The sequence below is a fragment of the Gigantopelta aegis genome, chromosome 9 (genome assembly GCF_016097555.1).
Source record: "Gigantopelta aegis isolate Gae_Host chromosome 9, Gae_host_genome, whole genome shotgun sequence".
In the NCBI taxonomy this organism is placed as follows: Eukaryota; Metazoa; Mollusca; class Gastropoda; order Neomphalida; family Peltospiridae; genus Gigantopelta; species Gigantopelta aegis.
Genome location: NC_054707.1, coordinates 1078984 through 1198429, shown reverse-complemented (window position 1 = coordinate 1198429; position 119446 = coordinate 1078984). Strand labels below are relative to the sequence as shown.

General features: G+C 38.4%; 1 protein-coding gene across 1 annotated transcript; it reads left to right on the top strand.

Annotated features, from left to right (window-relative positions):
• The first annotated feature begins 14260 nt into the window (after positions 1 to 14260).
• Positions 14261 to 109920, top strand: LOC121381939. Its single transcript, XM_041511362.1, has 52 exons — positions 14261 to 14655; positions 20032 to 20409; positions 21743 to 21982; positions 24064 to 24214; positions 24415 to 24848; positions 27040 to 27181; positions 27977 to 28479; positions 29910 to 30051; positions 31550 to 32088; positions 32591 to 32732; positions 34727 to 35103; positions 36001 to 36142; positions 37587 to 38164; positions 38646 to 38784; positions 40838 to 41328; positions 43144 to 43285; positions 44382 to 44959; positions 46427 to 46574; positions 47817 to 48274; positions 49566 to 49713; positions 51467 to 52038; positions 55748 to 55898; positions 56541 to 57607; positions 59077 to 62940; positions 64127 to 64474; positions 65722 to 65886; positions 68324 to 68559; positions 69376 to 69781; positions 71244 to 73580; positions 78193 to 78300; positions 79605 to 79804; positions 81017 to 81142; positions 82488 to 82623; positions 84308 to 84655; positions 85335 to 85682; positions 88601 to 88747; positions 89673 to 89980; positions 90591 to 90741; positions 91608 to 92015; positions 93588 to 93784; positions 94462 to 94557; positions 95359 to 95509; positions 95913 to 96011; positions 97029 to 97082; positions 97909 to 98118; positions 101140 to 101241; positions 104014 to 104111; positions 104756 to 104863; positions 105380 to 105463; positions 106533 to 106667; positions 107289 to 107340; positions 108159 to 109920. Exons 1-52 carry the CDS (start codon positions 14541 to 14543, stop codon positions 108503 to 108505), a joined length of 19146 nt encoding a protein of 6381 aa, XP_041367296.1. The 5' UTR covers positions 14261 to 14540; the 3' UTR covers positions 108506 to 109920.
• The last annotated feature ends 9526 nt before the right edge of the window (positions 109921 to 119446 follow it).

Below are 119446 nucleotides of genomic sequence, written 5' to 3'. Positions count from 1 at the left end.
GATGCTATATTTAGAACGGGATAACGTTATCCGCATGTACGTAGTTTAAAGGGGCCATATCTTGAATATTATGATGTTTTGGTACTGCAAAAACATATTACAAAGTAAATAAAAATTAAAGCCGAATTAAAAAAGCATGCTTATTTCAATTGACGTTTGTCATACCGTGTACAGCAGTACCAAGATGTCTATAGTATTTGAGGTCTTTATTCAGTGATGTGAAACCTAAGTTAATACACAAAATGGAGTATAATGTAATGTTAATTGTTAGTTGTGTGTCAAATATTTAAATATTGAATATTAAGTTAACCCGTGCCTACATTATGTAATGTGTCCCAAAAAACATTTCTGAAAAATTAATATTATACGTAAAATTAACATTTAAAGACATTTGAATATATTAAAGAAAATATTAATAACACAGATATATTTTTGATTAAAATAATTCCAAAAACACTTTAAAAAAATGCTTTTTATATTATTAAAAAAAAGAAAAGAATTGTGTTTAACAATGGTGTCATTTTTGTTTAGGTGGCCGCAGTCTGACAAAGGTACCGACACCAGGCCCAAGTGGAATCCCCACACCTTCTCCTTCCCCTGGCGGAACAAAGCAGCCAACCGCGTCACCCTCTTCAGGATCAGGTGAGTCCGAACCTTCCGTGTTCATTTATTGTCATACTTGTTTCATTTTAACAGAAACAAGCATCAGATGGAACTGAAATAGTAACTGAATATATATAACAGTGGCGTAGGAAGGGGGCACACTTTTATATTTACACACTTTTACACTATTATTAAGCAAATATAAAGCAAAATATCTGAAAAGTGGGGGGCACATGCCCCCCCCCCCCCCACACTTCCTATACCAGTATATAATTACTCTATTGTGGTAATAGGGCTGGGATGTAGCCTAGTGGTAAAGCTCTCGCTTGATGTGTGGGCGGTTTGGGATCGATCTCTGTCGGTGGGCCCATTGGGTTATTTCTCGTTCCTGCCAGTGCACCACGACTGGTATATAAAAGGCTGTGGTATGTGTTATCTTGTCTGTAGGATGGTGCATATAAAAGATCTGTTGCTACTAATGGATTAACTTAGCGGGTTTTTCTCTCTCAGACTATAATATGTAAGAATTACCAAATGTTTAACATCCAATAGCCGATGATTAATAAATCAATGTGGTCTAGTGGTGTCGTTAAACAAAACAAACTTTAATTATTGTGGTAATCGTAAGAGTGATGATTGTTTTGCCAATCAATGCGGTCTAGTGGTGTCATTAAACAAAACAAACTTTAATTATTGTGGTAATCGTAAGAGTGATGATTGTTTTGCCAATCAATGTGGTCTAGTGGTGTCATTAAACAAAACAAACTTTAATTATTGTGGTAATCGTAAGAGTGATGATTGTTTTGCGTAAACTGAAGCATACAGTTATATTGCTCGTGTGGACACATCTACCGGTATGTACTTGTCTGCTCTGAAGCCACACTTTGTTTATTTCTGATGTTAAAACAATATTTATATTATATTTATGTTAGGCTTTGATTGACAGTGGAGAGTGATTTCACACATTTTACTAGTCCCCTACTGGTTCATCCAGAGAGAACCATAGGTTTTGTATGTCTCTGTCTGTCTGTCTGTCTGTCCGTCTGTCTGTCTCCGTTTGTCTCTCTCTCTGTCAGTCTCTCTGTGTCTGTCTTTCCATCTGTCCAATATACAGTTTTCTAGACCTTTTTATTTTGCAATGCCTCAAGATATTTAGCAGAAATTTTAAGTTTAGCTTTATTATGCAGAGATATAAAGATTAAGTTCCACTTTCAAGGGGAATTGCCCATTTTTGACAGGTATGACCAGATAAGTTGACTTTCATGTTAATATATTTAAGGGCCATAACTCTGTCAAAAACTTAGGAGATATAAAATTTTGGGGAATTTAACAGTACTCTCAGAATGCTTGACTTGTTTTTTTCAGTTGTCAGCATTAAAATTCTGACTTGGGTTCTGATAGAGTTGTAACTGACCCAAGTCGGTGTAACTGACCCAAGTGGGTGTACGTGGGTGTAACTGACCCAAGTGGGTGTACGTGGGTATAACTGACCCCTCTTTGGTTCCCTTACCTTCATGAAACCTGTGCATACAACATTCCTTTCTATTATTCCACTGTCAAACCGACGCTTTCTCCACCCATAAGTTCATGAGGGAATCCTTCAATTAGTCTGACAGGTGGCCCAAAGGCTATGCCCACACCGCACCCACCGACCGGTTTGAAAGTGGGTGTAACTAACCCCTCTATACTTCCCTTACCTTCTTCAAGACCATGCATACAATCTTAATCTCTATTATTCCACAGTGAAACCAACATTTTCTCCACCCATAAGTCCAGGTGGGACGCCTTCAATTGGTCCGACAGGTGGTCCGAAGGCTACGCCCACACCGCACCCACCGACCGACCACCAGGTCTTACCGCAGGAGAAGTGCACGAGGAGCGGTTGGACAGGCTGGATGGGTGTCGACACGCCTGATGGGGAAGGGGACATCGAGTCCATGCAGGCTTTAAGAAAGTCGCTCCTGTTCTGTGACGAGCAGGACATCACCTACATCCAGTGCCGACAGGTGGGCTCGGGTCTCAGCTACGACCAGACGGGCGACGTGAACACCGTGTGCTCAACGAAGGCCGGCTTCCTCTGCTACAGCAAGAACCAGCTGGACGGCCAGTGTGAGGACTACGAAGTCAGGGTCTACTGTTCGTGCTCAGTGTTTCGTAAGTCTGTAAACTTTATGCTTTATTACTCATACAGGCGCAAAAATATGGAGTAATGTTTTTTTTTATAATTGCACAGTGAGCAAATCCGTTCTACAGCCACTGATTGGTTGGATTTAAAATTACGACATTTGGTGGCTTGCTTGCCATGGCCGGAACTTCACTTTCATTCATATACTGATGGAAAGAAATAAGGGAACACATCAATTTGTAGACCAAATTTAATTCACAACTAGCGTAGTAATGTCTTTATTTCATACCAAGTTGTAACTTGGGATTGAATATCTGTAGTGTTGAATGAGCTGCCTATATGTTCCCAGTCAACTTCGGACAATATGAATTGATTTTTGATGCAGTCATTATTTCTTGTTGCTATCTGTGTGATCCTTTATTTCAGTATATAATATTTCTATTCATGAGTTAGATTACACATAAGTTATGTGATCTACAAAGATTTGTTTCATAAACATTAATTGGTATATTTTGATAAGCAATGGCTTTAATAGCAAAGAAAACTAATTATGTTCTAATGCAACCACAGTCATATTATTTTATATTATAATTACTCATAGCTTGTTTGTTATTCTCTAAATATTGACACACCAAATTCGTTTTCCCTAATGCACATTAATGCATTTGAAATAGAAGTGGATTCCATGAGGTAACCGTTGACACAAGCCCACTTAAGAATTTTTGAATGCATCATTTGTGACACAACTGGGGCAGTCTCATTGCTTTCATAAGACTTCTGACCAGCCTTGGTGGCGTCGTGGCAGGCCATCGGTCTACAGGCTGGTAGGTACTGGGTTCGGATCCCAGTCGAGGCATGGGATTTTTAATCCAGATACCGACTCCAAACCCTGACTGAGTGCACCGCAAGGCTCAGTGGGTAGGTGTAATCCACTTGCACCGACCAGTGATCCATAACTGGTTCAACAAAGGCCAGGATTTGTGCTATCCTGCCTGTGGGAAGTGCAAATAAAAGATCCCTTGCTGCTAATCGGAAGAGTAGCCCATGTAGTGGCGACAGCGGGTTTCCTCTCAAAATCTGTGTGGTCCTTAACCATATGTCTGACGACATATAACCGTAAATAAAATGTGTTGAGTGCGTCGTTAAATAAAACATTTCTTTCTTTCTTTCATAAGACTTCTAATCATGTGACTCTCATAACTCCAAGAATGAAGCTGGACATTTTGATTTTTGTATAGATTATATCCTCAGTATTTTCCACCTTGATTTATAGCTTAGTAACTTGTTTAACATGTCCATATACCACTAGGGTTTCGAACATGCCTATCCCGAGTCCGGCCTCTGATAGAATCGGGGGTCTGACTCGGGACAGGGATATTGATTTATAAACTATAAAGTGACACTGGACCTGATTGTAGCTGTGTATCTTGTTGTAGAATGCCGAGACAAGCTGATGGAAGAACTGCAGTATGTTCCAGACACTCAGATCACCAGTTCTAGTGTCTTTGAAGGTCGGCCAGAGTTTGCTGCAGCCAAAGCACGAATGACGTCTAAAACAGCATGGAAACCAGGTACTCATAGCAATTGAAATGCAAGACCATTATAAAAAGAAAATTCTTAAAATTTCGTGTGCAATAATACACAGTGTGCAATATTACCCCTGTTATAAACTTGATAATAAACATGAGCTAATTTTTATGAAATGTTTGTTTGCAATCAAGTTGTCTGTGTTTGATATGATGGGTATGTCCGTTTTTGTTTGGTATTGCATGTTTAAATTTTAGTTACATAAAAATATTTTTATTTAAACTGTTCTTAAAAGGATTAAACAAACATATAGTTTTACTTGATCACAGAGTTTGATAAAACAGTTTTTGCCTGGCATCATGATTGAATAAATAAAACAGTAAAATCCCATAACTAATGGACAAGGTGTGAAATAATTTATCTTTATCATTTGTTAGGGCTCATGTGAGCCTTCTTGTCTCGTCTTTGTGAACTAAAAAGGTGAAATTTAGGTACCGTATTTTCCCGTGTATTATGCGCACTTTTTTTCCAGAAAATACAGGTTAAAAATGGGGGTGCACACTATACATAGCAATAGAAAAAATATCTTTTAAAAATGTCCAGCGATTACCCATGAAAAATCGCCGATCAGTAGTTTACGGTACTTTACAGGTTATTGACAGTGTTCATTACAACGAAACGCCAAAACCCTCTTAAAAATCGCTTTTCACTTGTGTTGGTTGTAATAAATGCAAAATAAATCTACAAAAGTATCCATACCTTGCCAAAAAGTACACAAAAATGACAAAACTGGACCGTAAATATTTTTAATTTCCACGAGATTTAATTCGGCCATTTCCGGCAAACCGGAAATATACCACACTATTATAAATTTAGAAATCTCGCGCATTCACGTTAGCCACGAGAACGAAATGTAATATGCTATATTTTTGTTTTCATATATTTATTAGTAATTTACAGTGTATGGGGTATATAACTGTTTTGATTTATGCACATGTGAGTCTGTGACATGTAAGTACGCAAGTACTAGCCTTTGTTTAATGTGACATGTAGGTCTATGTACTCAAATACCTAACTTCAGTTTTGTTTCTTGAATATACCGCTTCTTTCGCTTTTTGTTAATTTTGGTGACAGGGAAAACGGTACATCTTGCATTCACTGTCGATTTTGTGGTTTAAAAAAACGGTGCGCATTATATTGTGGTTTATGTTTTTTTTCTTGGAATAAACGTTCAAAGTGGGGGGTGCGCATTATACACCGGTGCGCATAATACATGGAAAAATACGGTATTACTTTTCTGATATAGCTTTGTGTTTTGATCAGTTTCTCACAAACTATAAATCCTAGGTCAATGAAACTTGGTTCGTAGTTCCGAGGTAGAAATGCTGCCATCCTGACCATGTTCGCCGGTGAACATCACCCATATCATGAAGATTGTTTTTACCTGTCGTCACGTCAGACCGGCAATTATTTTGCGTTTATATACACACATTAGTTTTGAGTCAGTTATGTTTGGTCTGACAGATTTTGATTTGGAACGGCAGAATTTGTAAGTTGTAGAACCGAATATCTGGCAGGAATGCCAGTGAATTTCGATCCCTGTTGTTGTACCTATGGATGTTCATCACAATATACGAAAAATGTTTATGGTAGGCGAGATATGTAATCCCAACGAATTCTTGTTTCACATGTTGCTTTCTGCATGCGTCAGTGATCAAATTTGATTAGTAAGGGTAAAATATTTGTTTATTAAACAGCCAAGACTGACACCAAGCCTTGGATCCAAGTGGACTTGGGAGAACCTGTTTCAGTTGTTGGGCTTGTCACCAAAGGCAGTGGAACGAATGCGGACTGGGTCACTGAATATCAGGTGGAATTCAGTGTTGTCACGTGTGATAAGTTCCAGTACGTGCAAGGTCCTGATGGGAAACCCGAGGTAAGCATGCTCTGTAAGGCAGATTAATAGTGTGATAAGTTCCAGTTCATGCAAGGTCCTGATGGGAAACCCGAGGTAAGCATGCTCTGTAAGGCAGATTAATAGTGTGATAAGTTCCAGTACGTGCAAGGTCCTGATGGGAAACCCGAGGTAAGCATGCTCTGTAAGGCAGATTAATAGTGTGATAAGTTCCAGTACGTGCAAGTGCTCTAAGGGATTAATAGGTGAAACCCGAGGTAAGCATGCTCTGTAAGGCAGATTAATAGGGTGATAAGTTCCAGTACGTGTATTAGTGTGATAAGTTCCAGTAATTGCTAGGTCCTGATGGGAAACCTGAGGTAAGCGTGCTCTGTAAGGCAGATTAATAGTGTGATAAGTTCCAGTAATTGCTAGGTCCTGATGGGAAACCCGAGGTAAGCATGCTCTGTAAGGCAGATTAATAGTGTGATAAGTTCCAGTAATTGCTAGGTCCTGATGGGAAACCTGAGGTAAGCATGCTCTGTAAGGCAGATTAATAGTGTGATAAGTTCCAGTAATTGCTAGGTCCTGATGGGGAAACCCGAGGTAAGCATGCTCTGTAAGGCAGATTAATAGTGTGATAAGTTCCAGTACGTGTATTAGTGTGATAAGTTCCAGTAATTGCTAGGTCCTGATGGGAAACCTGAGGTAAGAGTGCTCTATAAGGCAGATTAATAGTGTGATAAGTTCCAGTAATTGCTAGGTCCTGATGGGAAACCTGAGGTAAGAGTGCTCTATAAGGCAGATTAATAGTGTGATAAGTTCCAGTACATGCAAGGTCCTGATGGGAAACCCGAGGTAAGCGTGCTCTGTAAGGCAGATTAATAGTGTGATAAGTTCCAGTACATGCTAGGTCCTGATGGGAACCCGAGGTAAGCATGCTCTATAAGCCAGATTAATAAGTCTCCTATTCGTCCAATGGAGAGCACTATATTTAATTTTATTTCAACTTATTTTCATGCTTATATCCAATTAAGGTTCAAGCACACTGTCCTGGGCACACACCTCACCTATCTGGACTGTCTGTCCAGGACAGTGAGTTAGTTGTTAGTGGTTAGTGGTTACTGAGAGAAATGAAGGTGTAGTGGTCTTACACCTATCCATTGAGTTGTTAAAACTCGCTCTGGGTGGGCGCTGGTATTGGGCTGCGAACCTAGTACCTACCAGCCTTATATTCGATGGCTTAACCACAACACCACTGAGACCGGTGGTAACTATAGGTTTTGTCTCCATCTACCTGTCTGTCTGTCTGTTTGTCCATCCGACTGCCTGTCCACCCATCTATCTTTTAGGTTTATTGAGGTATGAAAAAAAAAAAAAGTATGGCAAACTTTTTTTATAAATGGATGTGCCAATTTACAGTTTATGTAGGCTTTGTTTTGTTTGTTAGTGTTATACATTAGGCTTCATTTAATGTGTATTTGATCTTTGACAATCTATGGAAAGTGTTTTCTAAACATGTCAGCTACAGTGAAACCTGTGTAAACCAGACCTTGAATAAACATTTCCTGGTTCCTAATGTTCTAATTCTAAAATGTGACCCTCTAACACTGAATCCTGTCTAAATCTGATAAATATTGGGTGCCCAGTATGAATCAGTTTAGACTGGTTTCACTGTATACTGACTGATGTGTCATTTATGTGTTTTTCAATGCAGACATTCAAGGGCAACACAGATTCCAAGACGAGCATCACCCACATGTTGACTAATAAGTACGAGGGCATTCGGTGTGTGAAGATTCACCCAGTCACCTTCAACAATGCACCAGCAATGAGACTGGAGATCATTGGATGCAGAAATTTTGGTATTTATTGTTTTAAAGGAACTGTCCAAAATTAGCTGCCATTGTAACATGCCATTTGACTAATGTACCCGGTAACATTTTTAACAAGTAAAGTAACTGTTGCATATTTTCTTCTTTAAAATGTCAGTATCTTAGATAAACAGAAACATATTGTATATATAGATACTATCTATATATACAAATATAGATACTATCTATATATACAAATATAGATACTATCTAGATATACAAATATAGATACTATCTATATATACAAATATAGATACTATCTATATATACAAATATAGATACTATCTATATATACAAATATAGATACTATCTATATATACAATATGTTTCTGTTTATCTTAATTTTTGTAGTAGCCAGGGCCATACCCTATGGGGGGGGCAGGGGGGCAATTTCCCCCCTGAGAATCTCACTTTTTTTCGTCTTTTTGTTTTACACCAGAAAATAGCATACACATCTCAGGGTTTAATTTGTATAGTGTTTTATTTGTTTATAAAAAGTTGTGCCCCCCCCCGAATTTTGATCAGAGTGCGGCCCTGGTAGCCCCAACCGTATTCTACTTACAAATAATTTCATACATTATAATAAGAAAATATGTAAATTATAATAAGAAATAAAATGAAATTTGATTTACTACAAGCATTAAGACGATTAAAACAATATTCGATATACAGAAACTGCTATTCTAAACAATAAACTGTTCAAGATGTCTCTATACTGTTAAAAAGGATTTATCATGCAACCACTATCTCTATTGGCCATATCATATGATGACTGATTAAATGTATACTAGCAGATTATCACTTTTGATGTCATGTCATGTTACATCACATGCAGGGAACATTTTGTTCAGGAAGGAAGGAAGGAAATGTTTTATTTAACGACACACTCAACACATTTTATTTATGGCATCAATCTGATGGTTAAGGATCACCCAGATATTGAGATAGGAAACCCGCTATCGCCACTTCATAGGCTTCTCTTTTTGATTAGCAGCAAGGGATCTTTTATATGCACCATCCCAAAGACAGGATAGTACATACCACAACCTTTGTTACACCAGTTGTGGAGCACTGGCTGGAATGAGATATAGCCCAATGGGTCCACCGATGGGGGTCGATCCTAGATCGACCGCACATCAATTTTGTTCAGCTACACTAGTTTCAGAGATCACTACACAATTAAAAAGAAAAATTAAAAAAACAATTAAAAAACAATAGTTGGTAATCAATTTTCAATTGTCTTGAAATGTTTCTAATCAAAATTTTGAAAATAAAACGTTCCGACATGCATAGATACATTACACATTTTTTCATTTTACCTAGGTCATCGTACAGTGTAGCTGAAATAAATATAATAATAGTTTTTCACCTGAATTTTTTATGGATTACTGGATAAAAATAATAACTAGTTTAGGATCCTGTAACTAATGTAGGATCTTGGCTTTATCCTGTTCAAGCAGAAGGGGAAATTCCGCTCGGTAAGGCTCCGTAATTTTTCTTCTTACCTTCACTGGATAAAGCCGATATCCTACAGCATTAGCTAGTTATTCTTTGTTTATTATTTGAAAATAGATTACAGTGGTTGAAAACTCACGATAGTCTCTTTAACGTTTGAACAGTGTTCAGTTATTTATTGTGTTCTCCATAATAAAATAATTAAATATCCATTAAATTCATTATAATTTAATGCCATTACATTGATCAAGCCATATAGCAATGTGAGATCGTTCATTTCTCAATGAATGTAAAAATAATGTTCTCAGGGTATGTTATATATGATGACATCACTGTATATTGGTACTTTCTCCTATTGAGCATGATTATTTAGAAGAAGAAAAATAAAAATAAAATATGAACTGTTAGTTTCATTATTAGTAAGTATGTTTCACATTTAATTATAACGATTTGACCTTTATTTCTTTTACATTCATCTGGGTATTCACACAATTAGAAATAACAAGTAATCCTTTTAAATTTTCATACACAGTTTCAACAATAAATGGCTCTTAATGTATCCCCTCCATTTTCTTTTTCACAAAAGTAAATAGTGTTGATTTAAATATTTACCAATTCACAGCTAACATGTAAAAATGTTAATCCGAGTCTTGTCTATAATAATTATTGTGTCTGCTTTTATTAAACCTTGTTATGTAACACTTTTGTTACTCCATGTAGCAAACACATGTTGATTCAGTCGTAAATATTTGTCATTTCTTTGACTAATAGTGTGAGGAACAGCATTGGTCATTGTCATGACTTTAAGTAGGTCAAGGTTCATTCAGTATTGGACATTGTTTGACCGAAAATAATTAACCATACAAACCTACTAAAGTCCGAACCAAATTGTTAACAACTACAATAAATTACTCTCCTACCTTTAATTACCGTTACATTTCCCCCAAATTTTGTCCAGACACAAGTTGCGAAAAACCCATTACAGTGACAAAGATTCCCCATATGAGACTGTAACGATGTTGCCAGTGTCGATTTCGTTGAGATAGCATAGGGCAAAATGCATGCAATTTTCAGCCGTCTGCCATTTAGTTTTTTTATGGAATACTCTTCAAGAGGGGTGAAAGCCTCCAAAATATGTGACACAATTAATATAAAATCAATGATCTCTAGTGGTATCATTAATTTTTTTTTAATAATAATAAAATTAATATGACGTCATCATGTTTGCTTTTATATCATAACATGTTATGACGTTGTTAGATTAAGTCATATCCTGTCACCCCTCTTAGAGAATATTCCATAAAAAGTCAAAATGGCAGCCGGCACAAAATTACATGCTTTTTGCCCTATGCGATCTCAGCGCGAAGTTGATATAGGTGACATGGTTATCATCTAGTATGTGGAATCTATGTCATTGTAATGGTTTTTTCAACATTTCTGTCTGGACAAAATGTGGGTAAAATCTAACGAAAAATAAAGGTAGGACAGCAATCTTTCATAGTTATTAACATTTTGGTTCAGACTTTAGTGTTATTATTTGTACTTACATAAATAACATTTATTGCAGTTCCATCAAATACTCAGACACCACCAACTGCTCACCCAACAGGATACACAGGAGGTTCACCAACTGTTCACCCAACAGGATACACAGGAGGTTCACCAACTGTTCACCAAACAGGATACACAGGAGGTTCACCAACTGTTCACCCACCAAGTTCCATAGGTACTGGTGTCCCTACTCCTAAGCCTACAGGTGACAGCAGTAACAAATGGCCTACCACGATGTCCAGTGTAAATCCAACTAAAGTGCCATATGTCTGCACTCCAGGCTGGTCATCATGGATGAATGTTGACAGCCCGCACATTTCCCGGGTTACTGAAGAGCAAGGAACGGGTGACTATGAAAGAATCGAGGACCTGCGCTACTATTATGGTTTCTGTGCACAGCCAACTAGTATCAAATGTCGAAGTGTTTCCTCACACGAGCCGTCTCATTTAGCAGGGGACAAGAGAACCATCTGCAACCTGCTTGTTGGCTTCATCTGCTACAACAACCTGCAGACAAGTGGCAAGTGCATGGATTACGAAGTCAGTGTCTCCTGTGATTGTGGAGGTATGTGATTTCATTTCAGTTTAATGTGAGTCTTCCACATTCCAATTAAGCTTCAAGCATGTAGTCCTTGGCACACTCCTAATAGTTAGTGAACCTCAGCTATTTGGTTTCTTCATCCACGGAGGTTACTGGTTAGTACTTGTAATAGTTAGTGAACCTCAGCTATTTGGTTTCTCCATCCACGAAGGTTACTGGTTAGTACTTGTAATAGTTAGTGAACCTCATGCAGCTATTTGAGATGTCCATCACCTTCCAAAACTCCCCAGAATGTCACAAATAATGTTTCCAGAGACACATTATCACATTTCCTATTTAGCTTGTGATTCTGTTCTATTTTAATTCCATAATGCCCTACAATACGTCTCAGAGGTCCAGATTATTCACATGCCATCCCAAAACCATATCTCGTCCCATGTAGTATTGTCTGATTTCCACAACAGGGGCCTAATTCACTAAACTCTTGCAACTTTGCAATCTCACAGTGCAGTGCTAAAAGACTTAAAAAGAGGAGCCTAAGAAACTTTTGTGAATAGGCCCCAGGTCATAATGTTTTCTTAACAGGACATATTTCTTGTGATCGGCTATTTAAAAAAAACAAACCCAAGAAGCCATATTTTACTTATATTTTAAGTCCGATGTTCTGTTGTTGACATGTTATTGATTTCAAAACCATTAAAGTCCTACAGAGGATGTTCCACATGGGGGTGGGTGACCAGGGGACCTGTTCCCCCTAAATATATCCCCTTTTTCCCCCTCATTTATTTATTTTTCCATTGCAGGGTTTTTGCCAGAGGGTAAAATGGGTATGGCGCCATTCCCAGATTACGTTGCAATTTTTTTGTTTAAAGTTAACCTTTTAACAAAATTAATTACTCGTGTCATTAATGTATGATTTTCTGAACCCTAACCCTAAACTTACCCATTTTCTATCTGGGGGAGGCTCCGCATACCCCCTGTTGACTGTGGTTGCATTCAATTCCATAACGCCATACCCTAAAATTTCTTTCTGGCAGAAACACTGCATTGAGATGTCCTTTTGACAAGTTAATCCATGTACCCTTTTCTTGTTAGTCCCCTCCATGCAAAATATTTCCTAGATCCATTGGTGACCTAAGTCACATACCATCTTCCTCACCGTGCATTAATATTGTCTTGTTTCTAATTAACACAGCTACACCAACTGCAGTTCCAACGCCAAGGGCAACCCCAGCACCTGTTACTCACGTTTCTGGGAAAACGGACATTGTGACAGTACCACCAGTAACCAAACCAGCACCTGGTCAGCCCTACAAGCCTGTTCCATCATGCATGTGGACTCAGTGGATGAATGCATCACCAAACAACCTTCACACTGATGGAGAATACGAGACCATTAGCGCGCTGCGATTAAGTTACGCATTCTGTGAACGTCCGGCAGATATTCAGTGTCGCGTGGCTCCTTCTGATCTGAGTGCAAATAGCATTTCCTTTGACAAATCAGGACAGAAAGGTGTTTCTTGTAACCTCAATCATGGACTTGTCTGTGTCGATTTTCTACAGGCACCAGGAGAGAAGTGTTATGATTATCAAGTGAGGCTGTACTGCACTGACGGATGTCCCATGTCTGCGTCGCCAACTAAGATTGGCGGCGGTACACCAACAGTGACACCTTCAGCTTCAGGTAGTGATAAACCAACACCCAAACCTACAGGTGTCACTGGAGGTTCACCAACACCCAAACCTACAGGTGTTACTGGAGGTTCACCAACACCCAAACCTACAGGTGTCACTGGAGGTTCACCAACACCTAAACCAACAGGAATATCAGGAGAGTCACCAACACCTAAACCTACAGGTGTCACTGGAGGTTCACCAACACCTAAACCTACAAGTGTCACTGGAGAGTCACCAACACCTAAACCTACAGGTGTCACTGTGTCACTGGAGGTTCACCAACACCTAAACCTACAGGAAGGTACCAACACCTATGGAATATCTGGAGAGTCACCAACACCTAAACCTACAGGTGTCACTGAAGATTCACCAACACCTAAACCTACAGGTGTCACTGGAGATTCACCAACACCTAAACCAACAGGAATATCTGGAGAGTCACCAACCCCTAAACCTACAGGAATATCTGGAGAGTCACCAACACCTAAACCTACAGGAATATCTGGAGAGTCACCAACACCTAAACCTACAGGTATCACAGGAGGTTCACCAACACCTAAACCTACAGGAATATCTGGAGAGTCACCAACACCTAAACCTACAGGTGTCACTGGAGATTCACCAACACCTAAACCAACAGGAATATCCGGAGAGTCACCAACCCCTAAACCTACAGGAATATCTGGAGAGTCACCAACACCTAAACCTACAGGTGTCACTGGAGATTCACCAACACCTAAACCAACAGGAATATCTGGAGAGTCACCAACCCCTAAACCTACAGGTATCACAGGAGGTTCACCAACCCCTAAGCCTACAGGAATATCTGGAGAGTCACCAACACCTAAACCTACAGGTGTCACTGGAGATTCACCAACACCTAAACCAACAGGAATATTTGGAGAGTCACCAACCCCTAAACCTACAGGAATATCTGGAGAGTCACCAACACCTAAACCCACAGGTGTCACTGGAGATTCACCAACACCTAAACCAACAGGAATATCTGGAGAGTCACCAACCCCTAAACCTACAGGAATATCTGGAGAGTCACCAACACCTAAACCTACAGGTGTCACTGGAGGTTCACCAACACCTAAACCTACAGGTGTTACTGGAGGATCACCAACGACCACAGCAGTGGATGAAACCTGCACCGAAGGTTGGACAAGATGGCTGAATGCTGACAAACCAGACACAGGAAATGGTGACATAGAAACTGTACACATTATACCAGGCTACCCCAAGACTTGTACAAAGCCCATTTCTGCAGATTGTCGTGTGGCAGGCAGTATGACTCACTGGAAGTCAACAGGACAGGATGCCACATGCAGCAAGGATGGATTTACCTGCTTGAACAGTGCAAATCAGAAATGTGTGGACTACGAAATCCGTTTCTATTGCTTGTGTAAGTATATAGTATGTGATGTAGCAGTCTTGTTGAGAATCTTTATATTGCTTGTGTAAGTATATAGTATGTGATGTAGCAGTCTTATTGAGAATCTTTCTTTTGTTTGTGTAAGTATATAGTATGTGATGTAGCAGTCTTATTGAGAATCTTTCTATTGTTTGTGTAAGTATATAGTATGTGATGTAGCAGTCTTATTGAGAATCTTTCTTTTTTTTGTGTAAGCATATAGTATGTGATGTAGCAGTCTTATTGAGAATCTTTCTTTTGTTTGTGTAAGCATAATATAATGTGCGATGTAGTAAGATATTTAAGAATAATTACTAATGTGATTTGTTGCAATTCCAGTAAGATAAACATCTCTTGAATTTAAAAAGCTAAAGTGTGTTTTATTTCACAACACCACTAGAGCACATTGATTTACTAATCTTCAGCTATTGGATGTTGAACTTCTGCTAATTTAGAAAGGAAACCCAACATATTTTTCCATTAGTAGCAGGGAATCTTTTATATGCATCATCACATAGACAGGATAGCACATACCATGGTCTATGGTATGCTAGTCATGGTACACTGGCTTGAACGAGAAATAGCCTAATTTGGCCTACAAACGGGAATCAATTCTAGACCCAAAGCGCATCAGGTGAGCGCTTTGCCACTGAGCTACATCTTGCCATGACCAGTCGGTGTTCTTAATTATCTAACGATTCAATAGGATGTATATTTTTTAAAGGTATGAAAAAACCTAGTATCATCAGAATTGAGTTTACATTGAGGCATTGTCTTAATCTTTTATAGAGATTAGGACAACCAAAAGTATGCTGAGTGAACAGGAAGGAATATATCTTTAGAAACAAGTTACTGTAGGTGTGAACCAGGAGTCCCATACAGTGTTGAAGGGGATAATGTATCTTTAGAAGCAAGTTGCTGTATGTGTGAACCAGGAGTCCCATACAGTGTTGTAAGGGGATAATGTATCTTTAGAAGCAAGTTGCTGTATGTGTGAACCAGGAGTCCCATACAGTGTTGAAGGGGATAATGTATCTTTAGAAGCAAGTTACTGTAGGTGTGAACCAGGAGTCCCATACAGTGTTGTAAGGGGATAATGTATCTTTAGAAGCAAGTTGCTGTATGTGTGAACCAGGAGTCCCATACAGTGTTGTAAGGGGATAATGTATCTTTAGAAGCAAGTTGCTGTATGTGAACCAGGAGTCCCATACAGTGTTGTAAGGGGATAATGTATCTTTAGAAGCAAGTTGCTGTATGTGTGAACCAGGAGTCCCATACAGTGTTGTAAGGGGATAATGTATCTTTAGAAGCAAGTTGCTGTATGTGTGAACCAGGAGTCCCATACAGTGTTGTAAGGGGATAATGTATCTTTAGAAGCAAGTTGCTGTATGTGTGAACCAGGAGTCCCATACAGTGTTGTAAGGGGATAATGTATCTTTAGAAGCAAGTTACTGTATGTGTGAACCAGGAGTCCCATACAGTGTTGAAGGGGATAATGTATCTTTAGAAGCAAGTTACTGTATGTGTGAACCAGGAGTCCCATACAGTGTTGTAAGGGGATAATGTATCTTTAGAAGCAAGTTGCTGTATGTGTGAACCAGGAGTCCCATACAGTGTTGAAGGGGATAATGTATCTTTAGAAGCAAGTTGCTGTATGTGTGAACCAGGAGTCCCATACAGTGTTGTAAGGGGATAATGTATCTTTAGAAACAAGTTACTGTAGGTGTGAACCAGGAGTCCCATACAGTGTTGTAAGGGGATAATGTATCTTTAGAAGCAAGTTGCTGTATGTGTGAACCAGGAGTCCCATACAGTGTTGTAAGGGGATAATGTATCTTTAGAAGCAAGTTGCTGTATGTGTGAACCAGGAGTCCCATACAGTGTTGTAAGGGGATAATGTATCTTTAGAAGCAAGTTGCTGTAGGTGTGAACCAGGAGTCCCATACAGTGTTGTAAGGGGATAATGTATCTTTAGAAGCAAGTTACTGTATGTGTGAACCAGGAGTCCCATACAGTGTTGTAAGGGGATAATGTATCTTTAGAAGCAAGTTACTGTATGTGTGAACCAGGAGTCCCATACAGTGTTGTAAGGGGATAATGTATCTTTAGAAACAAGTTGCTGTATGTGTGAACCAGGAGTCCCATACAGTGTTGTAAGGGGATAATGTATCTTTAGAAGCAAGTTGCTGTATGTGTGAACCAGGAGTCCCATACAGTGTTGTAAGGGGATAATGTATCTTTAGAAGCAAGTTGCTGTAGGTGTGAACCAGGAGTCCCATACAGTGTTGTAAGGGGATAATGTATCTTTAGAAGCAAGTTGCTGTATGTGTGAACCAGGAGTCCCATACAGTGTTGTAAGGGGATAATGTATCTTTAGAAGCAAGTTGCTGTAGGTGTGAACCAGGAGTCCCATACAGTGTTGAAGGGGATAATGTATCTTTAGAAGCAAGTTGCTGTAGGTGTGAACCAGGAGTCCCATACAGTGTTGTAAGGGGATAATGTATCTTTAGAAGCAAGTTGCTGTAGATGTGAACCAGGAGTCCCATACAGTGTTGTAAGGGGATAATGTATCTTTAGAAGCAAGTTGCTGTAGATGTGAACCAGGAGTCCCATACAGTGTTGTAAGGGGATAATGAATTTAGAAGCATCTTTAGAAGCAAGTTACTGTAGGTGTGAACCAGGAGTCCCATACAGTGTTGTAAGGGGATAATGTATCTTTAGAAGCAAGTTACTGTATGTGTGAACCAGGAGTCCCATACAGTGTTGTAAGGGGATAATGTATCTTTAGAAGCAAGTTACTGTATGTGTGAACCAGGAGTCCCATACAGTGTTGTAAGGGGATAATGTATCTTTAGAAGCAAGTTACTGTATGTGTGAACCAGGAGTCCCATACAGTGTTGTAAGGGGATAATGTATCTTTAGAAGCAAGTTGCTGTATGTGTGAACCAGGAGTCCCATACAGTGTTGAAGGGGATAATGTATCTTTAGAAGCAAGTTGCTGTAGGTGTGAACCAGCAAGTTGCTGTAGTCCCATACAGTGTTGTAAGGGGATAATGTATCTTTAGAAGCAAGTTGCTGTATGTGTGAACCAGGAGTCCCATACAGTGTTGTAAGGGGATAATGTATCTTTAGAAACAAGTTGCTGTATGTGTGAACCAGGAGTCCCATACAGTGTTGTAAGGGGATAATGTATCTTTAGAAGCAAGTTGCTGTATGTGTGAACCAGGAGTCCCATACAGTGTTGTAAGGGGATAATGTATCTTTAGAAGCAAGTTGCTGTATGTGTGAACCAGGAGTCCCATACAGTGTTGTAAGGGGATAATGTATCTTTAGAAGCAAGATGCTGTAGGTGTGAACCAGGAGTCCCATACAGTGTTGTAAGGGGATAATGTATCTTTAGAAACAAGTTGCTGTATGTGTGAACCAGGAGTCCCATACAGTGTTGTAAGGGGATAATGTATCTTTAGAAGCAAGTTGCTGTATGTGTGAACCAGGAGTCCCATACAGTGTTGTAAGGGGATAATGTATCTTTAGAAGCAAGTTACTGTATGTGTGAACCAGGAGTCCCATACAGTGTTGTAAGGGGATAATGTATCTTTAGAAGCAAGTTACTGTATGTGTGAACCAGGAGTCCCATACAGTGTTGTAAGGGGATAATGTATCTTTAGAAGCAAGTTACTGTATGTGTGAACCAGGAGTCCCATACAGTGTTGTAAGGGGATAATGTATCTTTAGAAACAAGTTGCTGTATGTGTGAACCAGGAGTCCCATACAGTGTTGTAAGGGGATAATGTATCTTTAGAAGCAAGTTACTGTAGGTGTGAACCAGGAGTCCCATACAGTGTTGTAAGGGGATAATGTATCTTTAGAAGCAAGTTGCTGTATGTGTGAACCAGGAGTCCCATACAGTGTTGTAAGGGGATAATGTATCTTTAGAAACAAGTTACTGTAGGTGTGAACCAGGAGTCCCATACAGTGTTGAAGGGGATAATGCATCTTTAGAAGCAAGTTACTGTAGGTGTGAACCAGGAGTCCCATACAGTGTTGTAAGGGGATAATGTATCTTTAGAAGCAAGTTACTGTATGTGTGAACCAGGAGTCCCATACAGTGTTGTAAGGGGATAATGTATCTTTAGAAGCAAGTTACTGTATGTGTGAACCAGGAGTCCCATACAGTGTTGTAAGGGGATAATGTATCTTTAGAAGCAAGTTACTGTATGTGTGAACCAGGAGTCCCATACAGTGTTGTAAGGGGATAATGTATCTTTAGAAGCAAGTTGCTGTATGTGTGAACCAGGAGTCCCATACAGTGTTGTAAGGGGATAATGTATCTTTAGAAGCAAGTTGCTGTATGTGTGAACCAGAAGTCCCATACAGTGTTGTAAGGGGATAATGTATCTTTAGAAACAAGTTGCTGTATGTGTGAACCAGGAGTCCCATACAGTGTTGAAGGGGATAATGTATCTTTAGAAACAAGTTGCTGTATGTGTGAACCAGGAGTCCCATACAGTGTTGTAAGGGGATAATGTATCTTTAGAAACAAGTTACTGTATGTGTGAACCAGGAGTCCCATACAGTGTTGTAAGGGGATAATGTATCTTTAGAAACAAGTTGCTGTATGTGTGAACCAGGAGTCCCATACAGTGTTGAAGGGGATAATGTATCTTTAGAAACAAGTTGCTGTATGTGTGAACCAGGAGTCCCATACAGTGTTGTAAGGGGATAATGTATCTTTAGAAACAAGTTGCTGTAGGTGTGAACCAGGAGTCCCATACAGTGTTGAAGGGGATAATGTATCTTTAGAAACAAGTTGCTGTATGTGTGAACCAGAAGTCCCATACAGTGTTGTAAGGGGATAATGAATCTCTAAGATCTTATTCCAGTTAGATTGATTCAACTAGGCCATATCCATAGTGTATTCAATGTTAGCAACAACATGCATTTATATATTTGCATTTGCAAAATGTAAATAACATAGTGCAATATTACAGAAGAGAGAGAGAGAGAGAGAGAGAGAGAGAGAGAGAGAGAGAGAGAGAGAGAGAGAGAGAGAGAGAGAGAGAGAGAGAGAGAGAGAGAGGGAGGCACAGAGAGAGAGGGAGGCACAGAGAGAGAGGGAGGCAGAGAGAGAGAGGAGAGGAGAGAGAGAGAGAGAGAGACAGACAGACAGACAGATGGACTGGGAGACAGAGCAAGAGAGAGACAGAGACTGGGAGACAGAGCAAGAGAGAGACAGAGACTGGGAGACAGAGCGAGAGAGAGAGAGACAGAGACTGGGAGACAGAGAGAGATAGACTGACTCTGACTGACTGAGACTGACTTTTAGCCTTATCTAAAACCACTACAGGTGTGTGATTTTCATTCCAGGTATAGAACCATCAGTTAACCCATCCGCTACACCAACAGCGAGACCAACAGCATCTCCCCCATATCCTGTGAGTGGACAAACGCCAGTCATGGAATGTAACCATGGGTGGACCCCGCTGATGAACATAGACTCTCCTGGCAACCAGAATGGTGGGGATTTTGAGACCATCACCAACTTGAGGACTGCGTACAAGTTTTGTCACAACAGCAACATTGTCGCCATCAGGTGCCTGGAATCACAAAGCAATAAGGCGTGGCATGTGGTTGGACAAAACGTCAGGTGCGAGAAATCTCTCGGTCTACAGTGCTTTGACAGGAACCAGATTGGTGGCACTTGCTTTGACTTTGCCGTCCAGTTCTATTGTGATTGCTTGCATAGTAAGTACTTATTTATTTATCTATTCATTACATTATGCAGTGGGTTCTTGTCTAAACTGGATACAAGGGAGTCTGAAAGAATGCATTGGTATATGCAGCAGAGTACTAGATTAGACATATTTCAGGCAAACTGTCATCCCTAATGTTTTCTTTGAAATTCAGATTACACAGATGCCAGTTTGTTGGAGCCTGTGCCTCGTGCCCCCCACCTCCCATTCAAGGATGAAAATGTATGTGGGTTTTTTTATCATACTCCACCCCCGACTAGATACTCTGGTTGTGTCCACTAGACGTTGTGTCCCCCTTTCCTCACTCCAGATATCATTCCTATGGGCCTGGTTTGGACTGTCTATGGTAATACAAATTTTTAAAATACAGTTTACAGCAATTTCATTGACAATTGAATGGTGCTTACTTCTTTGTGTTCATATGTTGATGAATTGGACAGAAAATTAGACTAACTTTATAATAAAGTAAAGTTCAAACCAGACCCAAAAAGTAAATATACTCAAAGGCAAAAGTTATTGTGACATGGATTGTTTGGAGTAATAAATTTGTGAATAGATTTATGGATGTAAACCAGAGAAAATGTGCATGAAACAGCTCAAAGAAATACAACCAAGCAGTTGTTGCAGTGATTGCATGCTTTGTGCAAGAAACATGGAATATTCGGGAGAAATCCTGTCCAGTGTTCTCCATAAAAGGCCAGACATTCAGTCGCAAATCATTGCCACTCTGTGCAGCCTTCAGAAGTCCAGAAGTCAGAAAAACACCATTAGTGAACTGTTTGATGCAATTTCGTCATGCCACGCCTCAGTGAAAATGACAGATGGCGAGTCATAGCGATGCTTGAATCTGGGACCTCGCAGCATGACATTGCACAGAAACACCATATGGCACTTATGGCAACGATGTCAACAAAACAACCAGGTCAGGGACCGTCCCCTTAGCGGCCAACCACCCGTGACAACCCCTCGCCAAGAACTCTGGCTGATCCTTCCTCAGATCTGGAATGGCATTCCCAGGAACTTTCTCCAGCATTTAGCGGCCTCAATGAGACGATGGTGCCAGGCCTGTATCAATGCTCAAGGTGGACACACTCGCTACTGACTGTGTGAACTTCGCTCTGGACCCCCACTAGCGATGTGGCTCATTTGCATATGGCAGGTATGCCCTTTTCATGGACCATAGCTCGTTTCCATACCTTTGGACTTTTCTCTTTTCATGTTATAATGTTTCATACACAGCAGTCAAAACTTATTATCAATTATCTTTGTCTTTTGTGTGTCACAATAACTTTTGCCTTTTAGTATATTATAAGTTTTCTTTGCAGCCACAGTGTCTCCTATGACAGCACTCACTGGAAGTCCAACTGCCCATCCAACAGGTGTAAGTGGTGCCAGCCCTACAGTATCACCCCCACCAGGCCACAATCCGTCATTTTCTCCACACACTGGAGCCAGTGGACAACCCACCATCACACCCCCATCAAGTGGAACTGGACAGCCGACTCCTGCACCAACAGTCTACAAGTGGACAACTGTACCAGGAACTGCCCATGTTACAAAAAAAGGTAAACATTGGATTACAGTGCTGGGCCCCATTCCATGACTTGATCTCGGTGCCAAGATCACTTTAAGAGCATAACTACCTTGTGCTCATAAGGTGATCTTAGTGCTAAAATCACTTCATAGAATGGGGCCCTGGAGTAGATACAGTGAGACCTGGATAATCCAGAGTCCAGAAGTCCGGAAACCCCACCTTACAGACTCCCGACATACAAAACAAACTCTCCACTAAATAAATGTGTTCGTTAATCTGACTCCACAAACCCCACCTTACAGTCTCCCGACATACAAAACAAACTCTCCACTAAATAAATGTGTTCGTTAATCTGACTCCACAAACCCCACCTTACAGTCTCCCGACATACAAAACAAACTCTCCACTAAATTAATGTGTTCATTAATCTGACTCCACAAACCCCACCTTACAGACTCCCGATATACAAAACAAACTCTCCACTAAATTAATGTGTTCGTTAATCTGACTCCACAAACCCCACCTTACAGACTCCCGACATACTTTCCACTAAATAAATGTGTTCATTTATCTGGATTTTCAGTTTCTGGAACTGGACAAATTTTATCCCAAACAATTTGTAAAAAATAAAGACAATTTGCTTCACTTGACCAAATGTAATTTCTTCCAACAGATCATTTAATTGCAAAACATTTTATAACTTGCTTCGAGTTTATTCAACCATGGCCAGTAAGCAGCAGTAGCAACAAGAGGGTTCATAGCAGGGGTGGGGAAAAATAAAATTGTCAATCGGTCCCACGTTGATGTCATCACTACCGGGGGGAGGGGGGTAGAGGGATAAGAAGAAAGGAATGCACATAAAAAATTTAAAATCATTTAAAAGGTGATATTTGCCAAATAGTGTTCTAAAAACAAAATCATAGTGGCATTTGTATATTTTTATTTTGAATCATGAATGCGAAAACGATAAACATCAAAACATGAAAGAAAAACTAAATGTTTGATCACATCTGACATCAGCGAAAAAAAAGTATTATATTTATTTTACATAATGGAATAAATAATATATAAAAAAGGAATAAAAGTTATGCATTTTAACTCCCATATATGTATAAAAAGTACCAGTATTCAGTAGTCCTGAAAATTAATAAACAATAACACCGTTGGAGCGTTTGACAACTTGAGCTGGCACACGTTTAGACAAAGCAATTAATAACGTTGTCGCCGATTGGATGACATTTGATCTCTCCTGGCTCTAAAGATAGCCGGTTTAGCTATTCCAGCTCACTCCCACTTTAAAAAAAAAACAGAGGTGTAAACCTTTTTTTAATTTTAAAGTCCTTTATAATTATTTGATACACTACATTGAACAGTCAACAAGAAACACATTTATAGATTATTTCAGTATATTTTATGCTATTTCAAGCAGTTTGTATTTCACAAAAGCCTCTTGCTTCGTCGGACTCTGACACTCGACCTGACAGAGCTCCGTACACAGGCGTTAACATGTGTTGATTGTGACCAGTTGCAAACTCTGGGTCCTTTGTTTTAATTGGAGTGTAATACCTTGGTAGCTTTCTCACCAAGAATGATGAACGTCTGTTTTATCCCGTGACCAGCACAGCGGCTTTGACAAATGTCTAGCCTAGTGGCAGTAGATTGATTGTAGGTTCGACTTATGGCAGACTTTAAAATCACAGACGTCAGAAACACCAGTCAGTTTGACCACTATTTATTTATTTGTTATTATTTTAAATCATGCACAAGATGCCAATGTCTGGGCAGGCCGATCCAATTGGCGGATAGGAATTTGTTCCTATAATAGAAACGGACAGGTGCTTCGGACCGACAAGAATGACAAAAGTGGGACCGGCAAACGCACGTTTTTGAAAAATAATTTCGGTCTCAGAGATCGAGAATCGGTCCCAGACCGGGAAAAAAGGGCTTTTCCGCACCCCTGGTTCATAGCGGTCTTTAAGTTCCTTGAATGTCCGTTAATTTGAAATTTTATTTTTTAGGCCTTTGAAAGTCTTTCATTTATTCATTTATTCATTCATTCATTTTTTGGTTGTTTAGTATATTATGATATTTTCTCCACTTGTCTGATTGTAGCCTGTGACACACCAATGGAACTGAACAACACACACCTGTTCGGGAAGGACCAGTTCCAGGCATCTACTTCACTTGACTACAGGTTTGAGCCATCTCAGGCTCGACTGTATTCGAAGCCAGCTAATGGATTGGGCGGTGCTTGGATGCCAAGGTTGGCAATGATGAGCATTTATTATTTTCTTAGAATCTTTTGAATTTATGCATAATAATTTAATTGTTTGTAGACAAAAGTTCATAATTGCAAAGATTGTTTTAGCAGCAAATAGTTTTAACGTAGTCATTTATATGAACCGAAGATCTGAATGTAATGTTTTGTGTGTGTTGTTATATTGAAAATGCCTGTTGTTTTAGAATGATGGACACAAATCAGTGGATTCAAGTGGACTTTAAGGTGTCCCAGCTAGTAGCTGGCATTGTGACCCAAGGCCGGCCAGATTCAGACCACTGGGTGACCTCATACAGAGTCTCCTACAGCTTGGACGGGTTGCACTTTGTGCCTTATATTGAGACTGGAAGTCTTTTCCCAAAGACCGTCACAGGAAACCACGACCGAGAAACACCACAGACGTCCATGTTCGACAGAGAAATCCGTGCTCGCTTTGTACGCATCCAGCCGTTAGAATGGAATGAAAAGATTGCAGTCCGATTTGAAATTCTTGCATGTTCTGGTACAACAACAGTGCAGCCATCAGTTGGACCTAGTGGAGAACCTACTGCAAGCCCTTCTGGGGGTGCCACGGACCAACCCACTGCAAAACTGTCGCCTGGAGTCACTCAATCACCAGGTATAAACACATTTAGCAATTTCAGTACCAAGCACCAGGTATAAACACATTTAGCAATTTCAGTACCTGGATTAGATGAAATTCTCTGATGAAGTCACTCAAGCACCAGGTATAAACACATTTAGCAATTTCAGTACCAAGTACCAGGTATAAGGACATTTAGCAATTTCAGTACCAAGCACCAGGTATAAACACATTTAGCAATTTCAGTACCAAGCACCAGGTATAAACACATTTAGCAATTTCAGTACCAAGCACCAGGTATAAACACATTTAGCAATTTCAATACCAGGATTTTTAGTACCAGAACCGTCCTTAGTGGTGTCATGGTTAAGCCATCAGACATAAGGCTGGTAGTTACAGAGTTCGCAGCTCAGTACTGGCTCCAATCCAGAGCGAGTTTTAATGAATCAATGGGTAGGTGTAAGACCACTACACCCTCTTCTCTCTCACTAAACACATATAGCAATTTCAGTACCAGAATTAGATCAAATTCTGTGAAGTCAGAGGTTGTGCTAATATTTAATGTTTAGAAAATTTGTATACCATAGTTATCTCTGAAACTTGCATAACAAATTGCAACGCGATACTGAGTCAAAATTTTCCCTGTATTTTGAACTCCATGGCCAGTTCTATGAATCATACCAAAGAATTCGTACTTGACTGAGGCATTTTAAATGAAGTTGTCACTACAGACAGTATGGATATGATTTCTGAACATCAGGTTACAAATTATGTAAGATATGGCATGTATTCGCCACCTGCTGTAAGGTATGGCATGTATTCGCCACATGCTAAAAATGCTCTTTGAGTTATCTGAGTGGACAATCACTTAAGATTGCTGGTGAAGATTTATCTGAAATAAGAACTATATATTCAGAAGTCTGGTTTTCACCAATGTATAAACTTGCTTAGTTAACTGTTGCAAAGAATAGATTTTACATGTAACAGGATCACCCTGTATAGTGCTTCTGCCAGAAAGACATGTTTGGGTATGGCGCTATGAAATCGAATGCAACCACAGTCATCTGGGGCTATGAAGGGCCTCCCCCAGAAAACAAATGGGTTAAGTTTAGGGTTAGGGTTAAGAAAATCATACAGTAATGATAAGAGTAATTAATTTTGTCAAAAGGTTAACTTAAAAAAAAAAATGTGCAAGAAATTTTGGGTATGGTGCCATACCCGTTTTACCCTCTGGCAGAAACCCTGCTGTATATTAGTGTACAAGAATGAATGGATGAATGAATGAATGTTTAACGACACCCCAGCACAAAAATACACATCGGCTATTGTTTTTCAAACAAAGGTAGGTACAGAAAATATGATTATTTTCATTAAAGGGACATTCCTGAGTTTGCTGCATTGTAGATAGATAGATAACTAGTTTAACGTGCCCATATACCACTAGGGTTTCGAACACGCCCATCCTGAGTCCAACCTTCGATAAGATCGGTGGCCTGACTTGGGATGGGGGGATGGGGGGAGGGGATAGAGTTGAAAATGGGCAGAATTTTGAAAATAGTAATTAGTAAAAATTGTAAGATGTTTCTGACTAATAAAATATTTCTACAATTAAACTTGCATATTAAATATATTTTCTTATTTAGAATATCAGTGTCTATATATTTAATGTGTTTCTGGTCATCTTAATATTTGTAAGAAGCCCAAACTGGATTTCGTCTTCAAATAATTTCGTACATACGAAAAAATATATTTTAAGAAATAAAACGAAATTTAACCCAGTACAAATATTAGAACGATCAGAAACACGTTTAATATACAGCCACTAATATTTTATGCAGAAAAATATATTTGATATGCAATTACAATCGTTAAAAAGTCTCTGGTAGTCGATAACAACTTAAACATTGCAGCAAACTCAGGAATGTTCCTTTAAAAAAAAAAAAAAGATAATGTTTGTCTGACAGTAATTGTGTGTTTCATTAATTTATAAACTTTTCTTACCAACTGTTGTTAACAACAGATTTTAAATGTAACTGGATCACCCCGTATAGTAGTGTACAAGAAAACGCAATAATGTGTACATTTGTCTTACAGTAATTGTGTTTTTCTTCCATTCATAAACTTGCACAGCTAACTTTTGTGAAAACTAGATTTTACCTATAACTGGATGATGCCGTATATTAGTGTACCAGAAAAACACAATGATGTGTACACGTTTGTCTTGCAGTGATTGTTTGTGGGCAGTCAATGGGAATTGGCAGTGAAATGCATACAAAACCAGAACAACTGACTTCCTCAGAAGCCATTAACTCTTTATCTGTGGCGTCAGTGGGAAAGCTGAACAATCCAGTAGGATCATGGGTACCAAAGTAAGTGTAAAATAAAAAAATGTAAAACATAAGGTAATTAACGATTCTTGGGTTTTAGCTTTCCAAAACCACCATTCATTTTCTTTTATAATATACTATGCTCGAAACCGTAGTGGTATAGGGGCATGTTAAAAAGGTACTCTCTCTTTATAATATACTGAGTTCCATTGAAAACACACCGGTCAGATTTGTACATAACTGTATGAGACGGGGGCAGGAGAATTGTACATAAGTGTATGAGACGGGGGCAGGAGAGGGGGGCAACTGTACATAAGCATATGAGATGGGGGCAGGAGGGGGGCAACTGTACATAACTGTATGAGACGGGGGAAGAAGGGGACAGCTGTACATAAGCGTACAAGACGGGGGCAGGAGGGGGGCAGATGCCCCTTTCAGGACTGGAGCAAATATTCAAATTCGGGCCTGGGCCCCCCCCCCCCCCCCCCCCCCCCCCCCCCCCCCCCCCCCCCCCCCCCCCCCCCCCCCCCCCCCCCCCAAAATGGAAGTCTGTATCAATCCCATTAGTTTTTGTCTATTAAAATGTTCAATGTCTTGTGAACATTTTAAAAGGATTGAAGGAAATGGTTTATTTAATGATGCTCTCTCAATGTGAACATTTTAGGCCTATTTACTGAGTTCATTGAAAAAAAAGAAGTAAATTAAGTATTTGAGTTTTTGTTGTTGTTCACTATATGTGTGGATATGTAAGTGATTATGCAGTAAAAATTATAATACATAAACTCCATGCTATGAATTATTATATACCGTAACCATGCATTTTTGTTCATGTTTCAGGGTTGTTGACACCAACCAGTGGATTATGGTAGACCTTTTGAAACCGTACGAAATTGATGGAATCATAACACAGGGGAGCCCACTCACTGACAAATGGGTCTCGAAGTTCATTGTTACCTACAGCGTAGATGGGGTCAACTTTGCACCCTACCACCAGTTTGGCGTCACAAAACTGTTTGTTGGCAACACGGACAGAAATGGCATTAAGCAGAACGCGTTCGACCATCCAGTGCCTGCTAGATACGTGAAGATTATTCCCATCGCATGGTCACCTTCTGGAATTGCGATGAGATTCGACATTCTGGGCTGTTATGGTGTGACGCCGACAGCTCATCCACCAAGTGCTGGACCAACGGCCAGTCCCTCTGTTCACACGGCAGGAGGCAGTGTTGTTAGCATGCAACCACCAGGGACCAACGGCAGTGTCCCGTCTGTACACCCATCAACTGGTGTTTTTGTCAGCCCTACAGTAACTCCATCAGCACAGCCTACCTTGGTTCCAGGTTAGCGCCACAAAGCTCCCTTTCTATCAGATTTAAAGGGACATACCCTAGTTTTTAAATACTCAGGCATATTTTTTACTATTAGAGCCATTTTTGATAACTGAAATCATACTTTACTTAGATTTTATTGTTTAGATTATCCATTTCCGTACATTCGAAGTGTTTTTGGTCATCCTGGTGTTTTTAATATCACAAAATGCATCTCTCATATTTTTAAAAAGGCAAGTGCGTCTGAAAAGTAACAGTTATGGAGTCGAGTTTTAGTCTATTTTTAGAGGGTATTCCACCCTTTCAAAGTCACAAACTCATGTTTCACGTAATCATAACTTTATCCAAACGTGTTACAGATTTATAGATTAACTAAACTTAGTGTTAATTTTCATGGGATGAAACTAGGGTCTGTCCCTTTAATGCCACAGGGCCTTGTAGCGATCTTTGTGGCAGTTCAGCAAGTCAATATATATGAATATAATATATAAAAAGAAAAGGTGTCAACCAGAATGACGCCTTACTGTCACTACAGATGAAAAATGGTTGTGAACAACTGGCCTCGGTGGTGTCGTGGTTAAGCCATCAGACATAAGGCTGGTAGGTACTGGGTTCACAGCCCGGTACCAGCCTCGGTGGTGTCGTGGTTAAGCCATCAGACATAAGGCTGGTATGTACAGGGTTCACAGCCCTGTACCGGCTGCCACCCAGGGTATGTTTTAACGACTTGATGGGTAGGTGTAAGACCACTACACCCTCTTTTTCTCTTACTAACCACTAACAACTAACCCACTGTCCATGACAGACAGCCCAGATAGCTGAGATGTGTGCCCAGGACAGCGTGCTTGAACTTTAATTGGATATAAGCATGAAAATAATGAACAATGATGTGAATTTTATTGAATTGTGTAAAATAGTAATTTTTCTTTGAAAAAAACCTTGCTGAGGATTATATGATGCTTTGGTGTTACACAATTAGCTCTGTCTACCATTTGTTAACACATCCAAATTGACTGTTAATAAAATTTAAAAAGCGGCAAATTGCATGATCGGATATAGTTTTTGATGCACAGCATTTGGAAGTTGGCATTAATACTGGAGATGAGCGTCTAAAACTGAGCTTGCAAGGTGGATGTATGATTGTGGTAGTTGAGGGATAAGTGAGTATCGAGGAGTTGTTACATGTAGTTTGCTATGTACCAGGTACTGAAATGTTTTGATAACAAAGGCTGTGGTATGTACTATCCTATCTGTGGGATGGTGCATATAAAAGATTCCTTGCTGCTAATCGAAAAGAGTAGGCTGTGAATTGGCGACAGCTCGTTTCCTCTCTATATATCTGTGTGATCCTTAACCATATGTCTGATGCCATATAACTGTAAATAAAAAATGTGTTGAGTGTGTCGTTAAATAAAACATGTCCTTCCTGTATCATGTTACAGTGATTGTGTGTGGACAGCCAATGGGAGTGCAGAATGCTCAGCTTGTGAAGCCAGGACAAATGACTTCATCAGGATATGACATCATCACATCATATGCACCAATGGGGCGTCTCAACAACCAGATTGGCGCTTGGTCTCCCAAGTATGTTTATATAATCACACCAAATAATTCAATCAGGGGTGGGAATTCTCCTCAGATCAGCTGTTTTCCTCCAAAATGTGTCAGATGGCACAGATTTTAACCTAGGATTTCAAGAATTTCCGGGATCCCTCTAGATTTCCTCTTTATTACAGTTCACCAATTGCCACCCCTGTTCAATAAATTCAATTATTTAATGTGAATACATCACTTGGGCAAACATACAATTGTAATTCAGATATATAATATCATCAAATTTACACTGAAGTCTCTTTTAAAAAAAAAAAATAAACGTAACTTAGGACACACCAATTTGCTCCCTTTTATTTTAAAGCTGTTATCTATACATTGTGAAATTGTTAGTCAGTGGAAAGAGGTTGGGATCAAAAGTTAATATTTTATGTAGTTTATAAAAGTTTTAAATGGCTACTGTACCAGTTATTGTGTTTGGTTTTCATCTCATGGGGATGTTGGTATTTTTCTGACAAAATAAAGAATCGTGTTTTTAATAAAGTGGGCTTCCCGTATTTTGTTTAGAAGTAATAACTGTACATCATCACAAAAAAAAGAAAGAATACAATTGATTTATAATATTTGAGCATGGAGAAATTGATCGTCGTATTGATTAATAGTCATCTGTACTGTTAATCAGATCTCTGTTGGTTAATAGTCATCTGTACTGTTAATCAGATCTCTGTTGGTTAATAGTCATCTGTACTGTTAATCAGATCTCTGTTGGTTAATAGTCATCTGTACTGTTAAACAGATCTCTGTTGGTTAATAGTCATCTGTAATGTTAAACAGATCTCTGTTGGTTAATAGTCATCTGTACTGTTAATCAGATCTCTGTTGGTTAATAGTCATCTGTACTGTTAATCAGATCTCTGTTGGTTAATAGTCATCTGTACTGTTAATCAGATCTCTGTTGGTTAATAGTCATCTGTACTGTTAATCAGATCTCTGTTGGTTAATAGTCATCTGTACTGTTAATCAGATCTCTGTTGGTTAATAGTCATCTGTAATGTTAATCAGATCTCTGTTGGTTAATAGTCATCTGTACTGTTAATCAGATCTCTGTTGGTTAATAGTCATCTGTACTGTTAATCAGATCTCTGTTGGTTAATAGTCATCTGTACTGTTAATCAGATCTCTGTTGGTTAAGTAAGGACCGAGATGTAGCCCAGTGGTATAGTGCTCGTCTGATTCGCAGTCTGTCTAGGATCGATCCCAGTCAGTGACCCCAGTGGACTATTTTTTGTTTCATCCAGTGCATCAAAACTGGTATATCAAAGCCCATGGTATGTCCTATCCTGTCTGGGGTATGGTGTATATAAAAAATACCTTGCTACTAATGGAAAAATGTAGCAGGTTTTCTCTCTAAGATAATATCAGAATTGCCAAATGTTTGACATCCAGTAGCTGATGATTAATAAATCAATGTGCTCTAATGGTGTCGTTAAACAAAACAAAACTGTAAACTGTTGTTCAATTAACCTTGTAGGCATGCTGACGGAAAACAGTGGATCCTGGTCAACTTCCTGACCCCACAGCTACTCGATGGAATCAACACTCAAGGACATCCGTTTGAAGATAAATGGGTTACAAAATTCAGCATCGAATACAGCATTGATGGCATTCAGTTCAAACCCTACCTTGAATCTGGAGTTAAGAAGCTTTTTGGTGGCAACTCTGACAAGAACAGCATTGTGAAGAATGTCTTCGGCCATCAGATTACAGCCAGATACATCAAGATTATTCCAGTGGAATGGGCGCCATCTGGCATTGCACTGAGGTTTGACATGCTTGGCTGTATAAGTGTAATCCCGACAGCCAAACCAAGTCCCCAGCCTACTGCTACCCCATCCATCCAGCCAACGAAAGACCACAGTGGCATTCCGTCTGTTAGCCCACCTATGGTTAGTCAAGGAGTTCCGTCTGTCCATCCGTCAATCCATACAGGTGTACCGTCCATTAAACCCACTGCAGGGACTGGAGTGTCAGCAACAGTTGGTCCAGCAAGTCAACCAACAGTGGTACCAGGTAGGATTATAAGAATCAGTCATGTATGCCTATCGTGTAGGGTGTACCTATGTTTAACACCCAGTAGCTGATATAAACTCTGCATGCTGCATTGTTGTTAAACATTTATTAATTTATTCAATCAGACATGTGGCAGCCCTCAAGACTTCAAATTTAAGTCAAACACATACTCCAGTATTCTGGTATTGAAAACATAATTATTAGCAGATTATTTTGCTTGAATATTCATATAAATATATATTTTTTCTAAATGATGTAGCAGAAGCTTACCAAGTTCCATGATTTAGCACACACGCTACTGGAAACAATCAAATTATGAACTATTTGACATCCAATAGACTATGATTAATGAATATAGTGACTAATGAATCGGTGTGCTCTAGTATAGTAGTGTTATTAAACAAAACAAACTGCAAATTTTAACAACTCTTTCACTTTTAATCACTATTTTACTTATGCCAGTGTTTGAATATCAATGCAGCTTTACTTTACATTGTTTCAGTGATTGTGTGTGGAAAACCCATGGGAATCGAGAGTTCCGTAACTGTTAAGCCTAATCAGCTGACATCATCTGGATATCAAGACGTATTAACAGCACCATCCTTAGCACGACTAAACAACCAGATTGGTGCCTGGTCGCCCAAGTAGGTCTTCACATAATATTAAGTCTTTAATTAAGTCTGAATTAAGTCTTTAATTAAGTCTGAATTAAGTCTTTAATTAAAGTAATAACAGGTTTTTGTGGGGGTTTTGGGTTGGTTTTTTTTTACTAAACAGGGCTTCTAGATTATGGTAGCTCCACTCCCATGGCTAGTGATATTCAATGTTGGGCTTGTAAATAACTACTATTGCCATGCCCGACGGCTAGTGAAGTTTTGTTGTCAAATGTTACAGTTAAGTATATTTTGTAAATATGAATAGCCTGCCCCCACCCCAACCCCCAATGTTAGTGTTTATCTCCCTTTTTAGGTCACATATCTGATTATTACTATTATTTAGTAAAATTGTATTAACTTAAAGTAGGGCTAGTAAATTTTGAAATAAATCACTGATCCCATGGCTAGTGGATTTTATATAAATTCTAGAAGCCCTGACTAAATGTTATTTTTGAAAAAGTAAAATTTTCATACTTCATAGAGACATCATTTAACTTGTTTCTGATTTTCACTTGTCATGCTATATCAGTCCTTAAAGATAACATCTTGTTACTTATGACAGTTTTGAAATGTGTTTCTCATAGGCAAAATGCTCACCCACAGCAATACTGAGCCTGGCTACGGCAGTTTGAAACCAGTAACTGTTGCATCAAATAAACACAATATTAAAAACCAAAAATGATCATAGCGTTAAATAGGGTGCAGTATTTCATATGAACCACCATTCATGTGGTTTATCGATTATGCAACTTTAAATTGATGCGAACTGCCAATCAATTACATAGTGAACCATTCTGTTCTAAAATAAAGAGTTATAAACTTCAGAATCTTTGGAACTTTATTCGGAATCACGTCAACCAAGTTCTGGTTGACTAAGATTTTGACATATTGTGCCCTGGTTAAATGAATATGATAGGATAGGATACGTTTGTGATGGGGTAAGATAGGATACGTGATGATGGGGTAGAATAGGATATGTTTGTGATGGGGTAGGATAGGATACATTTGATGGGGTAAGATAGGATACGTTTGTGATGGGGTAGGATAGGATACATTTGATGGGGTAAGATAGGATACGTTTGTGATGGGGTAGGATAGGATACATTTGTGATGGGGTAAGATAGGACACATTTGTTATGGGGTAGGATAGGATACATTTGTGATGGGGTAAGATAGGATGTGTTTGTGATGGGGTTGGATAGGATATGTTTGTGATGGGGTAGGATAGGATTCATTTGTGATGGGGTAAGATAGGATACATTTGTGATGCGGTAGTATAGGATATGTTTGTGATGGGGTAAGATAGGATATGTTTGTGATGGGGTAAGATAAAATACGTTTGTGATGGGGTAAGATAGGATACATTTGTGATGGTGTTAGAAAGAAAGAAAGAAATGTTTTATTTAACGACGCACTCAACACATTGTATTTACGGTTATATGGCGTCAGACATATGGTTAAGGACCACACAAATATTGAGATAGGAAACCCGCTGTTGCCACTTCATGGGCTACTCTTTTCGATTAGCAGCAAGGAATCTTTTATATGCATCATCCCATAGACAGGGTAGTACATACCACGACCTTTGATATACCAGTCTTGGTGCACTGGCTGAAACGAGAAATAGCCCAATGGGCCCACTGACGGGAATTGATCCCACACTGACCGTGCATCAAGCGAGCACTGTACCACTGGGCTGCGTCTCGCCCCTACATGATGTTAGAAGCCAGTGAAATGATCTGCTAGTGTTTGCTCTCCTCAACATGCCTCTGACTTATGGTACTTTACCCCTAGACCCACAGTAGAAGATTCCATGTGACCCGAACAGGATACCCACAGATGTTACCCATTAAAGTGTCTGTTGGGATGTTTCGACCAGAGCAAAGGGACTAGGGGGGAAATGCCATGACTCGGAGGTCAGGTTAAATATTCATAAAGAGATAATACGATCCAAATTTTCTTCACACTGTTTGTCATTGTAGGACTAACAATGCCGGACAGTGGATCATGGTTGACTTCCAGAAGCCGCAGCTAATCGACGGAATCCTCACTCAGGGCCACCCACTCAGTGACAAATGGGTGACGAAATTCAGCATCCAGTACAGCACAGATGGCGTCCACTTCGAACCATACCGTGAGGCTGGTCTTACAAAGGTGTTTGGTGGCAATACAGACAAGAACAGCATTGTGAAGAATGTCTTTAGCCATCAGGTTTCGGCCAGATACGTCAAGATCATCCCGGTGAAATGGGCGCCAGCGGGTGTTGCACTGAGGTTTGACATGCTTGGATGTGTCAGTGAAATTCCAACTGCCAAACCGACTCCTCAGCTGGCTGTTACCCCATCCATCCACCCACCAGGTATTGCTATTTCTCTTTACAGTTTTATTATGTATTCTGTCCATCCACCAGGTATATGTTAATTCTCTTTACAGTTTAATTACGGTATACATTATGTGCATCCACCAGGTATTGATAATACTCTTTACAGTTTTAATTATGCATTTTGTGCATCCACCAGGTATTGCTAATTCTCTTTGCAGTTTTAATTATGCTTTTTGTCCAATTGTCAGCTGTTGTTTATTCATTTCACATTTCAATTATTCTATCAATCGACCAGGTGTTGATAATTGTCTGTACTGTTTAATTATGCATTCTATCCAGTTGCCAGGTATAGTTAATTCATTTCACATTTTAACTATTCTGTCCATCTATCAGGTGTTGATAATTGTTTGTACTGTTTAATTATGCATTCTATCCAGTTGCCAGGTATAGTTAATTCATTTCACATTTTAACTATTCTGTCCATCTATCAGGTGTTGGTAATTGTTTGTACTGTTTAATTATGCATTAAATCTATCCAGTCACCAGGTATAGTTAATTCATTTCACATTTTAATTATTCTGTCCAAGTATTTATAATTCTCTTTGTGGTTTAAATACATGTCTTGCTTTAATATATGGTTGAGTACTCTTAATTCAAGTCTACATGTATAACTGTAAATTTAAGACTTTTTGTGATATTTGTAAGCGTCTGATTTTCTTATGTTACATGTTACACGCTACATGTTTTGTTTCCCCCAGAGTAGCAGTAGGATTCAATTAAATACATGTATTGCTTTAATATATGGTTGAGTACTATTAATTCAAGTCTAAATATTACAACTGTGAATTTGAGACTCAGCAATTTTTAGTGGTATTTGTAAGCATTCTGATGTTCTTATGTTACATGTTATGTTATGTGTTTTGTTTCCCTCAGAGAGAATATGTGGCGTGCCAATGGGACTTCAGAATCCATTACGTGTTACAAATGCCCAGATGACAGCTTCTGGGTCAGACAACAGCGCATCACAAGCATGGGCAGGGCGAATCTTCAACCAGGGGGGTGCATGGTCACCAAAGTAAGTCACTGTCATTTATACAAAGAACTGTCACAATGACAGAATGTTGAAGAATGTTTTTTGTTTTTGAATTGGTTTTGAAGGCATCTCTTAGTTGAGGATTTGTCTTTGAATCGGTTATCAGATATGAAGGTATCTCTTATTTGAGTATTTGTCTTTGAATTGGTTATCAGATATGAAGGTATCTCTTATTTGAGTATTTGTCTTTGAATCGGTTATCAGATATGAAGGTATCTCTTATTTGAGTATTTGTCTTTGAATCGGTTATCAGATATGAAGGCATCTCTTATTTGAGTATTTGTCTTTGAATCGGTTATCAGATATGAAGGCATATCTTATTTGAGTATTTGTCTTTGAATCGGTTATCACATATGAAGGCATCTCTTATTTGAGTATTTGTCTTTGAATCGGTTATCACATATGAAGGCATCTCTTTTGAGTATTTGTCATTGAATCGGTTATCAGATATGAAGGCATCTCTTATTTGAGTATTTGTCTTTGAATCGGTTATCAAATATGAAGGCATCTCTTATTTGAGTATTTGTCTTTGAATTGGTTATCAGATATGAAGGCATCTCTTATTTGAGGATTTGTTTTATTCCGATCTGTTTTTAATAAGTTGTATCAGAGCTCGAACTTAATGATGGCACTGACAGCAATTGCCATTGCTGAGATGTAAATTGCTGTAGGTCTGGGACATCACAGACGACACAAAAGTGCCATCCTCAATGTTGGCAAAATAACATTAATATATTTTAAATTGTCTACATACAGCAAAATAATCTTTCAGTCATCTGCTTCAAAAGTCTCTCTTTTTCAAAATTGCCATGGGCAGGCTTTAAATTGCCATCGGTGGGCCATTTCACCCACGACAATTTTGTTTTAAATAGCAGTGAGAGACACATTTTTATGTTCGAGCCCTGTGGTTTATTAAAAACTTTAATGCTGTGTATCCTCTTTGACCTATTGGAGACATCAATTGTAGTGGTAGTAATACAGGGGATATTGCTAGGAGATTCTCCAAATTGCAGAATTCTTGAAGTCTACAAACCCATATGACAGTCACTGGTTCAGGTGCTTGCCCAGAGTGCTGTTGTCACTGGGGTTTTTCCTGTCCCAAGTAGTGCCCCATGACAGGTATATCAAAGGTCATGGTATGTGCTGTCATGTCTGGGGGAAAGATCCCTTGCCACTAATAAAATGTTTTTGTGGGTTTCCTCTGAGTGAGTTGAAAATTATCCAATTATAAAAAATGGAATAGCTAATGATTAATAAATCAATGTGCTCTAGTGGTGTTGTTAAACAAAACAAACTAACTTTTATTTGCTTCAAGAGTCCTTTGATGAAGGACACTGACTAGAAGGTGAAGAGTACAAACCCATATGACAATGTTTGTTTTGGGTGGTATGTTATCTTTCATGAGTTGTCTTTATTTATGTTGAAGGATCACCGACGCCAGTCAGTGGATCATAGCCGACCTCACAAGACCACACCAAATGGATGGAATCTTGTCTCAAGGCCACCCACTTGTCGATAAATGGGTTACAAAATTCAGCATCGAATACAGCACGGATGGCATTCAATTCAAACCTTATGTTGAGTCTGGAGTTACAAAGGTGTTTGGTGGCAACTCTGACAAGAACAGTATTGTGAAGAATGTCTTCGGCCATCAGATTACAGCCAGATACGTGAAGATCATTCCAGTGGAATGGACGCCATCTGGCATTGCACTGAGGTTTGATATGCTTGGATGCTACAGTTCAACACCCACAGTTCAACCAAGTGTCCCTCCTACTGCAAAGCCCACCATGAAACCAACAGGAGCGGGTACTGGTGTTCCATCCATGAAACCAACAGGATCCGGTACAGGTGTTCCATCCGTGAAACCAACAGGAACCGGAACAGGTGTTCCATCCATGAAACCAACAGGAACCGGAACAGGTGTTCCATCCGCGAAACCAACAGGAGCTACAGGTGGTGTTCCATCATTAAAACCAACTGGTGGAGTTACTGAAAAACCAGGTCTATTTTCATCTCATTCTACCATACTTGTAATATATTTAAATAAATTGTCACTGTTCAGTCACTTGTGTTTCAAATACTCTGATTTATATTGAACGCTAGAAGCACACAGAAAATGGTTCTTTAGAATCTGATGTCATCACTGCAATATTCAAACTATATTCATGTTGTTCTTTGTGATCCTTGGATACTTAGGTAACAATTATTGTTGTTATCCATAAATGTTTTCTTTAAAATATATTCAAGGAATATAGCTCTCTATTTGTTTAGCATGAACTCAACACAAAATACATATTATATGTCCTAATAAAATTGGATGAATATGCATCTTTCACAAAAAGTTATATGCGAGGTATTAAATTTGTATTGTTAAAATAATTATAAAAATCTGTTTTATCTTTTTCATATCTTTACACTTTTTTCAATTTTTTTTATGTGTTGTTACAAAAATTTTAAAATCTGTTTTGTCTTTTTATTACAGTGATATGTGGAGTGCCAATGGGAGTTGAGAATTCACTGCTAGTAACTGATTCACAAATCACCGCATCTGGCTTCAGTGGTGCCGTTTATGCTCCATCAATGGGACGAATCTTCAACCACCTGGGCGCCTGGTCACCCAAGTAAGTCATACACACATATATAGAGAATAACTGGTTATTGTCTAACACTTTGGCTTTATCTTGCAGCGGTTAGAACGGCTAATACCATGAAGCTCTGTCTCGCAACATTCGCCATTCAACCTGAGCATCCTGCAATGCAACAGAATAGTTGGAAAATCATTACCGTATATTGCCGTGTATTAGCCGACTTTTGAAGTCTAGAAATACTTTCCAAAAGAAGAGAGTCGGCTTATACACGGAGGCAACAAATTGGTTCATAAAATTCCGATCGGAAACACTCACGACCACGACTTACAAATTTTGATCAGACCCTTACAGCCTTTCACAGCTTATGTAACAATAATTTATGCACAATATAAATAATACACCCCATCATGCAATATTATGTAGTTTTTTGTTCTTGAATGCATTAATAGTTTGATGAATAATAATAAAAATTACTTGTTTTATTGTCATTTTAATGGTAAAAACGTGTTCCGCCATCTTTGTTTGACACCTCTGTCTATATCATTTTGTAAGCTCTTATTTGATTGGATTACACAATTTTGTGTAAACAACAGCCATGGACCACAGAATCGTTTTTCTGTGTGCAGGGGAAAACAGGGATTAAACATGCCTTAATGAGTTTATTATTTGCTGTCCAGTGAATAATTTAATTACTTATGTGCAATGATATGTTGTTACAGCTTGAATTGTTTATTTTCCTGTTATGATTTATTGGTGCTAAATTATTTTTGCACGGCATGGAAGACGTTAACATTGCGATGACGATTACCGTGTGTGTTATAATTAAAGGTGAAAAAATATAATGAAAAAGAAAAGCACAAGTCTATTTGTTGACAGTATTATTGAAACCAATACAATGTACAACTGGACAAAAGATGACTTCGGCTTATACACGAGGCCGATGATTTTGTACTTGATATTTAGGGTCAAACCAAGAGGTCGGCTTATACAAGGAGTCGGCTAATACACGGCAATATACGGTATATATTTCCGGTTTTGCACGCATCGAACTCACAGTATGACATCACAGAGGCAGATCTAGAGTAGGGCCCCCTAAATTTTGCTACAGTTATAATTTTATTATATATTAATTTTCTTTCTTTTTTTACAATCCTTCTCCAAACCTCCCCCAAAGTTCCCTTGGCATTCTGCCTCATGTCATTGGTGCCCCCCACTTCCCCCCAAATGGATTTTCTGGATCCGCCACTGCATCATACAAGATCTATCGGGCCTTGACCTAAATGTTTTTCCGTGATAGCCCACCAGGTTGCCTGTTTATAAAATCTGATAGCCCTCCATAAAAATTGGTAGTCTCTTAATTTTAATAAATTAAAATAAAGAGAAAAAGCAAAAACATATATTTTATATTATTAACAGGTTGATTTAGGTGGGGTTTTTTTTTAGTTGTTTAAGCATTTTGTTGATTGCGGAGTAATTAGATGTGCAAAAAAACAATGAGTAGCCCAGCGAACTACCGGATTTAGACATCTGGTAGCCTGAGTGAGAAATCGGTAGCCAAAACACCCAGGGCTAACGCTAAGGTCGAGCCCTGTATATCTGATGTTACTCTTTGGAATACTCTAGCTACAGTCTGACACAGGGCTATTTTCTATGTATTAACAAATAATGACTTAAACATTCCTTGGTAAAAAATTTAAGAAATGTTCATTGGTAGTTACCATACACAGTTATAGTCAGTGTTTTGTGAAATAACTTTTAACAATTTATAAAATCAGCATTATGTTACCAATGCTAAATTTCTGTGTTCTCTATTTGTTTCATTAAAAATATTATTACTGTATTGTAAGGAAGTGATTCAGGGCTCCCCAAGCCTGACATTGTCCTTGATCTGGGGATAATAAAGTTTAAAAAAACAACCCCAAACCCCCCCAGAAAACACATAAAAGACCCCCAAAACACAACTGCAGCAGCATTATGTTAATAAACCACTAACAACTTCAAGAGAAACAATAAACATACTGGTAGATATGTAAGCTAATTTAGTAACTTAAAAAAAACTCCTACATGTTCTGGGTTTTTTTTTCAGAGTTATGGATGGAAACCAGTGGATCATGGTTGATTTTGTCACATCGAAGCTGTTCGATGGAATCCTTACACAGGGCAGTCCTCTTGAAGACAAATGGGTGACCAAATTTATGGTCAGCTACAGCACAGATGGAAAACACTTTACTACATATGAAGAAAACGGAAAGCCGAAAATGTTCGCTGGTAACTTGGACAGAAACGGAGGAAGGAAGAATGTCTTCGCCCATGAAATTACCGCACGGTACATCAGGATTGTACCCGTGGAATGGGCCACGGCTGGTATTGGTTTGAGGTTCAATATTCTCGGCTGCTACGGCTGGCAGCCCACGGCAAGACCGCCCACCAATCCGACCGTCAGTCCGTCAGTGTCTCCCGTCATCAGTGAAGGACCAACACTGGCACCACACACTGTCGGAAGTAAAACTCCATCTGTGATACCACCTACAGGACAGACAGCGTACCCTACTGCCTCGCCTCCTGCACAGACTCCAGGTACTGTATAGCAGTAAGATAAGAAACTAAGCTTGGCATTAACAGGAAGCAGGAAACAAATGTTGCTCAAGTGCACAATATGCTTCCTGATATAGTCTTGTTCAACCTACCTAGTACTAGCACAACAACAATGCTATACGACCTTGAGTCATAACCTACACTGCAGAATTATCTCCGAGAATATAGGGTCTGCCCATGTGCGGGTGTATGTCATACATCTGGTGAGGGGAGATAATTCTGCAATGTAGGTTATGATTCAGGGTCGTATAGCATTGTTGTGCTAGTACTAGGTAAGTATGAATAATAATGAAAATTAGAAATAAATTTTCTAAATTGGCTTCACAAGCAGCTTTTGTTTTCCATTTTATTAGGTTTCATCTCTGTCCTTCTGTCTGTCCACCCGTCTGTCCCAAATATAGTTTTCCAGATGTTTTTTCACAATGCCTTGAGATTTTAAAATTTTGTGTGTAGCTTTATTGTGTCCTGTTACAGATCAAGTTTGACTTTCATGGCGATTTACCTTTTTTGTTCACAGAGTTACAATGTATGGCTCTTGAACTAAATACTAAAATCTGTAGGGATCAGTGGAGGACATACATTGCTTTAGCAATACTCTCAAAATGCTTGTTTTCGACACGATTCCAAATCCATTCAGGATACCTCATTTTCAAGAGTGGTAACACACAGTCAGATCATGAGCTATTATCCATGTTTGTCTACTGATTTGTGGTTGAAAAAGGTTACATTATAAGTGAAATATGCAATGTGCTGAGTGCGTCATTAAATAAAACATTTCCTTCCTTCCTTATAAGTGAAATAATTAATTAATAACATTTGCTTCCTAATTAAAACTTTAAAAGCATAACATCACTGCACTAAGAAAAAATCATATTTGCATTTTAAAATTATTTCAGGAGACGAAAAAACTATTTTGTTACAAGCTGATTAAATGTAACAAATTGCTTGTAAGAACTTTAACTTTAACTTTTTTTCGTGTTCTGAATAACATAAACACTGTTTATTATCCACATAGTTCAAGATATTCAGGGAAATATAACCAGTATGACCCATGTGTGTCATAATGATTTCACATGCACAACGAATGAGGTAATTTTATGAAGCGATATCATAACTTACTGCAGCTTCCTCAGTGTAAACGCTTATGAAAATTATTTCGTTTCATCGTCTCTTTTTAGTTACATTTGAAATGTTTTGACACGATCCTAGCTTGTTATTTATGAAAATAATATTTTGGATAATGTGGAACATAAAGAAATTACTACAGTCGCGTGTAATACAATAATCCTGAGACTCGTTTCATAAAATCAGTACGACACACAAGCTTGTATAATAATCTGTATAGATACTAGGTTTTCTTAGTTCAGCGATGATAGATTGCTTCCCACTCTACCAAATAAACCAGCTCAGATAAACAAATTTATTTCTAAGAATCCAGCTGTCTTACAAATTCATTTTAATATTTGTCTAAAATGAAAACATTATTTTACTTTATTATGCACGTACTTTAAAATAGGCAGCTGCTGGTGATTTGTGTGTTAGGTTATCATTAAACAGTCATTTGTTTGTTTGACCATCCATCCATCCATCCATCCATCCATCCATCCATCCATCCATCCATCCATCTATCTATCCATCCAAATTCAAAATACCCACCAACCCACCCATTCACCCAATCATCCATCAAACCCATCCATCCATCCATCCATCCATCCATCCATCCAACCATCCAACCAAATAACCCACCCACCCATAACCCATCCAATCATTCATGTGATGATTTGTGTTTGGTTGTAGGCATTGTGTGTGGCAAGCCAATGGGAGTGGACAATGCTCTGGTGATAAAGGACAAACAGATTACAGCGTCAGGATACAGTAATTTTGCAACAGTTGCCTCGATGGGACGACTTTTCAATCAGTTCGGTGCCTGGTCCCCTCAGTAAGTTGTGGAAATAAACAATAAACAATATTAATGGTTCAACAGTTCAGTTGTTTACTCATTGCAAGTTGATTCTTAGTTGATTCCATTACTGGCATTGCAAAAGCTGTGGTATGCTTGAGCTGGGAAAATGCATATAAAAGATCCCTTGCAGCTAATAGACAAATGTAGCAGGTTTCCTCTGACTACATGTCACAAAGAACCAAATGTTTGACATCCACTAGCCAATTATTAACTTTCACTTGTGCAATTAAATGTTAAATCACTGACTGGATATTAGGCAGTATAAAATCTTTTATTCTGTTACATGTTGGGTTTTTAACTGTTAATTTAACCTATTTACAAGTTATTGCTTTAATTATCAATTTTGGCAAATTCAATGTCTTTTTGTTTGTGCTGGGATTTGTAGTAGTTTCAGATGCATTTTTAGTGGAACAGAAAGTGTATGTATCGATGGATCTAGGATCAGTGTGATTTTTAGTGGAACAGAAAGTGTATATATCGATGGATCTAGGATGAGTGTGATTTTTAGTGGAACAGAAAGTGTATGTATCGATGGATCTAGGATGAGTGTGATTTTTAGTGGAACAGAAAACGTATGTATCGCTGCATGGATCTAGGATCAGTGTGATTTTTAATACATGAGTACTGTGTACATCCATATTGTATGGGGGCGGGACATAGCCCAGTGGTAAAACGCTCTCTCGATGTACGGTCGGTTTGGAATCAATCCCTGTTAGTGCGCCCATTGGGCTATTTCTCGTTCCAGCCAGTGCACCACGACTGGCATATCAAAGGCCGTGGTATGTACAACCCTGTCTATGGGATGATGCATATAAAAGATCCTTTGCTGTTAATCGAAAAGAGTAGCTCATGAAGTGGTGACAGTGGGTTTCCTCTCTTAATATCGGTGTGGTCCTTAACCATATGTCTGACGCCATATAACCGTAAATATAATAAACCATTTCCTTCCTTCCATATTGTATAACCCATTACCACACTGATGATGTGTAAAGGTTATGTAACATTACAGCATAATGATGAATCTTGTCTTACTAGTTTTGCAAACCATTTACGATCATTCTTCTGGTTCCAGGCATATGGATGGCAATCAGTGGATCATGATAGATTTCCTGAAGCCTAGAGAAATTAATGGGATTTTGACGCAGGGAAGTCCGAATGTGGAACAGTGGGTCTCCAAGTTCAAGATATCCTACAGTACGGACGGATTCCACTTCACACCGTACCAGGAACACGGCCAGACAAAACTCTTCGACGGCAACTCTGACCGATGGAACGTCATGAAGAACCTGTTCAGCCATCCCGTCCATGCTCGCTACATCAAAATATTCCCTGTCCAGTGGGCTCCAACAGGAATCGCCATGCGCGTCAACATTCTTGGCTGCTATAGTGTATCTCCCACCGTCATACCATCCGCTCAACCCACAGCAAGTCCGACCGCTCATCCCACGGGTCGCACTGAACGCACTCCTTCTGAACAGCCGACTGGAGTCAGTGGAGCGACGCCTTCTGAACAGCCAACTGGAGTCAGTGGAGCGAATCCTTCTGTTCATCCACCAAGCCAGAGTGGGGCCGTTCCTTCAGTGACACCGTACGGCAGTCCGACCGGCCAACCGACTGCAGCACCATCAAGTGGACCAACGTTTGAACCAAGTGAGTGAATTTGCTAAGCTAAAAACACATATTTAAGATATATTTGAAGAAAATGATGTCATGGGACAATTCGCCGACCTTGAGATTTCCTGGGTTAATGTGATAACAGAGGTCTAGATAACAAAGTTTGACTGTATATATCTTTATTTGTAAGGTCCATATATTCTTTCCGACACAGATGACCCAGACACAGACTGTTGTCAACCAATCCAAAAGCTGTCGTTCTCTGTCGAGCAATAAAAACATTTACTTTATTTATTTCATATCAGGAATTTCTGGCTGGGAAAGCACTTATTTGGTGTTAAATATGTAACATGATCAGAACGGTCATTCTGTCTTTGTGCCCATCACTGTCGTCTCATATTTTGTCATCAGTTGTAAATTTAATTTGTTGTAACTGATTATTATTATTATTAACTGTCATATGTCGTATTTACTGTCAGTAATTCCTAATAAAACAAAACAAACTGTTTTATTTTGTTAAAGATATCATCGCTTATAAAAATAACAGACGTTGTAATGTTTAGTATTACAATTATCTATTTTGGATGCCAAATAATACTTTCACTGGCTTTATAAAAACAAAACTAATTTTACCAGCAGGCGATATCAAAGTGTTCGATTCATTTGAAAAAAAAGAAGAAATAAAAAGATGAGAAGAGTGTTTTTATCCCACATTAGGGGATCACATTAAACATTCTTTATTCAGATGTTTGAAATATCTTAAAATCTTTATTAAAATATAATATTAAAATAAAACTGATTGGTTCACCAAAATTAATGTCTGTGAATGTTTGCAAGACATTACCAATATTTTTTGTACCAGATACTGAGGGGCTAAATGAGAGGTAGGCTATCCATAGAGTCAACTAACACACAACGATATACCTAACCAAGCTTTCAAATGTTTGTGGTGGATTTCTTTTCTTTTCTCATTTACTTGGAAGGACAAGGGGGATGGCCCACCTTTAATTTTCACCAACAAGAACACTGCCTAATATTTTCATTTAAACATGGTACTAACAGAATGACGACATAAATGAATAAACATACAATAATAATTATAATAATAAAATAAACTAAAATATATATGTTAAATAACAATAGTTAAAGAAATATAAAATAAATCTTTTTTTTTCTTCTTTAAAAAAAAATAAAAACATGATTTGCTAGTTCAGAGGCAAACACTAGAATGTTTGCAAACCACTACCCAAACCCCACTTAGTTTGGCTTGATTTGTGTTAATTAAACTGATGCCGAAAATGTAAGCGCCTTAAGAAAAATCCTGGGGAAAGGCCTGATCTTGATTTACTTATTTTTCACAGAGTTATGGCCCTTGAACTACTCATTTTTCGTAGAGTTATGGCCCTTGAACTTAGGAGATGTGAAAATGTGTCGGGGCCAGTAGGGGACATGCATGCTTGTATTGCTTTAGCAGTCCTCTCAGAATGCTTCTTTTCTGTGCAGAATGTCTGAGTCCGATGGGGCTGGAGAACTACAGGATCGTTAAGGACAACCAGCTTACATCATCATCAAACCTGGACAAGGACCACGGACCAGAAAATGGACGACTGCTGCAGGGCTCACCTCTGTTCAGTGGAGCGTGGGTTCATTCGTAAGTACATTTGAATCCCGTTGGCTTGAACCTCGTTTGACCTAACCATTCGGTCAGTAACGTGTAAGTGTAACTCGGGACTTGGGATGTTTTTGGTTCGAGCGTTGCAGTGTATTCGACCCTTCCGAGTCCGACCCAACAAGATTCTACTGTACAGTGGAATTCCACTTAATTGCATACCGTTTGTAGAATAATTTGTTTATGTGCATATTTTATCCTGCAGCAGTACAAAATGTAATCGTTAAAACAATCTGTATACAGTGAAACCACTAAATGAGATATCGACGGGACCAAGTAAAAAGTCTGCTTTTAAGGGGTTAGAGAGGTTATCTTCTGTGCTTATATTTAAAAAGGGACAGTGAAACATTTTCATTTTTAAGGGAATTCCGGTTTACAGAGGGTCCATTTTTGAGGGGTTTTACTTTGAGGGGTTCTTTCATGGTTTAAAATAGTATTGCCAGATTTGTCTTTATTTTTGGCTATTCTATAATTGTAACTCACATGACAGTTACATCTTTTTAACACACTGTACATAAATGATGTTGTTAAAACTGAAGGAAATTGCAGTAAGTGATATTTTGAAGAGGAGATGATTCTCGTCACAAATTGTATTCTCAATCTCATATTGTAATTGGATTGAGCATTTACCATAAATGTTCCGACGCCATATAACCGTCAATAAAATGTGTAGAGTATGTCGTTAAATAAAACATTTCCTTCTTATCTTAAATGTACAACATGTTTTATTGTTGCAGGCCACCCAGTGCACCATGACTGGTATATCAAAGGGCGTGGTATGTGCTATCCTGTCTGTGGGATAGTGCATATAATGATCCCTTGCTACTATTGGAACAAATGTAGTGGGTTTCCTCTCTAAGACTATATGTTGAAATTACCAAATGTTTGACATCCAATAGCCGAGGAATAATAAATCAATGTGCTCTAGTGGTGTCGTTACACAAAACAAACTAACTCTGGTGGCCATTAATAAATCAATTTGCTCTAGTGGTGTCATTAAACAGAACAAACTTTAACTCTTTAATGCCCATTAATAAATCAGTGTGCTCTAGTGGTGTTGTTAAACAAAACAAACTAACTCTGGTGGCCATTAATAAATTAATGTGCTCTAGTGGTGCCGTTGAACAAAAAAAACTTTAACTCTTTGGTGGCCATTAATAAATCAATATACTCTAGTGGTGTCATTAAACAAAAAACTTTTAACTTTTTATTATATTATTGCAGCCCCAATGACACACAGCCATGGATAATGGTGAACTTCCTTGAACCTAAACGAATATCAGGTATTGTCACTCAAGGTGGTGGGTCGGAGAACACATGGATCACGCAGTACACAGTTTCCTACAGCACAGATGGCAGAAACTTTATACCGTACACCGACACACCTGGTGCTGGAAACGGCAAGATCTTCAACGGAAATACCGACTCTGTGACGGACGTAACGCGACTGTTCAACCGGAACGTGATAGCTCAGTACATTCGAGTGGTTCCGGTCAAGGCCCAGGGAGTTGGTGCTTTCAGGTTTAACGTTCTTGGCTGTAATCCGTCTCCCATTGATAAGAATATACCGGTGAAGTCCACCTTGTCACCGACATTAGCATCAGGCGCGACCCCCACGCTGTCGCCTCCGACTGGGACGCAGGCCACACCATCGGCCGCGCCAGTGTTTACGACACCTTCTGGTAAGTCTACACCTTTCAAAGCTGGTTGTGCTGTAAATTGTTGCAAAGCAGGAGTAATATACTGTGTATATATATATATATATATATATATATATATATTTATATATTTAGATTATGTACTCTATTCTGATTGGGGGGTGGGATTTAGCTCAGTCGTTTGAGTGCTTGCCTAAGATTTTTACGTTGCAGGATCGAACCACCTCAGTGGATCTGTACAACTGATTGGGGTTTTTCTTGTGGGAAAGTGCATATAAAAGATCCCTTTCTGCATTAGTAAAAATGTAGCGGGTTTCCTCTTTTGAGTACAAGTCAGAATTACCAAATGTTTCACATCCAACAGCCGATGATTAATTAATCAGTGTGCTCTAGTGGTGTTGTTAAACAAAACAATGTATTCTGATTGGATGATGTCACTTAAAAACTTAATGCCATCCTTCGATAAACCTCAGAACATGACGTCATAACGTCAAATGGGACATCATTATGTAAGGTTGTGGGAAGGACATTGGAAACCGATCTTTTATGTATCTTTAACTCAAGAAATGTTGTTTGTAATTATAAAAATTGTTTGCTATTTATGGTGAGTTTATTGATGTGTGACAGTCACAACTTTAGTATAAAATCGTGTAGGTATGTTACGCGATTTTATACAATTTGTGACTGTTATACTTTAATAAATTCACAAAAAACAACAAACAATTTTTATATAATATATATTACTTTTAAGTGTACTGGCCTACAGCTGGTTGTGCTATAATCAGGGAATAAATATAAATTATTACAAAGCGGGAGTAACATATGAAATTTATGGAACTAGTTTAGCAAGACTCACCCTGTGCATTGCCAAATGACCCAATTGCTAATTTTTTTACAAAGTGGCTAGAACATTTACTTTTTGGCTAATAAAATTCTCTTTAAATTAACCACATTTTAATAATTTTTAAGGAAACACTAAATATCTGAAAATTTGGTTAAAACAATTTTTTTTCCATTGTAAGCCCTGGTTTAGGAATTATTTTATTCCCCATGCGAGAGCAAATAAATAAAAGTGTGTTGAGTGTGTCATTAAATAAAATAGGGTTTTTTCCTTCATACAAGCCTGGAAGTTAATTTTCCACCAGTCATTAGCTTGAATGGACAGTGAACCACCACCACCCCCCTCCCAGCAATTGTACAGCTACAAAATATTAGAAACAATATGTATACCTTGAAGATTTTAGTTTTTCAGGTGTAATAATAATTGGATCAGTAAATATAGGTCAGTGTTAAGGCATTTTGTTTGTGTTTTCAGTTTGCCTGATTCCAATGGGTGTGGAGAACATGTATGTTGTACACAATTCACAGCTGACAGCCTCTTCATTTAAAGACGGAAACCCACCCTCACAAGGACGACTGTACAATACACCCACCAGTCAACTTGGTGGTGCATGGATTCCAAGGTACAGTCGAGACCGATCTAATGGCTAATTGTATACAAGAGCCCAGGGCACAATATTTCACGAGAACCGTTGTTCTGTTCAGATGTCGGTTATGCAACTTTAAAATCACGAGAACTGCCAATTGGTTATGTGGTGAACAATTACATTCTAACATTAAAAGTACCATATATCAGTAATGAAAGTGAAAATCTGTATTTTTTAAAATACATTTGAACCACCAATGTAGCACAGAACCACCAATGTAGCACAGAACCACCAATGTAGCACAGAACCACCAATGTAGCACAGAACCATAGTTCAAGTGTTTTAGGATTAGGTAGGCCTAACTCATCGGTTACAAGAACTATATTCATGTTACCTAAGTAAAACTCACGTGAACTGACTTCCGGTCACCTAAGAAATGTTGAAATATTGTCCCCTGAGAGCCAATTGTCCATAACAGCCCATGTAAAAACCTACCCATAGCATTTTCTTCATTATGCATTTCTTCTCAATGCAGATAGTAGCTACTATTTAATTTAATTTGTTTTTTAACCTGCTTTAATAGCCACAAGATACAGTGGCTCACATTAACTCACACTGACTCATAATACATTTTTTATTGCATTTGTATCATTCATTATTTCTGTTAATATTTTGCCTAAGGCGAATAAGAGAGAAATATTCAAATTGTTGTGAACATGCATGCATCAGTTTCTACCTTCCTTGCAATTAGTTGTTCGCTTACTTTTTGTGAAACACAATTGCAGTACATAAATCAGCTCTATATCTCTGTAAACCGAATACCCCTTAAAACCAGACATTTTGCTTGCTGATAATTGAATATTGGCATAACCCATTTATGGGTTACACAAAACAAATTCAGGAAACCCATTTCATATTTGTACAAGCCATAATTATGACTATGTAAATGATGTCCTAAATTCAATGCACAAATGAAAAATGGGTTATGCAAAACCTGACTTGTGCAAATGTTGTGCAGATGGAAAAAAAAAAATTCTTCACAATTTTCCAAGGCCTACCATGGGTGTCCAGTTTAAAGGGTTTTTACTGCACATGTATATTATTAATATACATGACCTAAAGCTGTGCTTGTCTCCTATAGAATATAGTTTGAAGGGGTTTTACTGGACATGTATATTATTAATATACATGACCTAAAGCTGTGCTTGTCTCCTATAGAATATAGTTTGAAGGGGTTTTACTGGACATGTATATTATTAATATACATGACCTAAAGCTGTACGTGTCTCCTATAGAATATAGTTTGAAGGGTTTTACTGGACATGTATATTATTAATATACATGACCTAAAGCTGTACATGTCTCCTATAGAATATAGTTTGAAGGGTTTTACTGGACATGTATATTATTAATATACATGACCTAAAGCTGTACGTGTCTCCTATAGAATATAGTTTGAAGGGTTTTACTGGACATGTATATTATTAATATACATGACCTAAAGCTGTACGTGTCTCCTATAGAATATAGTTTGAAGGGTTTTACTGGACATGTATATTATTAATATACATGACCTAAAGCTGTACGTGTCTCCTATAGAATATAGTTTGAAGGGTTTTACTAGACATGTATATTATTAATATACATGACCTAAAGCTGTACGTGTCTCCTATAGAATATAGTTTGAAGGGGTTTTACTGGACATGTATATTATTAATATACATGACCTAAAGCTGAACGTGTCTCCTATAGAGAATAGTTTGAAGGATATGTTCATGTTTCCTTCCAGCTCACTGAACAAGCAGTGGATACAGGTTGACCTGCTGAAACCCAAACTAATATCTGGTGTGATCACCCAGGGCAGTCCTGTTGGTCCCCGGTGGGTTACCCAGTACACAGTGTTCACCAGCCTTGACGGGAAGACCTTCACTCCCTACACAGGCCTGCCTGGCCAGACTCTTCCAAAGCAGTTTGTTGCCAACGCTGACCAGAACTCGCCACACAGAGAGTTGTTCAATCGGGAGATTGTAGCAAGATTTGTACGAATTCTCCCAGTTTCCTGGGCTCCTGCAGGAATAGCTCTGCGCTTTAATGTCCTTGGATGCCGCCCAGACAACCCTAAACCAATACCTCAACCAACAGCTGTGCCACCCTCTGGTCCTACTGGAACGCCAACAGCTGTGCCACCCTCTGGTCCTACTGGAAAGCCAACAGCTGTGCCACCCTCTGGTCCTACTGGAAAGCCAACAGCTGTGCCACCCTCTGGTCCTACTGGAAAACCAACAGCTGTGCCACCCTCTGGTCCTACTGGAAAACCAACAGCTGTGCCACCAATGCAAACAACGTATGGTGGATTCCAAGGTAACTAGACGGTTCCTATGCTTAATTCTAACAGTTGAGTTGTTTGTAGAAGCCATAGACACCATATGAATACCATTATAATGTTAGATCCTTAATATCCATATAGTCAAATTCTGTTTGTGTCAAACAGGAACTGATTAACTGACTTTTACAATTTTATACTAGGGCCATTCCATTGTAATGATTTATGCCAGTTTAGTTACACAATGCTAAAACTTAATATAAACATATATTATTAGTCTCCTACCGGTCCAACTAAAGGGTACTAGAGGTTTCATCTTCGTCTGTCTGTCTGAAATTTTGGGTATAGCTTTACCATGTGCCGTTACAGATCAGATTTGACTTTCATGGTGATTTACCCATTTTTGACAAGAGTTATGACCCTTGAACTACAAACTTATTTGGGCCCTGTTGGGGACACACGTTTCTTTAGTAGAACTCCTGGAATGCTTGTTAAGTATTAAACCCATACGAACTCTCATAAAAAAAATTAATAATATGTTTTTTATATTAGTTTTAGCATTGTTTAGTATTTGGTTACATGCCAATTCATCGGTTCCCTTTTGTTAAAACATATTTTTTGTAACAAATGTTATGAGAATTGATATGGGATTAAAACATAATAATTTATTTCTATATGGGTTTTAACAATGTTTAGAGTTTAGTAACATACCAATCTGTCAGTTCCCTTTTGCCACAGACTACAGTTTGAATTGCAATTGGGGTGTTGGTAAATGAACATTCCTTGACTCTGGACAAGGGTATTATGAGAATTTTGTTTTATGATATATCACAATATATAGAGGATAACAAACAAGGTACCAGTTATTATCAAATTTATGTCCCAAGTGAAATAATTTTCACAAACTTTAGCGTGTGACAAATGAAAATTATTTTATAAGAGACATAAATTTGATAATAACTGGTACCGAGTTGGTTATTTTATTTATTACCTCAGCTATTTTTCAATTTACAAACACGTACTTGTATATTGAAATGGCGTAAACCATTTTACACACTGTTTTGAGTATTGCTATAACTTAGTATTTTAATCGTGTTCATTGGTAATTTTTAAAAACCAAAGTTCTATATATTCTGCTAAAAATAAATCTATAATGAATTGCATTAAACTAAAATTTTATTACAAGTTTAATACTGAAAACAGAAAGCTGTAAACGCAAACTCTTTTAAACTACGTGACATCATTTTGTGTTTTTGCCATGACTATGTCATATTTAATACCGACACGGTCTGACTTGTAAGTGTCAAACCATCCAATAGTAGTGCATGTTACACCAATGCAGAATATTTTTCACAGAATGTTTTTTCCCTGTTATGAGTGACTGCTGAGCTAATTAATTGCAATATGTGTTTCCTGCATTACGATACATATGATAATATATTCTTTACAGCACCATCCACTGATTTTGAGGCAGGCATTTAGCAAAATACAGAAAATATATGTGGCCAATTAAAGTTTATTATTTGAAACATAAAATACATTAATCACCTTTGGTGTACCAAACGTTATTTAATAATGTGAGGCCCTTCCTCTTATCACATCTTTGAATACATCGAATCTATGAGATCAGTATTTTCAACTGAAATACAGAAACTACGGAGTATATTGATACTGGTAGGGTGTATTGTAATACGTATCATTTACCCTTTGAATCATACTATATTGGTATACGGGTAGGATGTATTGTAATACGTATCATTTACCCTTTGAATCATACTATATTGGTATACGGGTAGGGTGTAATCATACTATATTGGTATACGGGTAGGGTGTAATCATACTACATTGGTATACGGGTAGGGTGTAATCATACTACACTGGTATACGGGTAGGGTGTAATCATACTACACTGGTATACGGGTAGGGTGTAATCATGCTATACTGGTATACGGGTAGGGTGTAATCATGCTACACTGGTATACGGGTAGGGTGTAATCATGCTACACTGGTATACGGGTAGGGTGTAATCATGCTACACTGGTATACGGGTAGGGTGTAATCATGCTACACTGGTATACGGGTAGGGTGTAATCATGCTACACTGGTATACGGGTAGGGTGTAATCATGCTACACTGGTATACGGGTAGGGTGTAATCATGCTACACTGGTATACGGGTAGGGTGTAATCATGCTACATTGGTATACGGGTAGGGTGTAATCATGCTACACTGGTATACGGGTAGGGTGTAATCATGCTACACTGGTATACGGGTAGGGTGTAATCATGCTACATTGGTATACGGGTAGGGTGTAATCATGCTACATTGGTATACGGGTAGGGTGTAATCATGCTATACTGGTATACGGGTAGGGTGTAATCATACTATACTGGTATACGGGTAGGGTGTAATCATACTATACTGGTATACAGGTAGGGTGTAATCATACTATATTGGTATACGGGTAGGGTGTAATCATGCTACATTGGTATACGGGTAGGGTGTAATCATGCTACATTGGTATACAGGTAGGGTGTAATCATGCTACACTGGTAAAAGGGTAGGGTGTAATCATGCTACACTGGTATACGGGTAGGGTGTTATCATGCTACATTGGTATACGGGTAGGGTGTTATCATGCTACACTGGTATACGGGTAGGGTGTAATCATGCTACATTGGTATACGGGTAGGGTGTAATCATGCTACATTGGTATACGGGTAGGGTGTTATCATGCTACATTGGTATACGGGTAGGGTGTAATCATGCTACACTGGTATACGGGTAGGGTGTAATCATGCTACACTGGTATACGGGTAGGGTGTAATCATGCTACACTGGTATACGGGTAGGGTGTAATCATGCTACACTGGTATACGGGTAGGGTGTAATACTATACTGGTATACGAGTAGGGTGTAATCATACTATATTGGTATACGGGTAGGGTGTAATACTATATTGGTATACGGGTAGGGTGTAATCATACTATACTGGTATACGGGTAGGGTGTAATCATACTATACTGGTATACAGGTAGGGTGTAATCATACTATATTGGTATACGGGTAGGGTGTAATACTATATTGGTATACGGGTAGGGTGTAATACTATATTGGTATACGGGTAGGGTGTAATACTATATTGGTATATGGGTAGGGTGTAATCATACTATATTGGTATACGGGTAGGGTGTAATCATACTATATTGGTATACGGGTAGGGTGTAATACTATTCTGGTATACGGGTAGGGTGTAATACTATATTGGTATACGGGTAGGGTGTAATACTATATTGGTATACGGGTAGGGTGTAATACTATATTGGTATACGGGTAGGGTGTAATACTATATTGGTATATGGGTAGGGTGTAATACTATATTGATATACGGGTAATACTGTGCATCTGTATTTCTCTTGGGGTGGGACTTAGCCCAGTGGTAAACACTTGCTTGATGCGCGATTGGTCTGGGATCGATACCTGTCAGTTGGCCCATTAGGCTATTTCTCATTCCATGACTGGTATATCAAAGGTCGTGGTATGTGCAATCCTGTCTGTGGGATGGTGCATATAAAAGATCCCTTGCTGCTAATGGAAAAGTGTAGCGGGTTTCTTCTTTAAGATTATATGTAAAAAATTATTCAATGTTTGACATCCAATAGCCAATAATTAATAAAAACAATGTGCTATAGTGGTGTCGTTAAACAAAGCAGACTTTAACCTCTATTTGTCTTTTTCATTGAACAGGCTGCGACGTGTCAATGGGGGTGGAGAATCCGAGGATAGTTGGAGGACGTCAGCTGACAGCTTCATCGATGATGGACATATTCCACAGCGCTGAACGGGCTCGACTCTACACAAGTAAAGATGGCCATTATGCAGGAGCCTGGGTTCCACAGTGAGTAAATCAATGTTAATAAAGCATGAGGGGCATACACGTGATACCAAATGGCAGGAGGTTTAATATCACAGTTATTACCTATGTAAGAAATTATGTTGTAAACCAAAATAGCCCCATGCATGAACCAGTCCATTCTGATGATGCCAAGATAATTTTGTAACAGTAATAGGTGATAAAAACTCTTTTAACTAGTTGTTACCATTACATGTGAAATGCAGAACAAAGAAATGGATACATACATGGCTAATGAGGGCTGACTATCTGGCAGTCATATATGCAGTATATTGAAACTCCTTGATTTGGTTATCTGTATCCACTATATCACACACACACAATCCTAAAATTGGCAGCCAGTAAATGACTTCCAAGCTAGACTGAAAGATATTCATGAGAATTAATATAGTAGTAGGATAACTCTTAATATTGTTAATTGGAATCAACAGGTCTTAAAAATCTTTGGATTCTTGTTTTAAATATATAAATAAATTGCCTGTAAACAAAGATCCTTTCTTCATTTTTGTGTTTTTGACATTTTGTGAATTAACTGGTCTTTCGCCTCAGGTTTTGTGATGATTTAGCTATCTTCCTTTATGTCTTCTAAAATCACTACATGCTTTGTTTGCTTCATGCCAATTACAGATTTCCAAATAATCGACAGTGGATTCAGGTTGACTTTGGAGCACTGTATCCAGTTTCTGGCGTCATCACTCAGGGTCGATCTGACATCCCACAGTGGGTGATGAAGTTCGAGGTCTATTACAGCAATGATGGTCAGCACTTCAGACCCATATTGTCGGAAACATCGCAGCTGAAGGTATTCACTGGCAACGCTGACCAGAACACTCCCAAGACGAATATATTCCCTGCTGTGACAGCAAGATATATCCGAATCCGCCCTGTTGAATGGCACCAGGCCGTGGCCTTGAGATTTAACGTGCTTGGATGCATGATCCCATCACCCACGCCACAGCTGTCTGTTCCGTCTGCAATCCCAACTGGACTCCCAACTGCATCTCCTTCCCGAGCACCCTGCATGTACTGGACACCATGGGTCAGCAGTAACAGACCCACGGCCATGGGTGAATATGAATCACTGTCGAACATGGGTAGCTATGTGACGGTGTGCGACGCCAGGTTTGTGACCAGCATCGAGTGTCGAACGGTCGATACGAAGCTGAAACCGGAAAAGGATGGACAGATTGGCGTGGTGTGCAGTCTGGACAGGAAGGCTCTCATCTGTGATGGCTCAAAACAAGTCGGTGATCCGTGTCACAACTACGAAATCAGGGTCTTCTGTGATGAGTGTGAGAAGCCGACGGCGTCTCCATCGGCTGGGGCGGTCATCACACCATCGGTCACTCCGAAAGGAAACACGTTTGTGACGCCATCATTGACGCTACTGACGGGACAGACGCCCAGCGTGAAACCGCCCTCCTGTGTAGACCGGTGGAGTGGGTGGGTCAACAAAGACAGGCCTGATGGAAATGGAGATTTCGAGTATCTGACGGTACAGGAACTGGATCTGTTTTGTCCAGGTGGTGTGATATCCGAAGTAAAGTGCGCTAGTGCAACAACAGGGCAGCAGTATGACTTGACGGGAGATAATGTGTCCTGTAATGCTTCCTACGGTTTGAGGTGCAGCAATGGTGATAATGGACCGACCACCTGTCAAGACTACAAAGTCAACTACAGATGCCAATGCAAATGTAAGTTAATTCAAATATTAACTTCTTGGCTGCTGTTGTCGTATTGCACGGGTACAATACAGAAGGTAATAAATATACTCAACAACAAAAGAAATGCAAATGTTTGAATAAAGTTAAATTTGTTTGTTTAACGACACCACTAGAGCACATCGATTTATTAATCATTAGCTAATGGATGTCAAACATTTAATAATTGTGATATTTAGTCTTAGAGAGGTAACCTGCCACCTTTTTCCATTAGTAGCAAGGGATCTTTTACATGTACCATCCCACAGACAGAATAGCACATACCTCGATGGTCTTTGATATACCAGTCGTGGTGCACTGGCTGGAATGAGAAATAGATGTTTGAATATATTTCATTTCACGATACAGTTAATTTGGTAAATTATAGACTGTCAAAGTTGGCCTAAACTGTTCACAAGGCATTTATAATTTTAATAGACACAAAAATCTGATGGTATTCAAAGTGAATAATTTTAAATAAAGGAAACTAGATTAATATGTGTGCTGCTAGTGTTGTTCAGTACATGTGATATTATCGAGAATTTGTGATAAGTACATGTTGGAAATTAATACAAATGTTTGTAGGAAATGAATTTCAGATAAAACAAGGATTGGAACTTTGCTGTCTGACAGTCATGGATATCAAATTAACTGTCTTACCTACTCTAGTAGTGAAGTGATTATTTCCATCCCCGTCGGTGGGCCCATTGGGCTATTTCTCGTTCCAGCCAGTGCACCACGACTGGTATATCAAAGGCCGTGGTATGTGTTATCCTGTCTGTGGGATGGCGCATTTAAAAAATCCCTTCCTGCTAATCGAAAAGAGTAGCTCATGAAGTGGAGACAGCGGGTTTTCTATCTCAATCTTCTGTGTGATCCTTAGCCATATGTCTGACACCATATAACCGTAAAATAAAATGTGTTGAGTACGTCATTAAATAAAACATTTCCTTGATTATTTCCAATTAAATGGGGGTTTCTGTGTACAAATATGTTTTCAATCAAGGTATTATGATTATATCGATTGGAAAGGAAAGAACCAGTCAATCCACTGTTCTGATGGATCACTTTGAAGAAGGGATGGCAATCATCTTAAATCTTAAATTTATGTTGAGTAGTATCCCTTCTACACTAAGTATTGGGTGTTTATGTATAGTTACTTAGATAATACTAAGAGAATACCCCCAAAATATTATTATAATGTGATTTTAATTTTTTTTTTATCCAGATTATGAAATGTGACCCTTCTATATAATGCTATACTAACTAGAAATAACATTTAATGCTGGTATTTTGTAAAAGCTTCTTTCAGATATGCCATACATAATATGACAAATAATACAAATTTATGATCAATGAATTAAATATTAAGAATTGTTTTTAATTTAATGATGTATAACAGTAAACAAAAATTGTATAGAGTAGAATGTTAATATAATATCAAATACTTTTGTATTTTACAGCATTTACATCACCTCACATCAGCTCATCAGCATCTCCAAGTACAGGAACATATGTGTCACCAACTGCCTCACCCCAACCTCACTGTACAGTCAGTAAATGGTCCCAGTGGATAAACAGAGACAAGCCTGGTGTTGGAAGTGGTGACCATGAAGCTTACACACATGAAGAGTTGATCAAGTTCTGTCCTGGTGGAGAAATCACTGACATAGAATGCATGACAACAGATGGAATTTCTTCAAATAGTGCTGGAGAAGTCATGCAATGTAACAAAAATATTGGACTCAAGTGTGAAAACAGTGATAATGCTCCACTCCCATGCTCTGACTACAAGATCCGATACTTCTGTAAGTGTTCTCCTCTTGTAACACCTTCTGCTGTACCTACAACTACTCCAACTGCCTCACCACCAACAGGACAACACATCAGTCCTTCTGCATCTCCAAGTCCAGGAACAGATGTGTCACCAACTGCCTCACCACCAACAGGACAACACATCAGTCCTTCAGCATCTCCAAGTCCAGGAACAGATGTGTCACCAACAGCCTCACCCCAACCTCACTGTACAGTCAGTAAATGGTCCCAGTGGATAAACAGAGACAAGCCTGGTGTTGGAAGTGGTGACCATGAAGCTTACACACATGAAGAGTTGGTCAAGTTCTGCTCTGGTGGAGAAATCACTGAGATAGAATGCATGACAACAGATGGAATTTCTTCAAATAGTGCTGGAGAAGTCATGCAATGTAACAAAAATATTGGACTCAGGTGTGAAAACAGTGATAATTTTCCAATACAGTGCTCCGATTACAAGATTAGATACTTCTGCAAGTGTTCTATTGTAACACCATATTTAGGACCTTCAGCTACTCCAACTGCATCACCACCAACAGGACAACACTTCAGTCCTTCAGCATCTCCAAGTCCAGGAACAGATGTGTCACCAACTGCCTCACCACCAACAGGACAACACATCAGTCCTTCACCATCTCCAAGTCCAGGAACAGATGTGTCACCAACAGCCTCACCCCAACCTCACTGTACAGTCAGTAAATGGTCCCAGTGGATAAACAGAGACCAGCCTGGTGTTGGAAGTGGTGACCATGAAGCTTACACACATGAAGAGTTGATCAAGTTCTGTCCTGGTGGAGAAATCACTGACATAGAATGCATGACAACAGATGGAATTTCTTCAAATAGTGCTGGAGAAGTCATGCAATGTAGCAAAAATATTGGACTCAAGTGTGAAAACAGTGATAATGCTCCACTCCCATGCTCTGACTACAAGATCCGATACTTCTGTAAGTGTTCTCCTCTTGTAACACCTTCTGCTGTACCTACAGCTACTCCAACTGCCTCACCACCAACAGGACAACACATCAGTCCTTCTGCATCTCCAAGTCCAGGAACAGATGTATCACCAACTGCCTCACCACCAACAGGACAACACATCAGTCCTTCAGCATCTCCAAGTCCAGGAACAGATGTGTCACCAACTGCCTCACCCCAACCTCATTGTACAGTCAGTAAATGGTCCCAGTGGATAAACAGAGACAAGCCTGGTGATGGAAGTGGTGACCATGAAGCTTACACACATGAAGAGTTGATCAAGTTCTGTCCTGGTGGAGAAATCACTGAGATAGAATGCATGACAACAGATGGAATTTCTTCAAATAGTGCTGGAGAAGTCATGCAATGTAACAAAAATATTGGACTCAAGTGTGAAAACAGTGATAATGCTCCACTCCCATGCTCTGACTACAAGATCCGATACTTCTGTAAGTGTTCTCCTCTTGTAACACCTTCTGCTGTACCTACAGCTACTCCAACTGCCTCACCACCAACAGGACAACACATCAGTCCTTCTGCATCTCCAAGTCCAGGAACAGATGTATCACCAACTGCCTCACCACCAACAGGACAACACATCAGTCCTTCAGCATCTCCAAGTCCAGGAACAGATGTGTCACCAACTGCCTCACCCCAACCTCATTGTACAGTCAGTAAATGGTCCCAGTGGATAAACAGAGACAAGCCTGGTGATGGAAGTGGTGACCATGAAGCTTACACACATGAAGAGTTGATCAAGTTCTGTCCTGGTGGAGAAATCACTGAGATAGAATGCATGACAACAGATGGAATTTCTTCAAATAGTGCTGGAGAAGTCATGCAATGTAACAAAAATATTGGACTCAAGTGTGAAAACAGTGATAATGCTCCACTCCCATGCTCTGACTACAAGATCCGATACTTCTGTAAGTGTTCTCCTATTGTAACACCTTCTGCTGTACCTACAGCTACTCCAACTGCCTCACCACCAACAGGACAACACATCAGCCCTTCAGCATCTCCAAGTCTAGGAAGAGATGTGTCACCAACTGCCTCACCACCAACAGGACAACACATCAGTCCTTCAGCATCTCCAAGTCTAGGAACAGATGTGTCACCAACTGCCTCACCCCAACCTCATTGTACAGTCAGTAAATGGTCCCAGTGGATAAACAGAGACAAGCCTGGTGTTGGAAGTGGTGACCATGAAGCTTACACACATGAAGAGTTGATCAAGTTCTGTCCTGGTGGAGAAATCACTGACATAGAATGCATGACAACAGATGGAATTTCTTCAAATAGTGCTGGAGAAGTCATGCAATGTAACAAAAATATTGGACTCAAGTGTGAAAACAGTGATAATGCTCCACTCCCATGCTCTGACTACAAGATCCGATACTTCTGTAAGTGTTCGCCTCTTGTAACACCTTCTGCTGTACCTACAGCTACTCCAACTGCATCACCACCAACAGGACAACACATCAGCCCTTCAGCATCTCCAAGTCCAGGAACAGATGTGTCACTAACTGCCTCACCCCAACCTCACTGTACAGTCAGTAAATGGTCCCAGTGGATAAACAGAGACAAACCTGGTGTTGGAAGTGGTGATCATGAAGCTTACACACACGAAGAGTTGTCTAAATTTTGTCCTGGTGGAGCAATCACTGAGATAGAATGCATGACAACAGATGGAATTTCTTCAAATAGTGCTGGAGAAGTCATGCAATGTAACAAAAATATTGGACTAAAGTGTGAAAACAGTGATAATGCTCCACTCCCATGTTCTGACTACAAGATCCGATACTTCTGCAAGTGCTCTCCTCTTGTAACACCATATGTGGGACCTACTGGTTCTCCGACTGTGTCACCAATGTCTAATACAAACCTGATGCCTTCAGCATCTCCAGTGTGTAATGGAACTCAGTGGTCCCAATGGATAAACAGAGACAAACCAGATGTTGGAGGTGGTGATCATGAATCTTTTTCACCTCACGAATTCGGTTCGTTTTGTCCCGGAGGAGAAATATTAGATATCGAATGTCGGACTGTAAACGACATTTCCTCTCATAGTTCTGGAGAAGTTCTTTCCTGCCACAAAGATACTGGACTGAGATGTGAAAATAGTGACAATTATCCGTTGCCGTGTTCCGATTACAAAATCCGATACCTCTGCAAGTGTTCTCCACCAGGTGCCCAGCCTACAGGCAGTGTGACATGGATCATGCCTAGCTTTGACCCAAGTGGATCCCCGACACCCGTTCTCCAGACCTGCACACAGAGCTCGCTGTCTCCATGGGTGAACAAGGACACTCCAGACACTGGCGATGGTGACCACGAGTTCCTCACCAAGGAAGAGCTGGCCAGGTTCTGTGTCGGCGGCGTTGTCACCAAGATCGAGTGCTATGCCGGCGACATCCCACATGAGAGCACGGGAGAGGTTGCGACCTGTGACCTGCAGAACGGTTTGGTGTGCAACAACAAGGACAACTCTCCAGTTCCATGCAGCGACTACAAAGTGCGATACTTGTGTGAATGCACAGGTGAGTATTTTATTAAAGTTTGTGTCTTGCTTTAGGTCTTGACAATTATAAATATAGAGAGTGTACAGATGGGTTAGACAAAGGAATTTTAATTGTTACATTTGTTCTGTATTAGGAAGTGACAATTAACATGAATAATTAGTCAGGGGAGACAGGTTAGGCAAAGGTATTTTAATTGATAGATGGTGTTTTTTTCAGTATTGGGTCTTGACAATTAACATGAATAATTAGTCAGATTAGCAGGCCTTCGGATTTCACAGAAATGTTTTTCACCATGATTATTATTTAGAGTACGACTATTCAACGAAAAGAATATATATGTGATTATTTTTAAAAAGCAGTTTCCGATGGGTTCCCATGATACTATAAAGTTAAATACTAAGGGAAAAAAAGATGCTTTATCTATGACTCGATGGTTTTAATTAATAACACTATTTTTTTAAGAAAAAAATGTTTGTTTTGTTTAACAACACCACTAGAGCACATTGATTAATTAATCATCAGCTGTTGGATGTCAAAATTTTTGTAAATCTGACACATGGTCATCAAAGGAAACCCGCTACATTTTTCCTAATGCAGCAAGAGATCTTTTATATGCACTTTCCCACAGACAGGAAAGCACATACTACAGCCTTTGTCCAATTATGGTGCACTGGTTGGAACGAGAAAAAATCAAATCAGCTGAATGGATCCATCGAGGTGGCTCGATCTAAGATTAATGACTAACTGAACAAAATAATTTTATTTGGTGATTGGCATTATGATTTGCCACTGAGTTAGACAAACAAATTTTTATCTTTAGGATTATTTTTTAATATTAGATCTGACATGACTAATGATCCATGACATAATCCAATCATAATCGAGTAAAATGATAAAGTTCTGTGAAATGATAAATGGTCTATCAACCTGTAGCTTTCCTGAATCTCAATACGTGATAAATGGTCTATCAACCTGTAGCTTTCCTGAATCTCAATACGTGATAAATGGTCTATCAACCTGTAGCTTTCCTGAATCTCAGTACGTGATAAATGGTCTATCAACCTGTAGGTTTCCTGAATCTCAATACGTGATAAATGGTCTATCAACCTGTAGCTTTCCTGAAGCTCAATATGTGTTTATTCTTGTTAACTTCAATATGCTCTCAATGCAACAGCTTAATCATATGATGTTATTTTTTGAAAAGATAAACCGACAACAGCACTGCCAACAGTACGTGCTACCTCTGGTCCGAAGATCACAGTGCGGTGTGCCTGGTCACCTTGGCTCAATGCAGACCAACCAAACAAAGACTCCACGGATGTCGGAGACCTCGAGACCATCGATGTCCTGAAGACCAAGTTCGGTGTGTGCAGTCACATAGTGGACATCGAGTGTAGGGTTGCCGGGACAACCACGCTGTCCAGAGATGCTGGACAGAGTCATGTTTCGTGCGACATCAACAACGGTCTGCGTTGCTATAACGGTGAACAGTCGACATCTCAGTGCCATGATTATGAAGTGCGCGTTCTCTGCTGGAGCCCACAGTGTTCAGGTACTTTTAACACACTGTTTTGTTTAATTATTCTCTTTAGTTATTCCATTTTTAGGAAAATGAAGGAAAATGGTTTATTTAATGATGCACTCAACACATTTTATTTATATCAGAATACAGTAGTTCATATATAACAGCAGAAACTTTGTAGTTACTGTAGATCCTGAAATTAACCATCCAATTAACGAGTCACAGTGGGCAGACTAAAATGGGACATGAAATTAATGCAAATGACGGTGGGCAGACTAAAATGGGACATGAAATTAATGCAAGTGACGGTGGGCAGACTAAAATGGGACATGAAATTAATGCGAGTGATGGTGGGCAGACTAAAATGGGACATGAAATTAATGCGAGTGATGGTGGGCAGACTAAAATGCGACATGAAATTAATGCAAGTGATGGTGGGCAGACTAAAATGTAACATGGAATTAATGTGAGTAGCCTTCCTATGAAATATTACTTTTCTAATAACACATGTCTTGGTACTTTTCGGTTAAATCTGAATTACAGGTGTCTTCAATGAGATTGACTCACTAACATGTCAGTGTACACATCAATTAACCTGTTTAGTCCATAGCGTTTTTGGTGAGATCAACTCAAAGCATATTTTTGCAGCAATGATTTACTCAATGTGTGTAGTTACTTAAATCTGGCTAAACATTCGCATACATGTACCATTACAACTATATCTTCCTAAGATATGCCAACAAAGTTGCAATTGCAACAGTAAAAACAAAGAAATGGTCGTCCTCAGGATTAGCATGCTAAAACCCATTTACACACGATGAATCGAGTCGGTTTTTGCTGGACTATTAGACAATTAGTCTGTCTTGCCTCCTGCATGTTAAAGTTTGTTTAACGACACCACTAGAGCACATTGATTTATTAATTATCAGCTATTGGATGTCAAACATTTTTCCATTAGTAGCAAGGGTTCTTTTATATGCACCATCCCACAGACAGGATAGCACATACCACGGTCTTTTGATATACCAGTCGTGGTACACTGGCTAGAATGAGAAATAGCCCAACAGGCCCACTGATGGGGATCGATCCCAAACTGGGCTACGTCCTGCCCTCTTGCCGTGTATGTAGGCAGAAAATGGTTGCACCTTATCACGCTGCTGATTTGACAATTTGTTGCAAGTTGTCAAACAAACAAACAATCTTTTCTTTCTCTTTACTGTCTTTATGTTAGTTACACAATGCAAGATAACTCATTATGATTATGTTTAATTTTTTAGGGCCCAAGCCTACGTCAGGACCACTGGTCACTCCCGGTATTAACCCAAGTGTGACGCCCACCAAATCACCGCACGTCTCTCCATCAATGGAACCTGGCAAACTGACCAACGGGCCACACCTGACAACCACACCACCACGTCAAGGTTTCGAACGCACCACAACAGGTAATCATGTGTGTGGGATAATAATAATAATAGTAATAATAATAATAAAAAAGGGATCAGGGTGTGTTTTTTACGGTCGCCTGGTCGCCCTAGACGACTGAAAACAACATCAGGTAAGTGAAACCTTATCGTGAGTCACCCTCCTGGCGACCGAAAGTTTGCACATTAATTTCAGCAAATTATTTGAGAATGTTCTAAATGTAATGTTCTAGCTGTATTCTAATCTGCTAAACGTTTCAGCTACAGTTCTTGATGCTCATGCTGGAAACTTTGTTACATTTAGAGCTCATTTGAATGATAAAAATAGTAATAAAAAGCTAGCTATTTGCATGAATGAATGAATGAATGAATGAATGAATGAATGAATGAATGAGCATTTAACGACACCCCAGCACAAAAATACACATCAGCTATTTGATGTCACAAATGGTAAGTATACTCTTCAAAAAAAGTCGGGTAACTCTAATAAGAATTTACAGTTGCCAAAATTGTACGGTATATTAGCTGTGGGGAATGGTTATATGATAATAGTGAATTAATTGGGGAAACATTACAACCGGTAGTTCAGTATTACAGTAGGTTTTATGACCACCAATGATCTTGAAGGATGACTGAGGTCAGAAGTGAAATTTGAAAGTTGATGTTTTTTTATCAGTAAATCACAAATTCAAAAAATAAAAATGACTGAAAACAAAACAATAACAACTGTATGATCAACAGAATGAAAACGATTGACAGAAATAATGTTCCACAGTGATTAATCGACCTTCCTGAAAATTGTCAAAATCAAGAATGACACCCCACATAAGTGTATGGGGCAACTGTGTGATGCATGTGCAAACTATGGAATGTGTTTCGGTGTGTTGATAAACAGACCTGAACGTTCTAAACTAGGATGTCTGTGGTCAAAATGTATGTTTTAATATTTCAGGTTCCTCTACTTTTTTTTGAAGAGTATATATGAAAATATTATTTATATATAATTATGTAAATAGCTATTTGCATTACAACTACATTGATATACTTTAGAACCAAGTTGCATATATGCCCATTGAAACTGATCTTCTATGCCAAGTACATTACTTTAAAAAACAAATTGCACAGGCAAGTCAAAGTGCTGACATGACTTGCCCGAATGGCAAGTAAAAAAACCAACCCAAGTGCACAGCGTGGGAGATTAGCGTTTCAGTACATCTTTGGAACTGTTGTTTTGAGCAAGGCCGGCCCAGCCTCTAGCTGAGCGACTAGTTCCAGAGTAACATGGAGGAAGTTGTTTAATAAGGTTTAAGGTCAATAAAGAATTATTGCTATAATACTTTTATTGAGATTCAAGATGGAAAGGAAACTATTGCAACTGTCTGTGTGTGTGTGTGTGTGTGTGTGTGTGTGTGTGTGTTTGTGCATATGTCTGTCTGTGTGTGCATGCAAGTGCATGCATGTGTGTAACCTTGTAATGTACCCCTATGCTAAAAAGGGTCAGTTGTGTCTCCACTGGACTCATTTTCTGATGTCACAAGTGGCTGAGTCCAGGAGCGGTTATGTTGCTTTTAAAATTAATACTTTGACTTATCTTTAACATGGGAGATTTGACTCTTATAGTTTTAGTTGTTTGGGTTGGTGTTTGTTTTTATATGTACAAATAGTAGAAAAAAGATAATAAATAGCAAATTTGTAAGATCTATCCTGGTGAGCACAACAGATGTATGGCACTTATATTTCCAATCCTTCTCATGTTCATATAATTCTAACCAAAAGTAAAGTTTGTTTTATTTAACGACGCCACTAGAGCACATTGATTTTTAATGTTATCATCGGCTATTGGACGTCAAACATATGGTCATTCTGACACTGTTTTTAGAGGAAACCCGCTGTCGCCACATAGGCTACTCTTCTTTACGACAGGCAGCAAGGGATCTTTTATTTGCGCTTCCCACAGGCAGGATAGCACAAACCATGGCCTTTGTTGAACCAGTTATGGATCACTGGTCGGTGCAAGTGGTTTACACCTACCCATTGAGCCTTGCGGAGCACTCACTCAGGGTTTGGAGTCGGTATCTGGATTAAAAATCCCATGCCTCGACTGGGATCCGAACCCAGTACCTACCAGCCTGTAGACCGATGGCCTGCCACGACGCCACCGAGGCCGGTATAATTCTAACCAGTTGTGTAAATGAAAGTTGATGGGTTTGTGTTTATACCGGGTGACTGATGATAAATTCCACCAACTCCCAACACTACTATTAAATTAAAGACATTTCTAAACAGATGTTTTTCTCCATCTATTTCACAGCTGTACTCTAAAATCTACATTGCTAATATCGTGTTTAACTTTCTTTTTTCATTTCAAGGTAAATTTTCTTCCAAGTCATTTGTACTTTAATTCTTTTAGAGACATTTTCTAAATAGATTATTTTTGTTTTCTCCGTCCTTCACACAGCTGTATGTGCACCAGACAGCATCTGGGATGCGTGTGCGTTCACGTGTGAACAGATGTGCCACTCTGCCGCTGCCGACGTCTGTAACGGTCAGGCACCAACACAGTGTGTTCCTGGGTGTCTGCCGTCGACCCACTCATCCAAACAGTGCGGCATGGGAGAACGACTCAAGGGAAATCAACAGTGCGTCAAAATGGAGATGTGTACTTGTCGAAAACAAGACAACACCATAGCACTGGTATATATGCCAATGTAGTTCAGCATTTGGAGGGCTTATGAGCATAGCACTTAGTCTAGTAAATATTATGATAATAGTTCAGCATTTGGAGGGCTTATGAGCATACCACTTAGTCTAGTAAATATTATGATAATAGTTCAGCATTTGGAGGGCTTATGAGCATACCACTTAGTCTAGTAAATATTATGATAATAGTTCAGCATTTGAAGGGCTTATGAGCATAGCACTTAGTCTAGTAAATATTATGATAATAGTTCAGCATTTGGAGGGCTTATGAACATAGCACTTAGTCTTGTAAATATTATCAGATAATAGTTCAGCATTTGGAGGACTTATGAGCATAGCACTTAGTCTTGTAAATATTATGATAATAGTTCAGCATTTGAAGAAGCTTATGAACATAGCACTGGTAAATGTGATATAGTTTGGCATTTAGAGGGCATTCAAGCATAGCATTGATAAATATGCTAATAGTTCAGCATTTAGAGGGCATAAAACTTTAACGTTGTTAGAAGTGTACAAATATAGCATTCATAAATATTTATGATAATAGTTCAGTATTTGGATATTGATGATAACTGAAAGACAGGCTATTAGGTCCATTTTCTGCAAGACAATTTATACAGCTGAAATAAAATTAATTATCATTACAGGCTGCAAATGCAGCATGATTCCATGCTTCATAAAATCCATATTTTGGGTCAGTAGCATAAGATTATGATATGATATTCCAAACTGACTGTATTACATCATTTTATGATCCTTGCGGAATCCTTAAAAAAACATCCCGGATTCACTGATTAATTTTATATTTAGCCCATGGAATACTGGACGAACCCGACCGACTCCTGCTCCAAGTGTCACTGCTTCAACAACACTGTGCTGTGTACAACAAGCACCTGCAAGCCGACAGCGTCGCCAACCGTCGGCCCAACTGTACACCCGACCATCCAGCCACAGTGTCACTGGACGAACTGGATCAACGTGGACTCCCCGAACACTGGGGACGGAGACCACGAACTACTGGCCGACATCAGGAGGACCAACCAGCTGTGTAGTCTGCCAATACAGATCGAGTGTCGCGAGGTGACATCTCGCAAACCCGCCCATCAGTTCGGCGAGACCGTCACCTGCGATGTCACCAACGGACTGACGTGCAACACGTGGCAGAATGGAGGACACTGCAGCGATTACGAGGTCCGATTCTACTGTCCGTGTATCAGTAAGTCGTTACTTGTGTTGCCAGGATGTTTTTATTGACGGAGCGGCCAACTACATTTTCTGTAAGTCATGTTATGGGGCAATAGGAAAACATTTAATGTTGTGGGGGTAAAAAGATGTGTGATTTGGGAGGGGGTGGGGTGCGGATTGCCCCCCCCCCCCCCATGGCTTCCCTTGGGCTACACCAGTGTAAGTTGTTAAGCTAATTTTGCATTGACAGCTTTAAGATTTAAACCTCCATAATTTTCAACACTTTACAAATGGAAATATTGTTTAGTATAAAAAACCAAAACAGACTGAGTCACCATAAAGATCTGAATTAAGTGAATTACATGTACAGGTGTGTTAAAAATATCTCTATGGAGTTTATAGAACTTGGCCTGTTTCTATAAAAGAGACAGATCTCTTGAATACATTGGTCAATATTTAAGTGCTGATTAGAGCTTATTTTATTTTGTAACCATCAGGGTTTCTAGAATTTTTTTACAATCCGTTAGCCATGAGATCAGTGATTTAAAGAAGTTACTAGCCACGATTAAAAAATCACAAGCCCTACTTTACTTTAAGTTAGTACAATTCTGCTAAATAATAGTAATAATCAGATATGTCACCTAAAGAGGGAGATAGATTCTAAAAATACTAACATTGGGGGTTGGGGTGGGATCAGGATATTCATAATTACCAAATAGACTTAACTGCAACATTTGACCAAAACGATTTCACTAGACGTCGGGCATGACAATAGTAGTTATTTACTAGCCCAACATTGAATATCACTAGCCAAGGGAGTGGGGTCACCATAATCTAGAAGCCCTTAAGCATTAAATTATATGTTTAATGTTTTTTCAGCTTGACTTATTATGTCTGTTTTGCAATAGATTTGTCTGTTAAACATTTAAAGTTTAATACAGTTGTACACCAGTTGAACTAAACTTGCTTCAATTACATGACAGATATTTATGGTAGTTCAACTTTACAGTCTCATTTTAGCTCCATTTCTCACAAACTACAAGTCCTAGAACAGTGAAACTTGGTTTGTAGTTGCACCTATTGATGGTCATCACAATGCATGTGAAAAAAGTAAAAAAATATATTATATTAAAGTTTTAAAATTGAGCAAATGTTTTTAAATTTATTTTTTTAAATTTATTTTATTTTATTTATTTATTAATTTCTTATGGATGTAACTGTTAGTAACATTAAATACGTTTATGACAGGCTAGACATTTAAGTTTGAAGATATTCATCATAATGCATGTGAAAAAAGTAAAAATGTTTTAAATTATAATATAAGTATAATATAATTTAAACATGTTTAATTGCTTTCAACATTTTTAAAAATTATTATTATTGTTTTAAACATGCATTGAGGTGAACATCAATAACTGCAACTGTCAGCGACATGGAACATGTTTATGGTAGGCGAGACACATAACTCAGCGGAATTCTTATTTATTTTTCAGCACACGTATCACCAAGTGCTGGTCCCACTGCACAGCCTACAGCTTCTCCAGCTATCAGCGTCACTGCCCGGGCGACCACTTCTCCATTCTGCGGTTGGTCTCCATGGATGAACCACAACCACCCCGACAACATGACCCCTGGCAAGCCACACGAAGGAGATGTTGAATCGGTCGCCAAGTTGATATCAGACAAGACCGTCTGCGGATATGACATGATGACCCACATCCAGTGCAGGATTGTCGGAACCACCAGTCTGGCTCAGTCGTCAGGTCAGGTCGTCACGTGCGACTTGGTGCGGGGCCTGCGGTGCGACGACGCCAAGCAGATCAACGGCAACAAGTGTCGCGATTACGAGATACGCATCTTCTGCGACTGTTCCCGATACACGCCCACTCCTGCACCGACGCAGCGTCCAACTGGCAAGCCGACGGCCAGTCCAGCGAGATGTGGCTGGACACGGTGGATGAACGGTCACGCTCCAAACAGCATCGGTGAGCTGGAGATTCTGCCAGACTTGAGACAGGTGTACACATTCTGTGGGACCACCGATATCACGGCCGCCGAATGTCGAGACGTGAAGACACACGTCGCGTCGTCAGATGCCGGTCAGACTGATGTCCTTTGTGATCTCAAGTATAGTGGACTCGTGTGTAGGAATGACAAACAGACTTCTGGACACGGCTGTGCGGACTACGAAATTCGTTTCCTCTGCGAGCCGAAACACTTGGATTGCAGCAGCCCAACTCGGTCACCAACGTCGCCCACTGTCTCCTCACACTCACCTAATGTCGGACCGGTAGGACAGCCCACGGCACATCCTTCCAAGACTTGTTCCGGCATGTGGTCACAGTGGTTTAACAAGGACACTCCTAGTACTGGTGACGGTGACACAGAAATCATCTCCCCATTTGAACTGAACACCAAGTACAACTTCTGTGGCAATGGAAAGTTAACGAAAATTGAATGCTTTTCATCAGAGCTTAATGTTACGTATGAATCAACTGGAGACAATCTCGTCTGTAACCTTCAACAAGGACTAGTGTGTAAAAATGATGACAATTTTCCTATCCAGTGTCAGGACTATAAGATAAGGTATCACTGCGAGGAGTGCACCACCCCTACTCTTTCACCACACACCACGGGGAGTCCCACTGCCGTACCTCCATCCAAGACCGTGACACCCGTGCTGAACTACTCCCCCGGCCACCCAATCGCTCACCCACCAGCTGGTAACTGCACGGGCTCGTGGTCTGAGTGGTTCAACAGGGACAAGCCTAACAGCGGTGGCGGGGACCGGGAACACGTGTCAAATTCGGAGCTGAGGACCAAGTATCACTTCTGTGTGAACGGAAAGGTCACCAACATCGACTGCTACGGCCTCGACACCCAGTCAGTGGCCTCCTCCACCGGTGCTGTCCTCACATGTAACCTGCAGCAAGGTTTCATCTGCAACAATGTCGATAATTTCCCCATGGACTGTGAAGACTACAAGATACGCTACTACTGCGAGGAGTGTCCCAGTCCGACCCAGGCCCCCCACATTACACAGAAACCTACTGCTTCTCCGCCGGGTCATACGGACGTGTCTGAGACGCCATCGATTCACATGACAACTCTACATTCTCCCGGCAAATGCACAGGTTCCTGGTCGCACTGGATCAACACAGATAAACCCGACACAGGCGATGGTGATTTCGAGCACATCTCTGCCATCGATCTCAGAAACAAGCACAATTTCTGCAAGGGAGGAGGAAAAATCACCAAGATTGAATGCTACAGTGTCGACCTGCAGGCATATTCGTACTCAACAGGAGCAGTCGTGACATGCAACCTCGACAAAGGCCTGATCTGTAAGACGTCCGATAATTTCCCTGCACCATGCGACGACTACCAGATCCGTTACTACTGCGAGCAGTGTCCGTCCCCGCCCATTCCGGGGGTCAACAAGAACCCCACGAAGGCCCCGACGGCCACCCCAAGCATGGAACCGCCGACCGCCAGCACCCAGACTCCGCAGAAAATATCGACAAGAAGTCCGGCCATGATGACGACGTGTGCGGCGTACTGGTCTCCTTGGATCAACCAGGACAAGCCAGACACGGGAGGAGGTGACCTGGAACATGCCAGTGTCGACGAGCTACGGTCCACCTACCACTTCTGTCCTGGAGGAACACTGACACACATCGAGTGTGTGGGCGCCGATTCCGGGATCTCGTCACTCTCCACCGGGGAAATAGTCAAGTGCGACCTTCAGTCAGGTTTGGTTTGCAGGAACATTGACAACGACCCGATACCATGTAGTGACTACAAGATCCGGTATTACTGTGAGATGTGTAGTAAGTATGTTTATTGATATGATGCTATATAATACAGATACAGATCCAAGGTTTTACGAAAGGAGGGGTGTGTGTGTACCAGACATGGTAAAGGGTGTTTGAACAGGCTTTTTAAATTACTTTTATGTCGGCGAAAAAAAAGGGGGAGTGAATGCCCCTTGGTGCCCCCTCCTGGATCTGCATCTGTAATGCAAATTGAAATGGAAAATTAAATAATTGAATTAATACTAAGGTTAAATTAATAAAATTTATTATCTACCTGCAGTCACAGAGACTAATTGATAAATTGTGGTGGATGGTTATTATCTACCTGCAGTCACAGAGACTAATTGATCAATTGTGGTGGATGGTTATTATCTACCTGCAGTCACAGAGACTAATTGATAAATTGTGGTGGATGGTTTATCTACCTGCAGTCACAGAGACTAATTGATTATGGTTATTATCTACCTGCAGTCACAGAGACTAATTGATCAATTGTGGTGGATGGTTAATGATTATCTACCTGCAGTCACAGAGACTAATTGATAAATTGTGGTGGATGGTTATTATCTACCTGCAGTCACAGAGACTAATTGATAAATTGTGGTGGATGGTTATTATCTACCTGCAGTCACAGAGACTAATTGATAAATTGTGGTGGATGGTTATTATCTACCTGCAGTCACAGAGACTAATTGATAAATTGTGGTGGATGGTTATTATCTACCTGCAGTCACAGAGACTAATTGATAAATTGTGGTGGATGGTTAATATCTACCTGCAGTCACAGAGACTAATTGATAAATTGTGGTGGATGGTTATTATCTACCTGCAGTCACAGAGACTAATTGATAAATTGTGGTGGATGGTTATTATCTACCTGCAGTCACAGAGACTAATTGATAAATTGTGGTGGATGGTTAATATCTACCTGCAGTCACAGAGACTAATTGATAAATTGTGGTGGATGGTTAATGATTATCTACCTGCAGTCACAGAGACTAATTGATAAATTGTGGTGGATGGTTATTATCTATCTGCAGTCACAGAGACTAATTGATAAATTGTGGTGGATGGTTATTATCTACCTGCAGTCACAGAGACTAATTGATAAATTGTGGTGGATGGTTAATATCTACCTGCAGTCACAGAGACTAATTGATAAATTGTGGTGGATGGTTAATGATTATCTACCTGCAGTCACAGAGACTAATTGATAAATTGTGGTGGATGGTTATTATCTACCTGCAGTCACAGAGACTAATTGATAAATTGTGGTGGATGGTTAATATCTACCTGCAGTCACAGAGACTAATTGATAAATTGTGGTGGATGGTTAATATCTACCTGCAGTCACAGAGACTAATTGATAAATTGTGGTGGATGGTTATTATCTACCTGCAGTCACAGAGACTAATTGATAAATTGTGGTGGATGGTTATTATGCAGTCACAGAGACTAATTGATAAATTGTGGTGGATACCTGCAGTCACAGAGACTAATTGATAAATTGTGGTGGATGGTTAATATCTACCTGCAGTCACAGAGACTAATTGATAAATTGTGGTGGATGGTTAATTATCTACCTGCAGTCACAGAGACTAATTGATAAATTGTGGTGGATGGTTATTATCTACCTGCAGTCACAGAGACTAATTGATAAATTGTGGTGCATGGTTATTATCTACCTGCAGTCACAGAGACTAATTGATAAATTGTGGTGGATGGTTAATATCTACCTGCAGTCACAGAGACTAATTGATAAATTGTGGTGGATGGTTAATATCTACCTGCAGTCACAGAGACTAATTGATAAATTGTGGTGGATGGTTATTATCTACCTGCAGTCACAGAGACTAATTGATAAATTGTGGTGGATGGTTATTATCTACCTGCAGTCACAGAGACTAATTGATAAATTGTGGTGGATGGATGCTTAATATCTACCTGCAGTCACAGAGACTAATTGATAAATTGTGGTGGATGGTTATTATCTACCTGCAGTCACAGAGACTAATTGATAAATTGTGGTGGATGGTGCACAGAGACTACTTGATAAATTGTGGTGGATGATTAATGATTATCTACCTGCAGTCACAGAGACTAATTGATAAATTGTGGTGGATGGTTATTATCTACCTGCAGTCACAGAGACTAATTGATAAATTGTGGTGGATGGTTATTATCTACCTGCAGTCACAGAGACTAATTGATAAATTGTGGTGCATGGTTATTATCTACCTGCAGTCACAGAGACTAATTGATAAATTGTGGTGGATGGTTATTATCTACCTGAAGTCACAGAGACTAATTGATAAATTGTGGTGGATGGTTATTATCTACCTGCAGTCACAGAGACTAATTGATAAATTGTGGTGGATGGTTAATGATTATCTACCTGCAGTCACAGAGACTAATTGATAAATTGTGGTGGATGGTTATTATCTACCTGCAGTCACAGAGACTAATTGATAAATTGTGGTGCATGGTTATTATCTACCTGCAGTCACAGAGACTAATTGATAAATTGTGGTGGATGGTTATTATCTACCTGAAGTCACAGAGACTAATTGATAAATTGTGGTGGATGGTTATTATCTACCTGCAGTCACAGAGACTAATTGATAAATTGTGGTGGATGGTTAATATCTACCTGCAGTCACAGAGACTAATTGATAAATTGTGGTGGATGGTTAATATCTACCTGCAATCACAGAGACTAATTGATAAATTGTGGTGGATGGTTAATATCTACCTGCAGTCACAGAGACTAATTGATAAATTGTGGTGGATGGTTATTATCTACCTGCAGTCACAGAGACTAATTGATAAATTGTGGTGGATGGTTAATGATTATCTACCTGCAGTCACAGAGACTAATTGATAAATTGTGGTGGATGGTTATTATCTACCTGCAGTCACAGAGACTAATTGATAATTGTGGTGGATGGTTACTATCTACCTGCAGTCACAGAGACTAATAGATAAATTGTGGTGGATGGTTATTATCTACCTGCAGTCACAGAGACTAATTGATAATTGTGGTGGATGGTTAATATCTACCTGCAGTCACAGAGACTAATTGATAAATTGTGGTGGATGGTTATTATCTACCTGCAGTCACAGAGACTAATTGATAAATTGTGGTGGATGGTTATTATCTACCTGCAGTCACAGAGACTAATTGATAATTGTGGTGGATGGTTATTATCTACCTGCAGTCACAGAGACTAATTGATAAATTGTGGTGGATGGTTATTATCTACCTGCAGTCACAGAGACTAATTGATAAATTGTGGTGGATGGTTATTATCTACCTGCAGTCACAGAGACTAATTGATAAATTGTGGTGGATGGTTATTATCTACCTGCAGTCACAGAGACTAATTATTAAATTGTGGTGGATGGTTATTATCTACCTGCAGTCACAGAGACTAATTGATAATTGTGGTGGATGGTTATTATCTACCTGCAGTCACAGAGACTAATTGATAAATTGTGGTGGATGGTTATTATCTACCTGCAGTCACAGAGACTAATTATTAAATTGTGGTGGATGGTTATTATCTACCTGCAGTCACAGAGACTAATTGATACATTGTGGTGGATGGTTATTATCTACCTGCAGTCACAGAGACTAATTGATAAATTGTGGTGGATGGTTAATATCTACCTGCAGTCACAGAGACTAATTGATAAATTGTGGTGGATGGTTAATATCTACCTGCAGTCACAGAGACTAATTGATAAATTGTGGTGGATGGTTAATATCTACCTGCAGTCACAGAGACTAATTGATAATTGTGGTGGATGGTTATTATCTACCTGCAGTCACAGAGACTAATTGATAATTGTGGTGGATGGTTAATATCTACCTGCAGTCACAGAGACTAATTGATAATTGTGGTGGATGGTTAATATCTACCTGCAGTCACAGAGACTAATTGATAATTGTGGTGGATGGTTAATATCTACCTGCAGTCACAGAGACTAATTGATAATTGTGGTGGATGGTTAATATCTACCTGCAGTCACAGAGACTAATTGATAATTGTGGTGGATGGTTATTGATTATCTACCTGCAGTCACAGAGACTAATTGATAATTGTGGTGGATGGTTATTGATTATCTACCTGCAGTCACAGAGACTAATTGATAATTGTGGTGGATGGTTATTGATTATCTACCTGCAGTCACAGAGACTAATTGATAATTGTGGTGGATGGTTAATGCAGTAAGATAAGCGGAGGGATGTAGCCCAGTGGTAAAATGTTTGCTTGATGTGCAGTCGGTCTAGGATCAATCCCTGTCGGTGGCCCATTGGGCTATTTCTCGTTCCAGCCAGTGCACCACAACTGGTATATCAAAGGCCGTAGTATGTGCTATCCTGCCTGTGGGATGGTGCAAATAAAAGATCCCTTGCTACTCATGAAAGAATGTAGCGGCTTTCATTAACAAAATAAACTTTCTCTTTTTTTGCTATAAGATAAAAGGCTCATCTACAATTTCTGTTGATAAAATTGCCATTTTCCTGCTACAGTTAATTACGTAACTAAATATGGTGTTATTTGTAATTAAAAAAGGTTATAGCTGACATTGAAATTGTTTTAATGTTACATTTGTTTTGTAGGTCCAGTTGGACCACACAACATAGTGACTGATCATGTGAAGCTTACAACTCCAAGAAATCCAGTGATTTTCAAAACAACACCAACACTACTTCATCCACAGCACAAAGGTTAGCAATACCAGAGAAATAGAGAGGGGGAGGGGGAGGGGGAGAGAGAAAGAGAGAGAGAGAGAGAGAGAGAGAGAGAGAGAGAGAGACAGAGAGAGAGACAGAGAGAGACAGACAGACACACAGACAGACAGACACAGACAGATGGACAGGTGGTACAGACAGACAGATACAGACAGGAGGTACAGACAGAGAGAGAGAATAAAATACCATACAGCCTAAGTATTAAATTCATTTACTTGCTGTTAAAATCAGAAATAAAAAGATACCATCGACGTCCTATCTTCACCTAACGACAAAAACATGAATACAGCATTTACAGAAATATTATTCTACATTTTTCAGTTACTATACTTGAAACAAAATAGATTGCAATCAATTAATGTAAAAAATCAACAATGTGGATGTAAAACAAATCCATTCTAGTAAACAAAAGTGAAGCACAATCCAGTAAACAGGAAAGAGTGCAACGTTTCTAGCTGCGTTCAGGCACATGCGTTTGAAAAAAGTATCGCACCGCTCATGTGCGGTTCGTCATTTTCCATTTTTAAGGCCACCATATGAATAAAATATATGTTTCTGAAATATGTACAGTGGACGAAAACTTTGTTTCATATTTTTTTTAAAGGATAAATTCAGTTTGTCAAGTGATCTGGTCCGTTCCGCGTTTTACCAACACACATTGCTAAAAGTTGTTGTCAGTACATATAGGCATTACGTTCATACCAGTGAATAGATTGTAAAATATAACTTTTCAAATGAATTGATTCGTAATTAACAAAATTTATGCATATGACACGTACCAAATGTTAATTCATCTTCCTCCATTTCAACACAATTTCTACGAGTCAATTTAAGTGGACCCGATCTTGGTAATTTTAAGGAGTAAACAAAAATGACCTAGCAAACTTAATGCTTTTAAGGGTTTGTAAAGTTTTGTATTGAGATACTTACTTGTCTGAACTTTATTGTTAATGAAAATGTTCACGAACTGTGAAGAAACACCTCACAAATGTACGAAAAGCAGACAACAACAAATCGGATGTTGATTACGTGAACCATACACGAGAAAACAAACCGAACGGAGTTGGAAGCATAACGCAGTTAGGGATGTTGATGATATCCTTATCCTTCACACTAATAAAATTATTTTAATGCTTTGGCTGGGTTTCAGCAATTTTTATTATTATAATGCCCAGAAATACATACATGTAACACTGGACAGCATGAAAGAGTTAAATGGACAATTTAAAAAACCCATTCTATGACATCTTAAGAAATGCAATGCTATTGTTTTTGTAAAGTGTGTGCCAACCCGATGGATCACCCAATGTCCATAACGGTGCCAGACTACGACCTGACGGCGTCGACCAGTGCGTCACCCTACACTGGACCTGAACAGTCGCACATTGACTCCACTCCCGACGGCATCCACAGCGGAGCCTGGATTCCTAAACACAACGACAAGCAGCAGTGGATTGAGGCTCGCTTTGAATATCCTCAGGTATGTTACTGGCGTTTTATAAATAATTACAGGTATCTCACAGTCTGTTTATAGATAAATAATTATAGGGATTTTACAGTTTATTTATAAATAATTATAGGGATTTTACAGTTTATTTATAAATAATTATAGGGATTTTACAGTTTATTTATAAATAATTATAGGGATTTTACAGTTTATTTATAAATAATTATAGGGATTTTACAGTTTATTTATAAATAATTATCAGGACTCACCCTGGACATTGACAAATTAGCCAATTGCTAATTTTTATACAAAGTGGCCACAACATTTAGTTTTTGGCTAATAAAATATTTCTTAAATTAACCACATTTCAAACATTTTCAAGCAATTATTCTACATATCTGAAAACTGGTAAAACCAAAACTGGTTCCAGTGTGAGCCCTGAATTATAGACATTTTACAGTTCATCTGTATGTAATTGTAGTGATTTTACAGGCTATTTATAAATAATTATAGGGATTTTACAGTTTATTTATATATAATTATAGCGATTTTACAGTTTATTTATATATAATTATAGGGATTTTACAGTTTATTTGGTAAATAATTATAGGGATTTTACAGTTTATTTATAAATAATTAAAAGGGAGGGAGAGAAAGAGAAAGGGAGAGAGAGAAAGGGAGAGATAATGAGAGTAAGAGAGAGTAAAAGAGAGTGAATGAGAGGAAGAAAAAGTAAGGGAGAGAGACAGAGTAAGAGAAAGTAAAAGAGAGTGAATGAGAGTAAGAGAGTGTAAAAGGAAAGAAATGTTTTATTTAACGACGTACTCAACACATTTTATTTACGGTTATATGGCGTTGGACATATGGTTACGGATCACACAGATATTGAGAGAGGAAACCCGCTGTCACCACTTCATGGGCTACTCTTTTTGATTAGCAGCAAGGATCTTTTATATGCACCATCCCACAGACAGGGTAGTACATACTACGGTCTTTGATGTACCAGTCGTGGGGCACTGGCTGGAACAAGAAATAGCCCAATGGGCCCACCGACAAGAATTGATCCCAGACCGACCGTGCATCAAGCAAGCATTTTATCATTGGGCTACGTCCCGCCCCTTGAGAGAGAAACTGAATGAGAGTAAGAGAGAGTGAAAAGAGAGGGGCAAACGTTCTAATACACAGAACAGCACATACCATGTTAGGGGCAAACGTTCAGCTGAGATATTTATTGTTTTATTGTAGACTGTCACAGGCATTCTTACAAAGGGCCGAGAGGGATTCCCCCACTGGGTGACATCATACAAACTCCTGTACTCCAGTGATGGTTACAACTTCCACTACTACGAAGAAACACCTGGACAACCAAAGGTATGATCTGTCTTAACATCCTCTAGCTAGCATCCTCAGTATGTTAACATAAAACACTTTCCATTTTCTCACTGAAGACAAATACTACTGACCTCACCATGAAAATACATTATTGGAGTGATTAATTGCTCCCTTCCCTTAAGGGCCTGCTCCACGATATGATAAAATCAGACCAAGTTACTCGTACGAGTCAATCGCACGAGTCAATCGGACTGATTGAATCGGATGTGTTGCCACACAGTACTTGTCAATCGTATGAAATGTGACGTCGTTGAAAAACATCTTTGCTGTAACCATGGTAAACAATGTCTTGTATTGATAAGAAGGCTGCTGTTGTAACGTTTCTTTCTTTGTATAAATGACTGGACCGGACCCCACAAAGAGTTGTGCCTTTCTGCCATCACACTCAGAACGTGGAAGTTATCTGTGCCACGATCTGATTGGTCAACATCCCCAAACATCCGATTCAATTGTATGAAAATAGAACAGGTTCTAAACTTCGACTCGTACAAGTGACTCGGGCCTATTCAATCGTATGACATGCTACATGTTATGACTTGCTTGTTGGCATTTCAATCCAAGTCACTTGTACGAGTCACTCGTATCATGTAGCAGGGCCTTTAGATTATGGTGAGCCATTTAAGATATTACCATATAATACGAGATAAATTCACGTGCTGAGTTGAACAAAGATGACTCTCCTGGAATTAGTCTCAGGCGAGTGATGGGGAGTGGTAGCTCCCCTTATAATGTGAGGTCTGTATTACTAAAGGATTATTATAGAGTGCCCTACAGGCCCAACAGGAAGAAACTGGCTTTCATCTCTATCCTTCTGTCTGTCCATCCGTCTGTCCCACATATAGTTTTCTGGATGTTTTTTCACAATTCCTTGATATATCGAGATAAAAATGTGTATATAGCTTTATCATGTACTGTTACAAATCAAGTTTTACCCAGTTTTCACAAAGTTATGTCCCTTGAATGTAAGAGATATGAAAATGTATACATGTATTGCTTTAGCAGTACTCTCAGAATGCTTGTTTGTACCAGTTGCAGAGAAAGGACAAAATATGTATGTATACTGAGAGAAAGAAACAGCTAGGAAACACTAGGGATTGTAGACCAGCTTTCAGTTGGTGTATAAAGTACAAAGATGTGCTGTGGCACTGATTGTCAGTAACACGGTTAACTTCCCGACACCATGGATGAGGGCTTTAGCGGCAGTCACTCTTTCCTGTTAATGCCGGTGTTGTCATCAGTATATTCACATATTAGTATTTGTTTTGTGTTTGATGTTATTCATTCATTCACTCACTCACTCAATTGATCACTCACTCTGTTGCAGACATTTGCTGGAAACTTTGATGGGTCCAGTCCTGCCAATCACATAATTACACCGATTACTGCCCGATACGTCCGGATACAGCCTTCGACATGGCACGGAGCCATCGCACTTAGGTTTGATCTCATTGGATGCAAAGGTAAGCTAGAGTTACTGACAGACTGTCAAGCACATAATTACACCGATTACTGCCCGATACGTCCGGATACAGCCTTCGACATGGCACGGAGCCATCGCACTTAGGTTTGATCTCATTTGATGCAAAGGTAAGCTAGAGTTACTGACAGACTGTCAAGCACATAATTACACCAATTACTGCCCGATACGTCCGGATACAGCCTTCGACATGGCACGGAGCCATCACACTTAGGTTTGATCTCATTGGATGCAAAGGTAAGCTAGAGTTACTGACAGACTGTCTAGCACATAATTACACCGATTACTGCCCGATACGTCCGGATACAGCCTTCGACATGGCACGGAGCCATCGCACTTAGGTTTGATCTCATTGGATGCAAAGGTAAGCTAGAGTTACTGACAGACTGTCAAGCACATAATTACACCGATTACTGCCAGATACGTCCGGATACAGCCTTCGACATGGCACGGAGCCATCGCACTTAGGTTTGATCTCATTGGATGCAAAGGTAAGCTAGAGTTATTGACAGACTATCAAGCACATAATTACACCGATTACTGCCAGATACGTCCGGATACAGCCTTCGACATGACACGGAGCCATCGCACTTAGGTTTGATCTCATTGGATGCAAAGGTAAGCTAGAGTTACTGACAGACTGTCAAGCACATAATTACACCGATTACTGCCAGATACGTCCGGATACAGCCTTCGACATGGCACGGAGCCATCGCACTTAGGTTTGATCTCAATGGATGCAAAGGTAAGCTAGAGTTACTGACAGACTGTCAAGCATGAAAAAATTAATGTTTAATGGCACTCCAGCACTTGGGCTATTGGGTTTCAAAACTGTCAAGCAATTAGAATACTGGTTGAGACCACCAGAAATAGTGTGGTGCCTTAGCTCTATCTTACCTAGAGATGGGAGGATGGCACCACAATTAGGAAGGTTTCATCAAAATGACCTTTAAACACATGCGTCTTTTCCATTCATAAGCCTTTCTTAGAACACCAGGCTAATTACCAAAGCTGCATCCACTTACGTAATTCTACTGAAATATTTATACACCCCCTTCCAAAATCTAAAGATCTGAATGTCAGTAATGTGAGACTGAATATGTCAGTAATGTGAGACTGAATGTCAGTAATGTGAGACTATATGTCAGTAATGTGAGACTGAATGTCAGTAATGTGAGACTGAATATGTCAGTAATGTGAGACTGAATGCCAGTGACACAGTTAACATCCTAACACTATGGATCAGGGTTTTGGATGCAGTTACTCTTTTGAATCGGTGTTTGTGTAATCCCTTGTTTTTTTCCATCAGTATTTTATTACAAAGCTCTATTAAATCAGATTCTGTATTATTAACCAGATGGTTAAAAATATCTTGCTACATATCTAAATAAATGTTACATCTCACTAGAATGACATTGACGTCATACCACTAGCGCACTATTCTGCAACGTTAATCAAACGAGTTTAATTATATAAATTGAAATTGATTAATGCGTAATAAATAGGTTATTAAACTTGCTACCATTTTGTATCATGTTTATGCCCCTCATGAAATAATTTTCTTTGTCACGAGCTTTAGCAAGTGATAGTTGAAAATATTTCACTTTGGACATAAACATGATACAAAATGGAAGCTCATTTAATATCCCATAATTCTGTCTTATCAGCTCCAGCACCTACAGCCACGCCCACTGCTCAACCGACCGTGAAGCCTCCCATTGGATCAAGCGTATCGCCGTGCATCAAGAGTTCGTGGTCGTCATGGATCAACCGTGTTAACCCTGACGAGGGAGAGGGTGACCACGAAGCGATGACCATCTCGGAACTCGGCCGCTTCTGTCCGTCAGGCAAAGTGGACCAGGTCGAGTGTGTCACGGTGGACGGAGACATCTCATACTTCAGCTCAGGAGAAGTGGTCAAGTGTGACGTGGCCACTGGGATGACGTGTCACAACGCAGACAACATGCCCATCCCCTGTTCCAACTACAAGATACGATACCACTGTCAGTGTTCAGGTAAGACAGTTATTTACCATGCCATCCTTGAAAACAATTTGATTTACAGTTGTTAATAAGCTGTATGGGTGGTATCTAGGTCTGTCGGTAAAGTACTTGTCTGAGGTGCTAGGATCGCAGTTTGAAAAACCTCAGTCGACCCTTCTTTGATTGGGTGTGGACAGATTCAAACGCCATGGTACATATATGTGGTGTCCTATCTGGGAAAGTGCATCACAATGATAAATGATCTCTTACTATTGATGATCCGATATTTGATATCCAATAGCCAATGATAAACCACTGTGTTTTAATGGTATCTTTTAACAAAACAAACTTTTCAGTCTGCTACGTTAGACATAAGCTGTCATGAATATATACAGCATTCATAAAAATGTAATTAAACTTGCTTGAACTCGGGTTAAAGTGTCAATATTTGCCCTTAAGCTCTAAATCCATTAGTGATAGTGCATATCCCAAGTCACATGATTTTGACTCCAGGGTAAGTTCAAGGTCATTTAGTCTGGTTAACGTTTCACTAATAACTGCAACCACTGAATCCGTTGATGGTTGTCTTTCATATTAGTGATAATGCATATCTCGAGTATTGATTTTGACCCCAGGATGAGGTCAAGGTCATTGAGAACTTAGTTAACATTTGGTTATGGTTACATTAACATTGTTGTGTTTTACTTTAAAGGACAAGTTCCATCTGCCACGCCCACTGCTCACCCGACTGTGAAGCCTCCAATTGGATCAAGCGTATCGCTGTGCATCAAGAGTTCGTGGTCGTCATGGATCAACCGCGTTAACCCTGATGTGGGAGAGGGTGACCACGAAGCGATGACCATCTTGGAACTCGGCCGCTTCTGTCCGTCGGGCAAAGTGGACCAGGTCGAGTGTGTCACGGTTGACGGAGACATCTCGTACTTCAGCTCGGGAGAAGTGGTCAAGTGTGACGTCACCACTGGGCTGACATGTCACAACGCAGACAACCTGCCCATCCCCTGTTCCAACTACAAGATACGATACCACTGTCAGTGTTCAGGTAAGCTAATTATTATTTATTTACCATATCACGTAGACAACCTTTCCCTGTTCCGTCTACAAGATACAATACCACTGCCAGTGTACAGGTAAGCTAATTATTATTTATTTACCATATCACGTAGACAACCTTTCCCTGTTCCGTCTACAAGATACAATACCACTGCCAGTGTACAGGTAAGCTAATTATTATTTATTTACCATATCACGTAGACAACCTTTCCCTGTTCCGTCTACAAGATACAATACCACTGTCAGTGTTCAGGTAAGACAGTTATTTACCGTGCCATCTTTGAAATCAATTAGATTTTAAGTACATGTAGCTAATGCAACAGTTAATCAATGTGCTCTGGTGGTGTTGTTAAACAAAGCAAACTTCTAATGCAACCACGTAGACAACCTTTCCCTGTTCCATCTACAAGATACAATACCACTGCCAGTGTACAGGTAAGCTAATTATTATTTATTTACCATACCACGTAGACAACCTTTCCCTGTTCCATCTACAAGATACAATACCACTGCCAGTGTACAGGTAAGCTAATTATTATTTATTTACCATACCACGTAGACAACCTTTCCCTGTTCCATCTACAAGATACAATACCACTGCCAGTGTACAGGTAAGCTAATTATTATTTATTTACCATACCATCATTGAAAACAGTTTGAATTTTATGGTAGGTAATGTAACAATGCAGACAACCTGCCCATCTCCTGCCAGAACTACAAGAGACGATACCACTGTCAGTGTTCAGGTAATGTCATCCTTATTTACCATACCATCCTAGAAAACAATTAGATCTTGATGGTAGCTAATGTAACAATGCAGACAACCTGCACATCTCCTGCCAGAACTACAAGAGACGATACCACTGTCAGTGTTCAGGTAATGTCATCCTTATTTACCATACCATCCTAGAAAACAATTAGATCTTGATGGTAGCTAATGTAACAATGCAGGCTACCTGCCCATCTCCTGCCAGAACTACAAGAGACGATTCCACTGTCAGTGTTCAGGTAATGTCATCATTATTTACCATACCATCCAAGAAAACAATTAGATCTTGATGGTAGCTAATGTAACAATGCAGGCTACCTGCACATCTCCTGCCAGAACTACAAGAGACAATACCACTGTCAGTGTTCAGGTAATGTCATCCTTATTTACCATACCATCCTAGAAAACAATTAAATCTTGATGGTAGCACTGTCAGTGTTCAGGTAATGTCATCCTTATTTACCATACCATCCTAGAAAACAATTAGATCTTGATAGTAGCTAATGTAACAATGCAGGCTACCTGCCCATCTCCTGCCAGAACTACAAGAGACGATACCACTGTCAGTGTTCAGGTAATGTCATCCTTATTTACCATACCATCCTAGAAAACAATTGGATCTTGATGGTAGCTAATGTAACAATGCAGACTACCTGCTCATCTAAATTATTTACCAAAATAAAAATGGTACTACTTTGTCGTGCAAAATCTAAAGTTACTTACCATAATGCTGACTATATTGTTTAAGTTGTTTTGTTTTTAATATCGTGTTTTAAAATGTTAAAGAAATGACCACAAAGCATGTATTTATATGGAGGCATGCAGCTGATTGAAAACCACAAACATATTCTGATAAAAAGGAAGATGATACATTTTGTTTATGGCTGTAAATTCGTGTTACGACATGTATACCTGTATAATGAATAACTGAATAATTCCACTGTAAAACACTACTACTGATATTAAACCTTTTTCTGTTCATAAACATTAGTTTAATGTATTGAATCAACTGTTTTTAAAGTTGTTGAAAAATAGTTCTTTAATATTTTTACAAGAAAGCAAATCAGTCTGTAAGCATGTAACGTGTAAGCTAATATTATATGGATAGATATATACACACATGGCTTTTTAAACTGGGGGAACAGGGACATTTCCCCTTACCAGGGGTGCAGAAATGGAAAATATTTAACTAGCCCACCGGACCAGAACCAACTAAACTTTACTAGCCTGCCAGAATTTCCACTAGTCTGCCAGTCTATAGAACAATATATTATTAACAATATTATAATATACAGTGTCTTCACTTCAAATTATATATATATATACATATATATATATATACATATATATATATACATATATATATATATATATATATATATTGACAAAACATTATTAAGAACACTTGGTAAGTGATCAGCATCACGTGGCAAACAAGTCAAGAAGACAGGTAGATCATTGGACTGGTAGTTGCATTTTTTAACTCGTCCTTCAGAATTTTTACTCGCATTTGGCGAGTGGGCGAGCACTTTCTGCAGCCCTGCCTTCCCCATTTTCCATATTACATGTATTAAGGTGATAGAAAAGTTAAAGTTAAGATGTCACAGAATGCATTTGAAGCATCTATAATTACAGTCATTCCAGCCAGTGCACCACGACTGGTATATCAAAGGCTCTGGTATGTGCTATCCTGTCTGTGGGATGGTGCATATAAAAGATCCCTTGTTACCTGAAAAATGTAGCGGGTTTTCTCTCTAAGACTATATGTCAAAATTAGCAAATGTTTGACATCTAATAGCCGATGATTAATAAATCAGCGTGCTCTAGTGGTGTCGTTAAATAAAACAAACTTTATCTATAATTACCAATCATAATAGTGGAGCATTCATGCACCCAGTCCCATTAAATAGTTTGCATGATTCTATTTTCAGTATTAAACATTAGTCCAAAGTTATCTTCAACAAGATTCATATATTATAATTACATATGATCTTTAGAATCAGTAAGATATTTTTTTTTAATGTTTTCTTCTATCAATATTTTTAGAACAAAAAACCCCCCAAAAAACACCATCTCTTGATCTCATTGAATCAGTGAGTTATTGAAATAAAAAGGTTATCTTCTTTCAATATTTTCAGAACAAACCAAAAACCCACCATCTGTTGGCCCGACAAGAGCACCAACTAGAAAGCCAGGTATAGGACATGATGGTTTTCCAACGGCTCACCCGACAATAGACCATGCAGCAGTCCAGTTTCCAACATCACCCACACCAAGAGTACCAGGTACTGCTAGCTCCGTATAACAGTCGTCTTTATCATATGATTTTACAATTATAAACACAATGTTTTTATATGATTTGGTGGTTTTCCAACGGCTCAACCAACTATAGACCATTGACCAGTACAGTTTCCAACATCACGCACTCCTGGGTTCCCAGGTACAGAAGCCTGCTATATAGCTTTGTATTACAGTCATGTTTATCAAATGTTTTTAGAACTGGTCAGGTCAGGTCATAGGGCTTTATGTACACATTCAGAGCAAGCTGTTATAGCACACGCTTTTTAGAACTGGTCAGGTCATGTCATAGGGCTTTATGTGCACATTCAGAGCAAGCTGTTGTAGCGCACGCTTTTTAGAACTGGTCAGGTCAGGTCATAGGGCTTTACGTGCACATTCAGAGCAAGCTGTTGTAGCGCACGCTTTTTAGAACTACTAATATTCTCAATTTATAGCATTCAGTTTATTCTGACTGGATGATGACTCTAAAAAATTAAATATTTTAATGATAAATTTAGAAAATGTCATGTTGGAAGGTGGATCGTGATAAAGATTTAAAAGAAAAGTTTTAGTTTTTTTACCCAGTTCTGTTAGTGCTGTTTGTAATTATGAAACTTGTTTTGTTTTTTAAAAATGTATTTTAATAGGAATTGGTGTGGGGTGGGGCTGTGCCTCCCTACTAAAACTGCCCCACTTCACTAAAGATTGTGGCCCCATCCCCACTCCAGAAGTCGTTGCTATGGGCCTGGTTATTTTTTTTTTAAACCAAACGCTGGTGTATGAAACACCCACTACTTCAGGCACACACACTCACTGTGTCACTGTGCTACATCATTAACTAGTTAATCTCTATGTAATCAAAAGACAAAATCTAGTTAAAGTGAAGTAAAACGAGTGCTACGCATATTGATCATGTTTCTTCTATTGTAGACGCCTGTACAGCAGAGATGGGCATGAAGAACCATGAGATCCGCGACTCGATGCTGACCGCGTCATCGTACCGCGACGGCCGACACACACCACAGAGCGCTCGACTCGGGTCCGCGGGAGCGTGGCTGGCTGCCATTGACAACACACAGCAGTACATTGAGGTGGACTTCCTCCAGCCAACCATCATCAGCGGTATCACCACACAGGGCAGACCGGATGCGCCCAGCTTCGTGACGTCCTACAAGCTGTTCTATTCAAACGATGGCATCAACTGGAATGCATACAGGGAAGATAAACACATAGATAAAGCAAGTATATCATTGTCTTTGATGAGATGTGGAATAATCTTGGTTATTGTCAAGGGTGGATCCAAGGGAAGGGATCAGAAGGACAAAAATATTTTTGTTTAACACCAGTAGAGCACATTGATTAATTAATCAACGGCTATTGGATGTTAAACATTTGGTAATTCTGACACATAGTCATCAGAAGAAACCTGCTACATTTTTCTTAATGCGGCAAGGGATCTTTTATATGCACTTTCCCACAGACAGGACAGCACATACTACAGCCTTTGACCAGTTGCGGTGCACTGGCTGGAACAAGAAAAAGCCCAGTCAGTTGAATGGATCCACCAAGGTGGTTCTATCCTGCAATGCAAGCACCTCAAGCTAGCACTCAACCGACTGAGCTAAATCCCACCCCTCAGAAGGAAAGTGAACCCTTCCAATTATAAACAGGTACATGTATCTCTGATTGGGCACGTGTGCAGATATTTCATCAGTGGTTGTAGTGACCAAGGTTATAGGTGGGGGGTGGGGGGTTCGAGTCATGCTCCCCTGGAAAATATATATAGAGAAAAGAAACCCTCCCCCAGCACATGGCACAAAATATTTGAGAATTTAGTTTTATTTGCAGGTTTTCGCTGGTAATTTTGACTCTGTAACACCAGTACAGAACATGCTGCTCAGTCCACTGAGAACGAGATTCTTGAGAATTAGTCCACAAACATGGCAGGGCAGGATCGCGATGAGGTTTGAAATCCATGGATGCGTCAGCTCCTATCCCAGTACGTTTTTCTTACTCATTTATATAGTCACTGATAGACAGTTAAAAAGAATCGGTTGTAGCTTTTTGAACCCAAATGCTCTGGAACAAGTTTATATGAATAAAAGAAACATTTCTACTATAAAAAAAATTATCTTCTTTTACCATGATATAATCTCATATTACATAGAACATAGTTAATATATTTAGCTTTCAGAATTTATTCAGTTATTTAGTATAGTTGTTTCTAACAAAGATTGAAATACAAATCTGATGTAGTAGTTTCTGTTGTTGTTTTTTTCAGTGGTTAAACCTTGTAATTGTATGCTTGTTTTAAAGAGAAAACAAGATATAATATTTATACAATAAAACTGTCTGGTAGTTATATGTATAAAAATAAAATTCATTTTATGTTGTATTTTATCAAAGGTTAAACCCTGTAATTGAATGCTAGTAATTTTGTTTAGAGAATTAAAAAAAGACGTTGTTTATACAACAAATTAAATTATGTCTGTAATAAATGAATTTAAAAATAAAATTCATTTATGAATGAAACAAAATGGCAAATACTTCTCAACCTTGTTTTAGCTTGAGGTATATATTAGTCCCCTACCGGTCCAACCAAAGGGGACTGTACATGTAGATGTTGGCTCTGACCCTCTGTCTCATATAGAGTTTTACAGCCTCTTTTTCACAAGACCTCAAGATATTGAGCTGAAATTGTGTGCATAGTTTATCACAAAGGGTTACACATCAAGTTTTGGGATTTTCCCATTTTTGGCAGTTATGGAAATGTATTGTGCCCAGATGGAAGTGGCATGTAGTGCTCTAGTACTCTCAGAATGCTTATTTACCTTTTCTTTTCTTTTCTTTTTTTTAATTATAAAGCTGCTGCCCCAACATTAACATTTACTGGTCAGCCAACAGCGAAACCAAGCAAGTTACCGTCTGGAGAAACCCCAACACTTGGCCCCACTGCAACTCTGGTACCCTACCTGCCTCAAGGCTGTGTCGTGTGGGATGATTGGCTCGACCTTCACCCAGTGACCTTGACCTCCAGTGGTGACCACGAATCCATCAAGGCCATCTCACGCGCCACACAGACGTGCCGACACCCAATCTCCATAGAGTGCCGGACAGCGACGCCGGACCACACCCCATATGACAAGACCGGTCAGGTGGTCAGTTGCAACATGTGGGATGGACTGGTGTGTAAGAACAGTGACCAGTCGAGTCCGAAGATGTGCTACAACTACGAAGTGCGAGTCAGCTGTATCAAACACACCATGACCTGCTGTAAGCTGTGCTGTTATCTTCTTCTTTAAAAACGTGTTTTGTTTTGTATAATGAAATTTTTTAAAATATCTGATATTAAATAGATATTAAATACGAAGTGCGAGTCAGCTGTATCAAACATACCATGACCTGCTGTAAGCTGTGCTGTTATCTTCTTCTTTAAAAACATGTGTTTTGTTTTGTACAATGAAAATTAAAAAAATATCTGATATTAAATATTAAATAGATATTAAATACGAAGTGCGAGTCAGCTGTATTAAACACACCATGACCTGCTGTAAGCTGTGCTGTTATCTTCTTTAAAAAAACAGGTGTATTGTTTTGTGCAATGAAAAATATCTGATATTAAATATTAAATAGATATTAAATACAAAGTGTGAGTCAAACACATCATGACCTGCTGTAAGCTGTGCTTTTATCTTCTTCTTTAAAAAAACGTGTATTTTTTGTATAATAATTATTTAAAAAATGTCTGATATTAAATATTAAATAGATATTAAATACGAAGTGTGAGTCATCTGTATCAAACACACCATGACCTGCTGTAAACTATGCTGCTATCGTCTTCTTTAAAAAACATGTGTATTGTTTTGTATAATTAAAACTTTTAAAATATCTGATAATAAATATTAAATAGATATTAAATACGAAGTGCAAGTAAAACACACCATGACCTGCTGTAAGCTGTGCTGTTATCTTCTTTGAAAAAACATGTATTGTTTTGTATAATGAAGAAGATATCAGATCGTAAGATATACTATTAAATACTATAATTGTTATTAAGAACATTTGACATTAACAAGATATATTCTTGATTAAGAAAGACATTTTTGGGGGGGGGTTTTAGCAAATATTCCTCCAGACTATTGTTCAGTTGCATGCCATAAATCAAGATTTTTTTTTACTGTTTTCTGAAAGGTGCAAACTAAAATCCTTTTTTTTAAATTAAAACTTTAAAAGATTACAAAGCAAACACCAAATGCCGGGTTGTATACATTGGTACACATTGGTACATGTGTATTTGAATTTATATATATATTTTTAATTTATATTTTGTATTTATTCCACAAATGTTTATCATCCTAATTGTTCATTTAATTGTCAGCACTTATACAGTGAAACCTGTCCAAACCAGACCCTGTGCAAACCGTAATTCTGTCAACACTGGCCAAGTTTCATGTTCCCAACTTTTCTAAATTCTACAATGCGACCCTCTAAGCAACAGTTTCTGTCTAAATCGGATAAATATTAGGTGTGCTATCCTGTCTGTGGGATGGTGCATATAAAAGATCCCTTGCTGCTAATCGAAAAGAGTAGCCCATGAAGTGGCGAAAGCGGGTTTCCTCTCTCTATATATCTATGTCTGATGCCATATTACTGTACATAAAATGTGTTGAGTGCATTGTTAAATAAAACATTTCCTTTCTTCCTTCCTGATCCAGTTTAGACAAGTTTCGCTGTATATTGTAACTGCATTACACAATTGTTCAGTTTTTGTGTGTATTCTGGACTGTTTTGTGCCAATAATCCTGCTGGCTTTAGCGAATAAATCTGATTCTGATTCTGTTTCAGTGTCGAAACTGCCGACCGCAGTGCCGTCGGTTGCCCCAACACTGGCACCGTACATTAAAAACATTGTTCCGTGTTTCACCGGGATGGACGTCAGTGCATGTCCACACGATGGCTGTCCGGTTGGTCAGTTCTGCGATGGTCTCAAGTGTGTCCAGAAAGCAGAGTGCCCATGTCTTGTCAACAACAAAGTTGTTTTGGTAAATTATAATTTTTAGAAACAAATTCTTAGATATATCATTATCTTGACTAATATAGTGACAGGACATATGCAAGAGCATATGCAAGGGTGGTATATTAGAGGCCATGTAATATGTGGTAGTGTCATGTGACACACAAATAATCAATTAGGAGAGGGCCTCGTAAGTTGGATAACTTGTGCCCAATCCTTTGTGTGTGTGTGTGTGTGTGTGTGTGTGTGTATATATATATATATATATATATATATATATATATATATATATATATATATTATATGTAATAAAATATGTTTTCAATCAATTAATTACTGTAGAAATAAGTAAGAGTTTGCCCAACGAGTTGTCATGTTTTAATGTCACAAATTTAGTTTTATCAGTAAAAGTGTGTAATTAACCATGCATAACACAAGTAACTTTATATAGAACTGATGCGTCCCTGGCCTCTAAGTGACATTACGTGACATGATAAGGACATTTGGCTCAGTGAGAGTTGGCATTTAAAAAATGTGCAGTTATACATATTTATTGCACACTTTTGTCTATGGGAAAAAAACCTAACTGTGGTACCAACTGCAGATAGTGTAATATTCAGCTGTTAAATAAATACAAGATATTAATCATATTATAGCTATCTATCTAGTATGTAAAATACTCTACTTCGGTCTATTTTCTTCCAGGGTGGACACATTGCCGAAAATCAGAACTGTGATACCTGCCAGTGTTTCGGAGGTGAAGTCAAGTGCATACCTAAGACCTGTCCCGCTTGTCCACAAGTAAATATACTCTTTCATACTGTATTGTTTTGGAATAGATCAGTGGCATAGGAAGGTGCCAAAAAGTGGGGGTCACACATATATACATATATATATATAAATATATGTAAGCCATCGCTTCTACTACTGGATCAAGAAAGGGGGCACATGCCAGTGATAGTGTCACATATTCATATTTAAATTCAAACATATTCTGCTTAAATTGACAAATGTTAGGTACTTAAATTTGTTTTTAGAGAGAGACATGGGAAAGAAATTTGCTTGAAATATTTGCTTTTAGTTTGACCACAGATAAGAAATATTTGGGAGACTGGGAGATTCTAGATACAAAATGTTTGAGAGATTAGTAGATTCTAAATAAGAGATGATCAGGAGATGGAGATTCTAGATCAGAAATATTTGTGAGATTGAGAAATTCTAGATAAGAAATGTACAGGACACTGGGAGATTCTAGATAATAAATGTTTGGGAGATTCTAGATAAGAAATGTTTGGGAGATTCTAGATAAGAAATGTTTGGTAGACTGGGAAATTCTAGATAATAAATGTATGGGAGACTGGGAGATTTTAGATAATTAAGAAATGTTTGGTAAACTAGGAGATTCTAGATACGAAATGTTTGGGAGACTGGGAAATTCTAGATAAGAAATGTTGAGGACACTAGGAAATTCTAGATAAGAAATGTTGGGGAGACTAGGAAATTCTAGATAAGAAATGTTGAGGAGACTAGGAAATTCTAGATAAGAAATGTTTGGTAGACTGAAAGGAACGTGCTGATGTGACTATGTACTTACATTACTAGGGTCAGACCCGTCAACTAGACAGGTCCACGTGTCAGTGTCAGTGTCACAAGTGTGCCGACGGCGAGTTCCAGTGTAGCACCGGTCAGTGTCTGCCTGCTAAAGCTCGATGTGATGGAATTACAGACTGTACAGATGATGAATTTGGATGTGGTACGTACAACAAGCATGCCTGGTGAATGTCTAGTCTCTTGTAATGAAGGGCCATAACTCTTTCAAAACATGGAATTTATAAAATGTTTACAGTTATGGTCCTTCGTGATATGAAGATCTGTTGCACCATGTATTACTTTTGAAGTATTCTTACAATGATTGTTTACTTTTTTTGCTGTGTTTTTGTTTTTGTTTCTGTTGTTTTTTGTTGTTGTTGTTTTTTTGTTTTTTTATACTTGTATGAACCAAAAATACTTGTAGCCAATTCTTAAATAACACAAACTATTTGACAATATGATAATAATATGCAGACCAGCTGCTACATCCATTGTTTTTATCATTTGACAGGAATACTTTATACTTGAATATAGTAACTAATCCAAACTTCATATCCGTTTTCCAGCATTTACACCAATATTTACTATGCCGGAGGTTCCACCCACAAAGCCTGCAGTGCCAGGAAGTAATGCCACTCTCGTCCCTACATACACAAAACAGCCAGGTGAGTGATTAGTTCTGTCAACCTGTCGGCTCTTACGCATGCTTCTTAAAATTTTAATATGAGATTCGTAACAATTCCTGTAACTGAAAAAACATATTTATGCATGTTATCTTTTTTATTGATTATATGTGTAATTAAAAGATAGTAATTTCTAATATTAAAAAGCAGAATTTATTCAGTGTATTAAAAGTACTGAAAACCAGATTAATATTATGACATTTCTCTTTCTAACAAGTACGCATTTTAGCACATGTTTGCAATGTATAAATTTTACTAACAAGCATATCTGCATTATAAGTGATGTGTGCATATACATTTGACAACTTGAGGGTGGGATTAACAATGTGAAAATTATATACACACATTCCTCCCACTCTGTTTACATCAGCTTGAATCTTTAGTATGGTTTAATAAATGGTTTAATAAACAGTTTAATAAACGGGTTTAATAAACGGTTTAATAAACGGGTTTAATAAATGGTTTAGTAAACAGTTTAATAAACGGTTTAATAAACGGTTTAATGGTTTAATAAACGGGTTTAATAAACGGTTTAATAAACGGGTTTAATAAATGGTTTAGTAAACGGTTTAATAAAGGGTTTAATAAACGGGTTTAATAAACGGTTTAATAAACGTAGTGGGACTGGACATAGCTCAGTGATAAAGCACACGCCTGATGCGCATTCAGTCTAGGATCAATCTCTGTCAGTGGGCCCATTGGGCTATTTTTCAATTCAGCCAGTGCACCATGACTGGTATATCAAAGGCTGTGGTATGTGCTGTCTGTAGGATGGTGCATGTAAAAGATCCCTTGCTAGTAATGGCAAAATGTACTGTATAGTGTGTTCCTCTCTAAGACTATATTTAAAAATTACCAAATGTTTGACATCCAATAGCTGATGATTACTAAATCAATGTGCTCTAGTGGTGTCGTTAAACAAAACAAGCTTTAACTTTAATAAATGTCTTTGTCAATACATTTTACCAGTTATCATGGTCACATGGTCTTTATTTACAGAACTCACAACTGCTGCTCCAACATCTAAGACGCTCACCACCAAAATACCACCCAGTGAGTACGGAAAATTATAAGATGCTTTTTTTATCCTAGGTAACAGGAAAACATCGCACCGATATACACAATAGCTATTAACCTTTGTTAGGTGTCTGTTCGGTTTGGTATGAGACTAGACATCAGCACATGTCACACCGTTTGCTGTCTGCTGTTGATCAGTTTTAAATTCATTCGATTTTACCAATGCCAAAAAATACTTTCATTATCATCTTCATTGTCATATGTAATAATATTTTCTTCTTAATCATACTGAGTTTTTCGTTCTTTGATGATCCTGCATTAATTCATAAGTCATAGGAAACATTTGTGGAGGTTTTCATACATTAACCTTGACACAGTGGAAGTATTATGTGCATCTGATGGCTACTGGGATGTTTGGACATCATGGGCATAATGGCACATATTGTGAGAGATCCGCTTAAGAATTATGCAAAGAGAAACTGGTCAAAGTTTTGTTCTACTTATTTTTCAATTTATAAAGTGTTGTTACTTGTGTAGAGAAAAATACATATTTAAAATATCCTAGTTTTTCAGGCCCTTAGGAACCAGAGATAGGGGAGAGGCCTGTGTGCCCCAATAAGGGACGAAAATGTATGTTTTTTGGTCCTAGACTCTATATAAATAAAAAGAAAAGTCTGGCTTGTGCACCTGCCCCCCCCCCCCCCCCCCCAACTAGAGACTGTGCACCCACCACTGGTGGTTGTGTCCCCACTCCATATATTATTTCTAGGGGCCTGTTTTAACCTTGCTAATTTAAGTGAAGTAAATTTGACAGCATTTTCTTTGACAATGTGAAGATATATCACGCCCGCCATTATTTCAGATCCGTGTGCGTCGGTGGTGTGTCAATCCCTGGCCACGCCCCCAATCAAGGAAGGTGAGATCACGAAGATCGTGAAGACGCGTGACGGGTGCTGCGACACGTACATGGTGTTGTGCGAGCCCACGTTGTGCCGCGCGCCGCCGACATGCACGAGGCCCACGGTGGCCGTCCAACGAGGAGGACATCGGTGCTGTCCCAACTACAGATGTGGTGAGTTACGTTTGTCTTATCTTCACAATATGTCAGTGTTGTGTTTTGTCTTGCCTTTAGGTAAAGTCCCAACTACAGATGTGGTGAGTTCACATTTGTCGTATCTTCAAAATATGTCAATTTTGTCTTTCGTCCTGTGTTTATTAAGTAAAGTCCCAACTACAGATGTGGTGAGTTCACATTTTCCTTATCTTCAAAATATGTCATTTTTGTCTGACCTTCACAATGTCATTTTGTCTTATCTTCAAAATATGTCATTTTTGTCTGACCTTCACAATGTCATTTTGTCTTATCTTCAAAATATGTCATTTTTGTCTTATCTTCAAAATATGTCATTTTTGTCTTATCTTCAAAATATATCATTTTTGTTTTTATCTTCAAATATGTCATTTTTGTTTTTATATTCAAATATGTCATTTTTGTTTTTATCTTCAAATATGTCATTTTTGTCTTGTCTTCAAAATATATCACTTTTGTCTTTATCTTCAAATATGTCATTTTTGTTTCTATCTTATCTTCAAAATATGTCATTTTTGTTTTTGTCTTATCTTCAAAATGTCATTTTTTGTCTTATCTTCAAAATATGTCAGTTTTGTGAATTTGTCTTAGCTTCAAAATATGTCATATTTTTCTTATTTTCAAAATATGTCAGTTTTGCCTCGCATTTATTAACTTTCTGACTACTGGATTAATGTTTTACCAAAACCAAGTTTATAACTTTTACTCACATATTTTCACTTAAAATTTGTATATATATATATATATATATATATATATATATATACTAGCGGAAAAAAGTAACAGTGTAACTTGAAACATCAGATAAAATTAACACGGCTCAATATTTTAGCCTGATGTTTTGCACAGTTGACCAGTGAACGCACCGCCACACAATCGCGGGGTCAATTCCGTATTGGCACGTGCCGTTTCGCTTCTTGGACATGGGTCTGTTTTTCAAGGTTTTTCCGCCCAACATTTTACTGCTCCAGCTTTTGTCGACTTTGCTACTGTCGGGTCATTGTTTGGCAACCGGTGGAACAGAAAAGCAGGTTTTTTCGGTTGAAAGTGGTCGTAGAGCAATGCCCAGGCTAAATGTAAATGACCGCCTTCGCGCAATTGGTATGATCCAGGCTGAAATGCTCCATTGCGCTGTTGCTACGCAATTTGGTGTCAACATAAACACTATTCAGGCTTTGTCGCGACGTTTTCAACAATTTGGTAATGTCAGAGACCGACCACGTGCAGGTCGTCCACGCGTGACGTCACAACAGCAGGACAATCATACCCGACTCGTGCACCTCAGGAATCACTTCCAAACGGAAAGTCTGACAGCGCGGACCATTCCTGGATTGCGTGCCATCAGCCCCAGAACTGTACGGAATCGATTACGTGAACAGCGTATTTGTTCGCGACGTCCGGCTGTCCGTTCAGTTTTGCTAAGACGCCATCGTGTAGCACGTCAGGCTTGGTGTAGAAGACACTTGCGCTTTAATCGCCGACACTGGGCGGGTATTCTGTTTACAGACGAGTCCAGGTTTCACTTAGACAGCAGCGACGGCCGTTCAAGAGTCTATCGTCGTGTTAGAGAACGTTTTAGTGACGCCTGTATTGTGGAGCGACGTGCTTTTGGCGGAGGCAGTGTCATGGTTTGGGGTGGTATCACGTCAACTGGACGAACACCTATTGTGGTCATCGATGGCAATTTGAACGCCGTAGGCTACCGTGACGACATTATCCAGGCTCACGTCATCCCATTTGTGCAAAGACAGCAACGTCACATCACGCTTCAGCAAGACAACGCTAGACCTCACGTCGCCCGGGTGGTAAGGGATTTCTAGCTCAGCAGAATACCGATGTGTTGCAGTGGCCTGCAGTCTCACCCGATCTTGCACCAATCGAGCATGTCTGGGATGAGATGCAACGTCGTGTACGTGCGCTGCCTAACCAGCCGGTGACGTTGGCAGCGCTGGGTCAGACGTTAGTCCAGATCTGGAACGGCATTCCCCAGGCATTCTTCAACAATTTGGTAGGCTCTATGAGGCGACGGTACCAGGCCTGCATCGACGCAAACCATGGCCATACGCGCTATTAACTTTGTGAACTGATTTTTTACCCCCGTGTCTTTCATCCCCAATACCAATGAAACGACAGATGCTGTGACATTTTAAATGAATTGAAGTTTTGCAGATTTGCCTATTAACCATGCTATCTGATCGTTTCATCGTTTTATGTCTTGAAATTATGTTTTTATCAACATGATAACCATACACAGTTACTTTTTTCCGCTAGTATATATATATATATATATATAAAAATTCATATGTCAAAAGGTAACTATACTATTTTCATAGGTTTTTCACATTTTTATGATATTTTACATCAGTTAATTTGGTTTAAAATTATGCAAACAATGTATAAAGTCATACTTAATTTACTCACGTGCAATTGAGTTTAGTTGTCTGGTATTTACGGTCATTACTTCCCAATTACTGTGTGTTGCTGACAACAATTTTTGGAAACTAACTTTGATTCATATCCCAATATTTCGTGTTGGTAAAATGATCCAATTTATTATAAAATTAGCTGTCACAATCGGCTATCAATTCCTGAAATGTTGATGTTCTGCCATTGTTGTCAAAGTCTTGTTTAGATCAGTTTGTCTGAAACTGTAAGCCCTAGGTCAGTGAAACTTGGTTTATAGTTGCACCTATAGATGTTCGTCACAGAGCACCAACACATTTTATGGCAGGCGAGACATTTACAGGTAATTCAGCTGCCATTATCAGATGAAAAACAAATTTGATTTTCATTAACATGCTTTTAATTTTTTTTGTATGTAAACCAAATCCATTTTATTTGCAGTCACATGTTAATTATTAGAATTACTTCTTATGTTTGCATAAACAGTGTGTCCTTGATCTATGTAATTGGAAATACTAGCTGTTATATTTCTATTGTTTTTTAAACTATGCATTGCTTGTGCCCCTTGATTGGCAAGTAAATGTTGTCTTCTTCTTCCAGTTTGTCCACCGCGATGTCCTAAACCCACTGAACCAACGTGCGCCACCGGTTCCCAAGTTGTTGAGATACTCACTGAGTGCAACTGTACCACCAAGGCTTGTGGTAAGTACTCGTGTAATGATAGTCACTGAGTGCAACTGTACCACCAAGGCTTGCGGTAAGTACTCGTGTAATGATAGTCACTGAGTGCAACTGTACCACCAAGGCTTGCGGTAAGTACTCGTGTAATGATAGTCACTGAGTGCAACTGTACCACCAAGGCTTGCGGTAAGTACTCGTGTAATGATAGTCACTGAGTGCAACTGTACCACCAAGGCTTGCGGTAAGTACTCGTGTAATGATAGTCACTGAGTGCAACTGTACCACCAAGGCTTGCGGTAAGTACTCGTGTAATGATAGTCACTGCGTGCAACTGTACCACCAAGGCTTGCGGTAAGTACTCGTGTAATGATAGTCACTGAGTGCAACTGTGCCACCAAGGCTTGCGGTAAGTACTCGTGTAATGATAGTCACTGAGTGCAACTGTGCCACCAAGGCTTGCGGTAAGTACTCGTGTAATGATAGTCACTGAGTGCAACTGTACCACCAAGGCTTGCGGTAAGTACTCGTATAATGATAGTCAACTGTACCACCAAGGCTTGTGGTAAGTACTCGTATAATGATAATGATAGTCACTGAGTGCAACTGTACCACCAAGGCTTGCGGTAAGTACTCGTATAATGATAGTCAACTGTACCACCAAGGCTTGTGGTAAGTACTCGTGTAATGATAGTCACTGAGTGCAGCTGTGCCACCAAGGCTTGCGGTAAGTACTCGTGTAATGATAGTCACTGAGTGCAACTGTGCCACCAAGGCTTGCGGTAAGTACTCGTGTAATGATAGTCACTGAGTGCAACTGTGCCACCAAGGCTTGCGGTAAGTACTCGTGTAATGATAGTCACTGAGTGCAACTGTACCACCAAGGCTTGCGGTAAGTACTCGTGTAATGATAGTCACCGAGTGCAACTGTGCCACCAAGGCTTGCGGTAAGTACTCGTGTAATGATAGTCACCGAGTGCAACTGTGCCACCAAGGCTTGCGGTAAGTACTCGTGTAATGATAGTCACCGAGTGCAACTGTGCCACCAAGGCTTGCGGTAAGTACTCGTGTAATGATAGTCACCGAGTGCAACTGTGCCACCAAGGCTTGCGGTAAGTACTCGTGTAATGATAGTCACCGAGTGCAGCTGTACCACCAAGGCTTGCGGTAAGTACTCGTGTAATGATAGTCACTGAGTGCAACTGTACCACCAAGGCTTGCGGTAAGTGCAGCTGTGCCACCAAGGCTTGCGGTAAGTACTCGTGTAATGATAGTCACTGAGTGCAACTGTACCACCAAGGCTTGCGGTAAGTACTCGTGTAATGATAGTCACTGAGTGCAACTGTACCACCAAGGCTTGCGGTAAGTACTTGTATAATGATAGTCACTGAGTGCAACTGTACCACCAAGGCTTGTGGTAAGTACTCGTGTAATGATAGTCACTGAGTGCAACTGTACCACCAAGGCTTGCGGTAAGTACTCGTGTAATGATAGTCACTGAGTGCAACTGTACCACCAAGGCTTGCGGTAAGTACTTGTATAATGATAGTCACTGAGTGCAACTGTACCACCAAGGCTTGTGGTAAGTACTTGTATAATGATAGTCACTGAGTGCAACTGTACCACCAAGGCTTGTGGTAAGTACTCGTGTAATGATAATACAGTAAAACCCTGATAAAAGGAATTTTCTCAAATGTGGACCCTCAGTAACCTGGAATTGCCTCAATACTGGACATTTCATTCAGTCTCTTTATAAATATTGATACAGAATAGAACCTCTTTAAACCAGGTACCCCTTAAAATGAGACCGTTTATATAGTCCTATGGATGTCCACTTTAGAATGGTTTCACTGTATAATGGATTTATTAGGTTTTTTTTGTGCCTATTAAATTAATGTTCAAACACACTGTCCTTGGCACACACCTCCAGTAAGCCCTCTTGCTTCTCATCACACCAGCCTGGAAAGTTTGAGGTGAGCAGCAAATTGATTAATAAAAATATTAAATTGAAACTTCACGCAATCATTCACCTAGCACCATTTCAGGAGGGTGATCTTCAGCTCACCTTGATTTTGCTCATGGTGAAGACTGCACCACAGCTATTAAGACTATCTCTCCTGGACATTGGGTACTGAGACAGGAGTCTAGCATGGATGTCGGAAGTCAGAGGGAAGGGCCAGGGGGTATGTCCCCCAACTCTGAAAATATCCATTGCTGCCCTTCCCCAGTTGAAAATCATGTAAATATATAGCTGCCTCCTGTTCTCTCCCTGTTGCTGTTATCTGTTGATGCCTACAAATGTATTTGTAGTGGTCCTACATCTCTTCACTGTACTCTATCACCCTTGTGGCTAAAATTATATTATATGAAGAGCTCATTTGCGAAACACAATATATATCCAATTACATCATTTTGAGAAAAAATGGTTTTGCTGGAACATGACGTAGGATAAATCATATGAGGCACAGATTTTAAAATCCTGTCCAATAGGCATAGATGATGTTTTATCAGAAACTGTATCGTGGTATTGTTGAATTGTACTAACATCAGTATACAGTCACTACTAACTCCACAATTTGGATATTGGCTTATATCATGTTTTGGAAAACAACTCTTCATGTAATGTTATTAAACAATAATGACAATATGATGATTATTGTTTAGGATTCATTTGGAATCATAAAAATTATGTAATATAGATATTTTGGGATTCCATCTTGTAACCTTATGTTACCAACCCCAATCCTGCTAAATTTGCATCCGGATATTCAAACTTTAGGTTTTGTTTATTTGTAGTTGCTTCGCCTGTCCCAGTCTGCCGTTACATGATGACGAAGACAGTGATCAATGGAAAAGATGCAGACCTGACTCCACCAAAAGAAGTCATCCACCATGTATGATAATCATACATTAAATATCATTTATCATTTGTTGTAGTTGCTGTAATCTCTCGGAATTAACGTTTTATTTTTTGAATAACATATGTTCTGTTTGCGAATAAGCTCCTCAGAAATCACTCAGATGTTCACAGTTAATACATGTAGTAAAATGTTGAAGTGGTTTTGATTTAATAGCTCAAGTTCAGTTTCTAATTACAGGTGTAAACCAGTCAAAAACATCTCTTATTATTACAATAACAAATATTTTAGGAGTCAAAGTGGTCTTTTATTAAAACAGTCATGTATGGAAACATTTATGTTTCGAAATAGTCGTGTTTTGAAAATCTTGTATTGAAAGTCATGTATTGAAGCAGTTGTGTTGAAACAGTCTTATTCTGAAACAGTCTTATATTGAAACAGTCTTATATGTATAGAATATAGAAACAGTCATGTAAAGAAGCAGCCTTGTATTGGAATGGTCATATCAGTCATTGATAACCATCATGTACATGTATTGAACACGTCCTATATTGAAGCATTCTTGTATTGAAACAATTGTGTATTAACATAGGAATGTTTTGAAGAAGTCTTTTATTGTTGCAATCGGCAGATATTGTGTTTCTAACAAGGTTTTACTGAAAAGATGCTTTATGTTACAGGCTGGTCAGAAGTGGAATGACGGTCTTTGTAAATCCTGTCAGTGTGTAAACAGCTCCACCGGAACAGAAACCAGCTGCCAGACACAGACGTGTGCACCATGCAAACTCGTTAGTAGTGTTTTATTTTCATAAATTAAACATACATACATACATACATACACACACACACACACACACACACACACACACACACACACACACACACACACACACATACATACATATACATACATACACGCACACACACATACATACATAAATACATACATACATACATGTCTGTAATGAAGGTAATAAATGTTTTCTCTTTACAAATACTTGCTGTTGATCATCATTATTATGACTTTATCCTTCTCTTCACATTTGTAATACATTTACACATTTTAAAACTATAACATTACATTATGTATTTATTTAAAGTTGTATGTTGTAGATGGTGAATTTTTTTAAATCATTAAAAAGGGCACTTCAAATGGCAGGGTGGGGGGGGAGTGTCACAGGACTCCTGTGACACTCCTCTAGATCCGCCAATGTGATGGATGTAGTTACATAAACCAGTACTGTGTGTTGTAATCACCTGCTAAGCCGAGATGACACTGGGATTTTGTTTTCCGTTTGTTTCAGGGTGAACAAAGAGTGACAAAACCCAATGAATGCTGCGGTGAATGCAAACCTACCGGGTGTGTCGACAACGGACATATGTACAAGGTTTGTTAATACTCTGCTGCTTTTACCCTTAAGTGATGAGCATAATTTTAAAAAGCCATATTACACAACTAACAAACATGGCTATATCTTTTAAACCATCTCTGTATTCCTATAACAAAATAAGTGTTTTTCAACAGCTCTACACAATGTTCCAATAATTAATAATACAATTTAGATGTTTCGGGCATCAATTCTTTGACTGTAGGATTTGTTAAGACTCCCGGCCAGTTTTCTGTTCAGACTGGGATGTTATTAAGCACTCATTCAGTTCAACCATTACATGTTTCTGTGAAATGGAAATGGACTACAGTGCATTAATCAACAGTGTTAATTCACAATACTTTTTTTGTTTTGTTAAAGTTTGTTGTGTTTAACGACACCACTAGAGTACATTTATTAAGGAATCATTGGCTATTGGATCTCAAACAATCGGTAGTTTTGACAAGCAGTCTTCAGAGGAAATCTGCTACATTTTTCTACTAGCAGCAAAGAATTGTTTATACGAACTATCCCACAGACAGGATGACACATACCATGGACTTTGATGTACAAATCATAGGGCACTGGTTGATACAGCAAAAAGATTCAACGGTTCCGTCGAGAAGGTTTGATCCTTGGACCCAAGCATCTCAGACAAGTACTCTACTCATAGGCATACAGGATCCCAGTTTTGGGGGGGGGGGGGGGGGATAGAGGATCCCAGTTTTGTAGGAGGGGGAGGGGGGCAGGCTGATTTTTGCCTGAATTAAACAAAAATGCCCAAATCTGTATAACAACATTTATTCATATTTAGCATTACTGCCAAATGGTTATATATAGGGATGCAAGCAAATCACTATGCACTATTACATGGATTACAACTAACACTGTTGGTAGAACGATGGAAATACATGGTGAAAGAGTTTCAAACAAGTTCATATTTTACAAATATCTCTATTTTTAGCCAGAATTTGAGGATTTGTTCCAGCCCTAGGGGACGGTTGCCTTCTCCTGCCCCTGTGATGTACACTTATGGCTTTAATGAATACAAATGTTATAATAATGTGTGTTGTTAATTTTTCTTTTTCAGCTGGATGAAGAAATACCATCGAACAGAAAATGCTACAAGAAGAAATGTGTTCGGAACGTGTTTGATGGGACGTATGTCGTACAGGACTCGCAGGTCACGTGTGAACGTCTGGAAAATCTGCCTCCTTGTCAGTCGGTGAGTCTTGTCTTCCAGAATTATGGCATTACTTTTCGTGTCATTCACTGACACTGAGTTGCCAGTGATGGGACACTGTCAGTCGGTGAGTCTTGTCTTCCAGAATTATGGCATTACTTTTCATGTCATTCATTGACACTGAGTTGCCAGTGATGGGACACTGTCAGTCGGTGAGTCTTGTCTTCCAGAATTATGGCATTACTTTTCATGTCATTCATTGACACTGAGTTGCCAGTGATGGGGGCACTGTCAGTACGATTTGAAAGTAGGGGAAGGGGGCACTGTCAGTACGATTTGAAAGTAGGGGAAGGGGGAACTGTCAGTACGATTTGAAAGTAAGGGAAGGGGGCACTGTCAGTACGATTTGAAAGTAGGGGAGGGGGGCACTGTCAGTATGATTTGAAAGTAGGGGAGGGTGCACTGTGATTTCCATTGGTCATTGGAGAGAAATTGAAGACCTGCTTAGAGAGGGTTTTGGGGGTCATTCTCCCCTTAGTAACATTAAAAATAAAGAATTAAACAAACATGGTAATATACTTCGTACATTTATTACTGTTGTGAAAGTGTTAGTTTACTATTTCACCAGTTCATGAAGTAACACAAAGACTTTATTCTTTGCAGAATGTTTTAACTTACGATGCTACTGGCTGCTGTCGGAAATGTATCCCAAGAGGTAACTATACCATCATTATTAATACAGTCAAATAGCAAACTATACCGCCATTATTAATACAGTGAAATAGTAGACCTCTGAAAACTGTAATCTGCATAACCCATGTTACGCAAATGAAAGATAGGTTATGGAAAATTAGATTTTGCCAGAATAAAAAACAATTGTTCTCTCCATTTTCAGAGGTCTGAATATTCAAGAACTATAATTCAGGTTCATTTAAACATGCCCCGTTGCATGCAGTGGCCATTCTTGATCCTTCAGTGGGTGTTAGCAGGTGGCAAAAGATAACATTTAAGGATTGTCTTTTATTTCTGTTGCGTTCATTGGGGTATGAACAAAAAAAATCTTCCGCAAACTGTTAAATTGTAATGAATCTGTTAAATTTTAATGAATGTAATGGCAATTTAATTATATGTCATAAGACGCAAGAACATGTGATTATATGTCATAAGACACAAGAACATGTGATTATATGTCATAAGACGCAAGAACATGTGATTATATGTCATAAGACGCAAGAACATGTGATTAGGTTTTCAATCATCTCAATCAATCAATATTCTAAAGCACCAATGCACTGATTTTTCAAATACAAATTAAAATTACAGTAAAATTAGACAATCAGTAAACCGGAATTACTTCAAAACTGGACATTTTCCCCTTTTTAAATATGAATACAGAACAGAACCTATCTTATCCAGGTACTCCTTAATACCAAACATTTCACTTGGTCCCTTAGGTATTCAGTTTAAAGGGTTTTAACTGTATTATAATCACATTGATTATTTTATTAACAAATAAAAAAAATTATTCTTCAGAAATCATGCCCACCAATGCCTCCAGTGTTTGTCAGTCATGTTCCCCAAGACTGGTGTTCGGTCAGCCGCAGCAGTCGATAGGATTCTTCAAGGTCCATGACAAGGGAGAAGTGTGTCAGAACGTGCAGCCCGTTCGGGATCTCAAGGAGTGCGCCGGCTACTGCGCCTCTACGTCACACTACGCCGCACTCATGGGCGGATTCACCAACAAGTGCAGCTGCTGTCAGCCGGCCCACACAGGCACAAAGACAATAGAACTGGTATGTTCCGCTAGTGGCAGGAAGGTGACAAAGACTTATACCGTACCTGAAACATGTGGCTGTAGTGCATGTTCTGGGGGCAAATAATGGCACTTGGTTTTACCTTCTCATCGCCTGATCTGAACTCTATTGAACATGTGTAAATGTTTTTTAATGAAAAACAATCCTCACTTAAACTCCGGTGATAGTTCTTGACATGAACCATGTGTACTGTGTGTAAAACATTACAACGTCATAAGTCTACTTAATCCTGTTGTTATAATGTGGGGTTTTTTACTTGTTTGCTTTTCACATGTATATATTTTATTAATATTAAACATACCCCAAAGTGATGTTTTAAATTAAGTGGAACCTTATGGTATTTTAATAATTTCAAAGAATTACTTTATAGATTTGCATTATTAAGAGAGTATAAACTGGAACACATCTTTCAATCGCTGTATTGCATTCAGCTGTTTTTTAATGCTTTATTTCAAACTAAAAGTCAGTACAGTCGAATCCACTTAATCGCATGTCGGTTTATAGAATAATTTTTTTTTTGCATATTATATAAAAGACAAACATTAAAACATTTGGTTTATAATTTGTGACTAGTTATGGAGTTAATTAATTTATGTTTGAAAAACAATAACTAAATGGAATATATATATACTTGAAAATATACTAGGTCAAGTCTAATTCTGCTACTACTACTACTGTTACTCAAGTCTAATTCTGCTACTACTACTACTGTTACTCAAGTCTAATTCTGCTACTACTACTACTGTTACTCAAGTCTAATTCTGCTTGATGCACACACATACCAGGGCTAGCTCTGGCACTTGTCAAGTTCACCAATTGCGAATTTTGAAAGCAGTTGGCAATTTTTTTTTTAATTTGGCGAAATAATTTCACGTAATAATTGCCATTTTTTAGAAAATAACTGATGATTTCTGCCATTTTTAACGTTTAATAGACAATTTGGCAAAATGTTTTTCTCACCCAAGGCTAGCCCTGCATGTCGTGAAAACAGGATCACAATGTTTAATGCTTCATTTGCATCTCAGTGTTCATATTTTGACAGCTTTGCAACTATTTTGACAATAATGTTTTCATTTGAACAGAATTAAAGATACCACTTGCAGTCGCACTTTGAACTGAGATTGCATATATATAGATTCTTTATATATAGATTCAGAATTTTAGCAACTTATTATTATGTAAAGAATAAGGTAAAAACCACATGTCTTTGTATTAGGTTCGGAATTTTAGCAACTTATTTGTATTCGACAAAACATATTCAATGTTTACCTATCTGTTTAACACATTTGCAAGGGGTATAGTATGCATTTACTTTGTACTGATTATTGAATGTTCTCACAGACAGTAAGTAATAACAGGAGAATGGACATTGGTTCAAATAATATCTGGAAGAAGTATTTGATTTTAAATCATGTTTGACACACAGTAATAATGTAATATTTGTGATGTATTTGTTGTGAGGTAATAAATATATATTCTTATATAGAAGCTTCTGGTTTTATTTTTACTTTATCATGAAATATATGGAGAAATTCACTTAACTAAACTACTAATTATCACTGTAACCTTTCTTCAGTATTCTACAGTGATGGTCGATTGTAATTAAACATCGATCGGTTTCGCTCTACTGAATGAATGAATGTTTAACGACACCCCAGCACCCGGCTCTACTGAATGAATGAATGTTTAACGACACCCCAGCACCTGGGTCTTCCAGTTTAGATGCTAGAATTGATACATACACGTATATGTTGGAATTTTGGTTTGTACCTAAAGAAAAAAGATTAAGTTAAAACTTCTCTATTTGTAGGATTAAACATACAATAGGTACACGGTTCTTACAATCCAAATCCTTCTAAAATCAATATAATTATCAGACCCGTAGCATGGTGGACATTATTGGGTGTGTGTGTAACTCAACAAACGCCAAAGGCGCGAGGTATATGGGGGTCCAGGGTCTTGATTCAAAGGTTTATATTACTACTACTACTACTATATTACTACTACTACTACTGCTACTACTACTATATTACTACTACTACTACTACTACTACTATATTACTACTAGTACTACTACTATATTACTACTACTACTAGTACTACTACTACTACTATATTACTACTACTACTACTACTACTATATTACTACTACTACTAGTACTTACTACTACTACTACTATATTACTACTACTACTACTTCTAGTAGTACTATTACTAAAACTACTACTATATTACTACTACTAAGATACTACTACTATATTACTACTACTACTACTTCTAGTAGTACTATTACTAAAACTACTACTACTATATTACTACTACTAAGATACTACTACTGCTACTATATTACTACTACTACTACTATATTACTACTACTACTACTACTACTATACTACTACTATACTACTACTACTACTACTATATTACTACTACTACTACTACTATATTACTACTTCTACTACTACTACTACTACTATATTACTACTACTACTACTACTATATTACTACTATATTACTACTACTACTACTACTACTACTATATTACTACTACTACTACTATTACTACTACTACTATTACTACTACTACTATACTACTACTACTACTATATTACTACTACTACTACTACTATATTACTACTACTACTACTATTACTACTACTACTATTACTACTACTACTATACTACTACTACTACTACTACTACTACTACTACTACTATATTACTACTACTACTACTACTATACTACTACTATACTACTACTACTACTACTATATTACTACTACTACTACTACTATATTACTACTACTACTACTACTACTACTATATTACTACTACTACTACTACTATATTACTACTATATTACTACTACTACTACTACTACTACTATATTACTACTACTACTACTATTACTACTACTACTATTACTACTACTACTATACTACTACTACTACTACTATTACTACTACTATTACTACTACTACTATACTACTACTACTACTACTACTACTACTACTATATTACTACTACTACTACTACTATATTACTACTACTACTACTACTACTACTACTATATTACTACTACTACTACTACTGCTAGTAGTACTATTACTAAAACTACTACTACTAAGATACTACTACTGCTACTATATTACTACTACTACTACTATATTACTACTACTACTACTACTACTATACTACTACTATACTACTACTACTACTACTATATTACTACTACTACTACTACTATATTACTACTACTACTACTACTACTATATTACTACTACTACTACTACTACTACTACTACTACTACTACTACTACTACTACTACTACTACTACTACTACTACTACTACTACTACTACTACTACTACTACTATACTACTACTACTACTACTACTACTACTACTACTACTACTACTACTACTACTATATTACTACTACTACTACAACTACTACTATACTACTACTACTACTACTACTACTACTACTACTACTACTACTACTACTACTACTACTATATTACTACTACTACTACTTTATTACTACTACTACTATATTACTACTACTACTTCTATATTACTACTACTACTACCACTTCTATATTACTACTACTACTATATTACTACTACTACTACTACTACTACTACTACTACTACTACTATATTACTACTACTAGTAGTACTACTATATTACTACTACTACTATATTACTACTACTACTATTACTACTATATTACTACTACTACTACTACTATATTACTACTACTACTACTATATTACTACTAGTTCTACTACTACTATATTACTACTACTACTACTACTACTATTATTACTACTACTACTACTACTACTACTATATTCCTACTACTACTACTACTGCTACTACTACTATATTACTACTACTACTACTACTACTATATTACTACTACTACTACTTTATTACTACTACTACTATATTACTACTACTACTTCTATATTACTACTACTACTACCACTTCTATATTACTACTACTACTATATTACTACTACTACTACTATATTACTACTACTAGTAGTACTACTATATTACTACTACTATATTACTACTACTATATTACTACTACTACTACTACTACTACTACTACTACTACTATATTACTACTACTACTACTACTACTATATTACTACTAGTACTACTACTACTATATTACTACTACTACTAGTACTACTACTACTACTATATTACTACTAGTACTACTACTACTACTACTATATTATTACTACTACTACTACTATTATATTACTACTACTACTACTACTACTATTATATTACTACTACTACTACTACTACTACTACTATATTACTACTACTACTAGTAGTACTATTACTAAAACTACTACTACTATATTACTACTACTACTACTATATTACTACTACTAAGATACTACTACTACTACTATATTACTACTACTATTACTACTATATTACTACTACTACTACTACTACTACTATATTACTACTAGTATTACTACTACTACTAGTAGTACTATTACTAAAACTACTACTACTATATTACTACTACCACTACTATATTACTACTACTAAGATATTACTACTACTACTATATTACTACTACTATATTACTACTACTACTACTACTACTATATTATTACTACTACTACTACTACTACTACTACTACTACTACTACTACTACTACTACTATATACTACTACTACTACTACTACTATATTACTACTACTACTATATTACTACTACTACTACTACTATACTACTACTACTACTACTACTACTACTACTACTACTACTACTACTACTACTACTACTACTACTACTACTATTACTACTACTATATACTACTACTACTACTACTACTACTACTACTACTACTACTACTACTACTACTACTACTACTATATTACTACTACTACTACTACTACTACTACTACTACTATTACTACTATATTACTACTATATTACTACTACTACTACTACTACTATATTACTACTACTACTACTACTATATTACTACTACTACTACTATATTACTACTACTACTACTACTATTACTACTACTACTACTACTACTACTATTACTACTACTACTATATTACTACTACTACTACTACTATATTACTACTACTACTACTATATTATTACTACTACTACTACTATATTACTACTACTACTACTACTACTACTACTACTACTACTACTATATTACTACTACTACTACTACTACTACTATACTACTACTACTATATTACTACTACTACTACTACTATATTACTACTACTACTACTACTATATTACTACTACTACTACTACTATATTACTACTACTACTATATTACTACTACTACTATATTACTACTACTACTACTATGCTACTACTACTACTACTACTACTACTACTACTACTACTACTATACTACTACTACTACTACTACTACTACTATATTACTACTACTACTATATTACTACTACTACTACTACTACTACTACTACTACTACTACTACTATACTACTACTACTACTACTACTACTACTACTACTACTACTATACTACTACTACTACTATATTACTACTACTACTACTATTATACTACTACTACTACTACTATATTACTACTACTACTACTACTACTATTACTACTACTACTATTACTACTACTATATACTACTACTACTACTACTACTACTACTACTACTACTACTACTACTACTACTACTACTATTACTACTACTACTATTACTACTACTACTACTACTACTACTACTATTACTATTACTACTACTACTACTACTACTACTACTACTACTACTACTACTACTATTACTACTATACTACTACTACTACTACTATTACTACTACTACTACTACTACTATATTACTACTACTACTACTACTACTACTACTACTACTACTACTACTACTACTACTACTACTACTACTACTACTACTACTACTACTATACTACTACTACTACTACTACTACTACTACTACTACTATATACTACTACTACTATTACTACTACTACTATTACTACTACTACTACTACTACTACTACTACTATTACTACTACTACTACTATTACTATTAATACTACTATTACTACTACTATTACTATTACTACTACTATTACTACTACTATTACTATTACTACTACTACTACTACTACTACTACTACTATTACTATTATTACTACTACTACTATTACTATTACTGCTACTATTACTATTACTATTACTACTACTACTACTACTACTACTACTACTATACTACTACTATTACTATTACTACTATTAATGGGGTGGGATTTAGCTTAATCAGTACAGTATTTACATGAGGTGCTAGTATTGCAAGATAGAACCACAAAGTTGGACCCATTCTCTGATTGTTTTCCCCATCCCAATCAGTGCCTGATTTGTCAAAGGTCATGGTATGTGATGTTCTGTATGTGAGAAAGTGCATATAAAATATATTTTGCTGCTAATAATGGAATGTTTTTGTGGATTTCTGGTTTAAACTGTCAGAATTACCACTTGTTTGACATCCAACAGCCATTGATTAATAAATCAATGAGCTCTAGTGATGTCGTTAAACAAAACATACTTTAATTATTACTAATATGACTATTACTACACACATGGATCCATGGGGAGGGTTCTGAGGTTGTGCACCCTCTTTTCTCAAATTTCAAATTACCACGGAAACCCTCCACATAGTACTTTGGATTACCGTAGATGCCCTGTGTTGATGTTGCAAGTCTCCCTAGAAACATTCTGTTGTGGCTCCTATACTAGTACTTCCTAAATGTTGTATAGATGCCCTGTGTGGATGTTGCAAGTCTCCCTAGAAACATTCTTTTGTGGCTCCTATACTAGTACTTCCTAAATGTTGTATAGATGCCCTGTGTGGATGTTGCAAGTCTCCCTAGAAACATTCTGTTGTGGCTCCTATACTAGTACTTCCTAAATGTTGTATAGATGCCCTGTGTGGATGTTGCAAGTCTCCCTAGAAACATTCTGTTGTGGCTCCTATACTAGTACTTCCTAAATGTTGTATAGATGCCCTGTGTGGATGTTGCAAGTCTCCCTAGAAACATTCTGTTGTGGCTCCTATACTAGTACTTCCTAAATCTTGTATAGATGCCCTGTGTGGATGTTGCAAGTCTCCCTAGAAACATTCTTTTGTGGCTCCTATACTAGTACTTCCTAAATGTTGTATAGATGCCCTGTGTGGATGTTGCAAGTCTCCCTAGAAACATTCTGTTGTGGCTCCTATACTAGTACTTCCTAAATGTTGTATAGATGCCCTGTGTGGATGTTGCAAGTCTCCCTAGAAACATTCTTTTGTGGCTCCTATACTAGTACTTCCTAAATGTTGTATAGATGCCCTGTGTGGATGTTGCAAGTCTCCCTAGAAACATTCTGTTGTGGCTCCTATACTAGTACTTCCTAAATGTTGTATAGATGCCCTGTGTGGATGTTGCAAGTCTCCCTAGAAACATTCTGTTGTGGCTCCTATACTAGTACTTCCTAAATCTTGTATAGATGCCCTGTGTGGATGTTGCAAGTCTCCCTAGAAACATTCTGTTGTGGCTCCTATACTAGTACTTCCTAAATGTTGTATAGATGCCCTGTGTGGATGTTGCAAGTCTCCCTAGAAACATTCTGTTGTGGCTCCTATACTAGTACTTCCTAAATCTTGTATAGAGTAACGTGCTTTAGTATACTGAGTTTGGCAGGAAATGGACTAAATTATCATTGTAACAAAAAGGCAATAATGTTCTGGACATTACTAATCCAACTAATCCAAAAGCCAGGTATTTAAACTAATCCAAAAGCCAGGTATTTAAACTAATCCAAAAGCCAGGTATTTAAACTAATCCAAAAGCCAGATATTGTATTTAAACTAATCCAAAAGCCAGGTATTTAAACTAATCCAAAAGCCAGGTATTTAAACTAATCCAAAAGCCAGGTATTTAAACTAATCCAAAAGCCAGGTATTGTATTTAAACTAATCCAAAAGCCAGGTATTTAAACTAATCCAAAAGCCAGGTATTTAAACTAATCCAAAAGCCAGGTATTGTATTTAAACTAATCCAAAAGCCAGGTATTTAAACTAATCCAAAAGCCAGGTATTTAAACTAATCCAAAAGCCAGGTATTGTATTTAAACTAATCCAAAAGCCAGGTATTTAAACTAATCCAAAAGCCAGGTATTTAAACTAATCCAAAAGCCAGGTATTTAAACTAATCCAAAAGCCAGGTATTTAAAATAAAGAGTTTGTTTTGTTTAACAACACCACATTAATTTATTAATATCGGCTACTGGATGTCAAACATTTGGTAATTTTGAAAGTCATAGAGAGGAAACCCACTACATTTTTCCATTAGTAGCAAGAGATCTTTTATATGCACCATCCCAGTATTTTCAATTCAAATCCTGTATTTCATATATGAACCATATACAAATGGCATGCTTTGGACAACACAGTATATATGAACCATATACAAATGGCATGCATTGGACAACACAGTATATATGAACCATATACAAATGGCATGCTTTGGACAACACAGTATATATGAACCATAAACAAATGGCATGCTTTGGACAACACAGTATATATGAACCATATACAAATGGCATGCATTGGACAACACAGTATATATGAACCATATACAAATGGCATGCTTTGGACAACACAGTATATATGAACCATATACAAATGGCATGCATTGGACAACACAGTATATATGAATCATATACAAATGGCATGCTTTGGACAACACAGTATATATGAATCATATACAAATGGCATGCATTGGACAACACAGTATATATGAACCATATACAAATGGCATGCTTTGGACAACACAGTATATATGAACCATATACAAATGGCATGCTTTGGACAACACAGTATATATGAACCATATACAAATGGCATGCATTGGACAACACAGTATATATGAACCATATACAAATGGCATGCATTGGACAACACAGTATATATGAACCATATACAAATGGCATGCTTTGGACAACACAGTATATATGAACCATATACAAATGGCATGCATTGGACAACACAGTATATATGAACCATATACAAATGGCATGCTTTGGACAACACAGTATATATGAACCATATACAAATGGCATGCATTGGACAACACAGTATATATGAATCATATACAAATGGCATGCTTTGGACAACACAGTATATATGAATCATATACAAATGGCATGCATTGGACAACACAGTATATATGAACCATATACAAATGGCATGCTTTGGACAACACAGTATATATGAATCATATACAAATGGCATGCTTTGGACAACACAGTATATATGAACCATATACAAATGGCATGCTTTGGACAACACAGTATATATGAACCATATACAAATGGCATGCATTGGACAACACAGTATATATGAACCATATACAAATGGCATGCTTTGGACAACACAGTAAGTTCATGTAATGGGTACATCAAATATATAATAATAGTAATGCTGATAAGGATAATGCTACCTACATATAATGTGTGTATAGTAATATTACATACATGTAATGTGCATTGTGTATATATACACGGGGTGCGTATATAGTGCTATGCACGCACGCACGTGTACATGGTGTATAAATCGGTCATTGTCCCTATTTTGGGAGATAATGTCAGTATTCGTGTCTCTTGCTGAAATATTCTTTTATCTGAATTATCTGTTACATGATATAATTGATATTTTTAATGTTAAAGAGTTTGCCACGCCGAACATGGACATAGATATGTTTGTATATAACGATGACGTAAACTTAATATTCACCGAACATGACATTGATGTTGTGATAGAGGATCTGGTAAATTCAGTTTGCCTATAGCTGGGCATTTCATAACAGAATTCGTCAACGATTGATGATCTGGTAAATTCAGTTTGCCTATAGCTGGGCATTTCATAACAGAATTGGTCAACGATTGATGATCTGGTAAATTCAGTTTGCCTATAGCTGGGCGTTTCATAACAGAATTGGTCAACGATTGATGTTATGCTAGTAGAAAGTTGACAAACTCGACTGTGGCGTTGTAATTTCCCTAACTCCGGATTTACGACGGGTGTGCTCAGATTAACAACCAATGGGTGGGTGATTCGACGAGTATCGAGTTGTAAGAGCGCCCAAACTAGCAACTGGACAGTCGTAGAAGTCAAGAAGGAAAACACATTTTGTCCAGTTCTGACAGGAGTGTAGGCCTAATTCCATTGCAATGGAAACACCGAGTTCCAATTATTTGTTCAATTCGAACATTTATGGTTGTGGGTAGATTTAATTTTAAACATTCTAGAGTGCATTATTTTCGTTGAAACGTATCCTGGCGGACTATATTACCAAAATTAGCCTTCTATGATTTTTGTATTGTAATCCAACTATTTCTGTAGTAGTGTTGGGGCTAGTAGCTAGTGGGAATTTCCTTATTATCTCGTACTGAGAGTCTGTGGTTCGAATCCCCTCTGTGGAGGTTGATATTTATTTGTTAGTTACATTTGCATATAATCTTTATTTCTATTATGGTTGCATACACGCCTCTGACACAAAAAATGCACACTGTAAAGAAGAACTGGGCACATGTCGCTTACTGACAGTGAGGAAAACATTCACTATTATCCTGTTCAATTATTTAGACCCAAAGTTTTTTGCAAATGTTACGTTTATTTCCTATTCGATATTTGTTTTCTTTGCATTTACATGAAAACAAACCCAAACCCTGACAGGTTTTATATACAAATCATCATATAAAATGCACGAAGTTGACTTAATTCCACTTTTTAAAAATCTTTGTGTCTTTTGAATGCACGTTATTTCTCCTATAAATAACTACGGTCATTTGCATATCAAAACATTGGGATCTGAGGCTACGTGAAGGCCATTATAGCTTGTCTCACTAAATCAAGGTTATTATTGTTTTGCAATGTGTAACAGCATTGTCTAATC

Excerpts from the sequence above, each read along its gene's own strand:
- LOC121381939 (XM_041511362.1), top strand. The coding sequence starts at position 14,541 with ATGACTCACTGGAAGTCAACAGGACAGGATGCCACATGCAGCAAGGAT. Across the intron at positions 57,608-59,076 it reads CTACAGATGCCAATGCAAAT|CATTTACATCACCTCACATC; the intron begins GTAAGTTAATTC and ends TGTATTTTACAG. Across the intron at positions 81,143-82,487 it reads AAACACCTGGACAACCAAAG|ACATTTGCTGGAAACTTTGA; the intron begins GTATGATCTGTC and ends ACTCTGTTGCAG.